Source organism: Rhinolophus sinicus, linkage group LG12 (assembly GCF_036562045.2).
Source record: "Rhinolophus sinicus isolate RSC01 linkage group LG12, ASM3656204v1, whole genome shotgun sequence".
In the NCBI taxonomy this organism is placed as follows: domain Eukaryota; kingdom Metazoa; phylum Chordata; class Mammalia; order Chiroptera; family Rhinolophidae; genus Rhinolophus; species Rhinolophus sinicus.
The window spans coordinates 14,373,025-14,479,980 of record NC_133761.1 but is presented as its reverse complement, the minus strand read 5'-3'; the positions used below and the strand labels follow the sequence as shown (position 1 = coordinate 14,479,980).

The window sequence follows — 106,956 nt, the reverse complement described above, 5'->3', positions numbered from 1 at the left end:
CTTGGTATCCTGGGGTAAGGAAAGCTCCAGATGAGTGCCCAAAGGGCCGGTTAAAGGATGAAAGTGGATCAACCTCTTTCTTTCCCACTCTATCCAATCTGTCAAAAATCGTACTGGTGCTACCTTAGAACACAGAGTCAAACCTCTTTTCCCCAAGCACTTTGGGTATATTATATATAAAATATAAATATACATATACACATACGTACACATATATGTATATGTATATTTATATAATTCTTCCCCACCCCCATCCATCACCTCCGTGGTAGTAGAATATCTTCTAAGTCCTTGACTTTGATTTACCTCGGCCAATGGGATGCTAGGGCACGTAACACAAGCAGAGGTTTTAAATTTGCTTACAGGGTTAGGCTTGCTCTCTCGTGTTTCTGCCTTTTGCCATGACAACGTGCCTCAGGTAGCGGCTCGCCCAAGGCCTGCCAGAGACATGTGGAATAGACCTGGATCCAGGCTGCAGCTTGGAGGCAAGCCCAGCCGAACCTAGCCCAAGTTAACTGAACTCCAGCCAACTTAAAGCTCTCTGAAGCCCATCCTTTTGGGTTTTTATGGAGGCTTCATTACATAGCCAAATTGATTAAATCATTGGCCATTGGTGATTGATCCAATCTCCAGCTTTCTCCCCTCCCTGGAGGTCAGGGAGTGCAACTGACAGTTCCAAGGCTCGAATCACATGGTTGGTTCTCCTGGCAAGCAGCCCCATCTTTAGGTGCTCTCCAAGAGCCACCTCATTAATATAACAAAATACGTATTTATCAATCTCATCAATTAGGAAATTCCAAGGGCTTAGGAACTCGGTGCCAGAAACAGAACACCGTGATAACAGGAAACTTTTATTCACATATGTATCTCAAGCACATAGAATAGTTTCTGGAACATAAATATTGGTTGAATGAGTGATCCCTTGTTAATACAGACTGGAGAGCTGGCTATTCATCACTGCTTCCAAGGTTTAGATTTCCAGATCAGACTTTCTAAAGAATATACTTATTCACATTTCTCTGTGACTTACTGGCTCTGCATATACACCGTGTTGGTAATAGTACATAATAATAAAATAACTGGTAATACTTTTCTAAGAAGTTACACAAATATTTTATTTGGATTTTGTGAATTTGCCAGAAAGTCAAAGACAGATGCTTTATACTCAGCATTTTTCTGAATTTTAAGCCCCCTTTTAGTTCTGTGATTGCTAAAAAGGATGCCAGGTAATTTCAGGGTTGACTCTAAACTATGTAATACAGGTTGACGAGCTGGAGCTCCAGAACGTCAGCCTACAAAGCACAGGTGTTCCACTAGAAACAGAACGTGCCTCTAGCCGCTACCGTTGGCAAGGCTTTAATAAGTACTGACTTTGGAATCGAAAGGTGAGGGTGGTAGTAAACACAAAGTTAAGCCTTGAAATAAAGGTTGGTTTGAAATCAAAGAGTTTCTCGCGGACCAAATGGCACAGACACAAATGTGTGTCTCCTTCAGAGGTCCTGTTTGTGCTGCCTTCATGTGGAAAATGTATCCTAGAGCTTCCTGGCAGCCAGCTGGCTGTCAGGTGGAGTGAGCGTCTGTTTTACCGGTAGCTGATATCAGGTTTACATTCCTTTAAGGCAAAGCCTGAGCAGTAGTGATGCTGCAAAACTACTCAACTCTTGCTTTAGGTTTTTGGGCAGAGAGAGAGAGAATTGCCATTTCTCTGTATGAGCCTGTATTTAAGTTGAAATGGAGCCTTCATGTCTGTCTTGGCAAGCTCATACCTCCTGAAATAGGGTTCTATCCAATTCAAACTCGGCACTGTAGAGATTGGCAGCAGATTCCCTCCTGGGGCTTCAGGCATCGCAGACTCAGAACTTGCTACCTGTTCCACGGTGGAATTTTCAGCCAGGAAAGATCTGGACATTGAATGTTGTTCTTGGCTCAGTGTGGTATGAACCCCCTTTTCCAGGAGAAGGTAGGAAAACAAAAATCAGTCAACTGCAGCATAGAAAAAAATGGGGGCACCGGCAGAGCAACGGGTGTCAAAGATCTCTGGCTTGGAGGAAATTAGCATCAAAGAGAAGGCACGATAGTGAAAATCTGATTTTTTTTTAATGCAATTTACGTGCATATTTTTTTAAACCTTCTTCATTTGGGTTAAGCCTTGGTATAGGTAAAACAAAATTCTGCTCTTCATCACTTTTAAAGATGGCAGCGTTCCCTCATTACTACCAAGCCTGGCCTCTGGGCCAGCACATGCCCCAGTTTGTCTAAAGCAAGAGACATTATTTATCAATCTCACCAACCATAGTTCTTAGTAGTATTCACTTTGTACAATTAGATTAGGAAATAGGATAAGAAAGGAAAGGATTGCATTCTGGACAAAAGACGGCTTTAAAGCCCTGCTTTAGAACCCAGCTTTATCTTGGCCACCTGCTAGGTCCTCATTGAACCCTAGAGATAACCCGTGCCTGGAGATGGGAACAGGCTGTGGCCACAGCTTTACTCTGCCCTCGCTGGTCTTGTAGCGAGGCGCTCCCTACTCCAACCAGGCCATGACAAGGGGCTGGCACCCGACTTTTGTACAGTATCTCCCAGGTGGCCCCGTCTGCTGGGGGTGGTTACCTCTTCTAACCGGGAAGAAGAGTCAGCCTGACAAGAGGACGTGATAAACCATCAGTTGCAGTGAGTACAGCCGTCTGTCCTGTAACATGGCATGTGCATTCCTAACACAAAAGAATTCATGTGTGATAGAACTTTGTGCTTCCAAAATAACAGGGCATATGGGAAAAATGGAGTTGGGGCAGAAAACTCTAACCTTGTGCTGTCTTGTAAGTGATATAAGAAAACTACCACAATTTTAAATATCGTTGTGTTCCTAATGAAGAAACATTATGGCAAATACAGAATGTTATTTTGACAAGACATGAAGTCGGCTTAGTAGAGGTGTTTGTATTGAAGAGTTGTGGCTTTTGAGCTATGTATGGAGAATAGGTGGAAAGACTATAGTTTTTGGAACGAAACGGAATACCAGAGGTAGATAGCTGTGGCGTATTGTCTTGTTTTTTTTTGTTCCTCTGAACTGGCTTAAAACAGAAACCCAACTTTTATTGCTTTGTTAGTTACCCCCTCTCATAAAGAAGGTGTTTGTATGGCCCCAAATGAAATCAGATGACACCAATTGCTCGCATGCTTTATGAGGTTTGTAGTTAACGTCAGCCCATTGCAAATGAGTGCTTTTCAGATTTCAGTTTGCTGGAAAGCAGGTGATTATTGGCAAGTTAAGATTAAGCTTTTTTTTCCCCCAGTGTTTCTCTTAATTTTATCAGTGTGATTACTTTAGGCTCACTGGCCATTGCAATATCCCATTTTCTCTTGCTTCAAAACTTCTCAATGCTTAAGGCTTTTCGTTTTTCCTTTGCTCCATATAATCAGGACGCTTCCTAAGGTTCTACTGAGAAAATACAGCCGACGATGCACTTGGGTAGAATAGAGAGATAGGTGTTTTGTATTATTCTTCCACAGGCCATTATGCTCAGCTGGATGTTTTTCACATTTAGGTGTTACCCAATACTGTAACACAGGTACCTGGTGAAACATTTGTGTATGAACAAATACAATTTTGGTTTTAGTGATTTAATTCCTTAAATTTCTGCACTAATTTTCACATTACAAACATACATAGCAACAGAATACATATATTGACTTTTTTTCCCCCTCCTTCCCATCCGACTCTTGGAATAGTTTCCTTTTTTTCTGTAAGAATTCTTACTTTTTAAAGTTCTCCTTTCTTCTATTCTTTTACTTCAATAGGAGCTGCAATCCTATTGGTCCAGACTCCCTTCCTCCCTTAGGTTGCTGGGTCCCATACAGGGAGTTGTGATTTTATTTGGCTACTTGTGTCCTCTTAGGCTCAGCTCAGATCGTTGTTAAAATTGCAAATGGGCAGGCTGTGGAAGGTCTAATAGTTTCTGCTTCTGAGGCCACTTACTCGGTGCAAACGCCTCTGTGCTCTGGTTCTGAGCGCCAAGTGGAGTTAACTCCTAACAGCAAGGAACAACTCAGTCCATCAGCAAAGCCCGTTTAAGTCTAATGGGTCTGCAGGGTGAGGCAGGCCCTCCCCCGCCTAAGGGGCTCTTGTGCAGGGAGTGAGGCTGGTGGTGATTAGTCTCAATATTCTGATGGAATATTTCATAACATGACTGGGCTCAATCTTCTTACAGAGCATGTTATGACCTCACCTCCTCAAATCCCCCCGTTTTGTTAGAAACAAGGACTCTTTTCCGTGAGCCTTTCTCAGCCAAGACTTATGTGCCTGGCATTGTTCTAGGGACTTAGGATACATAAGACAAAAATCCCTCCCCGGTGGAAGCTGCTGCATCACGAGCTGGGGGCTTATTTCCTTCTGGCTCACACCTAAGATCATTACATCTAGCGCAAAGCGTGGAGCTGCGTTTTGGCCCAACAGTTGAAAATCTAACAGCCACTCCGTTGTGAATGGTACTGTTTGTTGAGCTGTACCAGGTTACGCTTGCTTTATGACAGAATTTGTGCTACGTAAATATAAATGCTCACTTTTTGTCATCGAGCCGTGGCTCAGTCTGTGGGCTTTTAAGCCAATCAGCCTGGATTCAGATCCTACCACTCAGCAGTGACCTTGGCCAAGTTACTTACCTTCTTGCTGCCTCAGTATGTCCATGTTTAAAAGGGGAGGATAACACTGCGTACATTATAGGATTGGTGTATGAATGAAAACGGCTGTGCCTGGCACGTTGGCACGTGCTACAAGCAATGCTTCAGATTTAATGCCAGTTACTAGAACATGCTTACAGCGTAGGGCACACATTGTTACTCTGACACCAGGGGCCCTTATTGACAAGTCTTTATCTACAGCTCCTTTGCACCCTGCAGACTATACTCTTTGGTGGGCACATGTCGGGGAAACATATGTGTAATTGCTGTTTGCTCAATGCCTAGCGCTGTGCCTGTCAGACAGCAGGCACTCCAGACCACGTTTGCTGCATGAATGGGTAAGGCGGTCTGGAATTTACTGATTGGCTAGGGCAAGGGAAGGGAAAAAGAAAAAACTACCATAAAAATGCCCCAATACAGCGGCTCAGCACCTTAATTTGTTCGAGAAGAGATGTTGCTACATGGTTACAGCAGCCCAATCTAAGCGCCCAGCACAGAAGTAAAGTGTTACCAACAGGAGATAGGGAGGTGGGGACTCATCACACAGGGGTCTGGAGACAGCATCACAGCGGGGCTGTGAGAGTTCTACGGAGTAGACAGGCATTATTTTGTTATTGTGGTGTCATGGACAGAGAGGCTCTATGGGAAAAGATGGTAGCAGTTTGTAAATACCTCAGGGCAAACCTTACCCTGCTGAGCAGGAGGGATGAACTTAGATGGATGGGAGGTTAGCTAAAGTATCACTGAAAGGAAAAGTGAAGGTGGAGCTCGTCTTCCCAGTTGGCAAGAACAGGGATTGGAAATTTGAGGAAATCTGCATGGATGGGCACTTGTTGGCAACTTTAACTGCAATGCGATCTAGTGCTTATTTTTTCATTAAAGGCAAAATTGAATAGTCAACCAAGTAAGAAATTTTATTCTTATCACTATTTGCAACATTGAAATCAGATCACACTATAAAGCAATCAATTCTATAAAACGATGTATTTTATTGCAATTTCCTATTGAAGGAAGATCCCTTCCTGACCTTTCTCCACAAACTTTCAGCGCCCATACCAAGTTTCCTGTCAAAATGCAGTGGTTGTTTCACTCAGTCCTGTGGGTTAGGAGAAATTTATCAGGAAGAAGTTATTTTCTGCAATTTTCATTCTTCTACAGCCGGTAATCTTCAGGTCTGAAACACAAAAGTCAATGTTTATTTCTTCCTGAATCATATGTCATTTTCTCCTGCCTGATGAAGGAAGATTATTTTTCCAACTTAACATGAAAGTAACTTTATCGATTATTATCTACAAACATTATATCTAAGTTTTTGGTGAAAAACACCAAAGCCAAATTCTCACAAAGTAGGATGGTTAAGTGACAATTCCCAAAGTTCTTTTGAGAATATAAATATAGGCCATTTTGTACCTATGCATGAATGTATTTCGTAACTTAAAAACTTGAATTCAATTTCTGTGTTCTATTTTAGAGTATTTTTTCAGAAAGTCCTTTTCATAGAAAGAATTGCTATGATCTTTAAAACACATATGAGCATATGTATTTACTTAATAAAGGCAAAATTTGAATGAGTAATTTCCCTATGTATATTATTTTATCATATGCTAAATTTAGTTTTCATTATGATACATATATACACTAGTTCTTTGATATTTTAATTATACACATATAATTTGTCTTCCTCATTTATGTATTTATAGGATTAATAATACCTGAAAGTTGCTTCTAGTAGTAAATTAAAACAAAGAACATTTTCAGGGAAATGTTAAATTATAACAATGAAGAAAGTGAAGAATAGGCAATTATAAAATGCAAAAATATAGTGTCCCGTTATCTTTTTCATAGTGTATTTTTAGGTACTGAACTCATATGGAATTTTCAAAAGGAAGTTAGTAATAAGTAAACTAAATAGATATTTTTTAAAACAGCTGTAAAAATATTTGATAGTTTGAGTTCTGTTAAAAAGCAGATGAACTCTGTTTGCCCTGAAACAACTTATCTAGTCCCTTTCTACATTTACAGTGTGTTTTCTTAAACAAAACACTCACAAGATACCAGATAGTCCAGCTATGAAGACCAATAGTCTAGTGGCTGAGTAAATGAACAAATTACAACTTAAAGTTATTATGTAACTCGGAGGAATTCAGGCACTGATCTGGGAAATCAGCCAAATGTGCTCCACCGTATCAGTCATTCTATAACAACAAGAAGAGAAACTGCAGGATTTTGTCACTGTGTTTGAAATCTCTTTCCAAACATAAGAACTGTATCTAAAGTTTGGGAAATGACAGTTTGATACGATAGCTGAGGGCAGCTCCAAAGTGTATTCTTTCAATCTTCGGTATGTGACTCAATACAATCAAAGCAGCAAGAGACATCAGTACATTCTAAAAAAAACAATGTGTTCTCCCGTCTGGCTGGTTCCTACGATTACAAAAGGGAGGTGATGAGACCATTGGAAAGAGCTAAGCTAATGTCCTAAAAAGTCTCTGCAACTCCACTCAATAAATTAAAGGTGCTTAGTCTAGTTTCCACGCTAAAGGTTAGTTTATTAAGTAATGAGATGACAAAAGCACCTTTTAATGAAATTTAGAAGTAAAATTGGAAATGTGTGTGAAAGGTGTAATCTGTAAGGAATGGAGGCTGCGACCCGAAAGCGACAGGGGCCTAATAAAGCCCACGTTTGTTTCAAGATTTTTTTTTGAGAAATAGAGGATGGTGAAGATGAGGGCTCTGTTAGGGCTGTAGCGGTGATGAGTGAGAAAAAAAACAGGTTAAGGATTTAGGAAGCAGAAAAGTAACACGTTTGCCGGGGGAAAGGGTAGGAAGGGAGAGGGAAGAGGGCCAGGGGTAAGGGAGTGATGGGGAAGGGGGCTACTAGAAAATGATAATCCACGGACTACATACTAATTTTCAGCTAGAAGAACTCAGTGAGCGGCAATGCTCTTTATATATATATATATATGTATATATATATATATATATATATATATATATATATATATATATATATATATATATATATATATATATATATATATATATATATATATATATATATATATACGTATATATATATATATATACATATATATATATATATTTTCTTTTTTCAGGGTAGGGAATGCAGGCAGAGGAACAGATTCTGAAGAATGAATCTTGGTTTGGAATATGAGAAAATCTGGACATGGCAGGCAGCTAGTAATTCGGATTTGGAGTTTAGGGAAAATGAGGCAAAGAGTAAGACATCTGGGAGTCTCTGACACAGATTCCTTCTTTCCCAACCCACTTCCATGTATCAAGTGGCCCTGCTTAAAAAAATCTTCATTCGCCCTCCCCGGCTTTGCCAAGGTTCAAACATCCCCGTTCATCTTTCTGAGTCATTCTTTCCCTACTTTCATTTTTCTACATTCGGGTCCCTTTACACTACTTGCTATTGCCCAGATAAAAACTTTCACACCTCTGGATCTGGGTACCTGAGATTTGCTTTCCTTGGAATCTCTCTTAGCTGCTTGAGGGGACTTGATGAATGCCTTCAAAATTCCACCTTAAAAATCACATCTGAGAAGCCCTCAACAACTCTTCTTTTCTGACTTCCGCAGGGCTGCTTTCTCTGCGATGGCTGGATTACATCAGGCACACTTTCATTACAGTGTTTCTGAAATTATACTCGCCCCTACGGAAATACATTTCATTTGTGTAAGTAACATGTGCCGAGTGCTTCTTAGATGCCATGAAGTATACTAACTACTTCCGGTGCATTATCTGAGTTTATCTTCATGACTACATTGTGAGAAAGGTACCGTTAGCAGCTTCAATTGACAAAACTGAGGCTCAGAGCGGTTGAGTAGCTTGTCTAAGGATACAAGGCCAGGAAGCGGATGGCAGGGACCTCGTGCAGACCTTCCGACTCCAGCGCCTGCAAGCACCATTTTACTCTACATGACACTATTGTGCTGTCAGTGCCTCTGAAGAAAGGGGCCCAGTAACACTGACCTGGTTCCAGTTATCAGCACAGGGCCCAGCATGTGGTGGGTGCTTGTAAGGTATCTGTCATTAGAGCAGTGACTGCCTTGAAAATGCCACTTGTTTGCCAGCTCATTCCCTGCTCTTTCTACTGACAAGTAATCAGGATCTTTCCCAGATGGTTAACTTGCTTTCGGGAGGGTGTGTGTGTGTGTGTGTGTGTGCACGAAGGACTAGATACTTTAGATGTTGGCAGAGCTAGAAACATCCACTCATACTGAAGACAGTGAATAATACCACACGGCTTTAAGAGGTGCTCCTGTGGGGAAGCGAGGTTTTTATACGAATGCTTCTACTTCTCTCTGTGTACCCACAAAGGAAAGCAGGCACACAAGACGTTGGATATAACTCAAGTCGAATCAATCTCCAAAATATTGAATTTCCCCTTAGGTCTGTGTCTTTTCATTCTTAAATGATATTTCTCAGTATAATGCTTACTCCAACAAAATATTTCAGACTAGAATAGAATTTGGACAGTGGAGTAATCTTAAAAATGGTAAAAGGTCAGTTTGATTGAGTTTTAAGTTATGTCCACTGTATGGATGAAATTATTTAGAATAAGCCATTCCAGGAAATCATCACATACTCCTTGAACTAAAGATGAGAGCTGTACAGGTAACAGTGAAGCAGAATAATGGTGATTTTATAATCACTTCTCCAGGCACTTGCACCACCAGCCTGATCAGAGAAAGTCCAACAGTGCTTTTAAAAAAACAAACAAACAAACAAAAAGAACAAACAAACAAAAAAAAACTAAACTCATAAGATTGTTAAAAATTTTTTTTAAATCAAATTATTGTTTCTTCAATTAAAATGAACAGGAATTGTTGTATTCTAGTATCGCTTTGAAGTTCTATGTTCTGTTGGCTAGGATTGTAAATGATTTGCTTTTGGTTGTTTAAATAGAGATTGCTTTTTATTTTAACAACCAGTTCTAATCTGTTCATATCCAAAAGAACAATTTAGAACAGTTTAGAATGCCTAATTTGAGCAAATTGCAGCACTGGAAATACTGAGGTGTAGGGTTTAGGCCAATGCTGAGCTGGTTAAAATGAGTGGGAAAGTTGGAATGTCACCTCCTCTGCACGTCCAGCTAATAACTTCTGATTGTGAAGAGCAGAGAATTAAGTTCCATCTTGTAGGAAAATGCCACCTGACTAGACGAGCATGAAATGATGGAAAATCTTGAAGATGTCTAGATCCCAGCTCCTGATGGGCTCTGAAAAGGTAAAAATGTTCTCCACTGTCTTTTAAGTCTCTGATCTGAAGCACGTTTTATTAATATAAAGCCACAGGTAAAAATAGTATTTTGCAGGGTATTAATTTAACTGAAACTGGCAATCTGTGCATTTTTAGGATTAATTGCTTTTGTATCCGAGGGCTCAAAGCTTTGCTCTCTTCTAGAGCTGCAGACTGGACCGGGTGCTCACCGAGCCCCCTTTGCTGGGCTGATGTTCCCGGCGCCTGGACCCCTGTCAGCCTGCTGTCAGGAAAGACACCTCCAGAGTCAGTCCCCTTCATCCTTACCACCCTCTCTCCCTTGCAGGCACACTTCTAATAGCATACTTCGTAAAGCGCATTAAACGCCAGGGACGAGGGTTTCCATTATAAACATCTGTTTTCATGCATTTTTTGATGCTGAAACTTTCCACATTTAGTTTCTGTACAAAGGTGCGGGTTTTGCTTAAAATAAAGCATTGCTGATTCAATGGGTAAGGAATAAAAACACAGTTCTTCTTTGGATTTGTTTTATCACTCTGTGGATAATGTGAAGCAATTCAAGTTGAAAATTTCCACATACCTAGTTTTTCCTAAGAAAAGATCTCTGACAGAATTTTGTAAAAATGAAAATAGAGTTTAAAACGATCCAAGTTTTATTTTTAACCAACATAATGAAAAAATTTCCATTACAGTGCCAGCATGATAATTTCCATGATTATTGTGGCTTTGTAATGTGTTGGCAAAATTGCGATGATTATGGAAATAATTACTGACAGTATTAAAATAAGCTGACCATTTGAAAGCTACAGTCTCAGGCAACTGAATTGTGAAGGGTTAGTGAGTGCTAGTTTTTTTCTTTGAGAAACAAATTCTGAGTGTATACCCTACAATCACTGGTTGCACATAGCAAACACATCTACTTTGTTCCACCAGGAAACACAAAATATAACCCCATCACATATGTGACTATAATTTATGTATCTATGAGATATAAAAATTACTAATATGCCAAGTACTTCCACTAAGAAGTGAGGTAGTCAGTCAATACTTCTCATATGAAAATGTGGCTTTTAGTTATAAAAAATATTTATAGTTTTCTCATAAAAAAATCACTTTTTTCTTCTTATCTACCATTGCTTTAAAAATGACTAAACAACTATCATAAGAAAAATCCCATGTATGCTGAAATTAGGCCTGAGAGAATGTAACATTTACAAGTGACTGAAAATAATTTAAATGAAATCCCAACAATGGTAGCATTGAATTAAGATGAAAACAGTTTTGTCAATCACCTAACTAGATTCAAAGCTTAGTCTGACAATTGTTATTGTTGCTCAGAAACTTTTTGTCTCTAACAGAAAAAAAACTAATAAACTTACATTTAACCAAAAGTTAATTATAGCTCCAATTACAAAATATACATTTTTATTTTATAAACATATTTTAAGTTTTATTGCTAGGGAAACAAAAACCAAAGCAAGCTATTTTTGTGTCTATTTATTTATGGTGCAACCCAGGTACATCTGTTTCAGTCAAGTCTCCTCAGGTTTACCATAAGATCTTGGATAAATTCCAGTTACTACATTCCCAAGAAATATTATATTCTTGGCTTAGCTCTTTTGGGTGGAACAAAAGCATATTTTAAGCAGGTTCCTTCTCCAAAGGAGAAAAATAAAACATTTTTATGCATGAAAGCAGAGCTACCAATAATAAGAAATCCCATTTTCAATGGATTGCATTGCATGGTACATCAAATATTTTAATCCTAATTCCAATGGATGTAATACTAAAACTTTATGACATAGCAAACAATAAAATGCCCTAGTCCCTTAAGCAGCCACACATGAAGCTACTGAAATTTAAATTAGTTAACATTCCATAAAATTAAATATTCAGTTCCTCAGTTATACTACACTAGCCCAGAGTAAGTACTCCAGCCACATGAGGCCGGGAGCTGCTGCAGTCGGCAGCTCTGAAACAGACTTTTCCTCGTTGTGGAAAGTTCTGTTAGATAGTCCTGAACTAAAAGATCATCCTTTTCTTAGATAACAAACTTTTGGTTAATCCAAAAATGCATAGTTTTTCCTCATCACATTCATTCCACAGTGATACAAATGAACTAGACTTCATGTTAGCTCTGATATGCAGACTAATGAAATGTTGAATGATTTATATTAAATAACTAGTATACCTATATCATGATAGATCCTTGAATTTCAGTAAGTGTATACACACATTACGGTTTTGGGAACACAAGTTAACATATGTTGTGTGGCTACTTGTGAGGAAGGAGTCCACTTTAATAGCACAAAGGAAAACCTGCTATCTAATGAGTATTCCTGCCACAGAGAAATTTGGAATGAAAAGAAAGGGCAAGAAAATCCATTCCCAGAGCATAGCTAAAAAATGCATCAAAGGCTCTAAGTTTCTCTGAAAGTCTATTTAAAAATAATTACAGAAAAGCCCCTTTTAATTCCATTAATATAATAAAGGCACTCAGTACCTTTTGTTTTAAATGAACCAGGAATCACTTAAAATGACCACTTTGAGTAGTACTCTGATTATAGTAACATTTAATATCATTTTTGTTGAATGGTTATTATATTACTACTATTCTACCTGGTTTAACTGATTTAGAATGTACCAGGTCTGACAATTAAGTTCGAGAATTTGTTGCAACGATGTTGCTAAACTTTTTTTGATATCAGAGGGATTATTCATTATGAATTTATACTAATTGGACAAAAGTTAACCAAGTTAGCTATTTCGAAGTGCTGAAAAGGCTGCTTGAAAAAGTTAGATGAAAATGACCTGAACTTTTCGCCAACAATTCATGGCTCTTGCATCACGACAATGCACCAGCTCACATGGCACTGTCTGTGAGGGAGTTTTTAGCCAGTAAACAAATAAATGTATTGGAAAACCCTCCCTACTCACCTGATCTGGCCCCCCAATGACTTCTTTCTTTACCCAAAGATAAAGGAAATATTGAAAGGAAGACATTTTGATGACATTCAGAACATCAAGGGTAATACAACGACAGCTCTGATGGCCATTCCAGAAAGAGTTCCAAAATTGCTTTGAAGGGTGGACTAGGCACTGGCGTCAGTGCATAGCTTCCCAAGGGGAGTACGTCAAAGGTGACCATCGTGATATTCAGCAATGAGGGATGTAGCACTTTTTCTAGGATGAGTTTGCAAACTTAATTGTCTGACCTCGTACATTAGAGTATTCATGACATGTAACTCTGAGTGCCTAATATGTGTTTAGTCATATATTTGATTAAACAGCACCTTTGATATTTCTAGTTAAAAAAAAAAAAAAGGAAAGTACCATACCCCTCTTAGGTAAATAAACTCATTAATGATAATGTTTCTATAAGAAATCAGGCATGACATACTTAAGATTTACAGACCTTCATACAGCATGGTAACCTACCCAAACTTCAAGGACTACTTAAAATTCTTTTTTAGAATATAACTTCGTAAAGTGGAATATTTGAGAACTACATATGACTTAAGTGTATTTACGTAAGATGCTATAAGAGGCAAGAAGAGGCACTTCAGCAGAGTGGTTCAGACCATTACCCAGGAGCTAGAATTAAATAATTGAAACTGAATTAAATAACTTCTTTAATCCAGCGTATAACCTAGTGCTATTACGGTGTCCTGCACAGAAGAGATAGCTAATATGTATTTGTTGAATAAATATATACATTAAGGAAGCAGTTTGCTTCTGTGAAAAGAACGCAGGCTTTGCAGTCAGACACAGGTTTAAATCCAGGCTGCACTACAAACCAGCTGACCCTTGTCTTCCTTTTAAAAATAGGAATAATATATTTATTTTATAAGCCTGTGGAGAGAATTAGATACAACGCATGTAAACCACTAGCGCAACTATGGGCAACTGGAAAGTGCTCAATAAATGATCACTGATAACATTAGTTTGCTCATCATTTGCAGATTTAGTAAAGAAGACCCTGGCACAAGACAGCATAGTCAAAAGATTTACACGAAATACTGTAAAGACTTCTCCTGTGTGGAAAGGGTTTGAAGATTATATATATATATGGGCAATAACGAGAGTCAATGATTAGATTCCTGTACATAAGCCAATCTTGGTAGGTCTTAGATTTTCAGAACCTATCTGGCCAAAGAGCCAATAAAGAGATGAGATTTTCAGAGCATAGAGGACAGTATCTGAGGGAAGATTAGCTGTCTTGTGTAGGCCAAGCAATGAGGACATGTGGTTCTCTCCAGATTTACTGTGTAAGTTCTGTAAACATTTCTGAGGCTCTCGCATGTGAAGTAGTGGTCTATTCCCTGGGGATGCAACCATGCCAAGATGCAAGCCCTTTTCTGGAGGAGCTCGATGCAGTAGAGACAGTGTCAGACAGCAAGTGTGAAGCAGAAGATGGCTGGGCCCTTAGTCTGGTCTTGACATTCAGGCAAGGCTTTTTAAAGGAGATGACCTCTGAACTAAGGTCTAAAGAATAAGAGTTACCCCAGACATTAAAGGTGAGGGGCCTGTTTTATGTAGAAGTAATAGCAGAACAAAGGCAAGGAGAGTTAAATTGCATAAAAAAAGGTGCCAGTCTTAAACAGTCTGATACTGCTCCAACAGTACAGTGGGGTGGGAAGAATTTAAGTTGAAGAGATAGGAAGGAGGCAGGTCATGGAGAACCTGGGAGGCCAGGCAAAGCAGCCTGGAAACAATTAGAGGAGAGACAGTATGTGAAATCTAAGCAGCTTTCCAGACCCTAGGCAGATAGAACTGTACAGAAGGGAAGAAAAAGTGTTTTGTTTTTCTATGTGGATCAAGATTATAAGTATCCAGAATTAATGACTTTTCCTTAGAGGGTATTCTTGTCTTAGTGAAGCAATCTGGAAAATGGAGAATCACTTTGTTTTAAGTAATGACAATTCATTTAACATTCCAAGAAACTACAATCCATCCACGTAACGTTACCCCAAACAAAATACCTGACAATTATATGCACTTATGAACACCCTTGCGCTTACCTAGCAAGGTCTTAAAACTTAGAGACTTTTGGTTCTACCATTTACATCTAGAGTTTATTTGCAGATAGAAGCTGCAGAGTATCCAAGGTAGTCAAAAAAAAAAAAAAAGCTCACTCTTTCCACCTCAAGGGTCTTATCATTCGATTAAGGAAAAAGGGGGCACCAAACCCAGCTTAAAAAACAAGAAAATAAAAACAAAGATAAGAAAGAAAAAAAAAGACTTACGGAGACCACACTCTTGGGAAAGCTTCTATTTCTTCTTGTGTGTACTCATCTAGACGTCTTGGTACTTTTCGTGGTTGAGGAAGCTCTTCCACTAAATTCTTAAGAATATCTTCAGGTATATCCTGGGTTAAATAAAAATGTAGGCTTAATTTTCTTAAAATATATTCTTTAGTAATAAGTTAGTAATGGTAAGTATTAAAAAATAATAAAATCAATATTTATAAATGAGAAAAACAATATGAACTTTGTGAAAATTCCTGAAAAGTATATTCAATCAACGATATAAGTAATCTCATTACAGTAACACACTTCATATTTTAATCTTGACAAATGTATTTCTCATAAATTAGACATCTTCAATTCTGACAGTTATTGAGCCACTAAGTTCTATTTTTGTTTTCTAAATACTGTTTAACTGATCCCTCTCTTTTTAACTGCAAAAAAGGCACTACCGTGGTTCATTCTCATGATTTGTTATCTGATGAATATATGTACTGGGCCTACTGCTTCCAGTGCTATAACCTTTCATACTCCATGTTGTTGCCAGAAAAAAACTTTCCAAAATGAAAATCTGCTAGATCCTGGGTCATTTAGCCAACAAACATTTATGGAACTCCTTCTATGAACCAGAAATTGTGATAGGTGTTGAGTATATGAAGGAAAATAGAAAGATCATGGCTTCCAAAGGCTTGCAATTTTTAAAGTGACTTCATAAGAACTTTAATTTTTCTCTGCAGAGAAAAATTATGAACCAGAAATTGTGATAGGTGTTGAGTATATGAAGGAAAATAGAAAGATCATGGCTTCCAAAGGCTTGCAATTTTTAAAGTGACTTCATAAGAACTTTAATTTTTCTCTGCGCCAGATCCAGAATCAACCATTTCTAGGGACTAGCACTGAGAAAACAAGATGTGGGCATTAGCTGTGCTGTAACTTTATTTTATGAATATATAAAATCTTATGATACAAAAGTTAAAGTAAAAAAAAAATCTAAAAGGTATTCTCCAAAAAAAATCTCATTTTCTTCCCCATTCCTTCCATCTCTTTGTGCCTATATACCAATAAGTAGCCAGCTTCATTTTCTCATTTATTTTTCCTGTATTTCTTTATGCAAAAAGAAGCAAATATAGTATATATGTGTATGTAAACATATGTATGAATATATGCATAGAAAAGGTAGCCTGCTATCCACATTCTTTTTCACCTTGCTTTTTTTACACTTAGCTTAGCGATATATATCCTAGAAAAACATTACTTACCAAGTCACAACAATATTTGTCATTTTAGTTTTATAATTGTATAGTACTCAGTTGAATGGATAGCACATAGTTGATCCAATTTTCTATGGATGAGCATTTGTTACTATTATTTTACTATTATAAATAATGTAGAAACGATAATGTGTATATTTTTAGCCTAAATTGCTATAAATAAGATTGCTGGATCAAGTATGAATCGCCTTATGTATGTACTTTGTTAAATGTTACCTAATTGCTAGATTCTTTATGGGTTGCATCATTTTGTACTTCTACCGGCAATGCATGGCTGCCTGTTTCCCAATGAATGGCCTTGACAATAAAAGAGTTGTCAAGCTTTTGAATATTTAACAATCCATTCTTGGGGAAACGGGCTCATTTATTTTATAGTCGGAAGTTATTTAAGTAATTTACTGTTCAACTAAACTACCATGAATACTTAAAACATCCACTGTCAAATCTTATAACAGGGTAAATAATATTATTTTTGTGTCTGTTAAAAATTATGGTTTCTAAGAAATGTGACAGTATAATCGGAAACAGCAGTTTTTAAATTCTTGTGATTCCATGAAGGTCATTTATCCTTAGATAAATGCTCCCGTACTTGGTACCTCAAGGTAAAGTGGAAAATTATTTTCCTCATTCATGCGAAGCAAAGGTAATAAATTGACCATTTTGCTAAAAGTATGAGTTGCATGTGTTGTTTAAGCTAACAACAGAGCACACGAGTGGCTTGAATAGTGGATATACTTGTGTTCTGGAATGACTTTCTATATAATTCCTCTAGTAGGAACTATAAGGACAGTAATCATAACCATGGTCATCATCGCAACTACCATGTTTCCCCGAAAATAAGACCCAGCCGGACCATCAGCTCTAATGCATCTTTTGGAGCAAAAATTAATATAAGACTCGGTCTTATTTTACTATAAGACTAGGTCTTATATAAGACCGGGTCATATATAATATAATAAAATATAAGACCGGGTCTTATATTAATCTTTGCTCCAAAAGATGCCTTAGAGCTGATTGTCCGGCTAGGTCTTATTTTTGGGGAAACACGATAGCACTTACTGTGCCAGACCCTATGCACTTCACAAATGTTATCTCATTTAACCCGTATGGAGCAGGTGCTGTTATTATACTAATTTCACAGATGAGAAAACAGAGATAATAGATTACTAGTACATGGACATAAGGTCAATAAATAGTGCGGCATGGATTCTAATCCAGTCTGATTCCAGAGCCTGAACTCAACTATGTTACTATAGACTAGAACCACTGGTGTTTCATTATAGTATATTAAGGAGAAAAGCTAAGTACTTAAAACAGTGTAATAATAATAACAGGAGCTCCGATCATAGTTCCTTGTTCAAAAAAAAGCAGTTATTAAAGTGAAAAAACAGAGCTTACAGACTTTTAATTTTAGTCCAATTACAGCTGACTTTATGAAGAGCAATTGTTATTATGGTGTGCTTACTGAAAAATACAGAAAATATTTCAGAAGTTGACATGAAAACACTGAAAATAAGTCTATGGCAATTATTTTAAAAGAAGATAAAGTATTTAATTGAGAATTTAGGAAAAGCGTCTGACCAGTGACCACTCACTCACCTCATCTGGGAAAAGATGCAACCTCTGCATCATAGTTCTTCTGTGAAGATTTTTGGGTAGCATGCCATAAATAGCTAGTTTTACAATCTGAAAAACAGGTATATGTAGGACTCAATAAAAAATAAAAAATATGACTTTTGATATAAAGAAGGCAAACATAATTAAAGATAGTTAGGAAAACAAGCAAGTGGGCTAAGACTCAATAGGGATATGAAAGTAAAGAAACTAAGACTTAAGTAGATAAGTTGCTGCAACAGAAAAGGAACTTTTACCATCTTGTACATTACTTTGTTCTTTAGGCTCTATGTGTTTATTTTGATTTAGAAAAAAGACAAAAGGAAGAGATTAAACCTATGTATGTGCCAATTTTAGCAAGACTAAGAAGGAATGCTCTAAGCTTTTACAAGAACTTGTGGCTCAAAATCTATCACACAGTGACAGAGCAGAGCCCAGAGAGGCCATAATCCTGTGTCTTCCAGCTGGGAGATCAGGTTTCCAATTCAGAAACTAAGCCTGACCACACAGTTATGAGACTGACTGTACAGGCCACAGATCTACAACAGTGGTAATGGTTAACATTGACAACTTACGACGTGTACTTTGGTCAGTACATTCCATTTGTCAACTGTGTACAATGCTGAGTCTCATTTCACAGATGAGGAAACAGATTTAGTGAGGTTCTGGAACTCCCCCAATTTCATGTATCTAATAAGGGGTGGTGCTGGAACTCCAACCAGGCAGTCTAACTCCCAGAACAGACCCCTGGTACATGCAATCCCACTTACGATGTGTTTCTCTCCATGACTTAGCAAGAAGACAAAAAGTCCCTTCTCTCTACCATACCCATTCCCAACAAGGAAAACTAACCTTTCTTTGATTTACTTTTCCCCTTTTAAGCTTATCCTCATTGTTGGTTTAAATGTGATTGCATGTGTTTTGTCAAGAGTAGGCCACCCAGTGTCACCCTGTGCTCCATAATCTCCTGGGGGGCGGGGGGCCTCCTAGTATAGAGCATCTACACATATTCTGTGAGTTCTTCATAAAACGACTGATGGAGACATTTAGAGTGTTACATAGATTTTTGCCATCTATACTCAATATTTGAAGGATATAATTTGACATGTTTTAAAGCTTAATGCCCTAAAACAATCCACGTTAGAAAACGGCTTCACTGTAAGGGGACTTCCTATTCCTTTTATTTTTTCACCAAATCAGACTACAAAATCTCTCCACATACGAAAGCTAATGATATCCCATACATATTTTCCGTCTATTTTCTAGGTTAGTGCTGCTAATACTTTATGTTCTGGAGACTTTCTGTAAATGTAGATTTATATTGTTAAAATTAAAAGCAATTGAAAATTCAGTTCCTCAGTCACACAGTCACTTTTCAAGTGGTCAATTACCACATGTGGCTAGTGGTCACCTTATTTGACGGTGCACACATAGAACAGTTCCATCATGGTAGAAATTTCTATTGGACAGCACTAATCTAGCTATCAGCGTTTACAATGTTTAATGTTTTAAAAGTCTTAAGCAGAAACTGACAATGTTAAGACTACTTAGCGTCTTTTCTGGATAAGCAAGTCATTATTACATTCTCTGAAAATCACCCTTTTAGCAATTTTCTTCATTAGTATGGTTACTTGGCATTTGGTTTTCATGTTCTTAAAAAATTTAGTTGACTATTTACTTGAATTAACAGGTTGGTATTTTAAAAATTTGCCCTATTAAAAAATACAAACGTAACAACTCTAAGAAAGGCTAGAAAATGTGAAAAGGTTCTAAGCTGACAGGGGAGAGAAAAAGAGACAAACATACACCTCCAGATAAATATGATAGGACATGTACATACAATCAAGTATTTCTAGCTTTACAGACTTAAGCATAAGCTCTAAGGAGTTCAGGGAGTGAGAAACATAGAACAAGAAGAGGTTAATAAATATTAAAGATCTTCCTCACATAATCTGTAACCCAGGGCAAGTGTCATTTGATCCACACAAAATAACTTTATTAACTATTGGAGGGGAAAAGACATACGAAAGGAACTATGATAGAAGGAAAAATATAAGGACACAGGAACTCTTAAAGAAACTAAATATATGAGAAGGATAAAGGATATAAGGAAAGGACTGAATCAATATATTTCTTTGGTTTTAGAATTAATGATCTATGTAATTATAAAAAATATTTTGAAATATTTAATAACCTACTAATAACTATTTCAATGTATTAATGTATTTTACAAATACTATTCTAAGACTGTACTAATAATCAGAAGAATGCATTATGAAACAAATTATCTTACAGGCCACATGATTAGCAAATCATGTGTGCTGGCAGAGGACTCACTGCTCCAGACCAGACAAACACTTTAGGGGAAGTAAAATAAATGGCCTCTTCCTTAGCAAACCATTCTTTTTCAAAACACAAAGTCAAAATAAAGACTTGAAAAAAAAATTAAGCTCTTTAAATGAGGTAATAATTCAAATGGATTTAACTCTGAAATATTTTCCAAGCCATCATCAAACATTTTTGAACGCATTTCAATCTTTGTTTATATATACAAAAACACTCCCCAATTACTGCCAATTTAGCCAATGCCAAATGCTTCACATCAGAAAAGTTAGCCTATACTGCCTCCTAGTGTGCGGTGAGCATGCCTGACTAAAACACCAACTTGAATTTTAAAAACATTCTAAAACGCTAAAAGTATAATTTGTTGTAACAGTTATGGTACATATTATCAGCAGTCCTTAGAACTTTTTAATACCATTATATGCAATCCATATTAACGGTCAAAGTAGGATACTTTATTTGACCCGTAATAGTCTAAAAACACCCAAGTTATGAAACAGAGCGTTAAATATTCCCTAAAAAGCAATCTCTGAGTATGTGTTTGTAAAATAGCTACAAATGATGAAAAGTAAAAATAAATAGGAAAGCATGGAACTTCCAAATGTTATGTTAGGCCTTATTATAATAAAATATTCCCCACCCCCTGATAAATCTCAGGCAGTATGACACCAAACAAATGGTTACATACTGATGATAGGTATTTATTTTTGGTCACCATTTTAGGAAAACAGAGAAGAATGTCTTCAGAGTACCGTGTTTCCCCCAAAATAAGACCGGGTCTTATATTAAGTTGTGCTACAAAAGACGCATTAGGGCTTATGTCCAGAGGATGTCATCCTGACAAATCATGCTAGGGCTTATTTTCCAATTAGGTCTTATTTTTGGGGAAACACTATAACATTTGTTCATTCATAAATGGATTTAGGTAAAAAGCTAAAATAGTTACTGATGGGGAAAATGCTATCTATCTTATGAGTATAGTTCAAAGATTGGGCTTTGTAGAGTTATAGGAAGGAAAAATAAAATTGTTAAATGGCAACAGGAGATTTTGCTTTTAGCAACACTGAGGACTCATATTTGGATTAGAAACTTCTCCCTGTATATAATTCAAATGATAAAGTAATAAATAAACATTAGTGAAGTTAATGATATTCAAAAAAATTTTTTTTAAAAATCATGGAACCAATTGGAGGCCAGAAACAGGAGAAAGTACTACAAAGAAAAGAAAGTCCTAAAAAAAAAAAAAAAAAAAAAAAAAAAAAAAAAAAAGAAAGTCCTAGGGCTGCCATTTGTCTTGAGGGCATTAACTCAGTGCGAGTCTTGGGTGTTAAACGGATACCACGTTGGGGTCAGGTAGTAGGATCAAAGACTCTCATAAACCTAGATTTTGAGCAGAAAGGCAACATCCAGGGTGAAGCGTGGGAAAATTAAAAAATAAGTCTTTCCTGAGAGTTAACTGCTAACTATGAGCCGATCTCAAAAGGCTTTGAGCCCCCAAATTCATCCTTTTTACGGGGATCAAAATCTAATGTATAGCTTAAAGAGGTCTTAGAAAATCCAGATGTCTAAAGTATAGCTTAAAGAGCCCCATAAACCTGCCAGAAGCTAAGTAAATCTTTCCTGAAGAAATGTACCTTTAACGCAGGCCTCAAAGAATTCCCAGAGATGAAGTTCCCAGGTACATGAGCTTACCAAGTATCCTGAGCAGAAACAATAAATTACAGATTCAACAAGACCACTAACGTTAGAATCAAATATAAATGCTAACAGTTATGTTTGAAATGCCTAAAGAAATATGAGGGAACCAAAGTATGACAAAAGAACAGAAAGACTATCAAAACTGACCAGCAATCTTAAAAAGAAACAAACAGTAAAATTTCAAGAAAAGGAAAAAAATACAATAAACGAAATTAGGAACCCAATAAAAAGGTCAATCAGATGAGACATAGGTAAAAAGACAGAGAACTAGAACATAGATCTAAAGAAATTATCGATAATGCAGCACAGACAGGGAGATACAAAATACGAAGAGAGCTAATGAATCATGCACAATAAAGTGAGAAACCCTACTGTAAGTATGAGATTTCCAAAAGGAAAGAACAGATAAAGAACAAAGGGAGCCAATATTACAAGATATGTCAGCAAATTTTCAGAACAGACCACACCAGTCCTCAAGCAAAATAAACAACAAAATTTGAAAAGAAACATGAAAACAAAAGCCAAAGAAAAGATCTTAAAAGTATCCAGAAAGAAAAGACAGAATACATACAAAGAAACAATTAAACTGACATCTGACTTATCAATAGTAATAACAGAAGCTAGAATCTGTTTACATAATAGCTTCAAAAAGCTGAAGGAAAAAAGCAGTTATCCTAGGATTGTGTATATAAGCAAAACTATCTTTCAAGAATGAAGGCAAAAATAAAGATAGTTTCAGACAAACGAGAGTTCACTATTGAGAGAATGTTATGACAGGAGTGTCAGTAAGCACTTCATGAGGGAAACTAAATCCAGAAAGAAGGCTGAGTTACATGAAGGGACTGTAAGCAAAGAAAAATCATAAATCAGTAACTATGTAAAATAATAACAAGACTGTTGAATTGGAAGGGTTTTGAAAAATCTTGAATAGAGAAAAAATATAGATTGTGAGGAAGAGTGGGTGTTAAAAAAGCTTTGGGCCTGGATTTGATTTGAAGGACAGTAACTATATTAACCTTAGACCTCTGATAAACAAACTCCATCAATCCAAAAGAAGGTAAGAAAGAAGGTGATGAAAAAAAAAACAAATTCTAGCCCAGTAAAATTTAAACTGTAAAGTGTTATATCAGGCAAACACTAGCAAAAGGTTGACACAGCTATATTAATATAAAAAAGTAATAGACCTGAAGTTAAAAAGCATATTGGAAATAAAGAGGGTCAGTATGTACGCTGATCAATTCTTTACAAAGATTATAATTCCAAACTTAAGTTTAACACTCAAATTTCAAAATATGCAAAGTAAAAACTGAGAGAACTATAAGGAAAAGTGAACAAATCCACAACTGAGATTTCAACATAACTCTTTCAGGTCATCAATAAATCAAGTGAACAAAAGAGTCAGTAAGAATATAAGACTGGAACAACATCTTCAGCATATCTGATATAATGGATGTATAAACGTACCGGTACATACTCGTGCATACATATATGCATATCTCTCTCTCGCTCTCCCCAAGACATTTTCAGCAAACATATTATATTTTAGGTGATTTGATCATGCAGGTGTTAAGAAATTTTTTTAGTATATGTGCTGCCGAAGCGAGCACAAGAAATTTTTTTAAGAGTATCAAAATTCTTTCATTTGATGAAAAATAGTAAATAATAATACTAAATAAATAATAAATAGTAATTAAAAATATATAGAATTGAATGATAATGAAGTATTTATCAAAGCTTGTGTGATACAGGTTAAAGAATTTATAGCCTTGAACGCTAGCTATATTGGAAGACTGAAAAAGCAATGTCTGAACCAGTTTTTCCAGAGATGATAAATATTAAAAAAATACGATAGACTTACTGCCACTGGATCCTTCTGGTGAAGTTGAGCAGCTGTTACTTGTTTAAATCCACCTGGGTAACTGTTAAAAGAAGCAAAGACCTTAAAACTGGGAGTAGGCTATAGTACAGTATTCTTGAACAGAAAATTCTTTTATAATACAAAACGTTTTTATTATGAAATTATACTTGGTTCTGGAAGCTAGGCTATTCATTAGTGCCTTAAAAATTATTTGCAATGTTATTCTATTAAGTGGTCAGCCATCATTATTTCATAAAAAGTTTCACATCTTGGAAAATTTCTTGGCACAACTATTTATATTTTGGAATTTAAAGTTATTCACTGTTCATTCACCCATGCATTCATTTATTCATTCATTATGGGGTAGTTTATCACTGTTTGAAGTAAGGAAGAAAAAGCAATGCGCCAAAATATTTCACATTCCTTGACAAATTAGACAAAACGTCTGTATAAATTAGTAGTCAGGTTTGGGGAAAATAGTAGTAGACCATTTGGTTTTGAAGTCAAACTCTAAATAGGTCATGATCCTGTTCCCTATTAACAGTTGGTAAAAGACCACTACGAGTTATATGTTAGTCCTAAGTAATAAAATAGTTCATTGTGTTCAGATCAAAATTACGTATAATATGGATAAATTGGAGACTTAAAAATGTGTTTATTTGGGATAGCATAGGAGGCAGCTTAGTAACCTGATACCCCAGATTCAGATCTGATATCTAAGTTTGCCTGTGGCTACCGGTCTATTAGGCAACTCATTTTACCTCTTTATAAGTTTACCTCTTATATATGTTTACTTATATGAGAAAAATGATAATATTTGTCCCATCTATGTTTCAAGATTTTTATGAGTCAAATGAGAAAATGTTTGTGAAAGTGCTTTAGAAATTTAAAACAAAAACAATATACAGATGTAAGGTTTTATTACACTGAATGGATAAGTAAAGTCTAAATGATTTTCAAGGAAGGAAAAAAGAAAATGTAAAATTAGTGGACTGTGCAAGAAAAATTTACAATTACCTAAATGTGATTCCTTTCATAAGTTTCTTTCAGCAAGACTTGAAAACATTTTAAGATAAACCACCCTTTTAGGAATAAAATTTAAGAAAGCATATTTAAAAGTTTGCTGAGAAAGACAGATAATTTTCAAATTGGAATTTTAAATTGATATTTCATTTGTTTCATGGAATTTCAGCTGCAGAGAAAGAAATACCTGTCTAGACTTCTCTTCCTGTATTCTTTCTCTCCATGGAAAAAATACTTTACACTTTTAATGCTGAAGATTATCTTTCTATTTTTAACACTGTGATGGAGAATACTAAAGCATAATGCCATTTACATTATGTTTCAGGAGTTTGGACTTTATACTGAAAAATTTGGAGAGCTACCGTAAAATTCTGAGTAGAGGAACAACTTGAGTAATGCAATACTCAGTTGATTTTTACTAGTGAAAAAATAAGTACAAAAAAAGAAAAAATAAGTACATTTCTCCTTCAGTATGGGATAGCCCGATTGGAGTAGAAAGGTATTTGTTTGCGATAAGCCAAGATTTTTCCAATTCATATTATTAATAATTCAGCAAACACTAACCAAATGCCTATTACGCTGGTGCTGGAGATATACATATAAATATGTCAAGATCTTGTCTCAAGAACAATGATTAAATAATTCTGTTGAGACATCGTATAGGAAACGGTATCTCTAACTCATGCCAATCAATTTCAGATGGCAAAGTTTAAAGTGCACACATACCCATCTTACTCAACCTTTAAAACAATTAGAAGTGAATGTTTATAAAATATAATATCTATACAAGAAAGGACTTTCTGAGACTAGCACATATAGAAGGAATTACAAAGGAAAAGAGAGATTTAATTATCTAAAAGTTAAATAACTGTACAGAAAGGACATCATAAAAAAAATTTGTAAAAGGTAAAAAAATGTAATGGTGGATTAATATTCTTAATAGATAAAATGTTCAGAGAAAGTGATCAGGAAAGTATTGAGACCTCACTATTATGTAAATGTAAACAATTACATGCCCATCAAAGTAGCAGAACCTTATTATTAAACTATTTTCAATGATAATACTGTGCAGTTTTGTAATTAACAGATGTTCATATGCAAAAATTGTGACAGTAAACCGATGTTTGGAAATACCTAACAAAGACCAAAAAATGATCATCCCTTTGATCCTGAAATACATTAAATTTCTGGAGTTTTATTTTAAATAACTATATATAGAGATACTTAATGGATAAAGGTGTTTTCTAGGTCTTTATAAAAGTCAAAATTTTAATTTCAAAAAAGGGAGCAATGATTAATTCCTATGTACCACTACATAGGAACTAAAAATAATTCTTATAAAAGGGCTCTCTGAGAATTTTATATTAAGTGGAAAAGGATATAAACATTTATATTAAAATGTTGAGTCAAAGGATGAAGGGCGATTTTCATTCTTTAAACTTCTCTGTATTGTCTAATATTAGCATGTACTAAAACTTTTATAACAAGAGAGTTAAATTTTGAATAAATAATTGCAATAAAGTTTTAGGAGCATAATAAAAGTAGTATGTCCAAAGTGTAAGTCAAGAGTCAACAGAATCAGAGAAACAAAAAGTGATTATTAGCCCTATGGGAGATGAGGAAATAGGGATGGTATCCCAGAAGGGACGACATCTGAGTCAGATTTTAATGGATAAATAGGAGAGTTCATGAGAAACAGTCTTGTCAAGGAGAACAACACATGCAAAGGCAGAGGTAAAAAACTGCAATATGTTGGCTAAAATGAAGTATTAAGAAGCAGTAGTGGTAACTGAATGCCAATAATTTGGAAAGATGTTTGGATTTTCCTCCACAGGGGCGCGAGCATGACTGAGAGGGCTACTAGCTGTTCACTACTGGCTGTGTTACTATTTTCTTTCATTTGCAGTAATACTGCAGATATTATTGTTATAGGAATTATCCTAGCATTTTGTGTCAATACTTCCTTTTTTGCTTTACTGCATTATGTTATCCTGACTTCAGCTTTCTTTCCCAATTACCTCTAAATTTTATACAATGTGGTTTATATGTCAAGATTTGCCAACAGCAGAAATTACTAAAGATGGATATGAATTTATTTTTGTTAAGTTGAAGATTTCATAAAAGTATTGGAGGAGAGGAAATGGGCAAAGGATGGCTAAAGGAGGCAAAAAAGGTATTCCAAGCATTTAAGACCTACTTGGGCAAGAGAGGAAAAGAACCAGATGAGGGCATCAAAGTCTGCTTGTCTAAGACAAAGACGCAATTGGAAAGAAAAGAGCAATTTTGATCAAGAATGAAAGAGCAACATTTCTAATCATGTCTTGCATACTAGTGTAGAAGATACACGTAATTGAATTTGTACATGCCCTGAGGATGAGGGGTTAACTAACACATTATATGACAAATTCAAGATCTCAAAAGATCTTAAAAGGCTGGAGATAAAACTTAACATGGAGTAAACTTAAGGTATTGCAATTAGATTAATACGTAACTAAAACACACGGGAAAGAGAAGTAGTTGAATGACAGCATGTTCGAAAAAGACTTACGGGTTTTAGCTGATAGTGAACTCAGAGTGTCACATAATGACATGGCCTTGAAAAGCTCTATTGCAACAGAACACTGTGTAACTGAAAGACGGAGAAGTCACACTGTATTAGTAAACCATCAGAACACAACCAGGCAGGTGTATTCAGTTAAGAAGGATACTGACAAGCAAGGATTGTATCTAGAGAAGAGTGATCAAGATATAATGGAGGTATTTGAAGTGAAGCTATAAGTAAGAAAGTAAGGAACTATGAAAGAAGTACAGGTGTTTAGCTTAGGGAAAGAGAATCAATCAGTGGGCACTTGCTAATCACTGTTTTAAAATTATTTCTAGAATGTCATGTGGAAGAGATATAGTCATTTCACACTGTCCCGAAGAGAAGAAATACGACCAATATGAAGGCTAGAGAAAAATAGACTATGACTCAATAGCATAAAGATCTTTGAAAGAGTCACATTGCTTCAAAGGTGGAATAAATGGGCTGCCCTATGAGTTATGAGATTGGTATAGTTCAAACACAGGCAGGGAGACATGTAACTTGAAAGGTATGTCGTGGAGATTGTAGGTATCTTCCAAACTTGGGATTTTGCTCATGACTCCTTAAACATCTCAAGTACTTTCTGATGTTCAGGATGGTTCTGGAACAACAGTATGATGAATTACAGGAAACAGAAAGAATGAAGTGAAAAGATTGACTAAAAACTGAGTATAGTCTTGAGCAGAGAGGTTCTGTAAAAAGTTGCTAGGAAAAACAAATACTGTCAGTTATTTGGTATAGGTTTGTTTTTTGTTTTTTGTTTTTTTGTTTTTTTTATTGAGTAAATTATATATGTAGTCTGAGTAAAATTAGTATTTTTTTAAATGTCAAAGTTTGAAATTACATTTTTCTTTTAAACAGGATCAAAAGTATTATTAAAGTGATATATTTCAACTGCCCATCTTCCTTGACAATGGCTTTCATTGTCTTACCCAGTATGTGAAGAGTATACTTTTTGTTCCCATTTGTTTCCAGAAAACGCAATGTGCCTTGTGTTCATTATGACAACATGGTCACCGCAGTCACCTAGATTTAAAAAGAAAAGAGATTTTATATGAAAAACCAGGACTTTAAGAAAAAGTGGCCTTGGTTATTTATAAAACTTATCAAAGTCTAAGCAACACATTCAAAATATAAAGCAAGTCAGTATAATATCAATATTCTTGAACAGATTTCTGTTGGTGCTTACGTAACATCTCAGCATAGAAAGAGTTGGCTAGCCATTTGGAAAATCTTGACACTGGAAGGTGAAAGAGAATTTAATAAAGATGCCAATACCAATAATACATCTTTAAAGGCAAACTACTGTTATTTCGATCATAGCCTACCATTAATAATCATACTTCACTAAAAATGTTTATACTAAGTATTTTTAAATATCTAATACAAATTTTCCCTTAATAACAGAAGAGAAAATGAAAACAATATGTATATAGATATAAAAAAGTATGTTTTGCCAATAGGTAAATTGAAAACAAATGTAAAACATCACAATTTATTCTTCTTCTCAAATTTAGAGAACAATAGAGTACTATGATCTTATTCTTAAATACTAACCCAAGGTTTTTTCCAACCACATTTAACTAGTTAAATTTAAACTGCCACTCTCAACTATGATTATATATACATATTTGACAGGACAGTATGACTTGAAAATTAAAATAGATGTATTGGATTAATTTTCCAGGGAAAAGTACCCCTAAGATTGGCAGTTCATCTAAAAAAAACCCCCAAAACTTCAAAAGTCCAGTGTTCACGTGAGTCACTACACATGGCAAAATCAACTAATCAGAAACATTTATTAAATGCCTACTCTACTAATAGAAAAACAAAGACAAAAACAAAAAAACTTTAAAAAGATTCTAGAAGCTTATTTAAGGAAAAAGGGTGGGAAAATAATAAGTACAAATAAATACAGTATATGAAAACTAAAGATTATATTAGCGATTCTGTAAGAGCTTTGAATTTGAATGACAGAATTTTCAGAGAAGTTCATAGTCTACATAGGAGAAGGGTAAGGGAAAGAGGATAAATCAGGCGGGTTTTCTTCACTACAGTGAAAAGGAATCCAGAGATGTGAAGGAAAGACCTCGGAAGCTTGCTGTGAAGTGTGCTGAACAGGATAGTATGACAGTCTTTGGCAAATTAAGTGACTAAAGTTCCTAAAGGTGACACATGATGGGCTATTAAGGCAGTTGGGCAAATGAACCAGATGAACAAATAAAGAGGGTGAGAAGATAGCTTTCATCTCAAAGAATGCTGAAATAACCTTAGTGTTCACCCAGATATTCACAGTTGAAGAAGCCAAGTACCATTAGGATTAAGTGATTTGGCAAAAGCTCACACACCAAGTTACTTAACAACCTGTTCAGACTATTTCCATGACACCTTTTTAGAGGGAAATGGAATCTTTAACTTTTCCTTAATGCTAAATTTATTTGTAAAATTAAGATTGCAAAATTAAAACGATGCATTAACATTTGAAATAGACTGACACTTAACTGAAGAGAAAGAGAGAAATATACACTATCTGGGTAACTTTAAGAAGAGCATCAACTTTTTGTTTTCTAACAAGCCCTTAAAAATTTAAATAAGTAATAATATGAAACAGAATACTAGTGATTAAATTAGATCTAACCTAACCTTTGTTGAATTGTTTGGTATGCTAGTATTCATAATATTAACCTTTAAGAACTATGTGCAACTTTTATTTCATTCCAAGTTGACCAGCAGTATTTTAAGATAATCTAATAACTTTAGATGGTGCTAAAGAAAGGTTTCCCTCTGCTTCTTTTAAATGTTCATATAGTCCTCCTCAACTAATTAACCTGTGGGGAGCAGGGAAGGTGGGGTCCTCATGAAGAACAAGACACAATCCAAAAATCACCATGTGCAGTTTCTTTTCATTTGTCAGTGAGAAAGAATCATGTTCAAAAAGCTCCCAAGTCCCAAATTCAGGAGGATAGTTCTAATTAGAGGGAGGAGGGAATTCTTGTCCTAGTTCAGCATAATTTCCATCTTGACCCACTACACATTTTCCATAAAAAAATAACCTTATAAATGAAAAGCTGGTTTTCTACAACACTTTACAAAGTCCACTGGCCTAAAAAGTAGTTCAAATATCTACATTACGTTCCGACACATTATTGGTTAACTTTTACAGTCACTCCTGGATAGATGACCATCATTTGTAATACTATTTTTCTGGGAAACTGAACGTCAATTTTCACATAAACATGTTTACAGTGATTATGAGCCAACAATACATGCTTAATAAATGCTGATTAAGCCAATAAATGTTAGAAATAAACTTAAGATATAACATTTGTAAATTGAAAACTGAAATTTAAGTTTCTATTTCGATGACATCTTGTGGACATGAAAAGTTTTGCTGATATAAGATATACTCGTATATAGTGGGAAACAAAAATACAATTCAGTCTTTAAAACGTAAATTTCTAACTTGATTGAACAGCTATTCTCCATTAGAGACAGGCAGCCACAAAAGCTCTTCTGGTTTTCTAGTAGAATGTTTACTCACCAGTACTTTAGGAATACTTTTGCAATAATGACCCGCTTGTAAGGAAACAGAACTTTATTTCAGTGGACAGATAAGGGCTATACTTTAAGAAGGAAATTAGGTACCTACTACTAATTCTACTTTCCCCGCAATTTTGTATCATTTGCATTTCCACAAAGACAACCTAAGAGATCTTGTCTATCACTTTGTTGATAATCATTGCTAAGGAAAAAGCAGATTAGCAAGAAATCACAGTGTAAGTAGCTAAGAATCAGCATGGGGAAGTAGAGTGTGTAATTTCCGGTAGGAGGAAACAACTGCCTGGGTTCTAGTCCCAGTTCTACTATAATATAGCTGAGGGACAGTGAGAAAGTCACTTTCTTCTTCTGATTTTAGTTTTCTCATCTATCAATGACGCAGTTAAACAAAATATCTAAAATTCCACGGAATTAAACAATTGTATGAATTGGAGAATGACTATGGCATTCTCCTGGCCTGCCAAAAAAAAAAAAAGTATTTTTAAAGTAAAGAGATATAATTAGTCAAGCATAAGTCTGCTGGTCACTATTTTACTTTCAAAGTACAGTTAACCCTTATTATTCGTGGATTCCGTACTGTGAATTAGCCTACTCCCTCTAAAATTGATTTGTGACCCCAAAATCAATCCTTGCGGTGCTCTCCCAGTCGTTCACAGACATGCACAGAATGGTAACAAGTCTGAGTAGCTTAACATACATGTCTGCAGCTGAGGCTGAACACAGTGAAAGCTCTGCCTTCGTGGGTCTGCTCTTGTACTATTAACAAGTATCCTTTTACGGCCTATGTAGCGCCGGGGTTCTTGGCATTTATGATTTTAATTAGTGACTTCCCTGTTTAAAACCCAAGCCTGCTGCTGAAGTGCTGTGTAGTGTCCCTAAGTGCAAGAAGGCTGAAATGTGTCCTGCCGAGAAAATGTTACATAAGCTTCATTCAGGTATGAGTTATAGTGCTGCCAGCCATGAGTTCAGTGTTAAAGAATCAACTACCCCCCCACACACACACACCTACACACAAAATAAGGTGTCTTTAAACAAGGCTATGTAATGACTGGTTGACAAAAATGTCACCAGAGGCTCACAGGAAACTAACTATTTCCCCTAGAAGCAATGGCTCGGTGTTCATTAATTCAGCACTCACAGCAACTTTAAAGAAAATAACTACAGTGAATAATGAGCACTGACTGTGCTCATAAAACACCTGTTTAAAAGTGTCGCTCCACAAGATACTCCTGACAAGTATCTATTATGGGCCGGACATCGTACCAAATGCTTGAAAAATAAAGAATAACATGACAAAATCCTTGGATATTCTATACTGACAGATTTCACAGGGTGTGGCCTTATTTTGACATCTTACTGAAATTTTCATTAAGTGAAGGAAAAAGGTTAGAGCAGCAAGTATAAGAAATATGGGAAATCATAAATCCTTGCTCTTGCCCAAATCAAACCATCTGGAATACTCTTCCTCCTCGCTCCACAGATCCAAAAATCTAACTTAGTTTAAATGACGGGGCCCTGGTTAAAAGCAATTTCTTCACTCTCAAAACTGGGATTTGGGAATGGATGCACTCACTCAACAAACACCTCTTGCATGCCAACTATGTGTCAAGCACTGTTACAGGCACTAGGGACGCAGCTGTGGAAAAAACCAGGCAGAGTTCCTTAGGCAGAGTGACCTTAGTGAAGGTAGATGGACAATGAACAAATATTTATGTATAACAAGTCAGGTGGTAATTCTTAAAAAGCCAAGGTAAGGATAGAGAGAGTGAAAGGGCAAGCAGAGGAATCAGGGAAGGCCGCTCTCAGAATATAAATGACTGAGCACAGATCTGACAGATGTGAAGGAGACAGCCATGGAGACATCTGGGAAAGAGCATGCAGGCAGAAGGAGCAAACTGTGAAAAGGGCCTGAGGAAAAAAATGTGCCCAGCAGGCAAGAAAATGGAACAGCAACAGGCTTAAGTAGGTTACTCAAGGTACAGAGAGGTGGGAAATAAACTCACCGAGGGAACAGGACCATATCATGCAGGTCCTTGTAGGGCATTTGGTAGAACTTTGGCTTTTATTCTGAATTTCATTTGGAAAAGGTGACTAGCTGATGTGTGGAGAAAACAGCAAAGGAGGGCAATAGTAGAAGCAGGGAGATCAGGGAGGAGGCTTTTGGAATAATCCAGGATAGAGAGTACAGTGGTTTAAAATTAGAGTAGAAGAGAAAGAACGAGAGGGGGCCAGATATCTGTATCTGTATCTATATATGGAGTTGAACAAAGAGGAGTCAGAGTCACAGATGAAGCAACAGCTTCTACTAGAGCAACTAAAAGAATAGAGATGCTATTAACTGAGGTGGTAAAAACTGGAAGATAAAGGTTGGTTTAGGTAGGGGAAGCCACGAAGTGAGACATCTCCAAATGGACTAATTCTATTGGACATGTCTACTAGACACCCAAGATGTTCTGAGTAGAAATTGGGCTGTGAGTCTGGAATCCAGGGAAAGGGTCAAAACTGGTGATATAAATTTGGGAGCCACGAGCCTAGATTATATTTAGGGAACTAAGACTGTGATCCCATAAGGAATGTGAAGAGGTCCAAGTACTGGGCTCTGCGGCACTCGCGATTTTTAATGAGAGCAAAACGACTGGGAGTTTATAAAGCTGAAGAGAACAAAGGGGACTGAGGAAGAGGAGTTAGCAAGAGGGGAAGAAACAGCAAGAATGGCATCCTAAAAATAAGTGAAGAATGTGTTTTAAGAAGAAAGTTCTCTCCATGAAAATTGGTCCAGACTCTTCAAAAGGTTAATTGCAAGACAAAAATAAGAGAAAGAATATACTAGATTAAAAGACTCGAAAAGGACATAACTAAAGGCAATACAGAAACCTTGGTTGGATCCTAGTCAAGAAAGTAATAACTAAAAACAAATTCTTGGGACTACTAGAGAAATTTGAAATCGCCTTGGACATTGAACTGTATAATTAAATTGTTTATTTCCTTAGGTAGAATAATGGTATTTTGGTTACACAGGAAAATATCTTTATTCTTAGGATGCATATGCTGAAGTATTTGGGGGAGATAATAATGATATCTTCAACTTAATTTCAAATGACTGAATAAAAAAATATATGATAAAATGTTAACAACTGTGTAATCGAAGTGAAAGGTATAAAAAATTCACTGTACTATTTATTATTCACTGAGCATTTCTGAAAATGTGAAAACTTTTCATAATAAAAGTTAGGAAACTGTAAAGGACAAACAACCTGGTAAAAAGAAAAATGGGCAAAAGACAAGCATAGACACAGAAGAGGAAATGATAAAAGGCCAAATAATAAATGATAAAGCGGTAACTCCATTTGTAATAGGAAAATGCAAATTAAAACCATAAAGAGAGCATTTCACATCTATCTGAGTAGTCAAAAGTAAAAAGGATGAAAACACTAAGTGTTACTGAAGGAGAGGAGTGATGGAAACTCTTACAAACTGTTGGCAAGAGACGACATTGGCACAAAGACTACCTAGCTTCCTATGCACCTTTGAACCCAGTAATTCCTGTCTTATTGAGCTTGGAGAAACTGCCACATGAGTGCTGGGAAAAACGTACAAGAATATTCATAGCAATGTTGTTTGTAATGGCAAAAAAATGGAAACAATACAAACATTGAGGACATGGGGATTCAGTTCATTATCATCATTATTCTTGTTAACTTTCTTTAAAATTATCTATCTACCTACCTACCTACCTATTATCTCTGTATATTTCATTTTACAAAATATAAAGTTAAAACTGTGACCAACTGCGACAAATGTTGTTGAGGTCAAGCAAGATGAAGAGTAAGAACTGACACTGGACCCAGCAGATGGGCATTGATGTGCGTAGGTTCAGTGAAGTCGATCAAAACTACTATAATAAACAGACGTCTTCTAGTACGAAAACAACTTTCTTGTTTTGCTTTGGAAAAAAGGTACAGAAAAGCAAATCTATTCATTCAAAACAGTGAAAAGTAAACTTTTCATGCCTACCTAGCTCTATGTATCTTCCTGGGGGAAAGAGCTTTTAGAAGAGAGGGTAAGCTTATTTGCTCATTTTCAAAACCTGTCTATTGAGACGCACATTGCCCCGTGAAGAAACATGTATAGGAGTGAACATTTTAGTCCAAATCAGCATATTTCTGAGAGTGAATGGAGGGGCTACTGATAATTTGATGGGGCAATGGTGTAAAATGGGGTTGTCCCAGGCAAACTGGTCTGTATGGTTTTCCTAGGAATAAGCTAAATTCATGTTAGTGCCCTAGTAGGTTTTTAGCAAATGATGGCATAAGGGATCCTCAGAAAAAAAAGGTCCTTAAAAAGCAGCCCAGTCAAACTTCTTCAAGATTCTATCTGGCATGTAAACTGTGGTTACTAATGACAGGTCTAAAATGATACTCACTCAGTTGATGGTACACAGGTTTATGCAATCCTTGAAGTTTGACTGATGCCATAGCAGCAAGTTTACCAGGGGGCTGCATTTTCGCATCTAAAAGATACCAAACTCGAGCAAAAGTGGCCCATTGCTTGAAAAAAACAGAAGAGGAAATAGAAAATTCTAATTAAAATGGGAATAATTGAGTTTATTTTTATATACCATCACATGTATTCTATAGTTAATGTCAATAATTACTCTGAAAAAAGATTCTATCACTAATCAATTTTTTTGTTTTGTTTTAATTTATATTTCTGCAAAAGGGGAGTCTTTTCTTATTATTCTGCAAAGATTAACACGGTATTTTTTTCCTGCTTGCTTTTCTATTAGCAGTATGGATCAAGTTTTATTAAAAACATTCCAAAGATATATTCTTTTTTACATTATGACATATTTTTTTTGTATCACAATAGAATAGAATCTGGAGTGGTAATGAGAAGCATTTATGAAAGTAGAAGTTGTTTATGAAGGTCTTCAAAAATATTTTGGGATTAGTAGACACATCACATTGAAATATGAGTGGCCAATTAGGAACTGAACACTAGTCAGTTTAATTCCAAGACAGAGTTAAACTGCAGAATGTAGCTGGGAAGGTACAGATGGATGATGCTAAGCAAACTTAAATTTTAAAAAACTGCCTTAGACACCTTTAGGCTGCTTCAGGCATAGACCACTGCCTTTAGGTTCCGGTTAGAGCCTTCAAATTCAAAGAAACTTATAGACCAGAAAGATTTCGACCAGATGCTTTCTCTATTGCATATACACAAACAGCTAAACAATGATGGGAAAAAGTACAACTAGGCTAGCTGGTTTTAAATTTAATCATCACAAAACTCAAATCAGCCTATATATAACACTGCTTACCAATTCTGTTTTACTCCTGTTCTCATTTTTTTAAAATCTATTTCCCCTCACACATCTTTTGTCGGATTTATCCCTATTTTATACATATTTGAGGCCATTGTAAATGATATTGCATTTTTAATTTAAATTCCTGATTGTTTGTTGCTAGTATAGAAATACACCCCATTTTTGTATATTGGTCTTGTATCCTGCAATCTTGCTAAACTTATTTATCAGTTCTAGTAGTTTTTGGTAGATTCTGATTTTTTACATAGATGATCATGTCTTTTGCAAATATAGACAGCTTCTAGCCCATATTCTTTCCCTACCACTTTAAGCATATGAGCTAATAAAAAAATTCAAACAGTGAGGACTCTCCAGGACAATCCCATTCCTTCAATAAATTTAAAGGTAAAAAAGATAGGACTAGGAATCTATTAAGAGAGACTTAAAAAACAGCAAATTGCTGCACTTTGGATCCTAATTCAAAGGAACAAATGGTAAAAATATTATGTATTTACATAATATAGGTAATATATACGAGAAATTGGAAATTTGAACATACTCGATATTTGATGATATTAAAGAACTGCAGTTAATTTTTCATTTAGCTTTGATAAATGATATTGGAATTTTTTTTTTTTAAATCTTAATCTTGTAGAGAACATATTGAAATATTTACTGATGAGGTAACAAATCTGAGATTTACCCCATAAGGGAGGGAAAGAAGTGAATGGGGGTACAGATGAAAGGATATTGGCTATTAGTTTTGTGAAACTGAGTGATAGCTACTTATATATGACTGTAATTTTCCATAATAAAGTTAAAAAAAAAGCAACTCCTGATCTTACTTCGCCACCAGCTACTTCATTTCTTTCCTCTCCTTTCTCTCAAAACTTTTCCAAAGAGTTTTCATTACTCCAATGGTTTCTTCCCCATTCTCTTTTCAACCTATTACCTACTCCAACCTGACTTTTGTCTTCCAACACCCATCACCATCACTCTACAGGCTGTCAAAATTACTTTGACCTTCATGTTACTAAAACTATTAGTCAATTCTAAGTTGACCATTCCCCTCTCCTGGTATTCTTTCTTCACTTGATTTCCAGGACACCACCGTGTGTTGTTTTTTTCCCCTACCTTTCTGGTTCTCCACCTGTCTCTGGCCTCTGAAATGTTGAAATGTCTCAGAATTCAGTTCTTGGTCCTCTCTTCTCTACACTCACTTCCTCAAAGACTTTATCCAGACCTATACCTTTAAATGCTATTTGTATGCTTATGAGTCCCAAATTTACAGCTCTAACCCGTACCACCTTCCTGAACTCTACGCTTACCGTGTTTCCCCGAAAATAAGACCTAGCCGGACAATCAGCTCTAATGTGCCTTTTGGAGCAAAAATTAATATAAGACCCAGTATTATAATATTATATTATGTTATATTATATTATGCTATATAAGACCTGGTCTTATAGTAAAATAAAACCAGGTGTTATGTTATGTTTGTTATGTTATGTAAGACCTGGTCTTAGATAATGGTAAAATAAGACTGGGTCTTATATTAATTTTTGCTCCAAAAGACGCATTAGAGCTGATTGTCCAGCTAGGTCTTATTTTCGGGAAAACACGGTAAATCCAATTGCCCTCTTAACATTTGCATTACATTGCTTCTTAAACCAAATATAGCAAAAGGCTAGTTAATTCCCCAAACTACTGCAGACCAATACTTTTAGTAAAAACATAAAAAAAATTAAAATTGTGCCACAGTGCCAAATTGGCATATAAATTTTTAAATGTTTAATTTTAATTCCTGTATTTACCTAATCAGGGACAGGTAAGAAACAGCGCAGGGAAGGAATCACACTTGGTAAGGAACTGGGCTTAGAGGCATCTTAAACCGATATACAAAACTGAACTGCTCTTCCACCTGAATCCTGCTTCAATCTCAGGCTTCCCCATCTCGGATGATAGCACATCCTTCCAGTTGTTGAAACAAAAACGTCGGAGTAATCCTTGTTTCTTCTTTTGCTGTTGTGCCACATGCAACCCTTAAGGAAATCCTACTGGCTCCACCTTTAAAGGGCACCCGACCACTTTTCAACACTACAGCGCTACTTACCCTGGTTTGTGCCACCACCATGGCTAATAACCTCCAAACGGATTCTTTGCTTCTACCCACGACCAATCCCCACCTCTAAGCAGTCTATTTTCAACTCGGCAGCCAGAGTGCTCCCTTTACCACCTAAATGAGATCATGACACTTCTTGGCTCAAAAACCTCCAACAGGTCCTCATTTTACTCAGTAAAAATCAAATTCTTACAATGATCTACACTGACCTATGTGATCCATCTTATTACCTTTCCGACCTTCTCTCATAATACTCTTTCCGGGGAGTGGGCTGGGAATATGAACAGGACTGACTTAAAAAAAAAGGACGAGTACAGAGAACGACAGCCAAGTGGTGGCAAGAAATCACGACCCCCTTTTTTGTGCTTTCCTGAGGCATCTCCTCGCCCTAGGATTCAGCTTTCCTGCCGACTCAGCTTTACTAACCCCCCCGGAGCCACTGACCTCCTTCTGCCAGTGTAATGAATCCCATTAAGCAACAGAGTCCGAGCTCACCTGAGGCGCTCTAGAGAAACTCGACATGTTTCTCCACCACCAGCAGGACCGTCCTCCTTCCTCCAGTATCTAAGTTCAGTCCGGAGCATCACGGGTCCGGCGGGAAACACATATAACCAAGCATGACAGTTCCTAGGCCGGCCAGCACTTGTCTGCCTTCTCGCTTTTCCTGGGTCCCCTCTAATCTTCCCACGGTCGCAATTTCGTCATGAAGAAGGAAATAATGCGGTTATTGAGAGAATGACTCCCGAAATTTACCCTCTTGCTAGAAAAGCTGCGGAAAACCAACGGAGGACACACAGTTTCCAGCCGACCTACGTAGACGGGAACCGGAAGTGCATCAGCAGCGCGCGGCTGTTTTGATGTGAAATTCCAGACCTGAAACTGGGGCTCAGCTCCGAGGAGATGGATCGGTACCTGCTCCTTGTGATCTGTAGGGAAGGAAAAGTCTCGTCCGCTGTGGGAGGGGAGGCGGAGCACCTGCCAGGGGCGTCTGTTGAGGGTACCGAGAAGCAGCCAGGTAAGTGCTGCGCTGGGAGAGCGGGAACAGCTTGCGGGGAGGAGAAGAAATTTGAATTTGTGAACTAGTTTTGCTGGAGAGGGACCGATATCGAGTTGTCCCAGGGAACTGCGACTCTGGCTGGGATCGACTGGAGAAGGGCGGAGATGTGTCATGGATCTTCGTCGAAGCATGGGGACACATTTGTGGATGCAAGATTCCAGCGCTCAGAAGTTTTTGGCACAGTAAAAATGTAATTGAATACATTCTCCGTGCCTTCGTAATGGAATTTCTGTTTTTTTGAAAATATATACATTCGGTAGGTATTTCTGCCTCCTGTGTTGCAAATGCGGGTAATATAAAAAGGAACAAGATGGAAGAGGGTCTAAGTTTCCCGGGTTTACATCCTAAAGGGAAGAGACACCCCACACATAAGTTAAAAAAAAAAAAAAAAAAAAAGATAAATTTAAAACAATTTTAACCGTTTGAAATTGCACTGCTTTTTGATGCTCCTGTCTAGACTCTGTATTGCATTTTATTTATTTGTTTGTTTTGATTGAGCAGGCATATTGAGGAGGAAGTGTGTGTGGTTGTATTAATATGTAGGGTATTGTGACAGGGTTTCTCTTCCCGGCTTGAAATGAATTATTTTGAGGGAATTTTAGATTAAACTGGCTGGCATGCATAAATCGGGAGCTTTTCCTACTTTGTCAGCTTGCTTTAGATTTATTATATCAAAACTTGAAAGGAGCATAGTTCTTTTATGTACAACATACTGTTCTTGAGAGTCTCTGGTTATGAAATTAGAGTAGCCCTAGATTATGTAACTCTTGAGCCCATTGAGTTAATCTGTTTTTTCTTTTTCAGACTTAACAGCAGCAAGTGTTTATCAGCTCCTGAAAAGAAGCATTAGTGCTTCAACTAATCCAGAAGATAGTACTTTCCCTGGTAAGTGTAACGTAAACCTCTCTTTTCCTTAGCACAACATTTGTATTGGAAATAAATTAATTTGATCATTTAGATGTACAAGAAATACTTGTTGACTGTATACAAGTCACTGGACTAGGGAGGTAACTAAAGAAACACAAAACAGAAAAAGTTACTGTCCCTTTCATCCTGATGCTTGAATGTCATAAAATTCTTATGACATTATTTCAAGTTCCGAGCTTGAGTTTTATTCCCTTTATGAAATTTTCTTGCCCATTTTTAGCAAGTAGAAAGTAGAGTAGTGTGGCATTATAAGGGGGATTAGGATTTTGTCCTGAGTGCAAATACTCATACATTATTAAATCTCTTGCAACCATTTCCTTGAGTTCCTTTAATGCAAAAGTTTTTTACCAGCATCATCTTCTCTGGGACATTTTTTTCCTTTTTGTCACAATGTTTTTTATCACAGCATCTATTTCTAGAATCCATTTACCTTAGAGTTGAATATCACTTTCAGTGTCATCACTTTTTGATTTTTTGTCATGCATTCATCTTCTTTTTTCTTTTGCCAATTCCCTCTTTCTATTATCCATTTTTGTAAAGTAACACATGGATTTATCACTGGGAGACAATAGGCAAGACAATTACATCTTTTGCCATCTGTGTGTGAACTGAATGACGTGTAGTGACCAATGGGCAATGAACTTTGAAAGTAGTAATGTGTTGGTCACTGACCATGATACATAATCTTTTATTTATGTAGCAAATTTGTGATCTGAGAACCTAGCAGTGACGTTTTACTTTATGCAGTTACAGTTAATTAATAAAGCTTGGTAACTGGAATTTCAGCACTGGTTTGTTTGTTTTTTGGTGGGGGGAGGAGATTGGTTTTAGTTAAACCATGGTAACTGAGATAGATGCATATCAGAATCATGCAAAGAGAGACCTGCCTGTATTGAATTTTCTACCATGCTAGGAAATTATCACTTTCAGTAAAATGGCAAGTCTGAGGAACTGGAAGTACAAATATGACTATAATTGAGGTAAAGCTGGAGAGGTAGGCGTAGCTATGTAGAGGACTTTGTAAATTGTGTCAGGGTGGACTTTTTCCTAGTGGTAATCAGCCATCAAAGGCTTTCATGAAGGAAGAGATGCGGGTGTCTGTGCTATTAAAGTATTCTGGCTACAGGATAGTAGACAGATTAGAAGAAAGTATAATATGAGGCAGTTGCTGCAGAAGACCATCTAAGAAATGAGAGGGGCAACCAGGGTGGAGGAAAATGGATAGATCCGAAGGAAATTATGAAGGTAGAATCTGCCTAACTTAATATTGAGTTGATGTGATTTAGGAGAAGGGAAGAGTGAGAAAGGAATGAAGAATGACTAGATTTCTGGCTTGGGTAATAGTATGATGGTGGTATTTAGTGAGAGAAGACAGTTACAGTCTCAGAGAGTAAGACACGTTCAGTTTAAAATGTGATTAGTTGCCGTTTAGGATGTCAAAGTGGGAATGGTTTGTAAAAATTGGATACATGTATCTGGAAGTCAAAAGGCAGAGTAGGGCTGGAGATACAGATTATAGAATCATCAATATATAGACGTCAGTTCAAGCCATGAAAAAGGATGGGATTGTTTATGGATAGTGAGAAGAGCAGAAAATCTTGACCTGAATCCCAGTATTTAAAGGAACTAAATCCAATATTTAAAGGAACCAGTTTGTAAAGGAATGAAAAGGAACAGCTGGAAAGATAGGTTCCATACAAGCCAAGGGTTTTAAGGAGAAAGTAGTCACCTGTGTCTTGGATTCCTTTCTTACTCTTAGATTAAGAGGTCAAGTAACAACAGAACTAAAAAGTGTCTGTTAGATTTAGTAACCTGTCGTTGGTGACTTTGGTGAGTGTAGGTCAGTGACATGTTGGAAAGAAAAAGACAGACTGAAATAGATTTGGAGGGGAGTAGAAAAGGTAATGATGAAATCAAGCAGTCAAGTGTAGAAAGCGCTTTCAGAAAGTTTATGCTTGAAGAAGAGTAAAGAAAGAGCTATAGTAGTAACTGGAAAGGGAGGTGAATTTGAAGGAGATCCTTTTAAAAAAAATAAGTTGAGAAACACTTGTTCAAATATAAATGCTACTGGGAAGAAACTGACAGAGGGGGGAGAGATTAAAGCTGCAAGAAAGATGGTATAATCAGTGGCCTGAGCTCTCAACATAAGTGTGAAGGAGAACCGTGCATTGGAAGGGCAGTGCCTCTTACGTGTTTCACAGGAAGGAAAGAGGAAAGGCTTAATGGGAATGCAAGTCGGGTCATGTGTTTGCTGATGGGATGTTATGGGAGTTATTCCCTAACGGTTTCTATTTTCTTAAGGAAGTAAGTGGTCAAGTCCTCTGCTGAGATTGTTGGCAGAAAGTGGTAATAGGCACTTAGCACCTTTCCTAGCTTCCATGAGTTAAGCCTCGTTTACCCCATTTCTCCTGCTCCCTCTTTTGAATCTAATTTCTATGCAAAGCTCTAAATTCTTCATGATTCGTCTGACACACACCCTGGGGTAACCTTTAACTTCATATCCTTGTGTGATATTCCAGTCTCCAAGAAGAGTATCTTTCCGATCTTAGGCTATAGTTACTCCTTAACTCCTCCCTTTCTTGCCAGGACAAACCAGACCTTCACTGTCTTTCAAAACAGAATCCTTTTCACTAAAAGGACTTGCACAGTTTTGTGTGACTCAGTAGTAATTGAGTGGGTATATTTTTCAACGTCTTTATGGTAGATTTTAGTGTTTGAAATGAGGATTAAAACAATAAAATGGATTTTCAACTGTGATGAACTAGACCAAGGTATTCATGGCTAGTGAATCATTTTGCTCTTTAGGCAGATTTTTCTGTTTGGATTTTCAGTAGAGATTCTATAAAGGTCATATATATATGTGTGTGTGTATATATATATATATATGATCTTTATATACTATGTATATAACTGGCTGAACTATATAATATGTATCAAAATTATATAATTCTCTAAGTGTACATGCTATATCATCTGCTTATTTTTGATATGCCTTTCTTCTAATAAGTGTGATTTTGTTTTCAAGCCTGTTCAGTGGGCGGTATACCTGGGTCCAAGAAGTGGTTCTTTGCAGTACAGGCCATATGTGGATTTTATCAGGTAATATAAATGAAATAAAAATAGTCATTAGTGAATGTCTTTGTTAATATAAATAATTCCATGAGCCCATCATTTAATGCAATCTTTTGATATATTAGTTTTGTAGTTCTGACTGGGAAGAGATACATTTTGGTGTGGAAAAAGATGAAATTGAAGATATTCTTCAATCAAATATCGAAGAATGTTTGAGTGCTATTGAGTGTTTTGAGGAAGAAGATAGTAATAGCAAGGAGTCATTATCTTTGGCTGAGTATGTTTATATGTTTTTTATTATATTTTTAACATGTTTGACATTAGATAGCGTTTTAGCTATGAGAATGAAGATTAGATATTTTAGCAGCTACGATAAGGAAATTTTAGTTCATTGAAATTTTCAGCTCTTCATTTTGGAAGACATTAGGCAGTTTGGCCTTTTCTTTGAATAAAAATGTTTAAAATGCAAAAATTGATATCAGAAAATGTTTAGCTTCTTAAGCTTACATAACTGCAAGAGTCATAAAAAGATATTTTAATTAATATGTCACTGTCTTGAAGATAAATTCTGTCTGATTTGTTTTTTAAGAGGTTGAATAGAAACTTTATTTAAGGTTAATAATTGGCATTCAAACCAAAGTATTTTCATTTTGCAATTTGAAGCTGAAGTGATTGCTATATGATTTCTTCAATTCATATATACACATATGTATGTATCTTCAACATTTCAGACACCTTTAAAATTTATAAAGAGTTTTTGAGGGTTACATGGATGATTGAGTTCACTTTTAGGTTTTTTTGAATTATGGTACAATGTATAAGTTGATTCAGGTGACATCAATTGTAATAATTTTTTTTCTCTATGAAATATTTCATCTCTGACTCATAATTAATAGTCTTCTATAATATTTCATTACAAAAAAAACGACTTGTTTATTTTATTTACTGTATTTCCCCGAAAATAAGACCAACCGGAAAATAAACCCTAGCGTGATTTTTCAGGATGACATCCCCTGAACATAAGCCCTAATGTGTCTTTTGGAGCAAAAATGAATATAAGACCCAGTCTTATTTTGGGGGAAACACAGTAGTAATCATATATCTATAAATTACTAAAAACGTAAAAAAAAAATTCAATTTTCCTATTTTTAAATCATATTTGTTTGTATTGATTTATATAGGGAGACATGGTAGAAATGTGAAAAAAGCATTTGAGCCAGGGTTAGTAGAGGTGGTCTCTAGTTATAAGATCTTGGACCAGTCACTTAATTTCTCTGGTTCTTTGTTTTCTCATCTATGTAGTTGTTGAGATCCTTTTAGATGATTTGTGAGGTGCTTTCCAGCCTTAGAGCTCTTACTATTTTATGTTTTCCCACCACTATTAAAAGATGAGGAGTGTAAAAGTAAATATTTCCAGGAAGTGATCTAATAATTATTTCCACAAGAGGGAGCTTGAAAACTACTTTACCATAGGATGCCTTAAGTTGTTTAGACAATGGTGTTTTTATACTAAATGATTTAAGTATCTTTATGCTATATAATAAACTACTTCGAGAAAAAAAATTCATCATATAGATAAAAGTAATAGATTTTGAAGAATTGGAGAAGAGCATCGTATTTTCCAGTCAGAACTGTTATATGCTCTTCAGAGAAAAATAGTGTCTTTATTAAACACTTAGCAATGCCTTTTAAGGATTCAGAAAAATACTTAGTCTGTTAGTTATGATTTATATTTAATATACTAGACATGATTTAGAAAGGTTTTCTCTGTTGTTGCTGTTTGTTTTGGGGTATAGCTGAGAACTTGAACTAAGGGTTTGACTCCTAGCTTCCATACCTACTAATTATGTAATTTTAGGAAAATTATTTAAAGTGGGGACTCTAATAGTGTGATAGTAGTACTATCATGGGATTGTCGTGGGGATCAAATGAGATAGTGCCTTTAACATACATATTGGATCTGGCACGTAGATCCATTAATGTTATCTTCATGATTACATGCAATGTGTCTGTTTGTTCATTTGTTTTCTAATTTACCCTTTTCTTTTAGTCTATATGAAGAATCTGCGGAAAATTTGCATCAGTTATCAGACAAACTTCCTGCTCCTGGTAATATTTGAAGGCTGCTTTCAATAACTTGTATTGTATCTTACACTTTTCTGTGAATGACTGACAAATTCAGTCTTCATGCTTGGGTTGTCACTTTTAACTTTGAAATTCAGGATGAAAAAGAATGTCTTAATTGAAGTTGATACAAAATGCAGTTCACTACTTTAATAAAGTACATTATGGAGATATGACAGTTCTCTTAATTGTTTTTATGTAATGAGGCAAAAATCAGAACTTAGAAAACTAAATATCCATTTGTTTCCTTATTTAGTTATTACTGAAGAAGACTCTTTCCACTACATACCAGCGTTTTCCAGAGTATGTTCTGTAGAACGCTAGTCCCATGAATAACTTCTGGAAAAAGAAGTTCTTTAACCTAGATAATTTGGGTAACATTCTTTTAGCCTGTGACGTCACTGTACACATTGTCAAATATAATGGTGCAATAAAAGAAACCCCTTACTCAGCCTTTTTTTACAGAACCCATTTTTTGCCCTGTAACGGAAAGCATATTTTATGAATACTGCATCATACCAGTCTTAAAACAGTTTCTTGTCTTAAATTCATCTTTCTGTGTGTTAATCAAGTTGGTAGCATCTAAAGCTTGATATAATTTGGCATCCACAAATACTTTCCAAGAGCGTTCTTTGAATATTTTCATTATTGGAGGTCACTCATTAAACAGGTATTTGTTGTGTCTGCGGTCTGCCATGCGTTGGACTAGGAGCTGAGGCATATAGTGATGAGTAAGGCATATGTAATACCATAAAGGACTTTGTAGTTCACAGTGTAATTCTTATATTCAGGATCATAAATTAATGTAAAAGAGCCCACCTGGAAATAACAATACATAGAGAAAAATATATCCGTTTTTTAAAATATATGTGTCAAGTTCAAAATACATACTGAAATATACCGTTGCCATTTTGGCAAATTATAATACTTCTATTATCACATTTTTATTTGGTTTCTGTTTCATTTTGATTGTTCTGGTTCTTCAGTGAATTTATAATTTTATAAAATTTAAAGTTTGATGACTTTATCCTTTCTCAGGAACCAGTGATATCAGTATAATTGGGTTTTCTGAGTGTTTGTGCTTTAAAAAGAGAAATAATTTATTTGAACATTACAATTTTATACTAATTCAGTCCCTTTTGTATAACAAAGGTAAGTTTAGAGAAATAATGAAGTTGCACAGGTTTTTTTTTTCCTCTGTTCAGTACAATAGCCTTGATGAGCTCACGAACAATGTGTATAACTAACCACGGGTGCATAATTGACAAGTAATTGTGATCTAGTTAATTGTTTTCTAGCGTATGCTCGCTATTTCAAAAAAACATGGCTTTAAATCAAATGATGAACATCTAAACATTTGGAGCTCCTAAAGATGTGTATTGTTTTGAAGAATTTCAAAAATTTAAGTTAAAATTCTCCTTTATCTTCTAGATAAGCATAGCATTCAATTGTTCAGGGTACTACTTTGAGACATTTCAAACCTAACGGTAAAAAAAAAAAAATTACAAAAATGCCTTTTTCTCTTTCTAGGTAGAGCAATGATAGATATAATACTATTGCCCTCGGACAAGGATCCTCCTAAATTAAAAGACTGTTTACCTACTATTGGAGCCTTAAAACATTTAAAAGAATGGTATTCAGCAAAAATTACTATTGCAGGAAATCGTTGTGAAATGTAAGCAATCTTTGTTCATATTTGATTACTGCCTTTGTCTGGTTTTATAATTAACATGCTATCCTGTTTTTAATAGACCTGGCATTTGAAAAATTTAATGTGACAAAGATAGTTTTTTTATATTACGCTGTGATTGGAGATTTATCTGTTGAGAGGAATCTAGGGTTTTCTTACATTTCTGAGATGTTGGAGTTTTTAGTAAATACTATCAATGCTGTTTTATAATTAGTATTGAGTGTTAATTTTCCAAACACAACGTGTGCTTTTCAAAGGGCTTGCATTTTCCATGGAGCACGCTGATGAATGCCGTGGGTACATGGCTACACTGGATTTCTCATGTCATATTTGTTTTATGTGCCAATGTAGAAATAAATATATACTGTTGTGTTTGATGACATTTTGATAAGGATCAACTGTTTATTATAGTTTGATTCTTAAATAAGTATTCAAATTGTATTTATTAACTTAATGGTTTTTTTTTCATTCAACAAGTGTTGATTGAGCACTCACTTTATGCTGAGCTAAGCAGTAGATATTGGTGAGTTAAGAAAGTGAGATTTGATCTTTTTCATTGCAGTGAGGGGGAAATAAGAATGCTAATAGCCATGATAGTCTGTGATAAGTGCACATGGAATTTCATACAGAGATGTATAGGAACAATTTAGGAGGTCAGTCCTCCTTTTTCAGATCAGGGACCAGCACTGAGTCTGTGTGTTGTGTGTGTGTGTGTGTGTGTACATCTGGCACGTTTAAGCCAATACATAATAAGAGGAAAGTCTATTTCTTTGTCTGTAGTGTTAAAGGTAATTTGCTCCGAATTCATGGGCATGTTGGGGTTAAATGAACATGTGATAGCAAGTTACTCAGAGGCTGGGTATTCCGTAACATTTTCAAAAGTAGGTAAAGCAGCAATGTAAACTTTATATTTTTGCCTGTTAGGCTTGTAGTTAACTATAAGCATTAAATCTAAGTAAAATATACAACCCTGTATTTAATTACCCTAATCTTCTATTTATAGAAGTTGTCAGAAAATTGCAGAATACCTTTCTGCTAATATTGTATCTTTAGAAGATTTTGCAAGTGCTATTGACTCAAAGGAGTTATGGAGGGGTAAGATCCAGCTATGGGAAAGAAAGGTAAGTGGATTTCCAATTATCATAGTTTCCAAAGCAGGCCTTGCAACTTTATTTACAACACAGGTAGTTTAAATGAATGTTAATGAAAATGCACCGTATATAAATGTTTTAGAATAGCATAGAACTTTCCGTGATAATGGTAGTGTTCTTTACTAATACAGTAGCCCACTAGCATTGCGACTGAGCACTTTACATGTGACTATTTCAACAAAAGAACTGAATTTTTAACTTTAAATTTAAGTAGTCACTGTGATGATGTTTTGGACACTGCAGTTCTAGAATGCAACATTCTTTTAAAATATAGATTTCACGTTAGTTGAGTTCACGTGGTTTATCCAAGCTGCTTTATTTTATTGCATGCGTAGAAAAACTGCTTAGAATGTATTTTCTCACTTGTAATACCATGTTAGGTGAACTCTGTCCTCTACTAACTCATTCTTTGATTTTGAACGATTTTTCTTTTTTTTTTTTTAACCTTCCTAGATTCCAGATTTCTCAAGTACAAGATGAGAATATTAGATTAGTTGGACCCCTCTAATCTTACATTTCTATGAAGTTCCAATTCTATTTGTTATCTCTTACTGTGAATGAATGTTTGGTCATTTTTATAAGTTGTGTCTGTGTTGAAATGAGTGCTCTTAGTAGTTCATGTACTTTTGTATGTAGGCAAAACTAAAACCAAGTTTCTTAATACTTGTTCAGGGTGACATGGGAGCATGAGTGGGCCCTTGCATTTCTGTAAAGGTTTATTGCACTAATTATTAGACTTTCCCTTTTCAATTCACCCTTAATAATAATGTAATAAAACCTCTGATAAGGCAACAGGAGTTAATGTGGCTGGGCCCCTCTTACTGATTTGAACACTGTTTCATCCATATCTATGGAAGGTGAAATCTGCAGGTTAACCTTTCTGCAGTGGTTTTAGTGTAAATAAACCCTAGAGATACCTAGAAGAATGCAAGATACCATCAGCTAGGAGAATTGCTTTTGTATTCACTTTCTGAAACTGCATGTTTATATACCGGCAACTTATGGCAGAGTTCTTTTCATGTGATTCTTTTATTCTCCTATGAATAGGAAATTAAATGTCCATATCTCCACAGGATGCATTTAAAACTTGAAATCAGTTTTTTTTGGTTTGTTTGTTTTTTGTTTTTGTGGAGAATAGCTTTTAGCCAACAGGCATCACAGTGGTTAAAGACACAGATGCTAGAGGTACAGTGCCTGCATGCAAATCCCAACTCTCTTTCTTAGTAGTTTTGTGTGACATGTTGGATAACATTTAGCCTTTGGTGCAACAGTTGTCTTCCTCTGTTAGAGAGGGATAATAATAGTTCCTAGCTGTAGATTTTTATGAGGATCGAATTCTATAAAACACAAAGTAACCACTCAATAAGTCTTAGCTATCATTGTTGTTACCATTACTATTACGTGTTAGCACCCCTACTATTACTGTTTCTGCAGGAATTGATCTTTTCATCCGCAACTTCTGTTGTTGCATGAGCAACTTCTGTTTCTGCAGAACTGCCAGACTGGTAGGAAGCCAGATATTGAACTAGTACATGTAAAGGAGGTTGTTTGGTTCCTTGATTGCATCAAATGGGGTTAATATACTCTTGTGGGCTGATAAAGGGCCAAGGAGAGCTTTTCATGAAAAATTCATGTGTAAGTTGAAATAAGGATGTGTACATACATGGAAGAACCACATTTGACCCAAGGAAAGAAAAGCAAATTTACATAGGGTTTTCCTCTCAACTGTTACATTGCAATAAGATGTATTAAATTTGTAACTTTATTCGTGATGTCTATAACTGTGTTCTCTTGGTTTCTTTTCAGTTTGGATTTGAAATTAGTTTTCCTGAATTCTGTTTAAAGGGAGTCACACCTAGGAATTTTATTACGTCTAACTTAAATACTTGCTTTCTTGACAAAAAGATAATACCATCAAAGGATAAGACTATTTTGCCAAAGGTAATCTGTGTTTAATTTTTTGGCTGTTATCCATTCATGCATATTTTTGTTCCTATAAGATATGTTTGGATCTTGAATTAACATTTAGTAATAGATGTGTTTAAGTGTGTTCACTTGCTTAATTTTTATTGTAATTTTAATTAAGTGCTTAAATTATACTGTGTTATCAGCATTGAATGTTGGCAAAACTATCATTTAGATTTAAAACATTTTTTTTTTTTAATGAAATGTTGCTAACTTTAGATCAGTATAGACCTGAAGCTACCGTTGGCTTGGACTTTCCTATGTGACCTTTCTAAGACTCAGTTTGGAGAGAGTATGACATAGTGGAAAGAGAACAGGCTTTGATGTTAGGTAGACCTGGGTTTGAAACCTAACTCTGTCACCTATTATTGTAACTTTGAATAGATTAACTCATTTGTGAAATGGAGACAGTAATAACTTATCTTACAAAGTTATTCTGAGGCTTAAATGAGGTGAGAGATTAGCATCTGACACAGTATCTGACATATGCTTCATTAATAATTTTAAAATAGTTCTTGTCCCATATTGCCATAGATTTACTCTTAAAATGCAAGTAATGATAAAATATAATAATTTAAAAGGGTTTAATTGGCTTTTTTTTTTACATTGGAAAAATAAGATAAGAGGTATTTATGTAGAAGCACTTTAGCAATCACGTTAAAAGTCCCAGTTCATACTCTGGTTTCTCTTCAGATCGTATAAATCTTTCGCCTTTTAAAAAAAGTCCCAGTTCAAGAATGTGCAAAACGTAACAGTAGTGAAGTTATAATGATGTCAGATTGATGGATAATATTTTCTGATCAAAGAGTAGTGCACAAAAAGGGCATATTTCCGGTGCAAACACATTTCCCAATAGTTGTTCAGAATTGCTTACTTTAAGTAATTTACTATGGCCATCTTTCACAGGAATATTCAATTTTTTCCCTAAAGATTAAAAACATAAAATTGATGACCTCCACTTCTCATCTTTGATAGTACATCATTTAAGTATGAATAATGTATCTAATTTTTGCTGCTATTGAAGGAAGTCTTAGGGTACAACCTCTTTAATAAACGGAAATCTCAGTTTCTCTCTTTCTCTCTCTTTCTCTCTCTGTGAAAATTACTCAGCTGTGGTGAAATCACTCAGCTTTCTGCAAGTTTAAAACTTCGTGTAGTTTCCTCAAGATGCGTTTGCTTTTATTTGACCTTCTTATGAAGCTCTCTAGCCCCAACTCCTGAAATATACCTGTTCTTCTTCATTAGCTAACTCTGAATGTAGTTGTTGACTCTACCCAAAGAATAGTGCAGTTTTGTTTCTCTGAGTGGAACTTCTTTGTTAATTAGCACTCTTGGCTTCCCTAGTTCTTTCTTTAATTTTTTTTACTATTTCCTCCAAGGATTTCGTTTTTTTTTTTATCTCTTTTTAAATCTCAGCATACCACTCAACCTAAGTTCATCCTGGAGTATTTTTTCTTTCTCCTTCTCAGTCCTGCAGACCCTCCTTATTTGTTCTTTGAACATCCTTGCCTCTTGGGTTATCTGTCTGTCTGGCTGAAGATGAACAGAAAAGGTTGAGAACCTTCCCTTTGTTGATGGCCTCTTTCTATAATGCTCATTTTCTTCCTATTAAAACCCTTTCCAGTTCCTAAGAAACCTCCATGTCTGTTTCTACTCTGAAAGGTATTAATAGAATTGAAATAAAAGAAACCCTTGTCTGCTATAGAGGATTAAATGTTTCATTTGCATAATGTGTAAATACCTGCTTTTTAAGATTCATTTTAAAGTTTTAAACCCTCATCACTAATTTGTTCACTTTCACTTTATTTATAGTATTTTAAAGCATTGCATCATTTTAATATCTTTTCTAGGTTTTCCATTATTACGGCCCAGCTTTAGAATTTGTGCAGATGATAAAATTATCAGATCTACCTTCCTGCTATATGTCGGACATTGAATTTGATTTGTATCCTTTCATTTACATCTTCATTTTACATTACATTTCTGCATCAGGTAGAATGTTTCCACATTTAAATGTTTAACCACATTTAAAAAAAATAATATTCAGAATACTTTTCATTTCCATTGTTTAAAGAGAAGTTCTATAACTTGCAAGAATATTCCTCCCTCAAGTACTGTATTTATACTTTTAAACTACGCAGAAGACTTCCTGCTATTGCTGCTTATAGCTTATTGGGTAGGGAGGAGGGAGACAAGTTAGGAATATTTGGAGAAAAACAATAATTTATATATTCCTAAAATGTTCAGATGTATCTCTTGCCATTGGCAGGATGGATATGTAAGTGTGCCTGTCCACTGAATCTTTTTATATACTTAAGTAAATATAAATGCTATCACATATATGTGCAAATAATCAACATATATAAAACTCTTAAAAAATATATCTAAGAATTTTAGAAATACACCTACTGTGTTTCCCTGAAAATAAGACCTAGCCAGACCATCAGCTTTAATGTGTCTTTTGGAGCAAAAATTAATATAAGACTGAGTCTTATTTTAATATAATATAAAACCCAGTATAATATAATATAACATAACATAACATAATATATGACTTGGGTCTTTATAATATAATATGATATGATATAATATAATACCTGTCTTATATTTATTTTTGCTCCAAAACACACATTAGAGCTGATGATCCAGCCAGGTCTCATTTTTGGGGAAACACGGTAAGACCAGAACATTTTATATAAAGAAGAAATTGTTGGCTACAAATGGAAAACTAGCATAGTGTCCTTGAATTTTTTGTTCAGAAGCTACAGATTTTACAAATCTCTTGTTCTGTTAGTTTATCGTAATGCTATTCAGAGTAGCACTATTTTTTGTCACATTTTCAAGATCAGAAAAACAATGATCCTTAAGGAAAGGAGTAACTGAATTCCTACAGTTAACATTTTTAACAAATAAGTGTGAGTGCCCCGTGAATTGGAGAATAGAACTTATATTCGGGAAGAGAGTGGGTTTACAGTTACTGTTCCATCATGTCTTTAACTCCTTGGTGCAGAGAATTGACAAAAAACAGTACCAAGAAGAATTCCTCGTTGCTGTTGGAGCAGATGTCTTCTCTGTGTGGCAAGGTATCCTGTTTTGTTTTGTTTTGTTTCTTTTTTAACAATATTGAAGGATGTTTGAGAAAGGGAAATACAGTTTGTGAATCTGTTTTGCGTGATGATTTGGTGTCTTTAACCATGATGTTGGTCCTAATTTATATTAAGATATTTTGAACTTTTCATAGTGACTCCAAAGTCCTCTGCAAACATGAAGTGATATTTCGTTTTTTAGAAGAGGTTTTCAAAAATAAGTTTCATGACTGGTAATTGCTATAAAATTTTAGAACACGTTAGGTTATTGTTCACCAGTTCCTTCAACATCTGATTTTAATTCTGTAAGGAGATACTCATATGTCTGCATTATCCTTTTCATGGTAGGGCAGGTAGGTAGAAGTGAGAAAAATTTCTAAAGCTTCACTGAATTATCATTTGTAAGTTTTCCGTTTTGCTTTCTTAATTCTGATAATGTTTAGGAGATTTGTAGCTACTTCAGCTATATATTATACAAACATATAAAATGATAATGTAAACTGATACTATGTTTCCCCAAAAATAAGACCTAGCCGGACTATTAGCTCTAATGCGTCTTTTGGAGCAAAGATTAATATAAGATCTGGTCTTATTTTAATATAAGACCAGATATAATATAATATAACATAATGTAATATAATATAATATAAAAGACTGGGTCTTATATTAATTAAAAGACGCATTAGAGCCGATGATCTGGCTAGGTCTTATTTTTGGGGAAACACGGTATTTAAAAATTTTTAACTACAACATAAAGAATTGTAAGTGGCCTAATCTATCTAAAGTCAAGTGCAGTTTTTAGTAGGAAAAACAACAAGTGCTTTTGTTTCTGATTATTTGTTCAACTACTGTGTTTCTATGAAAACAACTTTTAGTGCACAAAATATTCATTGGCAGTATTTACATAACATTTTCTTATTGGTTTAAACAACAAATGCACTATTAAATAATCCTGCTGGGAGAAAAATGATTTTTATCATTATGGTTTCTCCATGGTGCTATAATCAAATCTTGATTAGAATTCTCTGAGAAATTGATAAAGGAAATATGATTTTGGCTTTAAGATGCTTGACTATATGAAATGAAAATTTCATATGAAAATTTTTAAATGAAAATTTTTAAATGAAAATTTTGACTTTCAGCCTCTTTTTTCCATGAAATTATTTTTGAATTGTGCACCAAAGTATTTATTTTATGAAATGGCTTTTGAAAGAACAGCCTGAAATATAGTATTAATCTGTATTTTTATCCTCTAAAGAATACCTAACATGCTAAATGTTGAAATTTTAAAATTTGTCTTTTTTAATTTATCCAACGTATGTCTTACTGTGTGCCAAGCATTGTAGTAGATATTAGGGATCCAGTGATGCATTGTGTAGATGAAGATGCTATCTCATGGAGCTTACATTTATGTCGTAAAAATAGAAAATATATAATAAGAACTATGAAGAAAATAAACTGAGATAGGGTAATCAGGTGGGGAACCTACTTTAAACATAGATTAATAAGATTATACGTCTCTACAGAAATATGTACATAGAAGTGAAGTAGTAGAGTTATAAAAAGACAGAAAAAGACAAGAAAACACTTAATAAAAAATAAATCTTAATCCATCTAGTTATTGAAGATTGGCAACACTAATCCTAGGAGCAAGCTTAACTATTGATAGCTATTAATATTGTATTTTCAGTTATTTTGTTCTAAATTTGTTGTATTAGATTATTTTTATGCTTCTGGGACAATTACCATAAAATATTAGAATATATTTTATCAGTAAGAGACAAATAAATAGAACTTTACATATGTTTCTACTTTAATGCAGTCATAGAGATAATTTTTAGAAACGTGCGTTATGTAATTTAGCTAATACATCTCTGTGAAGCAGTTTATTTTCCTTTACACTGGGTCATAATTAGTCTTTTACATTTTTGAAAAAAGTAGTTTTGAATTGCATGCTCATTCCTTGATATAATTCTAGTGCTTTATAACTTGGTTTTCATTTATTTATTCAACATTTTTGGGGGGATGGGTAGACTGCCTGCTATGTACCAAGTGTTTGTTTCAGGTACTGGAGGGAATAAAGTGGATGAGGTCTCTCCCCAGGAAGGTTCCATAGTACTTAAATTCCAGTGATTTCTGTGATCCTAAGTCAATTTCAGAGCTTAACCAAAAATAAAAGGTGTGATTAGCCTCCAAATAAAACTAAAAGTCTTTAGAGTAAAGCTTATTTTATTAGCTCAGACAAGATAGGAGTGTTAGGGAACCATGACATCTACTAATCATATGGCCAGGAAATACATTTTTTTTTTAAGAGAGGAGAATTTGCAAGGCCTGAAACATGATTGTCATGGTGCCTGCTTGTTTGGAGGTGGGATGAGGGTGCCACTGAAAAGATGGCATCAAGTTTTGAATCTCAGGTTAGAGATGTTTTTCTGGCTTTTAAATTCTGTAGGTAGAATGATAATCTAAAAGGATCATTCTCAAGTCTCTCAGAATCTACCTACTGATTAGCATGTGAGTGAGAACAAGTTATCACGAGCCAAGCTTGTATGAATGCTGTGTAACAATTGACATAGATTTATTTTGTACAGAATTGTAGCTTACGGGATTTAGAAATGTTTATTTTCATATTTGTAGCAAATGCTTAATCAAAAATAGGCTATCTCAAAAATGTGGCCACTTATTTGGCTGTAATGGGTCAGGACACATTTATATCAGGCTATCAGTCATTGAACTGCATTTAGCATCTCTGAATTGTTAAGCTAGGACTATAATTATAACAATTATGTGATTGTTAAGCTATAAATGGGTCCCGATCTGGCATACTCATATTACAGCCTTTTCTATACTTTGTGTCATACAGTATTGCCATGCATTTTGGGCTATGAAGTCTTATTTATGTAAGAATGCAGTACTGGGACTTAGCGTTTAGAAGTTCACACATATAGCTTTTATACTTAATGATTATTTTCCATTGCTAAATATTTTTATTTGTAATGGCTAATGCTTCACTATGTAAAATACATTTGATTTAAAAAAAAAAGGTTATGACTATAATAAAAATACACATATTTAATTTTACCTTTTTTATTTTTCTCTTAATACACTTATTTTTATATTTGTTCATTAAGAATACATAAGTAAAAGTAATATATAGCAATAAAATTAGCACATTAATGTATTATTTGAGTATCACAAGTCTCATGTAACCCACTCATCTACCTAGGACAATTAAAAGTGATTTTGCATAAGATTTGAGCTCTATGGCTAAAGCCCTGCCTAAATTTCCCCAGAGTTTTTTTTTTAAAAAGGTATTTATTAGGATGTCCTGACTGTTGTAGCTTATGTTGTAAAATAACGGGTGAAATATGGCTTTCAGAGTTGCAATTTGTTTTAGTCAGTGCCTAATCAAACTTAGAATTTGCCTAAATATATTATGGTGGTTTTTTGGAAACATATTTAAAAAACATCTGTTTGCCCAGCTCTGGGAATACAAAGATGAATGAGTTCAGTTTGCCCATAAATCAGTCAGAAACTGCTGTTTGTTTTCTGGCGTATGATTCATGGTTTCTCTGCATGTTATACCTATTAGCATTACATCTCTGATTTCTAGGAACAAAAATTTTGAAATTGTCTTCCGAATTCTAATTTTGAAGCCAGGAACATAATCTATCCAATCAAAATGTAAAATTATGCCTACATGTGATAAAATCTCTTTATGATGGAATTCCTGGCCTCTCCTTAGTTTGCAGATATATAAAGAAATTATACTTGAACTGGAAGCAACTATTGCGAATAACAGGGTTTTTAGATATATATAACTCAGCAGAAAAGGGGTACCTGTAGGTTGGAATACCTTTCTGTTTTTGTTTGACTGGTTTTGAGCTTTTTTTGTGTGTGTGGGGGTGGGGCATTGTTTTTGGGGTTTTCGTTTTTGTTTTTTTAGTTTTTATAGCGGAGTTATTGGGAGAGAGCATTACTAAATACATGTCACATAGGTGAAATATGAATGGACTATTGTCAGATACTATTTAAGAATTAATCTCAGTGTACAGTCACTAAAAATATGTTCTGTTTTATTCAGATCGGTGCTCTTTTTGTATTGCCATGTACTATTAGTAACATACTTATTCCACCTCCCAACCAACTCAGTTCAAGAAAATGGAAGGAATATATAGCCAAAAAGCCCAAGACAATCAGTGGTAAGTAGTAAATCTTTAAGTTGTTTTAATGGTTCAACACATAATTTTTTTATCAAATGTGAAATGGAGATAACGTTTCTTCTCTAGAAAATAATATTTATTACTAGTGACTAAAAAGGACCCACTTCATTTTAAGAATTTTTACTAGCTAGCAACTACTGTAACATAAAGTATATACAACCTTATTCATTCAAAAACCATCAGTGACCTAAAGGCAGAACTTTCAGTTCATTAGATAGCTAATTATCTTGAACATGGGTTTCTTAGAGACAGTTCAGAAAAAAAATTTGTAAAGATGAAGTGATTAATTTATTATATGTTATATTTTAAAAAGTTGAGATTGCAATGTTCTGAAGAAATAAGTAGAACTAATTTAACAGCCTGATTATACGCTATACCATGTGCTAAGTACTTGAGAAATAGTGATTCATTTAATTTTTATAATAGCCTTATAAACTTATTTTTTACCCATTTAACAGATGAGGAAATTGTGGCTTGGAGAAGTTGGAGAGGTATTAATTGACAGAATCTTGGTTCAGTTCCTGGCTCTGCCAGTTAACAGCTCTGCAACTTCTCTAAGGCTTAGAACCCAGGCTCTAAATCACTGAACTGTGTTGCCTCTCTAATAATCTGTTAGAGTCAAGATGCCATTGTCAAAAATGAAACACTCATTTCTGTTATAAAATCAGATTATATAAATCCAAACTCTATTATTTCATGAGGTAATTGAAGCTCAAACTGTAACTGCCCAAAATCGTATAGTTAAAGTGTGTCCCTTCATACGTTGCTTCAGTGTAAATGTTATTCTTTAATTAATAATAATTTGTTTAAATTATTTTCAAGCTTACAGTTAGTTTTTGTGACCCATGCTATGATGAGGCTAAGAAATTGGAAGTGTGACATATCTACTTGGATCGTTCTAGAAGAAATCTCTAGAAATATTCCAGAGCCCTAGAATTTTTAGGGGTACAATTTTAAAGTCAGTGGCTAATACTGCACTATATAGAAAATAGGTGAGATAATAAAATCCATTTTAGTAAATACTGAATTTGAAATGTAAATAATCTATAGACTTTGAAATTTAGATCTGTATCTCTAGAGAGTGGTCAGAACTAGAGATTTAGATTTTGACTTTACCAGCTGTTTTGCTTATTTTGTAACGAACTACTCTAAAACTAAGTGACTTAAAAGAACAAACATTTTATTTGCTTATAGTTCTGCAATTTGAGCTAGGTTCAGCTGGACGCATCTTTTGCCAGTTTCATCAATGGTCACTGAGACGGCAGCATTGAGATTGTGGATTGTTTAGACTAGAGGTTCGGCTCAGCTAGGATGCAGGCATAGCTGTCTTTCTCTCTCCATATAGTCTCAGAGCTTTTTCATTGCCACGTAGTTTCCTCATGTGATCTCTGTAGCAGGCTAGCTGAAATTTTTACCTGGTGCCTCAAGACTCCAAAATGTACAAATGTCAAAGCTGCCAGGCCTTTTTAAAGCTTAGTCTCAGAATCACTTCTGCTATATTCTCTTATTTAAAGCTACTCACAAGAATGGCCCAGATTCAAGGGGAGGTGACTAAACAGGTGTGAATACTGAGAAGCCACCAATACAAAAGCCTACCATTGGTGTGTCCAGGTAATAGTTGAAGTCTTAGGAGTGGCTGGAAAAAAAACCATTACAGACATGACTAAAGAAGACAGCCCAGGATAGGGTCCTGAGAAATACCTGGATTTAAGGTAAAAATGCAGGAAAAGTTAGGAAATGATTTAGTAAATTGTAGTTGGAAGAGCCTAGAAAGTTATAATCATTAATATCAACATCAAAATACCATATATTGCATGATAAAGACTATGGTGCAAGGTGTGAAAATAGAGTCAAACTGGGTCATTACACTTGAAGAAGTAGATGCCTGGTTCTTTGTGAAATTTATAGTCAAGTGAGGAAGGTACTTTGAAAAATCATTATAAATCGGTTTAGCTGACAGGTTGAAGGTGAAGTGGAGGATACTTGCAGACTGTATGACCTGACATAGCCTTAAGAGTTCAGGAAAGCTTCCTGGAGGAAGAGACATTGTTAATAGAGATTATTGCACTGTATTAGTACAGGAAGAAGTACAGCTTTAACCCTTCTCAACTCCTCACAGAGAATAAATGTTTACCTGCAGATTTTGGCAGATGCTAAACAAGATCAGAAATAAATTTACTGGTTGCCAATAGAATCAACTTCACTTATACTACATGAAATAATGGGATAATATTTATCGATTTCTCAGCATTACGTGTGTTAAAACTTATTTATATAAATTGAATGTTAATATTTCCTAACTGAAATTGAGTATACTCTGGGCAGCCCCTTACTTATTTTTCTTCTTGTAATGTTTTCCAAGGTAATTTACTGATTGAGAATTTATTTTTAACTTAGTTGTTTGTTTTTTCTTTAAATTAAAGTTTATTGGGGCGACAATTGTTAGTAAAATTACATAGATTTCAGGTGTACAATTCTGTAATACATTATCTGTATCTCAAATTGTGTGTTCACCACCCAGAGTCAGTTCTCTTTCCATCGCCATATATTAGACCCCATTTACCCTCTTCTAGAGCCCCACTCTCTCCTCCCCCCTTACCCTGTGGTAACCCCTAAACTATTGTCTGTGTCTATGAGTTTTTGTTCTTTCAGTTGCTTGTGTTGTTCTTTTGTTGTTTTCGGTTTATATACCACCTATCAGTGAAATCATGTGATTCTCTTTTTCTTTTTTTATTTATTTAATGAAGTTTAATTTTTCAAAATGTACAGTTGGTGGGACCTGTTTTTCATGCATCTTCACCAGCAGCTGGGGCATCCCCACCCTTGGTGTTTCTGGTGTAAATTACTTAAGCTCGGTGCTTTGAAACTAATTTAATAAGTCCTTTACTAAGGAGCTCCTGAAGGGCTGCCCTAGTCAAGGCACCACAGATCTTCAGTCTCTCAGAGACAACAGCTGGGGTTATAAGCTTATAGTTGGGAACTTCCTTACAAAGTTTGTCATATGTCGCTTTGTCAAACAAGACTAGGTTATTGAGCTTGTCCCAAACTTTGCCTTTGGACCACTTCTTTTTGGCCTAGCCTCCAGATTTGTTCACTGGTCTTTGTCTTTCTTGGCCGACTTTCCAGCATCTTTCTTCTCTTGTCATCTTTGGGTGGCATGGCGAAGCGTGGACAGCAGCGGCTACGACTGCAGCTTCACTAAGGTGTCGGATGAAAAGGGAGCTCTACTTTTTCTGTCTGACTTATTTCTCTTAGCATTATACTCTCAAGATCCAAGTTTTGTCACGTATGGCCTTTATTATGTTATTTTCCTTCTATACCTATTTTGTTGCTTTAACCATAAATGGATGTTGTACCTTGTCAAATGCTTTTTCTGCATCAATTGATATAATCATATGATTTTTGTCCTTTATTTTGTTTATGTGATGTATCACATTGATGGATTTGCATATGTTGAACCATCCTTGTTCCCCTGGCATTTGATTTGCTAGAATTTTGTTTAGGATTTTTGCATGTGTATTCATTAGAGATATTGGTCTGCAGTTTTCTATTTTGTGTTATCCTTACCAGGTTTTGGTATCAGGGTAATGTTGGCCTCATAAAATGAGTTAGGGAGTATTGTCTCTTCTTCAATTTTTTGAAAGAGTTTGAATAGGACAGGTATTAGATCCTCTTTGAAGGTTTGATAGAATTCACTAGTGAAGCCATCTAGTCCCTGACTTTTGCTTTGGGGAAGATTTGGAAGACTGATTCAATTTCATTACTGGTGATGGGTCTGTTTAGATTTTCCAGTTCTTCATGGTTCAGCCTTGGAAGGCTATATGTTTCTAAGAACTTGTCCATTTCTTCTAGGTTATTGAATTTGGTGGTATACAGTCCTTCATAGTATTCTTGGATGATCCTTTGTAGTTCTGTGGCATCCGTGATAACTTCCCCTCTCTCGTTTCTGATTTTGTTTAGTAGTGTCTTTTCTCTTTTTATCTTAGTGAGTCTAGCCAAGGGTTTGTCAATTTTATTAACCCTTTCAAAGAACCAGCTCTTTGTCACATTAATTTTTTTCTATTGTCTTTTTGTTCTCTATTTCATTTAGTTCTGCTCTGATTTTTATTATTTCCTTTCTTCTGCTGACCTTGGGTTTCATTTGTTCTTCTTTTTCCAGTTCTTTAAGGTGTAACGTGAGGTTATTTATTTGGGATTTTTCTTGTTTCTTGAGATAGGCCTGTAATGATATAAATTTCCCTCTCAAAACTGCTTTTGCTGCGTCCCAAAAATTTTGGTAGGATGTTTTTTCATTGTCATTTGTTTCTATGTATCTTTTGATCTCTTCTCTTTTTTCTTCTTTGACCCGGTCGTTCTTTAAAAGTATGTTGCTTAATCTCCACGTATTTGTGGTTTTTCCTGCTTTCTTTTTGCAGTTGATATCCAATTTCAAAGCCTTGTGATCAGACAATATGCTTGGTATGATTTCAGTCTTCTTAAATTTGCTGAAGCTAGTTTTATGTCACAATATATGGTCTATCCTTGAGAATGTTCCATGTACACTACAAAAAATGTATAGTCTGATGTTCTAGGATGAAGTACTCTATAAATGTCAATTATGTCCATTTCATCTAATGTGTCATTTAGGGCTGTTATTTCTTTATTTATTTTCTGTTTGGATGATCTATCCATGTTTGTCAATGATGTATTTAGGTCCCCTACTATAATTGTGTTTTGGTCAATTTCTCCCTTTAGTTGTGTTAGTAGTTGCTTGGTATATTTTGGTGCTCCCTGATTGGGGGCATAAATGTTGATGACTGTTATGTCTTCTTGTTGTATAGTCCTCTTTATCATTATGAAATGTCCATCTTTGTCTCTTGTTACCTTTTTTATCCTGAAGTCTGTTTCATCTGATATCAGTATGGATACACCTGATTTTCTCTGAATACCATTTGCTTGGAGTGTCAATTTCCACCCTTTCACTTTGAGTCTTTATTTGTCCTTGTAGCTGAGATGTATCTCTTGGAGGCAGCATATGGTTGGGTTTAGTTTTTTGATCCAATCTGCTACTCTGTGCCTTTTTATTGGTGAGTTCAGTCCATTTACATTTAGGGTGATTATTGATATGTGAGGATTTCCTATCATTCTATCTTTAGTTTTCTGGTAAGACTGTCTTCATTGTTTTTTGTTTGTTTGTTTGTTTGGTTTTTTTGCCTTTTTTGTTGTTGTCTATTATTTCTGTGTTGTAGTATTCTATGATTTTTCCCTCTGTTTCTCCTTTTATTACGTTATATGTTTCAGTTCTGGATTTTTTTTGAGTGGTTACCATTAAGTTTATGTAAAAGAAAGTTTGATATTTAGAGTATTCCATTTTCTTCAGCATGCTTAGTTTCTCTATTCCCATATTCAGGGCCTTTACTCTCCCCCTTTTTATGTTTGGTTGCTGCAAATTATCCCTATTGATGCTAGTCGAATAGCCGCCTTCAGTATTTCTTGTAGTGCAGGTCATGTGTTAGAAAATTCCCTCAGCTTCTGTATGTCTGGAAAGGTCTGTATTCCTCCTTCATATCTAAAGGATATCTTTGCTGGATATATTATTCTTCGCTCATATTTTCTCTCTTTCAATAGCTTCAATATTTGATTCCAGTCCCTCCTGGCTTGTAGAGTTTCTTCTGAAAAATCTGATGGTATTCTAATGGGCTTTCCGTTGTAGGTTACCGTCTTCTTTTCCCGGCTGCCTTGAGGACTCTTTCTTTGTTGTTGATTTTTGACAGCTTCAATACAATGTGGCTTGGAGAAGCCCTGTTGAGGTGGAGATAATTAGGTGTTCTATTTGCTTCTTGGATTCGAGAATCTAGTTCTTTCCACAAGTTTGGGAAGTTCTCATCAACTATTTGTTTGAATATACTCTCTGTTCCCTTCTCTCTTTCTTCTCCTTCTGGTATGCCCATTATTCTCATATTGGTCTTTCTGATGGAGTCAGAAAGTTCTTGTAGAGTTCTTTCATTTCTTTTTAAGTCTCAAGTCTCTTTCTTCTTCTTTCCGTGTCATTTCCAGATTTCTATCTTCGATGTCACTGATTCTTTCCTCCATCTGGTCAACTCTACTACCTAAGCTGGTTATTTCGTTCTTAATTTCTTCTATTGAGTTCTTAATCTCCAGAAATTCTATTTGGTTCTTTTTTAAAATTTCAATCTCTTTGATAAAATGTTCATTTTGTTCTTTGATTGTGTTTCTGAGTTCATTAAATTGCTTGTCTGTGTTTTCTTGCATCTCGTTGAGTTTTTTCAGAACTGCAATCTTGAATTCTCTGTCATTTAAGTCACATATTTCCATGTCTTTAAGTTCATTTTCTGGAGTCTTTTAATTTTCTTTCTGAGCTGTCTTCTTACCTTGGTTATTCATGGCAATTAATGATTTATTATTTCTCTTCCTAGACAGCTACAGGAGTGGGTTCTGTAACAGGTTGCTAGAAAGAGGTCTTTCTTTTGTTTTCCAGTAGGTGTTGGTAGAATGTTTTATTTTCTCTCTGACTGCAGCCTTTTATTCTCTCTCACACTGTAGTGTTATGTTTTCTCTGCACTATTCCAGCTTCTCACACAATGGGGGGATTCCCTGGGAGACGGGCTCCTCCTCTGTTAGTAGTTTGCCTGGGTCACAGGGCACAGTGTCCTTGTGTGTATGCGGAGAGCTTTTGAAGTTCCAAAGCTCTTCCTGCACCAGATTCAGAGCCCATGTGTTTCAGCAGCTCTGTTTACTCCTGCAGGGATCTGCTCAGATAAGTGGGGACAGAGGCGGGGTGGCTTGTGAGAGGTGGCCCAGAGCAATAGTGGCGACCACCACCACAGCCATTCCTGCTTCCATGGCTCCCTCCCCTTTGCTGAAACTAGTTGGGTTGCGAATTTGTGTCTGCGGTCCACAGTTCTCAAAACTGCAAATATTCTGTTCTTTTTATCTGACACGGCTACTGTTCCACTTCTAGCACCGGGCAGGTGGGGGCAGGGTGAGCTCTGGGAGGGTAGAGAGGGGGCGGCTAAACTCAGTGCCTAAGGCTTCCATTCTCTGCTCGGCAGTGGGGGCTTAAACCACTGTTTTCAGCCTTCTTCCCTCAGTCTTTGCTCCGAGGTCTCTGCCGTGAGCGTTGGGTTCAGCCGTGTTATATGCTGCCCCCTCAGCCCTGTGGGCCATAAGCGGAGCCCTAGCAGTCTGAGTTCTTCCCTCTCCCGCAGCTGTGGTAGTTCCGGGAAGCAGCGAGCTCGGAGCACTGAGCTAGGTCTGCGTCCTGCCCTCGTGTGGCCCCATCTCCGCACTTCTTCCTTCCCACCTCCCCTGCTCCTGCAATTTGCCCACCTTTAGGTGATTTGATTAGTGAGCCTCTTAGTCTTGCCTGTGTGCTGCATAGGGAGTCCTTTGTGGAGTTGCCATTGTTCAATTTGGTGTGAATTCCAGGGGAGATTTCCAGAGGCTCACCTCACTCCGCCATTTTTATGATGTCACCTCAGTTGTGGTGGTTTTTTTTATGTTGTTTTTTAATCTTTTTTATTTCATTGCAACTTTAAGAAAATACCTTACCGTGTGGCTTGATTTGATTTTTTAAAAAATTATAACCTCTTGAAATTTGGAGATTTATTTCGGTAAGTTCTGAATAAGATGGATGTCACATGATAATCTTATAAGCCAGATTGTTGATACTAATTAGGCTATATCATTAAGGGCAGTTTAAACTGATACTTTACAGTTTTTTTGTTTGTTTAAATCTTAGTAGAACAAAATCAAATTGGACATTTGATAATTAAGTAATAGTCCACCCATAGCCATCTGTATCGGAGAAATTATTCCATTGACAGGATTCCTTTTGTAAAAAGAGTAGCCACGTTTTAGCTATGATAAAAGTTTTAATAGCTCTTACATAGAAAAACTTCATATCCCATGCCTAGTGCGACTAAATAACCTTTCTCACTGTCTCAAATCAGATATCAACTCTCAGATCAGCTGCCTAAATGAAAACTGTTGTTTTCGGACAACCTACTGAATTATGCCCAGCTGTTCTCTGCTGTTGCCCTGCATGTCGCCTATCTTCCAAACTAAACTTTATACTGCTTCCTACAAGTACTCCCTGATTGATTCTTTTATGGTCTTGTTATTCATTCAGTCAGTCATCCTTTCATTCAGTTTTTTGAAGACTGAGTACATACTGTGTATCTGGTGTGGTACTATAATCTGGGATCAGTGATGAGAAAGACAGACTTGGCGCCTCCTCTCTTGGAATTAATACTGTAACATAGAAAATAGATATTGACAAGTAATTGTAAGTCTTACTTATTACAACACTGTTTTCAGTAGCAATCAGCTAGAAACAATCCCCAAAAGATATTACGTGAATAAAAGCAAGGCATGCAAAAGTTATTATGCTGACATCTGTGGTTAAAAAATCAGGTTGTATATATGTAAGCGTTTATACATATTTGTATATGCATCAAATATTCAGTTTTTCAACAAGTATTTTTATTGAGTATCTACAATATACAAGGCACTGTTTTACATGCTGGACCAACAGTAAGTAGAATAAAAGTCGTTGCCCTCAGGTAGCTTACATGATAGTGGAGATAATAACTTTCGTTCTTCTCCCAGATAATTCTATGGCTAGGTCTCTCAATTTTGGGTGGCCTTTACTCCAAAGTCATTTTCTGGAGTCAGGAGATTTATTTCGGTAACTTCTGAATAAGATTCAGGACCTAATTTGCAAGCCCATCCAAAATTACAAGTGGATTCTTCTCCTGACATATCCGTCTTCCCAGCTTTACTTTTTCTCCTTAGTACTTACCAATATCTAATATACTAAACGTGTATCTGTTTATCCCACTAAAACTGAGAAGAAACATGAAATTTTTTTACTTTAATTCATTGATTTATTCTTAGTGCCTGGAACAGTGCCTGACGCTTGCTAGGTATTCAAAAATATTTGTTAGATAATAAATGAAATATATATGTTCAGGTAGTAATAACTGCTTCTGAAAAAGTAAAAAAAGACTTTTAATGGACTTCTTCCATGCGGTGTGAACCAACATTTGTGCCCCAGTTTTTAATAGTTCCTTAGGTTTAACATATCATCCTTTGGTGAAATAAAATGCATACATATGTATTAGTTTGAACCATATAGTTGTGCTGTATTTGTATATCAAAAATTGTTAAATATCAGCATAAATGTCATATGGTTTGACCTGAAATAGAAAAACAATGCTCCATTGAAGTATACTTAAATTAAGAATAGCAAAAGAATGATTTTTAAAAGTGGTTTTTGGTGAAATACCCAGAAACCATTACGATACTGGGGAAAATGCAAACGAACTATATGAACAAATGCAATTAACTAAACCCTGTTACATTTCTGAAGAAAGACTTCTATATTTAAACCTGGATTGAAAAGTCAGTTCTATAATAAAAAGTGCCTGGCTCACCATATGTTGACAGAAAAGTTTTATGAAAGTGTCAAAAAATAGGATGTTGATCATTGCCAAACTTTATGTTACAAATGAAAAAGCTAAGTTACAGAGAAATCAAGAAAATTCTCTAAGGCCACAGGGTAAAATCAGAATTTTCACCCAAGTCTGGATGTATCTCCGTACCGTTGATGACAATTTTACATTTCTGAGTGTTGTTGCCTCATTTTTAAAAAAAAAATTAGAATTCTTTTGAAAGGAAAAAATTTAAGGGTGATCTTGGAAAAAAGAAAAGTCTCTTTATTTTGGCAGAGATGAAGTAGTCTCCCAGTCGGCAAAAATTTATTGTGTATTCAAGGCATTAGTCTAGGTGCTAGGAATTCAGTAGTGAACACTATCAACCAACTTCACTCCACTAAATTTGACTGGTCACAGCACTCAGCAACATAGTCGTCTTCTTCAAGGACATATGGAACATTCTTCAGGCGAGACCATATATATCTGTGAGGCCATTAAATGAGGCGCAATAAATTTAAAAGGATAGAAATAATACACAGTATATTCTCCGATTACAATGGAATTAAATTAGAAACCAGCAGAAATGCGAGAAATACTTTAAATATTTGCAAATTAAAAAGCATTCTTCTAAATAACCAGTAGGTCAAAGAAGAAATCAGAGGGGAAATTAGATAAAATTGTTTTAACTGAATGGAAATAAAAACAAAACATAAATCTATGTGAGGCAGCTAAAGCAGTACTACTGTGTTTCCCCGAAAATAAGACTTGGCCAGATATATTATATAAAACCTGGTCTTATATTATATTAAAATAAGACTGGGTCTTATATTAATTTTTGCTCCAAAAGATGCATTAGAGCTAATGGTCTGGCTAGGTCTTATTTTCGGGGCAACACAGTAAGAGGATCTTAGATGCTTAGAATAGGAGAAAGATCTAACATCAATAATCTAAACATCAACCTCAAGAAGCTAGAAGACTAAATCCAAATAAGTAGAAGGAAGGAAATTAGACCAGAAGTCAATGAATGTAATACTGAGGACTATAGCTAACAAAAGAAGTATACGACCTGTGCACTGAAAATGATGAAGCATTATCACTCAGTTAAGGAGATATACTTAAATGTAAATGGAGAGATACACCATGTTCCTAAATTAGAAAACTCAGTATTAAGATGGCACTTGTCTTCAAATTGACTTATAGAGTCAATCCAATATCTAACAAAGTTCCAGGCGGACTTTTCATAGAAATTGACACACTTATACTAAATTTATATGGAATTACAAAGGACCTAGAATAGGCAAAAGAACTGTCTTCAAAAGGAAGAACAACTGAGAACTTACACTCCCTGATTCCCAACTTAATGTGTTATAAAGCCACAATAGTCACGACAGTGTGGAATTGGACTAAGAATACACCTCTGTCAGTGGGACGGGATAGAGAAAAAGATGGCAACAGGAAAAGGATAGTCTCCTTAATACAGTGCTGGTAGAGTAGGATATCTGTATGTAACAAATTTTATACATATGTTAGACTTTTACATAAAAATTAACTCAAAATGGATCATGTACCTAAAGGTAGGTACGAAAACTACAAAACCTCTGTAAGAGAACATACACACCAAAAGGACGATCTGTCAAAAGAAAATGCTGTAAAGTCACTAAAATTAAAAATGTCCCTCTTTTCAAAAACACTAAAGAAAGATTTTTAAAGGCAACTAAGAAAAAAATACTTTTAATCATATATCTAACATATACCGGAGGTGCCAAAAAAATATTTATAAGTGGACACTTGGGTCAACGTTGCTCAAGCAGTAGTTCACCTTAATCAGAAGTGTCTGGACACTGAGGTAACCACTTTGAGCACCTCTTGTAATTGCAGACGTCAAACGTGATTTGTATTTATCTTTTGTTATTGGTATATATCAAGTATTACAATTTTAACACAGTTTTCCTTTCTTGTAATGTGTATACATTTTTTTGGCACCCTGTGTGTGTGTGTGTGTGTGTGTGTGTGTGTGTGTGTTTGTGTTTAAACTCAATAAGGAGACAGCCCAATTAATAAATGGGTAAGAGAGTTGAATAGACATTTTACTAAAGATACATGACTAGCTAATAAAACACATGAAAGATGCTCATTATCATTAGTCTTTAGGGAAATGCAAATTAAAACCACAATGTGATTCTATAATACACTCACTTGAATGGCTATTTTTGAAAACAGTGACTATCAAATGTTGAGGAGGAATTGGAAAAACTGCAAACCTCACACATTGTTGGTGGGAATGTGAAATGGTACAGCTACTCTGGAAAACAGTTTGATAGTTAAGCTTACGCTTAACTACACAGCCCAGTACTTTTGAAGGTATTTATCCAGGAGAAATGGGAACATATGTTCACTCAAATGCTTGCAAGCAACTATTTATAAAAGCAGTATTCATAATAGCTAAGAATTACCGTGTTTCCCTGAAAATAAGACCTAGCTGGACAATCAGCTCTAATATGTCTTTTAGAACAAAAATTAATATAAGACCAGGTCTTATATTTTATTATGTTAGATGAGACTGGATCTTATATTAATTTTTGCTCCAAAAGACGCATTAGAGCTGATTGTCTGGCTAGGTTTTATTTTCGGGGAAACACGGTAGAAACTGCAAATATCCATCAACTCATGAATAGATAAACACAGTTGGTTTTGTCCATACCATGGAATACTCCTCAGCAATAAAAAGGCGTGGAAAGTTTTGGGTGTACCTAAAAGTGCTAAGTTTATAAAGTCAGCCTTAAAAGACTATATATGATTTCATTTGTGTGAAATTTCTATAAAAGGCAAAAGGAGACAGAAAACATATCAGTGCCTGCGGCCATGAGTAGGAGGAGAGATTGATTGCAAAGAGATAATGGAAGTTTTCCAAAACTGGATTAAAGTGATGGATGCACCATGTGTCATTTCTTTAAATTAATCAAACTCAGACTTTGATATATGTGTGTACATGTGCACATACAGAGGGTGCAAAAAAAAGTATACACATTTTAAGAAAGGAAAACTATTAAAATTGTAATACTCAAAATATCCCGATAACAACCGATGAATACAAGTCACGTTTGACTTCTGCAATGACAAGAGGGGCTCAAAGTGGTTCCTATCAGCATCCAGACACTTCTTATTACTGCGAACTACTGCTTGAGCAACAGTGAGCAAAGTGTCCACTTGTATTGTCACATTTTTTTGGCACCTCCGGTTTGTATATTAATATTGACTGTAACTGTTGGAGGCATGTGTGTTTGTGTGTGTCTGAATATGTACTTGCAATTATATTCTCTATTGACCCCTGGCATAAAAAAGCCATATAAGAGCAAATTTCAAAGAGAACATTAATTCACTGTTAAAACTGTATGGGAATCTAGATCTCTTTTAGGTAGTAACAAGATTTCTTTCATAGAGATGTTTATTTTATACCAGGGGTTAGTAGAGAATATAATTGTAAGTGCATATTCAGACACACACAAACACATGTGTCTCCAACAGTTACAGTCAATATTAATACATATATATACATATATATACATATTAATACATATATACACTTTTCAAAAAGTCAGAATATTCACTTAACCAGTATATCCTCTTTCCCTAGTTATCCTAAGATATATTTCTTTATATCATGTGGAATATTATTTCCCCTTTGCATGAATATGGTTTTGTTTTTACATTGTTGAACTGTTATACAACAACGGGGGTCCTACAGGATTCTAAGAACTGCTGCAAAGCATATTCATATAAAATATAGCTACGTTTTTATTATACTAGAATTTTGTTAATGAAAGTAATAGTGACACATCTCTTCGTTATAGTTTATATACTATTTTCAAAATTTGGTACAACTAAAGGAAACTTGCTGTTTCTGCTTCTCTCATTTTACCTGTCATGTAGATCCAAAGTGGATGTATGGATTTGGTGACGAGGGGCCATGCAAGCCCTTGAAAGTTGATAGTGTAAAAATAACAGATGAAAATAGAGAGGAATTTTCTGTTATCATCATTTTCCCTTATTTCTTTAGGAAGAGCTATGAGAATTGAGTAACTATGCTAATTGTAAATCTGCTACTCTGTGTATTTACATAAAAATTATTTAATAAGTCTTCAATTAACACCTGCCATATCTGGAACAAATTTTTTAAATGACTGCCTAGTCATAACAGTTAGGGGAGTTATTTAAAATAAATACTTTTCTTTTGAGGAAAATAACATTGTTGTCATTATAGGCTTCAGCAATTATAGTACTAATAAAGGTGACGGAATTTAAATACATGTGAGAAGGATGACGTGGATTGAAGAGACACCTATAGCTTGAGTTTGCAAAGTGCTAAATTGGTAAATGAATTAAGCAACTCTTGGCAAACCATAGTTTTAAATACAGCTGGTAACAAGTGCTTTTCCTTTCTAATAATCTTTATTTAAATTCCTTTTCCAAGATTGATGTTTCTGAATAGCATTAATATCTCTATTTCAAGCTAATTGCAAAAAAATGTTTTTTTGTGTTTCATGGTTTTTTTGGGGGAATAGACTTTAACCCACAATAGGCTCATATATGTCAACTAAACTACTACAATAACCTTATAGTAGATTTCTTTTGCTGTGTGTATATAAACACTGTATATATGGAGGTGCCAAAAAATGTGTACACATGACTTATATTCATCTTTTGTTGTTGGTATATATTGAGTATTACAATTTTAATACAGTTTTTTCCTTTCTTAAAATATGTATACTTTTTTTTGCACCCTCTGTATATACATACATATGTAAGTATATATTTGATATACATATACATCCCAAAATTCTAAGAACTCTTTGTGATTAGAATACTACATTCCTAAGATAATTTTAAATTTTAAGAAAAGAGCTTTGTTGTGATGTAATTCACCCACTATACAATTCAACCATTTAAAACATACAATTCCAGGGTTTTCAGTCTGTTCACAAAGCTGTGCAGCCATCACCAGTCAACTTGAGGATGTTTTCATCTATCCCAAAAGCAACTCCATACCCTTAGGTAGTTACTGTGCAATCCCATCACCTGACGCTCCCATCCCTTCGTCTGTTTTCTGTATGGATTTGCTTGTTGTGGACATTTCAGATAAGTGCCATCATACAATATGTAGTCTTTAATGACTGGCTTCTTTCACGTAGCATAATGTTTTCAAGTTCATCCATGTTGTAGTGCATCCCAGTATTTCATTCCTTTTTATTGCTAGATAATATTCCATCATTTGGATATACCACATTTTATTTATTCTTGTATCAATTGATGGACATGTGGGCTGTTGACACTTTTGAGCATCATAAATAATGCTGCTATGAATATTCATGTACATATTTTTGTGTGAATGTATCTAAATTTGTATGGATCATATTTTGTGTGAACATGTTTAAAATTATTTTGAAGTGGAATTACTGGGTCATATATTAACAGTGCGCTTAACTTTTCAAGGAACCGCCAAACTTTTGTAAAGTGGCTATACCATTTTATATTCTCACCAGAAATCTATGAGGGTTCCAGTTTCTCTACATCCTCATCAACACTTGATATTATCTGTACTTTGGATTATAACCATGCAAGGGATGTGAAGTGGTATCTTTGTGGTTTTGATTTACACAACCGTGTCGGCTAATGATGTTGAGCATCTTTCCATATGCTTATTGGCTATTTGTGTATATCTTGGAGGAATGTCTGTTCAGATCCTTTACCCAGTTTTTAATTGAGTTGTCTTTTTATTATGAGTTGTGGGAGTTACTTATATATTCTAGATACAAATCCTTTATAAGCTATATGATTTACAAAAATTGTCCCTCATTCTGTGGGTTGACTTTTTTTTTAATTGGTAATATTTATTGAGCAATTATTAGTCAATGAGCTAAGTGAGCACTTTCCATGCAGTATTTCACATTGAATCTTCACAGCAGTCTTGTCATGGATAGTTTTTTTTTAATTAATAAACTATTTTTTAGAGCAGTTTTCAGTACATAGCACAATAGAACACAAAGTACAGAGTGTTTTTATATAGTCCATGTCCCCACACTTATATAACCCCCTCCATTATCAACGTCCTACACTAGAGTGGGGTATTATTTCAGTTGATGAACCTAACTTAACACATTATTATTAAAGTCCGTAGTGGGTTGATTTTTTTATTCTCTTCATGGTGTACCTTGAAGCACAAAAGTTTTTAATTTGAATGAAATCCAATTTTCTGTGTTTTTTCTTTTGTTACTTGTGCTTTGGTATCACAGTTAACAAATCATTGCCTAAGCCAAGGTCATGAAGATTTATGCCTTTGTTTTGTTCTAAGAGTTTTGGAGTTTTAGCTATGATTTATATCTATGATTGATTTTGGATTAATTTTTGTATATATTCTGAGGTAGAAGGGTAGGGTTCCAACTTCATTTTTTTGCATACAGATGTCCCGTTGTTGCAAATCATTTGTTGAAAAGACTGTTCTTTCTCCTTTGAGTTGTGTTGGTACCTTTGTTGAAAACCACTTGGCTGTAAGTGTAAGAGTATATTTCTTGACTCTCAATTCTGTTAATCTGTCTGTCTGTCCTCATACCGATACCTCACTGTCTTGATTACTATAGCTTTGTAGTAAGTTTTCAATCTGGGAAATATGAATCCTCTTTCATTTCTTTGCTCTTATCACACACTCACATGCTCTTCATTTCCCTGTCCTCCCAGAATGATCACATAATAATTTCAGATTAATAATCATTGTTTTTGTTATTATGCTTATGTAATCAATCGCTATTCACAATTGAGCCATGTAGCATATCTTATTTTTTTCCTGTACGGTATTTTGTTTTATCTAGAGTTGTTGATTCTTTTTTTTTTTTTTTTTTTTAATACTCAAACATGAAGCCTTTTTCCACTTGAGAAACTCCTTTCTGTACATTCAAGAAATCTTTCTGACCTGTGTAATCCAGATTGGTTGGTTTTGCGCTCTTAGGTTTGTTGCATAGCTTTTGAGTCAGAAACTATCTTTTCATCATTATGGAAATTTATTTTGTTGATTCCTTGGGTCCTTTAATCTTCCTGTTTCTTCATTTATTCCCTCATTTTGGTGGGAAAAAAAACAACAACTCTAAAATCCTTTAATGTTCGTGTAAAAGGGTTTATAGGAAAAAAATTTTTGAAACCCTCCAAGCCTAAAAATGTCTTTATTCTACCCTTTTTAATTTAGCATTCTAGGTTGGAGAACATTTTTCTAGTAGAATTTTGAAAGCATTTCTCCATTGTTTTCCAGCGTTTAACGTTGTTTAGAATTCTAGTGTCATTGTTTTACTCTTGAGTTTTATTTTTATAAGAAACCTAGATTTTCTCTGGAATTTTGTATAATCTATTTGTTGTTTCTAGTCTTCTGAATTTTCAGATGACGCACCTTGTTGGGTCTATTTTTATACCTATATTGGGCACTCAGCATGCTTGGAAAATTGTCTTTTTATTGTGGACAATGTTATTATTATTTTACTGCTAATTTCTTTTCCTCCATATTTTAATGTTCTCTCTTCTGTTACTTCTGTTTGGATGTTTTGGATGTTGTTCCTTTTAGTTTGGGTCTCTCTCTCTCTGCTCTCTTTCTGTCCTATTTTCCATTTCTTTGTCTTAATCTACTTTCTGATAGATTCACTGAACTTTATTGTCTAACCTTTTAGTTAAATATATATTTCTGCTTTCGTAACTTTAATTTCCATGAGCTCTTCATGTTTTTTTTTTCCCTCTTGTAATTTTCTGTTCTATTTAATAGATGTGATATCTTCTCTGAGGATTTTAGTGATCTGATATGTTTGTTTTTGTCTTTTTGATTTATTTTTAGTCACTTTTTTCTGTGTTTTATTCTTTTTTTTTTTTTTTTGGCATCTGGCTTTTATACTAGAGACTTTTTTTTAAAAAGATTTTATTGGGGAAGGGGAACAGGACTTTATTGGGTAACAGTGTGTCCTTCCAGGATTTTTTCCAAGTCCAGTTGTTATCCTTTCAGTCGTAGTTGTGGAGGGCACAGCCCAGCTCCAGGTCCAAGCCCTTGTTAGTTGCAGGTGGGGCAGCCCCCCATCCCTTGCGGGAGTCGAGGAGTTGAACCGGCAACCTTGTGGTTGAGAGCCCACTGGCCCATGTGGGAATCAAACCGGCAGCCTTCAGAGTTAGGAGCATGGAGCTCCAAGCGCCTGAGCCACTGGGCCGGCCCCTAAAGACTTTTGTTGAGGTCTCATAATGTTTGGCTGCCTGTTCATATTTAAGGGAGAGTACCAGAAAGCTGATTGGAAAATTGGGGTACATGGGTGGAGCTTGTTGACTATGATATTCATTTTAGGATGATCTTGCTGGAACCCTATAGGAGGTGACCCCCAATATTGGGATTCTTTAGTGTTTCATGTACGACAGACCACATTTCCAAAAGAAGACTCAGTACTGCTATCTGGCTTCCAAAATTCTGGAAGTTATGTGAATGAAGAAGAGTAAAGAGCCTCAATGTTCTGTATAAAGGCATTCACCATTGATAATTCTGACCCTAAGCTCTGTTTTTATATCTCCCCAGTTAGAGACACATTGTTTTACTTTCTTCAGAGAATACCACTAGTATTCTGGGTGAGGGAAAGGACAATTATTTGCCTGAATAGAATAAGGAGGAATCAGGAAGCCAAACTGCTTCTCAGACTTTCAACCTGTCTTCTTATTTCACCTTGATTTTGCTTATTATACCATCTGGGGTCACCATCCCAGAGTCTCTTGGCATAGATTGTAGTGTAAATTGTTTTGCTTCAAAGCTTTCTACTCTGTTTTTCTCAGCTTTCTTAGCAATTGAGAGATTGAGGTCTGTTGCCAGTTGTTCATCTGCTTTTCTGCTTTCAGAATTTAGTTGCTGTTCTCTTCTCTCAGATATTAGTCCTTGTGGATTTATGCTATTTTTAAAATCTCTTTATTCTCATTTCATGGAATTTCAGGAGATAGTGAAAATAAATTCTTATGTCCAATGCACCATCTTCAACAAAAAGAACTCTGCTTCTATTTTTAATCTCAAAGGCTTCACAGTTTTTCTTCAACCTTCACTATAACCCTTGCTTGATTTGTTTTTAAAATATACTAGGCACTGTCGTAACTGACCTTCACATAACTGCCATGCCAGATTAATGAATGCTCTCCATTCCTTCTGTAAAATACATTATGGGTACCCACTGCAAGGAGCAAAAATATACTCTTAAGTACGTCTGTTTACTTCTCACCCACTAGTTGAGTAGGGTGTGCCTGTAGGGGTCTGTTTATTTCACTTTAAAGAAATGGAAGCTGGAAATGGTAGTTGATATATTATGGGTGTGATTATATAAGAAAAATATCATGGAACTCTAGTGAGCTACATCCAAAGTTAATGAATGAGTACACATGTACACATAGTTTTAATTTAAAGTAAAATGTTTATGCTTCGTATCATTTTTTTTTTATGATTCTCTGCTTTAGTAGCATTCTCCGTTAAATGAACAACTGCTAGCTCCAAATGTATTGGGTAATAACTTGTTTTCAAATAACAGAAACGTCATTATATCCTATGGGTCAAATGTATGATTGTGCCATAGTGCGTGCTGACTTTTCATATATTTAACAAGACAATTGTTTTTCTTTAGTTCCAGATGTTGAAGTGAAAGGAGAGTGTTCTAGCTATTATCTCTTGTTACAAGGTGATGGCAATAGAAGATGTAAAGCCACACTGATTCACTCAGCTAACCAGATCAATGGTTCATTTGCACTCAGTTTAATTCATGGAAAGATGAAAGCCAGGGCAGAAGAGACGTCACTGAGTAAGTGTTAACTTTAGCTGGAAAACATTTTTACATTTGTTTGCATATATAATTAACTTACGTGGTTTTTAATGAACTTATTTCCCCCAAACTCCATTTCACTTTCAGTAAATTTACCCTTTATTTTAAACACATAACATATTTGAACAATGCAGGGTAGAGAGAATTAATCCCTTTTATATTATACCCAGTAAAATTTACTAGGTAGATCTTCAATTCCAAATAGGACATTTTTAGTACTTTCCACTTTAAACACATATTATTTTTCTATAATTTATTTCTCATTTTCATTTACTTCCTCTTAAGCATCTTGTTGTTTTTTTTACTGCTCTTCTTTTCTCTCCAAGCTCTATGTTTTGGTTATTTATTACTGTGTGACAAACCACCCCAAATTTAGCTTTAAAATGACTGTTTATTCTTATATCTCATAGTCCTTTGAGTTGATGGCTCAGCTGGATGTTTCTATTTTGAAGTCTCACATACGAGAGCCGTCACACATAGCCGGGGCTCCAGTCGTTTGAAGAATTAAGAGGACGTGGTGTATAGATGGCTCCTTCTGCCAGATGTTTGGCACCTGGGTTAAGATGGTTGGAACAGCTGACAGTGAACTTGCTTTTCACCTGCCATATTTTCATGCCCAGCGTGGGCTTCCTCACAGCATAGTCTCAGGATAGTTTGATAGGGTTGCTAACTTCTCTTTGAGCAATTGCTTTAAGAAGCCTCAAGGCTTTTATGACCTTGCCTAGAGGTCGTTCACTGTCACTTTTACCATACTTTGTTGGTTTCACAGGGCTGGCCTGGGTTTGTGGCGGATGGACTCCACACTGGGTGAGGAGCAGGAGGTGTGGTTCATTGGGGGCCGTCTTTAGAGTCAGGCTTTCATACTCTGTGTTTTCTGTAGGAATTTCAATTACCTGAGCCTGCAGACGAAAATATGGTAGAGGGAATTCTATCCTGCTACCTAATTCCTTCCATTTAAGAAGCAGGTGAAAGTTTAAAATGCACAATAATTTAGTATGCTTATTTCCTGCAGCTTAATTATTATTTATTTTGAAATATACAAGATCAAGAGAGATGAGCAGTTGACTTATTTTTTTTAATTCTGTGATAACACATTTCCTGGGAACTGAATATTAATTGTTATCATAGAACATCTTTAATACTGACTTTTTTCTGTTTCTCAGGCTTCCCTTTTGACTTCATGTCACTTCCACATTTTTCTGGGGAGCAGCTTATACAGAGAGAGAAGCAATTAGCTAATGTTCAAGCTTTGGCTTTGAAAGAATATCTGAGTAAGTAACAATTTTGTATATTTTATTCTACTGTAAGGATGTTGACTTGTTCAGACATAATGCATTATTTCCACACTTTTTCTTATACACTTTGTCTTTTTTGTTGTGACACACGTTTGTAGAGTGATTTAGAGTAGACAAAGACTGCAACTTTTTTTCCATCAGATTCAAAATATTCCTATTTATTTGTACATCATTGTTAACATTTATAAAAATATTTCTCCAGGAAACTTTTGTATTTCATCATTCTTAACCATATGCTGGAAAAGATACTTACAATTTATTCTGGTTAATATAGATCTCTTTAGATTTCTCTTTACGTATTTTTAGCTATCATAAGACAGAGACTACAAACAGAAAAAAACGCATATTCAGAGAAGTTAATACGTTAGCTTGAGCATTGATTCTCAGGCTTTAATCATGATTACCAATAATATAATAACTAAGCCTAATTCACATACTGGGTAAAATTGGCATTGTGGATTTTCCTTATTCAAGAAATTGACACCTTTTAAAAGGTCATAATTTTTTTTCTGTATTTCTTGGTTATCAATTTTAACATTTTTTAATAGTCATTCATTAATATCTAATATGAACTTATTTTAAGCAAATTGATACAGAATTTCTAAGAAATTAAATTGTAAGGCCTCATAAGTTGCATATAGAAAAAAATGATACTAGGATTAAGTAGCTATATTGTAAAATACAAACTATCATTCTTTAAAAGCACTTAAAAATACTTTGACTTTAATAGACTGTTATTCAATGGAAAAAAATTTTAGAATACTTGGTCTCAGTTATTCATGTAAGAATTACCTACTTTTTCAGTTGTGCAAAGACAGGGTAATTGTGTAGTCTTGAATTCCTCCAACCATTGATTTTTTTTTTTTAACTTTGAAAATGATATTAGCTCAAAGAAAATATAATTAGAAAGGCAAATCAGTTTCAATAAAAGGTAGTACATGTTAAATCCAAGAAAAAAATAAATACCGTGTTACTAGTATTTCTGGGATAAAACACTTTCACTTCAAACATCAACCCGCAGTATTATTCACTTGTTGGCCTTGTTCTGTCCCTGCTAACCCCCTGTGCAGGCCCCGACTCCCGCCAGAACCCTCCCGCTGCTCTTTATAACTTGGTTCCTTCAGCATCTCCCCTATCTTTCATTGTTACCTCTCTTCCTTACCCTTCGAACCAGAAACACTGTCAGAGTGGAAAAACAGGCAGCTCTCTGAAGCTGGTGCATCTCTCCTTTGGGTAAGAAGAGTTAACCCCAGTATGGCCATCCATCCTCCATGGCTGGAAAGGGAAATACTAGCAGCTAAAGCCACATAGCTGCCTATAGATGTGACTGGAAGTGCTGCTGGGGGCAGAAGGGAACAGAAGTACCTACGGAACAGATGCTAAAAATGTAGAAGCACCAAAATCTGAGCTGTAACACAGGCAGCACCTATAAGGATGGAACAGAGCCCAGAAGGGGCAGGTAGGGGCCTGAAGTGGAAGGAAGCCTCGGAGCTAAGTAGCCACTGGACACACCAGCTCTGGGCACATCCATGAAATGGCTCATTTGCAATCTGAAGCATTGAATCTTGACTAAAATTAATGACCCAGTTAATCCATGTATGGTGGAATGGCTTGCTGAATCAATCTCTTCTCTACCCGGAGAGTTAATACTGGATTAAAAACTGGGCACAAAGATGCATCTATTCAGAATTCTTGTGTCTCCAAAGACAGAGGAAAATGACTGCAAAACAAAGTTTCCAGTGTAAGAATATCTGAGTGTCTAGTTCAGTGATTCTTAAAGGAGTGAAATATGAATAAAAGTACTTAAATTGATATTTTTAATTAATCTGTACATGACGAAAACTCAGTAATGTAAAAGGAACAGCTTTTTTTGGAAAAAAGAATCAGTGATTATGTATCAATACAAAGATTGTAGTCTTTGCTGAAAAAGTTTTTCCAAAAGGTTTTTCAGAATTATCAAGACACGGAGTGAACTTGTTCTTATCTCTGCCCACTCTTTCACTGACTAGTACTGAACCAAAAAGAGCAACTGGAAAAGATTGCATGAAAATGTACTCACGTTATTGAGGCTGTGTGTTTTTTAAAATAACACAAAAATCAAATAAAATTCCTGTTAGGGTTTAAGTGTTTAGCCTAATTCACTGTCACTAATGTTATTTATTTATTTTTTAAATTATATCTCATCCTATTGTTTAGAATGATACTTAAAATTTTAAATTTTAGAATTTATATTTTACCCATTTTTTGATAATTTGTAACTTGTTGTATTTGGAAATATTAAACATCTTGTTTCACGTAGTTTTAAAGAAGGAGTTTAAGAATGCTGAACAATTTTAAAGCAAAGTCCATTCAGTGTGACGCAAAACAAATACCAAAACAGCAGGCATTCTGGTGCAATATTGGGTCACTATTCTCAGCTCTCCACATCTTTTTACCATTTATAGAACCAGTGCAAACCTGATTGCTTCATCTGTTGCTCCTTTAGATATGCTGCTCTATGTTTTCCTTTAATAAATGTGTAGTTATTACTAGCTTTTGAAGGAATAGTATTCTTTTTTTTTTTTTTTTTTTTTTAGGGATAGTATTCTTTAGCTAATTTATTTTTAGACTTTAGTTCAATATATTTCTCCCAAATCTTTATCTGCCACTTGTGTGCAAACTCGTTTATGTAGAGATTATTTTTCACCTGGGTAAGTTATCCTGCTCATAACCCTGTTAAACTTCATCTGTTTTCCGTCTCTATTGCTCAGTCATCAAGGTCAGAAGGAAGGCGTGCCCTGGTCTCCAGATTGCCCAATATGTCATCTAATTGACACGTTTCCATAAGCATACATCAGATTCATGAATTAAGTATATTTTTAGGATTAATACAAATATAGGGCTAATTTCTGAAGCGTATTATTGATTGCATATCATTCAGACGGAAGCAAATCATCGATAACTGTTTGTTTTAGAGTGGCTTCCAGCAGATTGTGCAGAGAACAAAAAGCTTGATTGCTTTTTATTTTCTCACTCAGAAGATGTAATAAAAGCAGCATATATTACAACTCTCACTTTACCACAGCTAGAGTGGTTCACTGCAGAAGTTATGTGTTACTCATCTTGGGTCAGAACTGGAAGAACCCTTCCAAATTACCCACATTGGTGAGGTGGGATTTTACAGAGGCATTTCTCCTAAAGCTGATGGTGTAAAGCAGAACCTCAAGACTGGCTGCTTCTTTTCCAACCTATTCCCTTCTGTTATTTGTGTACTGACCTCACCTAGCGAGGTCATGTGCTCTAATCCTCTGTATCTGAGGGCACAGTGCTGTTCCTTCCAGGCAGAGCACGCGCAAATGTCTGTTGAATTGAATTCTCTCTGAATTTATACTTTACTATTTTATTATAAAAGAAAATGTGATTAGCCCGTAAGTGTTTCAAAATGGAAATACTTTTATAAAAGGAATGCATAGGTATAGTTTAAAAATTCAAGTGGAACTGGAAAACTTAAAAGGGAAACCAGCAAGGCCCTCCCCTCTTCTCCCCATCTGTCCATCTCTATCCACAGACAGCTAGTTTTTCTGATATTTCCTTCAGTTTTCGAAATAATATCTGTGTGTTGGTACTTCTTGACATACGAGTTTCAGATATTATTTTAACATCTAACTTTAGAAGATAAAGACAACTCTCCCACATCATCTTCACTTCCCCTTTCCACCCTTTCCAGTGACATCACGAATTTTGGGTAAACCGGGTTAGTTTCATTGTTACTATGATTGTATACACGTAAGTTTACTGCTGAGTCATGTAATCTGTGATGATGACCAACTCTCCTTTCTTATATCATCTTTGTTTTTCTTATGGTTGACGATCACCTTATTGTTAATTTCCCATTCTTCCTCACATGCAAAATATTGTTATGTTTTCCAGAGGTACCAGCATTTCTGCCACATACCCATCAATTCACCATATTGTCAAAGACAGCAGTTCCATTTTATTTCTCTTAATTTTTTTTCCGGGATGTTTATACTTTGCTCTATTATGAACGCATTGCTTCCTAGACCTGCTGAGGCTTCTCTTTGTTCTCTTTTGGAATCTTCTTTTTCCTAGACCTGTCATCTCCTTTTTCTTGGATTGCTCCCATGATTAGTTGGAACATATCTTCCAGAAGCTTCTTGTGTAACAGTTCAAGGGGCATACATTTTTCAGCTCTTGCATGTCTGAAAATCTCTTTACTTGATTGATAATTCATCTGGAATTCCAAGTTGGAAATTCTTTATCCTCAGTGTTTTGAAGGCATTACTCTATTGTCTTCTGCGTTGCTGTGCTCCTGTTGAGAAATCCAGTACTATTCTTATCCTTTGCAGTTTGGTTTATTTGTTTTCACCCCATTCTGGAACCGTTATCCCCCGGAGCTTTGTCTCCAAAAGTTTTACTGTGAATTGTAGTGTGTGTGTGTTCCTCCCTTCCTTTCCTCCCTCAAGCTGTGTATTTGATGAGCCATTTCAATAGAAGATTCACATTCTTAAGTCTGAAAATTTTTCTGATCTCTTTAGCAATTTCCTTCCTCCCATTTTCTCTTGTATTTCTTTCTAGACCTCTTATTAGTTGTACATTGGCTTTCCAGGACAGAACACCTACTTTTCATTTCCATTTCCATATTATCTTTTTGCTGTAGTTTCTGGGGGTTATCTTCCATTTTATTTTAAGCCCTTTTATGGCATTTTAAAAATTTGAGTTCTCGTGCCTAAGTTTTAAGTTTTTTCTTATTCATTGACTGTTTCTTTATCGGAACATCTTGTGCTTGTTCCTTGGGTATACTATCTTCTCTTATTTCTATGAGAATATTAATTACAACAAACTTTCTTTCCTCTGTGATGTTTTTTGTGTCTGCTGGGCTCATTTTTTTTTCTCTTTGCTTGCTTTTGTCTCTTTTTCATCCTGGACTTCTTTCTAGTTTGGGCAATAAATAATACCTGTTTTCCCTCCCAAAGTTGGAATCAGTTGAGAAACAAACTTAAGACACACACAAATGGAGATAAAATACAAGTAAAAGCTGGATTGAAGGAAATGACTTTTTAGATCTGTGGCCAGGTGGATTTTCTGATATGCACACCTAGAAGTAAATTTATCCCCTGAATGACTACCAGAGCTGGGCAGCTGCACATCAACCCTGAGGGGGCAGGGTCCTCACCACATTGCAGAGCTCAGGCATTCTGCGGCTTTGCTAGCTCAGATGAAAGTTGGAGAGGAAGGGTCTCATCAGAGCATGCCTAGTTTCTTCTCCAAACTAGCTCAGTGAGTGATGGGAGGGAAAAGGGAGCTGGAAGTGTTATTGAATCAAAGTCCTTACACGTGTCACCATAGGACCATGGAAATGCAGAGCCCCTTCCCCCTCAACACCTTTCCTTAGTGTCTGGTGATTTTTTATCGTCAGTCCCGATTTACATGGGAAGTTCTATATGCCTCACTCTAATACAGTATCTGGCAAGCTGCGTTGTGGAGTGATGGAGTGACAATTCAACATTTTGGTTGTGAATTCCTGTCCCTACCTCCTCTTCAATATCAGTATCACCCTCTTTTCTCTGTAGGCCTTCAGTTTTTCAAAAGGAGAATCCCGTAATCTTTCCAGTGGGTCATTTGTAGCTGCTAGCTTTCTAGGTGCAGGGCGAGGAGTCTGACCATTCGTATATAGACTCTTATTTAACCCCAGCATCAGTACCACCTTTTAATGTACCTAGTGTTTCATAGTCTGAGACTCGTTTTCAGTTTCTACCAAAAAAATGAAAGTGAAGTCACTGAGCTCTGAGACTGGAGGACGGGGCAGGTGGGGACCTTTGGTTCTCACTGCTCCCTCCCTAAACATCCACGGATCCAGTCCTGTTTTAGCCCAGTTCCTCGCCTCCATCTTTCTAATACCCCATAGGTTGTGCCCCTGTAGGCACCCAAGTTGATCCTGCCTTTGCTCTACCGGATTCAGTTACTAAGGCGTCATCACTATCTTCCAGGATTTGTTGAAAACTCATTCTTTATCGTTTCTCCTTTTGTTGTCTTTTCTCCTTCCTTTACTGTGATTTTAGGTTTGGGGAAAGAGAAGAAATACGCGGAAATGGCCAAGCTACCATGTTTAACCAAAAGTCTTACAGGTTTTATTTTCACAAAAACACCAGCATAAAGCTCTGCAATATATTTCTGGAAACTTTGATAAACTTGCCTTCACTGTTTATCTCCTTTCATTGTTAACAAATGACTCTTTTTCTGTTTCCCTCATGTAACTGGAAATTCTACCATTACCTACAAATGGGAGTAAAATGAAAGCGGACTTCCACAGGAATGGTGATTCGCTGGATAAATTCACTTGTTTTGCTTTTGAAAATATACCCCATAAAATAGTAGTAGATGTGGTTTAGAGAGGATTTAAAATAACAGTCATATGGTTAATTCTATTAATTTGTTGTCTTACAGAAAGGAGAAAGTTGGCAAAGCAGCCTGAAGTAGTTTCTGTTGATGAACTCAAAAGTCTATTGATACTCACAAGGGAACGCTTTTTAGATCATTTTGACGCTATTATTCCTAAAACAGTTCTAATCAAGACAGATAAAATTAACACCTCCAATCTGTTAAATGGTAAGTTTTTTTTGCTTTAAATATTAAGGGTTTTTTTTTGTGTGTGTGACATTTATTATTACAAAAACTAATAAAATATATTAATAAAATCAAAATGCATCTTTTAAATAGAAATAACAATAGATATTTGTATTTCCAAATACAGCAGTTCCTCGAATAATGTCATTTTATTCAACATTGTTTCGTTACAACTTGATGAACTGCTGTAGGAATTTAACTTTTTATATCAATTAGCCTTTGGTAAAATTGGTTTCATGTCATTTCAGAAAGTTACAGAACCTATTGATGTTGTTAATTGAGGACTTCTGTGTGTGTGTGTGTGTGTGTGTGTGTGAGAGAGAGAGAGAGAGAGAGATGACCTGTATTTCTCATCATTTAAACATTAAAAATTTTCTGATTACCTCTTTCAGAAAGCATGTTTAGTATAATTGTTTTTGAGCAGAGGGAGAGGCTTTTAAGGCGAACCCTCTTATTGCTCTTACTAAGCTGCTAGAATTGGTGGATTTCTAGTAAGCTGTGTTTTCATAAAGTGAGAAAAGTGGAACCTACCCAGTGAATATAATATAGTTAAAACTTCACATAGTAAGATGCTGCAACATTTGCCATTCATTAGAGCAGGAAGTTACCAAACTTTGCTTAGGGAGCAGGAAATCATTTCTATATTAACTCGTATTTCTATTTTCCTGGTTCTTATTATTGTGATGAATTTGAATAGAGTGAAGCTTCTCAAGATCTAACAAGAAAGCAATTGAAGATGCCTGGCATTTTAAATGTACGGGATAGTTTTTGTTTTTAATTCTATGAGAATCATTTTTATTCCATAGATTGATAAGAAAACGATTGAAACATCAAGTTAACAGTAATGTTTGTTGAGTACCTTTTGTCTGTTTGACACCATGAAGGTACACGATGAAGTTAAAATTGGAATCCTTGGCTTTCAACAGGCGTATGATCTATTTGGAAAGCAAAATATACATGCAGCTTTTAGTGCCATGTTCTAAGCCCAGGTCCTGGAGCTAGACTGCCAGGGTTTCAAACTCAGTTTTGTAGCTTGTTTGCTGAATGCCTTGCCTCTGTTTCTTCACGTTTCGAATGGGGATAATAATATTACCCACTTACTAGAGTTATTACGAGGATTAAATGAGTTGATACATATAAAACACTTAGAACACAATAAATGCCCCCAAAATTGTTAGAGTTGTCATTTGTATTATCATTACCGTCATTGTTACATATCAGTGCCAAAGTTAAATAGTAGTGTGGGGTAATTTGAAAGGTGTTGGAGGCAGTCTATGGTTACTTGTAAATGGAGGGTGTGTTCAGTAAGGGAGAGAGAATAGCTCTCGGTCATGGCATGGGCTCTGGAGCAAGATTAAGAAGTTTGAATCCCAGCTTTGCAGCTTGCTTGCTGTGTGACCTTGGGTAAGTTTTCTAACCTCTCTGAGCCTTAGTTTTTTTGGGTTTTTTAAATTAGCAATGACATAGGTTGTTATGAGGATTAAATAAATTATTCCTAAATTGCTTATTAGAAAGTTGCCTTTTATGAAGTAAGTGCTGTGTATTTTTTGGTTAAATAACTAAATATGAATTTCAAGGAAAGGAATCTAACTAGGATAGAATGGTCACAGGACTCTTTATTAGGAGCTGAGGGACTTAATATAGGTCTTGGTATGATGCACTTTGATTTTGAGGTGATAGTAAAATAAATAAAGCTTAATAATAGTGACTTTTTTTGTTTGCGAAAACCTTTTCTGTGGCATTTTGCACAGTTCAGGCCGTCAGAGATAACCTTAATAAATGCCTGAGGTAAGGATTGTACAGTGAATCCAACATCCCTTTATACACACACAGATGGATGGATGTATCTACATAATACATTCTTACATAGCAAAATTCAGTAGGTTAATACTTTTCGGTGCTTATGTGTATTCCTTTCTCTTTAGACACCAGTCCACTAGAACCTATTACTTCAAGTCAAATGGAAACCAATCCCCTGGAATGGCCTGAAAGGCATGTTCTTCAAAATCTGGAAATGTTTGAAAAAACGAAACAAAAAATGAGGTAGTATTTAAACAGCTCAGTATTTTTAAACGAACTTTTTTTTTCTTCTGACATTGTGTTTATCAGATACTAATTTTTTTGTAGTTTTATTGTAAGAGAAATATATGCGTAACTGCTATAAGGGGAGAGAGAGAGAGAGAGAGAGAGAGAGAGAGAGAGAGAGAGAGAGAGCGAGCGAGCTAGGGCATTACAGTGGTATGTTGAGAAAATACTCTTCTTCTCCTTCCTTCTATTTGTACTTTCCGGGGGTAGATAATCACAGTTAACATTTTAGTGAATGGCTTTTCAGACTACCATCCATAGAGTTACATAGTCTATGAATAGATAAGAAATATTTAAACAATACAGGAGCATATACAATGAAGTAAAAGTGTTCCTCTCCTTTGAGCCACTTGAAACTATTCCTGCTTTATATTCCTACATGTTTTAAATATGAGGCAGAATGTATTTGTTTGTTTATTTTAGTTCAGTACATTTTAGGCACTCAATACATTTCTTGAATGATGGAGTGAAAGACGAAGAATTTAGCTCTCTTACATTACCTTCCTCCAAAGTATTTCAAATCACATTTTCACTTTTAGCCCCTTTTGATAACATGTAAGAGTTGCTATAACATTTTGCTCATATATATCAATAGATATTTATTGAGCATCAACTATGTGTCAGGCTCTCCTCTTAGAGCTTACCTTTTAATGGGAGAGACAGTCAAAAGAAAACAAATAACCAGACAAGTAAATACAATGATTATTAATTACTCTGTGTAATGAATAAAAGAAACAAAGGGACTGAGGGCTAATAATTTTACTTGTTGAGGGGAGGAAGGTGGTGGAAATTGAATAAGGTTGGATGGTCAGGGACAGCTCTCTAAGGAGGTTACATTTGAGCTGAGACGTAATGGATAAATGAGTGAAACATTTAGACATATAGGGCCATGCACGTCATCAAAATATGGAGAGATACCTTCAAATTCTTGATTGTGGACAAAAGTAATATTGCATATTTTAAGGATATGTTTTGTGTTAAAACAGGTTTAACTGGAGAATGAAAGACCATTCCCTGGTGAAATTCAGAAGTCCTAAGAATTTGGTTTTAGACAAAATCAGTCACCTGTTGTGTGACTTTGTTGCCTCATCTTTAAGATGAGAAAGACAGTCCCAGTGCTACTTCAAGTTGTGAAAATTTAGTGAGATAATGAATGAAAAAATACTTTGTAAGCTGGAAAACACCGAACAAAATAAAGTGTTGTCAGTGTTTTGGTTTTTGTTCTTTTTAACCTGACATATTTTAGTAGTGTAATTTATCACAAACAGGATTTTAAATTGCTTTGATATCCTTGTTTCCAGGATTCTATATAAATGCAAATTATACATTTCCCCATTACATCCAGCTTGTAAAATGATTGAGATTAATTTTCATTAAGAAACCTTTGTGAGTTACTATTAGAGAATAGCTATATAGAAATTAAATTAAACTCATAATGTAGTTCTTGCCCTCCTAGAGTATAAAGTTCATAGAACATATTTGATTATTTTCTTGTTTGACTATTTTTATTAGATTTGTATTTTCAATTTAAAAAATAACGGGCATGGGAAGGGGAAAGTGTTATTGTCGGTATATCATTGATCCCTAGTGTATAGAAATGTAAGTAGTAACCCATATTGTCAACATTTTAATCATATAATTATCAGTAAAAATGCTTGATTTGAGTAATAAAATAATCAGGAAATAGTTGAATTGATATAAAGTCAGGAAATTAATATTCTGTGCCGACGTTGAAAGATTTTATTTATGCTTTGTGACATAAAGCCATCGCGTGATCTGTGACTCAGTGCTTGATAAAACCTTTCACATTCTCTGAATCTAAAGCATTTTTCTTTTTCCTGTTTTTAAAATTTTCTAAGAGCTTTTTGGGTTTATAGAGTGATACAGTAGAAATAGTACTTCATTCAGAGTTAGTCGACTTCTGACGCAGTCATTTAAAATAGCTGTGTCACCCTGGGTCTGTAAGGTAAACTATTGTCTGTTAGTATCTTTATCTGAAAAATAGGCATCATGATTGTTTTTTAGGCCTGGTATGCTGATTTTCACTTTCCAAAGTACTTATTTTCAGGTGTTAACTTGATTTGGAGGTGAGACGCATGCTGTCTTTTTCAAGGGAATGAAGAATGTAGTGTGTGTTGGGGTGGCCGGATGGCTCAGTGGGTTAGAGCGCAAGCTCTGAACAGCAGGGTTGTGGGTTCAATTCCCACATGGGCCAGTGAGCTGCGCCTCCACAACTAGACTGAAGGGCAACGACTTGGAGCTGATGGGCCCTGGAAAAACACACTGTTCCCCAATATTCCCCAGGAAAATTTATTTTTTTTAAAAAAAGGAATGTAGTGTATGTAAAGTAGTTTGAAAAGTATAAAGGTGTGCATATATTTTAGGTATAATAAAGACCCAGTGCTTATTCATAATGTCATAATCATGGCTAGAAGAGACCTTGGAGAGATTTCTGATTACTGCCTTATTTCATGGCTGTGCTTCAAGTAATCTTTCAAGTTCATAGAAAACTGGAACATCCAGTCTCTACTCTTGAAATTTACAATATTGTGGGGTTCCAGAACATACAAGAAAGTTTTGATTTAAATTTTATAGACTTGATAACTTCACAGTACTAAATAATAAAGCGTGCTGCCATTTATAAAGAACATAATTATGTCCATTTTAGTTCAGTAGAAGAGAATCATGTTGATATGGTAACTGTAAGTTTCACTGTGACCTACAGGTTTTTTAAAATACACTTTGATACTAAATGATTTGCAGAGATTTTCCTTTATTTTCTTCCCAAATATATAGATCTTCAGTTTTATTTGTACATTTTTCTGGTTTCTGCCTGTGCCATCTTTTCCTGACTGTGGTGAACTCTAATCCACTTTCATTGAATCTGCATAACATTATTTTTCCAGAACCGGTTCCTTACCTTGTTCATCTGAACAGTTGCTGGGCCATAAAGAGGGTGCACGGGATTCAATCACATTATTGGATGCTAAAGAATTGCTGAAATTCTTTACCTCAGATGGATTGCCAATTGGAGATCTTCAACCTTTACAGATTCAAAAGGGGTAAGTGATAAACTTATAATCTCCAATTAATCTTTTTCAAAAAAATCATTTGAAAAACATTGCATCTCATTTCCCCAGTTAATTGATGTCCTGTGCCGCTTAGGCAGAATTCACAAGTTGGATCCCAGTCTTTGTCAGTTGGCCTTCCTTCATCCTCACATTTTACTGTAGCCAAATGTCCTGCTGTTTTGTGGTACTGAATAGAAGGGGAACAGGAATAATAAGAGCGATCTCAGCCCAGTCCCTGTAAAAGTCAGTAGCTTCTACTTTGTATACAAAGGACAGTATTTTTCAAGGGAAAAATATGATTTGACTTGCAAATATGTATATATTTTCATTCTCTTTTCTGTGACTCTGTAGTTTTGATTTTGCTGCTGTGTACTTGTCATGACATTGTCAGTCATGCGTAATAGTAGCAAAAAGCAGTCTTTCAACTGAGAGAACAGGAAAGTGTAATAAAAATGCTTTTGAAACTATAACATTACCAAGTAAGAACTCAGTGTCTACATGAATAATTTATAACTAATTTGACTTCCAAGACAACTTCCACTAAGTTACTAGTTGGTAAAAACTGGATGTTGCTAAAGTTGACTTAATTACAGTTAAAATTGTGACATCAAATACTAGTGAGATTTTACTAATTTGTTTACTACCCCAACTTCTTCTTAGTTGTTAATCCATTGCTTTGAAAACCTTCCAAAGGACCTTAAAAATTATAGATAATTTTGATTGCTTTTACAAAGATTGTTTTGGCAAATACTGATTTTGAAGGTAAATTTTGGAGGCATCTATTTGAAGGTAGTTATATCTAAAAGACAATAATAGAGCAGATTTCCTTAATGTGGATGTTCACTGGGGGGGCGGGGGGGGAAAGAGAGACTCTGGGTCTTAATGACTTAATGGTTTTAATGACATAAAAATTATGTAATTTTGGAGTCATTTTCCTTTTCTGTGGGAATCACAAAAGTGAAGAAGTGTATACACATTTTCATCTATTTAGTTTTGGAATATTGTCCTTCTAAATCACTAAGCATGAACTGGCAGTCAGATGGGTTTGCTAAAACTGAATTATGTACATTACATTTTACTGTTTTTGACCAGATGTCTTTGTAAATGCAATGTTGTAGGGGAGATGTGTTTAATTCTTTCTTTAGTTTACAGATGATTGATTTAGGAAAGTTTGATACGGTTCTTTGATGTTAGTAAAGAACTGCGTCCTTATCAAATGTATCTTCTATTAATGTTAAAGTTGAAGAATGAGCTTTCATGGCACTGAATTAAGAACCTGTGGATTTTATTAAGTGTCTACCTATGCAAGGAGCCATTCACAGCGCTGTACTAAATTAAAGTACAGGCCTGACTCCTGTGTATATACACCAAAGAAATATTAAACATTGACAAAATACATGTTGGTTAAAATGTTTCTTTTAGAAAGAACAAGGTCTGAGTAAAATTAAAACAAAAAAGATAAAGTTACTGAGAGGGATTGAAATCAGAAATGGAATACAGCATGGCAAGGGTAATCACTGAAATTCTAGGGACCTCAAGAGTTCTATTATATATTACAAAATTATTCACTTTTATGCTCAGTCAACAAGCCACTGGGGTCATTGCAATTTATTAGTGCTACTTTTTGTGGAACACTTTAAATAAATGCATTAGAATATAAATTCTGTCCTTTAGAATTTATTAATCAGCATGTGTCTTATATTTTAATGTAATAATTTTAGATGCTTGTCATAATACCCTAGATAATTTTCTGTGGCAAAGTGGGCAGTTTCTTTCCTAATGCCATAGGAGGAAAAATGTGATAGTGAATTTATTCTTGGTACTCTACTGTCTACTTGCCTTTCTGTGTGCCATTTCTAAGTCTTCTGAATTCAAGCCTCTGATACTTCATTCTGTCTATTACTGTGTAAAGACCATTGATGCATAATTCTTCCATTCCCAGCTAACCTGTTCTGAGCTTCAGGAATATAATCCAGTCCATTAGAATAGTGCCTCCCAATTCAGGCAGAGAAGGAGGGCGGGCACCTATTAGAATAACCGGGAGAGCTGAACCTAATTGCAGTGACCTTCTTCCCGAGATTTTTATATGCCCCTGGCAGGTCTGGATATGGAAGGGGCTGAGCATGACCATTTCCCGTAAGCTCACCATATGATTGATTTTAACGTACCTACTGATTGAAAACCTATCCCAGAAGAACTTAAGTCAGCAGTTAGCCTCTAAAACGCTCCAATATTTAAATGGTTGCTGACTCTTAAAGTAGGTGTCAAGATGACTACATTCCCAGTTAAAGAAAGATCTGGGTCCTTCATATGTTATAGTAGGAATTAAATATCTCTTTTGTTACCAAAGATTCAAGTTGACTTAATCATTCCCCTGTAAAAAAGAATGGAACTAAATGTATAATCATTAGTTTATTACACTAAGGAAAAAAAATCCTTCCAGAATAATGCTGCTTTTTGAATTTCCACCTCAAATGATTTTCCATTCTTGATTTATCCATTTCTCAGAATACTTTTATGAAATAAGTAGCATCATAACTTTGGAAACTTGGGTTACAGAAAATGTAGGTGATAAAATCCACAGGCCTACCCCTGCTTCATTTTCTAAGGTCTGATACAACTTACTTTTTATCCCATGTCAGATTCAGTTGTACTGAAGGAAGTCACATTTCTTTGTTTAGACACTTTCTGAAACTTTTTCTCTTTCACTAAATAAACTTTAAATACAAATAAAACAATTTTGTTGCAGGGAAAAAACTTTTGTTCTGACACCAGAACTTAGTCCTCGGAAACTTCGGGTTTTACCATTTGAAAAAGCTTCAGTATGTCATTATCATGGAATTGAGTAAGTTTTTGATTTACACTTTACTCTTCTGCGTGTTACTGATGTAGCTTATCGTCTGTGAGTGTGAAGAGTGACTAATAAAATGGTATAAATCGAGATATAGAGCCAAAGAGAAAGTACCGTGTTTCCCTGAAAATAAGACCTAGCTGGATAATCAGCTCTAATGTGTTTTTTGGAGCAAAGATTAATATGAGACCCAGTCTTATTTTACTATAAGACTGGGTCTTATATAACAATAATAATAATAATATAATATAATATAATATAATATAATATAATATATAATAAGACTGGGTCTTATATTAATTTTAGCTCCAAAAGATGCATTAAAGCTGATGGTCCAGCTAGGTCTTTTTTTTCAGGGAAACACGCTATATCAAAAAACAAAGCAGTACGTACACAAATAATTTGTCTTCTATTTAAAAAAAAAAAGTGATTGGATAATAATTCAGTTTAATCGCATTCAAACATCCTATTATTACTCACTAGATATTTTAATCAAAATTATTTTGGTCCCTACGTTATAAATGTATTTATAGTACTGGTCATATTAATATTCCCTGTTCACTAATTACATTTAGTTGCTCAGAAACTATTAGATAGAATATTTTCCCATTTGTAGCATGTTAATTATGTGTGCATTTTGATAGAATTTGTACTGACCAGTTTGAATAAAATGTCAAAGGATTCTCTTGCTTAAAGATATTAGCAGTTTCTGAGAGCTCGTTCATATCTACCGTTTTCACAAGGACAGGAAATGGAATGGTGGTGATGATATATTTTATGATGAATTTTCAAGAACTGAGTAATTCATTTTGTAAGATGTTTCACATTCTTAAAGCAAAATATTTTATATTGATTTTCTATCAATGAAAATAGAAAATAACTTGATTTTACCTTAATCTTTAAGAAGCAACTTTAAGTTTATTGGGGAAAAACTGAAACATACTTTTCGATTGGCTTTTGTGAACTTATTCTTTGTTTCATACAAGCTTTAAAAATACTTCACTGACAGTCATTCACTCGGGGGCTAAAGATACAAAAGACTGTAAGATGACTATTGCTGCCATTAATTAGCACATACTCTATTAGGGGAGAAAGAAAGAAAAACATACATGATTTCAGTAGAGTATAAATGGTGTTAGAAGACAGTTATATAATTGCCCAGTGGATGGAGCAAATTAGCGTCAGGAAATATTTGAGAGAATTTGAGAGGATGTCTGAACGATGTTTGAAAGAAGGAATGGTAGTTTACCTGGCAGAAAGGGACTATCTGGGAGAGGAGAGAGGTACAGAGGTATAGATTCTAGGAAGAAGAAATAGCATTTTTTTTTTTTTTTTGATTTATTGGGGTGACAATTGTTAGTAAAATTACATAGATTTCAGGGGTACAATTCTGTATTACATCATCTATAAACCCCATTGTGTGTTCACCACCCAGAGTCAGTTCTCCTTCCATCACCATATATTTGATCCCCTTTACCCTCATCTCTCACCCCCCACCCCCCGTACCTTCTAGTAACCACTAAACTATTGTCTGTGTCTATGAGTTTCTGTTTCTCATTTGTTTGTCTTATTCTTTTGTTGTTTTTGGTTTATATACCACATATCAGTGAAATCACATGGTTCTCTGCTTTTTCTGTCTGACTTAAGGAAATAGCATTTTTGTTTTTTCATAAGAATAATAAGTATTTTGTGTTATAATGAGACCAAATTATGTAGTCGTGAAGACCATAGTTGACCTGGCAGGGAGATTGATCTTTACAGTAAAAACCCTTTATTTTTAAAGCATGAAATTATATGCTTGGGTTTGTTTCATTGAAAGAAATCTCATTGTCCTTTGATAAATTGAAATATTTCAAGCAAGAGATGTTGAAAGGCTAGAATACTCTCAAGATAGTGAAAATAGGAAGGAAAATACAAATAGGAGCTATGGAAAGAACTTGGGAAGCCAATTAGATGTTGGGGATGAGGATGGAAATAAGAATTTCTTCAGTGCTTTTAGCTTAGGCATGTTACCGTGTTTCCCCGAAAATAAGACCTAGCTAGACCATCAGCTCTAATGTGTCTTTTGAAGCAAAAATTAATATAAGATCCAGTATTATATTGTACCATATCATATCATATCATATATCATATATTATATAAGACCCGGTCTTATATTACAGTAAAATAAGACCAGGTCTTACATTAATTTTTGCTCCAAAAGACGCATTAGAACTGATTATCCAGCTAGGTCTTATTTTCGGGGAAACACAGTAGGTGGCTTGTAGTGCAATTTTAAAAAATACGGAAGGTCACCACCCAACAAGTCATTCTAGGACTTTTTTAGATTCCTTGCTATATTTAAATAGTGTTTATTTCATTTAAGGAATATTGATGTAAAGTTTGACACTAGGGACAAACTCCTCAGTGACTTTATTTTCAAGCATCAAAATTAAACATCCATTCAAGTCACTTGCAAGAAAAGATACCTGCTGTTGCCAGTTTTCTTTTTAAAACCATTGTTTTGTTAGTTTTAGCCAATGAATTAAAATAAGGAAAAGTAAAGAGTTTAAAGGAGTTATATGTATTAATAAGGAAACCAACAGAAGTAGAGACCTGAAAGACTATTAGAAGTAGTGGGAGAATTTGTAAAATGGCCAATGATAAGATACACATAAAAAGCACAGTTTTTCTCTAACCAGCCATTTCCAATTTTAAACACAATGAAACAGAACCCATTCAAAATAGCAAGTAAAACCATATATATCAGAAGTAATCTTAGCAAGAAATGTAGAATAGAAAAATTTGCAAATGTTTATAACAACTGATTGATTAATTTAGCCTAATGAAAAAATTAGTGATATACACTGAATTATTATGCAAGGGTATTTGTTCTCAGTGTTATTTAAAATAAGAAACATTAAAAATAATGTCTAAATTTAAGGGCTTGGTTAAATAATTATAGTACATCCTAAAATAAAATTCTGTGCCCCGACTAAAATGGTTAACATTGAGAAGACTGATAAATTATAGGCAAGTATATGGAATAATCAGAACTCTCATATGTTGTCGGTGGGAATATAAAATGATATGTCTACTTCAGAAAAGGGTCTGGCAGGTTCTTATAACACTAAACATACTCAGACCCTATCTCTCAGCAATTCCATTACTAGGTATTTGCCTAAGAGAAATGAAATCATAACTTCACAAGAAGACTTGTCCAAGATTATACAGAGCAATTGTATTCATAATAGTCCCATTGGGAAATAGCCTAGGTGTACAATAGGAGAGGAAATAAATAACTGGTATATGTATACAAAGCAATACTACTCAGCATAACAAGCAACATTAAACTAAGACATTAAATGTCTGTCTGAGTGTGGAATTTGAGGACTTTAAAATGAGCAATGGGAACTACAACATCCATTAATGCGTCATTTCTGAAAGAAGTACCACATGAAATGGTACTTCTAAGTGGTTCACGTAAGAATTTTAAATTGTTTTGTTAACAACAGGCATCACCCCTGAATCATAAAAAGATAAGAAATGCCATTTGTTCAAGCTTTTCATTTCCGATATTTGAGGAAAGAATTCCTTCTTTGAGAGGATTATGCTTTTCTCTTTAACATCAAAATGTTAGATATGTTTCCCAAATAAATTTAAATTTAGGTAAACCTTTTATTTAAACTATTCACATTTTTAGCTACATACCCATTTGTACAATGATTACAGATTTAACTTTTTGTTTGCTCTAAATTTACCCTAGTCAAATTTAAGTAGGCGCTTCTTTTTTCAAGTATATAATATTTTGCTTAATAGGATATATTTTTGTTTTCTCCCTTCTTTGTTATTTTATTAAAGACCTAGAAATTAAGTATTACAGAACAGTTTATAATAAAAACCAGCAATTCCTTTATTACTCCTTACCTCCAGTTCCAGTTTTCAGAAACAAGTGTTGCATTTGTTTGATTTTAGTTTCTCTGGTGGTTGCCACTCTTATTCTAAAGGATCCCCTTCCATTAATATTTTTAATATTCCCATATAAAATATTATTGACTCCCTACTATGAAAGACAAGGATTTGGTTTCCTTTCTCAATTTGAGTTTTCTGCTGTTTATTTTTATGTTTTTAAGTAATATATCTAAACGTCTATTTCATATTTCGTCAGCTATAAAGCAGCATTTCTCCCATTTTGTTTGATAAGAATTTTAGGGCCTCCTAATCTGTTAGTGGAACCTAATAAGCATTGAAGATGCTTTGTGTATAACTTGAGTCTGAAAGTTAAAACAGTAACTAGTGCTTATATTACTGTGATCAACAATAATGATCAACTCTACTGAGAAAATGTACTAACGAGTATTAACATTTTATTTTCTTGGCTGCATGGTCAGCATATCAACCCCATGAAACACGTGCTTTTCTCCTCTTCAGCCCTACAGACTCACTGAAGCACTGATTTGAATGGAATAAGCTATAATAATTCCATTTTAACTGATGACTGAAGTATCCATCACATAACCATGTTTTTGACTGTTTTTCCCCAAATGCTGTAGTTTAGTCTTGACTATTCTGAGTCTTATCTCCCTATTTTTTTCTTCTGTTGTTTTTAGTTTACTATCGATAAATTTTAATGGTACATAGAAATGTAAATGATCATTCTTCATGATCATTTATCAAAGTATTAAATTAAGAGTTATTTGAGCATCATTTCCTGATTGGTCTAAATCGACGCAGAGGTTTATTTATTTATACAGGTATAATGTTATGAAATTCTGATTCATTATAAAAGAATAGTTTTCTTCTCGTCTATTGCCTACCTCCATAAAGAAATAAATCTAGCTGTGACTGAGTTTTCTTTATAAATTTATGCTAGTTAAGCTTGGGGCATTGAGCTTGAACTAATGAATTTGCAATAAGTGAGCAAAGTGAATCCAGAAACGTGCGTTGTTTTCAAGATTTGTGTGCATTGCATGGAGTGGGGTGTCTATTTATGTTAAACATAGATTGTGGAGTAGAAACAAAATTCAAGTGAAATTTTAAAGTAAATAGGAAACCACAAGGAAAGTTCTCTCTTCCTGTGTTTGCTGTAAGCCTTTGGAATCCTTGGGCTCTTCTTCTACTATGACGTAAGGAATATTTGGGAAAAATATATGAACTGCTCAACTGCAAATCAATGTTTCTTAAGGCAAAGTGAAGCATATCCACTGATGGCCTATTGGTTTTTTTCACTTATCTATTCTATCCTTGGGTATAAGATACCATTGATTGTAAGATGCACTGCTTTCTTTAACAACAAATTAAACTCTGCTGACAAACTGTGACAATCAGTTGTTCACATCAGCCTCTTGTTGCTTTGAATTTTCTTTCGTCTGTCCCAGGCGTTTTAACAGTTTCTCGTGCATTCATTGGCATTGTTTGGTGTGGGGTAGGCAGTATCGTGTCTGTTTTGTATTTACACGACAAAAACAGCTTAATTTTATAGGTATTTTCCTTCCTTGGGATGCATACAGCATTTAGTTATTGTTTTGCAAGAAAATATGAAACTGTAGTCATTCATCCAGCAATCCATATTTACTTCACTAATATCAAATATACACTCTGCTGCTCTGTTTCTGTTCCTTTATTACTTACTCAGTAACTTGTTTCAATGACAAATCATAGTATAATCTTTTTGAAGACATTTTAAATGGCAATTAAAGTCAACATGCACAGTGCCCAAAAGTGAGTTGAAGGGATATTATGGACAGATACGATCAAGAGATGTTAAAACTGAAAGAAAAATTCTGTGTCTTAGTATCAAAATCTTAGAGTAAGAAAAAGTACTCATTTAGAGTCAAGATTGTCATCTTTTCTCTCAAAAATTCCCCAGAGGCTACTCAAGTATTACATTACACTTTTTTTTTTTTTGCGTTATTGCAATGTGTATACATTTTACATTATTGCAGATGTGTATACATTGCTTCTTGCCTAGAACCTTTCTTAACATCCATGGTGCTTAATTTTACCCTAGATCCAATCAGAGGTCCATTACAGAAGTAGGACTCATCAGTAATCCTTAGGATTGCTGCTGATTTTTCATGAAATGTTTTATTAAACAACAAACTAGAAAGAATACTAGAGAATTGAGAAACCTAGGTTCTAGTCAGTGCTCTGCCACCAGTTAACATTCTGACTTAGGCAATAGTTTTCTCCACTGTTAGACTATTGGGTTAGATTAGAGATTTTTCAGTCCTAGCTACACTTTAGATTCACCTAGACAGCTTTTAAAAGAATATCCAAGACTGGGTCTCACCCCAGACCTATTAAATCAGAAACTCTGGGCATGTACACCAGGTGCCAATATTTCTTAAAAGTTCTTCAGATGATTCTAATGTTCAGCTATGGACTGACCTCTGAGTAAGATAATCCTTGCACTTTACCTAAGAATAGTATACTGAAATACATTGGTTCAAATCAGGCTCTGAAGCCATCAACCTGGGGTTAAATCCTGGCTATACTATGTATTTTATCAGCATACTATAGGATATGCTGTGGTATAAAATAAACCTAGTGATGATGATGATGATGATAAAATAATAATAACAATAACAATAATAATTATTATTATAACAACAACAATGACAGAAGCAGTGTACGTTTATTGACCACTTTGCTTGCGTGCTCCAGGCACGGATTCTAAGTGCTAACTTGTACCCATTCAAAGAATGTTCACAATAGCTCTTTGAGATCCCTGCTATAAATCTCGTTCTGCTGACAAGGCAACAGAAGCAGAGACAAAGTTAAGTAATTTGGCCAAGTTCACACAGCTAGTCAGTGGTGGAGCCAGATTTAAATCCAGGGAGTCTGTCTCCCTGGTCTGTACGCTTAGAAACCAAATAGGAAAGTATCGCAGGGAGAGAGAGAGAGACAGGAAGTCCTTAAAACCTCCATCAGGCAATCAATCAGATGTTTGGGTAGCGATACACTGCTTGGGAGTTGAACAAAAGGCTTATGGACACAAAATGTGATTTTAGGGAGCATCTTAGAATTTTACAAGTGAAGAGGACAGATCACAGAGAAAGGTTTTAATTTTTCTAGTCCTGCCGTCGCATATATGAAACCATTTGTGCTTCCTTGCTGCAGCTGTAGCAGGGGAGACAGTGCAGAGCTTTCCAAAGTCACACACCTCACAGGCGATCTTCCCGATATGCTTCACTGTTGTACTTAACAACGTAGCATTTCTCTGAGCTAACATCTCACTGATGCCTTCAGTCAGATTTAGCCAGAAACTAGATGCACAGAGACAGCCAAAGTGCTTCAAGGACAATCTGGCAATCAGTCAATAAGGTGGACAGAGAGTTTCGATGAAAAAAATACGGACTGTTCTGAGCTGTGTTTGGTGAGCCAGTTTAGATGCCTTCATACCCTTTTAATCTTTGTGTTGAAAATAAATGTGCCCTTGCTGACAGAAGTTGCTACATATCAGCCATGCTGAGAAATCAGGTTGGTAGAGATTTTAAAAGTATTAAAACAGGAACTGTATTATTTTGAAAGTAAGCCAGAGGATTAACTTAATCTGTTGCCCAGAAAGAGTCAAAGAGGAGGCATACGTCAAATGTGTCATCTAGCAGCCTAGAAAAAACTGAGCTTGTGAGAAAAGTCGGCCATTCACTCAACCTTCTACCAATAATTAGGAAGTCAAATAAGAACTCTTTAAGTAAATGTTTTGCTATTTGCTAATTGGCAGGGGAAAGCCCATTGCTGTCATAAGGGCTTTGATTTTAATGATCTTTCTCTCCCTTAGATACTGCTTGGATGACCGGAAATCTTTAGAAAGAGATGGGGGATTTTCTGAACTTCAGTCTCGTCTTATTCGTTATGAAACTCAAACTACCTGCACCCGGGAAAGTCTTCCAGTAGCTACTGTGTTGAGCCCTCTTCCATCTCCTGCAGCTTTGTCAGAGCCTGGAAGTGTTCCTGACGGAGAAGCTTTACAGAGTGAACTCCGGACCGAAGTATCCCGATTGAAAAGGAGATCAAAAGATCTGAATTGCCTTTATCCCAATAAAAGGTGATATACTAAGTACATAAAAATAGTATCTTCACAGAAAGTACTTTAGTCCTTTGGGTGTTTTTTTTTTTTTTTCCTGGTAGCCGTTCATATTTTTAAGCTGCTTTCTGCATAGATTTTAGATTAATTCCTCCATACCAGGAATTTTGTTTTTATTGTGAGCTGTTGGTGATTTGCTTATAAGTTATAAAAAGAAATGACTTGGAAGAAACACACTGTTGCTTGCTTTCTATGCTAATATACAGTCCATTAGCATTGTAAAGCATTTACGGATTGTAAAGATTTTAAGCCACGGGACACTAGAGATCTTATCCAATAGATTAAGCAGCTGAGTTTCTCTAAGAGGGTGTCTGGGGATGGCAGTTCTCTGGCAGCTTGTCCTTTTCTTTCCTCTCACTGCTTCCTCCCCACATTGGCCCCTCAAATAAGGGGTTCCATGAGGCACCATTTTAAAAGCACTTGTTTCACATAAAATATAGCTTTAAAGCCTCCATAATAATACATTATGTGAAATTTCCTAGATACTTTTTTTACTGGCTAAGTAAAATGTCCAAATACTTGAACAAAAATTAGAAGTTTGTGTAAGGAACACTAATGTCTATTGAATTTATATATATTTAGAATCTTTGTCAAATTTAGATCTTTGGCATCTAAAGCAAGCCTTAAACTATTATTGTGTTTAACCTTTCCAAAAAGTGTGAAATATGTTAAAGAGAAACTTTCAAATCTTTTTTTGAATAGTTAAAAATATCATGCTTCCCCAAAAATAAGACCGGGTCTTAAATATTCATTTTTGCTCCAAAAGATGCATTAGGGCTTATGTTCGGGGATGTCATCCTGAAAAATCATGCTAGGGCTTATTTTCTGGTTAGGTCTTATTTTCGGGGAAACATGGTATAAGAATACTATTTTCCTGATACGGAATAACTTATTTTCATGAGGACTTTACAAATTCATGGTACTTTTTACACCTGATCCAGCTAAGCTAAAAAGCAAATCCATTAACATTTAGGATACTGTATTTTGTAATAATAGTTCTTTCTTCTGACTTGAGACTAATAAAGAGATACATGTTCAAGAAAAGAAAGTATGTTGTGGCCCTTTGGTTAGCAAAATTAAAGGATATGAGACCCTGTCTTGTAAAAGGAAATTTAAACATTTTAGAAAGATTGAAACAAGAGTCAGTTTTATAGCTTTATTTGAATTTGTGTTAACATTGTTATTTATTTTGCACAGGTAGTTGCATAGGTACAAGTATAGGCTGTGGTTTCTTTGTCAAAATTACCTTAATAGAAAAGTGGAAGTACTCAACAGGTGCGTGCTGAGTCTATAAATAGCACCACCTGGCATGCCATAGCTGATTTATGTTAGAAATTGTAAATGATGGGGAGGGTGACAGTAATATTACTTGTTGCTTTTCCTATTAGCTGGAATTCTGTTAGGTTGGTGAAAAAGTAATTGCGGTTTAAAAGGTTAAAAATAATTGCAAAAACCGCAATTACTTTTGCACCAACCTAATAGTTTGTTATCAGTTGTCTTCTGTGTTTTAGTCACTCAGTGGAAGAACTAAGGGAGCAACTGTATCATGTGATGTCGATTGGTTATTTCAGGCAGTAGCAGCAAGAAATTTTGCTTTTCTTGGGCTTATGTTTCAATGGGTATAGTTGTAACGTTTAGGACAGAAACTGGACCTCCTGTTGAGTCACTTAATCTCTGTTTTTAATATTTTCCCCCACCATAGGCTTGTGAAATCGGAAAGTTCAGATTCTCTTCTTTCTCAGACAAGCAGCAGTTCTAGTCACCACCACCATGCGGTGCCATCCAGAAAGCAGTGGGCACAGAGATCATTATCTGGGACTTGTCCACCTGTTCCAGTTTCGAGCTGTGAAGCTCCAAACGTCACTGCAATGGCCAGTTCAGGTTTGAAAAGGGTGCACAAATCAAAAACACTGAGGCAAAGAAAGGAATCAAGATCACAGAAACATACACGGGTAAAGGTTCATTTCCTGTCTCTCTGGCTTCTCTGTGGGAAAAAATTCCTTTATTTGATTCATTTAAAGTATATGTCTAAAAATTTTATGAATGAAATGAATGGTATCTACAACTTACTTTAAAATAATCTGGTCCAAGGAGGATAATGGGAAAGTGGGTGGCGAGAGTCTAAATGAAACAAAATTAGCCACAAATGGCTCCTCTTGATGCTGATTTATAGATATATTGAGATAGGGATTTGTTACAAAATGTTCTCTCTACTTTTCAGTGTTTGAAATGTTCCATAATAAGAAATAAATACACTTGTATGTGTAGATATGCCAGCTGTGTATAACTTTTACATTCAGATTTCAACTCAGAACTTATGATTTAAATTTCTCTGTTAAGATACCCGAGTCATCTCTTGCTAACAGATATCATCCTGTGACCTGTGTGATCATGTGTATATATTTCAGGTCTCTGTTCTTCTCAATTGGTTTGTCTTAATGAGCTTATATCTATCTTTTATCTATCTTTAGTATAGCTATTAATACATGGCTATGTCGTTCACAGAATTGAACTCTAAAGCAGAAATAATATGTTTGTATCTTTTCTAAGAAATATTAGCCATATGTTATGTTCTATTCAAGATATTGAAAGAAGTGGTTGCTGAAACCCTGAGGAAGCGTGGTATTGCGGAGGCACACGAGTGTTTCACGGCCTGCAGCCAGCGTCTGTTTGAGATCTCCAAGTTCTACCTAAAGGTACCTGTCTTCTCGACTAACGGCAAAACTCAGGTCATGTTCTCACGTTCCTATTTGACATGAAGTAATCTTTAGTGAGTATTTTTCACACTCATTAATTATAACATTTCCAGATTTTTTTTAATGGAGACGAAAAAGTGGAGCCAAAATATTTTAAATTTATTTGATTTTAGTCCCCACACACAGAAGACTACATTTTAATTGGTATCCTCAGTATTTTCCTAACAAGTCTTTGACTTCAGTTGATGATAAGTTTCAAGAAATGCTTAATTAGTAATTTTCGTATATAGTGAAATGGCCACTGGACTGAGTATCAAAACACCCAGTTTCTAATTTTGGATCCATTGTCAGCTAGTTGTAGGACATCGGACAAATAAGTGACTCAGATAGCAGTTTTCTAAAATGTACATGTAGATGTGGTTAGATTATCTCCAGTTTTAAGAGGTTCTGACTTGAATCACAGTTTTATGTGGGTCTCTGATTAAAATTGCAAATTGACCACATATATTCAGTTCCCCTTCTTTCTGAAATCTCTCAAGAAAGACAGTATTAAAGTACAAAAACCAAGAATAGAGGAAAGAAAACAATGTGGAGTTGTTTTTATGGCATTGTTGACGAGAGGAATTACTCGGAAGTGTGGCAGAGCAGAGTAAAAGAAGTGACGACCTTAATGCCCGCCTGGGAGAATACCAGTGGGAACCAAACCAATTCATCTGACACAGCCTCTGAGACACTCAGGAATTGATGACACCAATATCATGGAAAGTCAGGGGCAAGGGCCGGGTCGGAAACGGGAATTAAATAAGGATCCACAGAGTCAGCCCGGGAACTTTCAACTTGCTCCGCCCATTCTTCTCCCACATGTTATCTACAAGGCCCATCACACATAGTTCTCTCCACCACCTCTCTGGGAAATAGTCTCTGGAGGAGAGAAGAATTGGGGGCCACAGTGGCCCCTTTATGACCTTCCTTCATGAAGCCACCAGTATACAAGCTCTGCACAAGACAGAGCTTCCAGTAAGTTTGTCAGTATCTAATTTTTATTTTTTAATAATATATTTTATTTAATATAAAATATCTAAAATATTTCAACATGTAATCAATATGAAAATATTTTTTGATATGGATTTTTATCTCATGCAATTTCCTTTTTTTTTTTCAGGATTTTTCTTTTTTTTATTTGTTTCAAGTATACAAACAACCTGTTGATTAGACATTTATCTACGTCACGAAGTGCTCATCCCGATAAGTCCAGTACCCACCTGACACTAGTTGTTACATTATTGACTATATTCCCTATGCTGTACTTTACATCCCCATGACTATTTATTTTTCAATTAGAGTTGACATTCAGTATTATTTTATATTAGTTTCACATGTACAACATAGACATTTATATAGACATTTATATAATTTAGGAAGTGATGCCCCCCGCCCCGGTTAGTCCTGTACCCACCTGACTCAGTACTTCATTTTTAGATACAACTGGACAGCCAAGGTTTAGCTGACTTTTGAGGAAAGCTTCTAACACAAGAGATGCTAAAACATAAAGGAAAATCTCAAGTTTATTTAGTAATCTGTTCTCTGTAACTTAATGTACAAGTGGTAAAATGCTGTATTTTGTTATGTTTAGGATCTTAAAACTTCAAGGGGTCTATTTGAAGAAATGAAGAAAGCAGCAAACAACAATGCTGTACAGGTAAATAAATTATTCCCATAAAACTACGTTCAGTTAAATTGCTGTTTGATTTCAGGGTAGCTATGATGCTGTTGTCTATGCAGTAAGAACACTCTTTAAAATACTTAGTAATAGACGTATGCAAGCAGAGTATTTAGTAGTATTTACTAGGTTGCTCTGTGAACAAGAGTTTCTAAAATGATGCTAAGAAACAAAAATTACAAAGTAAATCCCAAGAGCTAGAAAAATTAACCCATTTGATTAGTTGTTTTCAGTTTGGTTTTTTTCTAGTGACACTTAGAAAACATTTTCAGATAAAAGTGAGAAAATAAACCAGAATCTTCATTTTGTCTAATGAGAACAATTATTATAGTCTGTAGTGGAAGTCTAGCAGAAAGTACTCTCAGAAAATAAAAAGCGTTTTTAAGATAAAATGTTTTAAGATTTTTGAGTTGTCACTTTTTATTTTAAAATTTCTACCATTTTCTTTTGAAGTTTTAACAGTATCCTTTTCTATCACTTACATTTTTAATAGAAATGAACCATAACCCTATTTTTTTCTCCCCTCCCCCAGGTAATTGAATGGGTATTAGAAAAGACAAGCAAGAAATAACACAAGATCATTTTTATTGGACAATTATAAGAGCTATTACTTACTGCTTTCTTCCCTTAGTTTGAACATTGTAAACAAATTTCAAAGTTTATTCAAGAATAGATGTTACATCTCTAAAGAATTTCATAAATATCTCATATTTATATAGTTTTGAGGATGCTCAGTTAATGTATTTTAATTGTATACCTATTTCATAGTTTCACTATATTTTAATTTTTAAAGTTAATATTTGTATATATGTTTTAAAAGTTTTACTCTTGGTTATTTAATTATTCCAATAAATAGAAAAATATACTTCTTTATTTCTTGGTGAATGTGTCTGTTAGGGCTATTTAAATTACTGAGGTTCAAGTGAGAGTGCAAATGGTTTTTCTCATGTGTTCCAAGGGCATAATTTATTGGATGCCTCCTGATTTAGAAAATATGGGCAAAAAAAAAAATTCACACAGAAAGCAATCTTCCCTTACCACTACCGTAGAAGCATCCCTGTTGGAGCTACTAGTGTTTATCTGGAATCAAAAACGAAGAGGGGGCAGAAATTGTGAAAATAAGTCATAGTGAAAATGACTAAGTACAGACTTCCAGAAAAAAATATCTTTTCCCCATTGTAGAAATTCTGGAAAATGCAAGCACTACAAAGATGAATGAAAAAATTCCAACATTCCCCCCCTATTACCTGTAGGTAACCACTGTCAATATATGTATTTTAAATATATGTAATTATTTAAAAATATTTTCAAAATTTGGGTTGTGTGTGTGCATATGTATTTATGTGTGTGTACTAATTTACAGCCTGCTTTTCACTTAATGTGTCATAAATTTTATATCCTATATTAT

General features: G+C 35.2%; 2 protein-coding genes and 1 pseudogene across 4 annotated transcripts; 1 reads left to right on the top strand and 2 right to left on the bottom strand.

Annotated features, from left to right (window-relative positions):
* Positions 1-5,570: 5,570 nt before the first annotated feature.
* MRPL13 (mitochondrial ribosomal protein L13) lies at positions 5,571-39,183 on the bottom strand. Of its 2 annotated transcripts, none has more exons than XM_019717080.2 (7): positions 39,039-39,183; positions 35,543-35,666; positions 28,494-28,587; positions 23,955-24,015; positions 18,041-18,127; positions 15,171-15,292; positions 5,571-5,851 (listed from the first exon to the last, which is right to left on the bottom strand). In XM_019717080.2, the coding sequence occupies exons 1-7, from the start codon at positions 39,063-39,065 to the stop codon at positions 5,830-5,832; spliced, it is 537 nt and encodes a 178-aa protein (XP_019572639.1). In that variant the 5' UTR covers positions 39,066-39,183; the 3' UTR covers positions 5,571-5,829. The 2 variants fall into 2 exon arrangements, with proteins under 2 accessions (XP_019572639.1, XP_019572732.1); XM_019717173.2 differs by having other exon boundaries at positions 5,647-5,851; positions 38,988-39,112.
* A 182-nt stretch (positions 39,184-39,365) lies between these two features.
* MTBP (MDM2 binding protein) lies at positions 39,366-106,559 on the top strand. Of its 2 annotated transcripts, XM_019716845.2 has the most exons (22): positions 39,366-39,558; positions 40,405-40,485; positions 43,553-43,626; positions 43,725-43,876; positions 45,650-45,708; positions 47,254-47,398; positions 48,417-48,534; positions 50,371-50,505; positions 52,380-52,474; positions 53,540-53,612; positions 57,700-57,817; positions 76,944-77,117; positions 78,302-78,409; positions 84,878-85,039; positions 86,983-87,100; positions 90,049-90,204; positions 92,963-93,058; positions 100,827-101,093; positions 102,835-103,084; positions 103,715-103,828; positions 105,462-105,527; positions 106,081-106,559. In XM_019716845.2, the coding sequence occupies exons 1-22, from the start codon at positions 39,444-39,446 to the stop codon at positions 106,117-106,119; spliced, it is 2,715 nt and encodes a 904-aa protein (XP_019572404.2). In that variant the 5' UTR covers positions 39,366-39,443; the 3' UTR covers positions 106,120-106,559. The 2 variants fall into 2 exon arrangements, with proteins under 2 accessions (XP_019572404.2, XP_019572539.2); XM_019716980.2 differs by lacking the exon at positions 92,963-93,058 and having other exon boundaries at positions 106,081-106,215.
* Positions 60,617-60,997, bottom strand: LOC109437799 (small ribosomal subunit protein eS25; annotated as a pseudogene).
* Positions 106,560-106,956: the final 397 nt, after the last annotated feature.

Bases quoted from the DNA above. Each gene is read 5' to 3' on its own strand.
- MRPL13 (XM_019717080.2), bottom strand. From the start codon at position 39,065: ATGTCGAGTTTCTCTAGAGCGCCTCAG. The intron at 24,016-28,493 runs GTAAGACAATGA...TTCTTTTAACAG, and splicing joins GTATACTCTTCACATACTGG to TTACCCAGGTGGATTTAAAC. The intron at 18,128-23,954 runs GTAAGTCTATCG...CCTGTTTTTCAG, and splicing joins ACCAGAAGGATCCAGTGGCA to ATTGTAAAACTAGCTATTTA.
- MTBP (XM_019716845.2), top strand. From the start codon at position 39,444: ATGGATCGGTACCTGCTCCTTGTGATCTGTAGGGAAGGAAAAGTCTCG. The intron at 48,535-50,370 runs GTAAGTGGATTT...GTTTCTTTTCAG, and splicing joins TCCAGCTATGGGAAAGAAAG to TTTGGATTTGAAATTAGTTT. The intron at 50,506-52,379 runs GTAATCTGTGTT...TATCTTTTCTAG, and splicing joins ATAAGACTATTTTGCCAAAG to GTTTTCCATTATTACGGCCC.